Consider the following 124392-nt stretch of genomic DNA (forward strand, 5'->3'; position numbering starts at 1 on the left):
TTTTATTTAATTATTATTTTTATTTTTTTTATTGACAGGAAAAATCTTTACAATACAAAAATGTAACGATCAAAAATGTAGAAACATAGAATTTGGCGGCAGATAAGAACTGCTTGGCCCATCTAGTCTGCCCCTTTTTTAAACATGTTACCTCAAACCATATTTGATCCTTATTTTTTTGTAAGGATATCGATATGCTTATCCCAAGCATAAAATGCAACAGGATGATAAATTCAATTACAATGGCAGAGTACAAGCACAATAATATAGGGATTCAGTATGAAATCCCGGCGTTCAAAATCCCGACGCCGGAATCCCGACCGCCGAAATCCCGACAAGGGGGGACGTGGATCGCCCCCCTTGCGGGCTCGCTGCGCTTGCCACGCAGCGGGCCCGGTGCCTCACTACGCTCGGCACGCTAATTTATTCTCCCTCCAGGGGTGTCGTGGACACCCCTGGAGGGAGAAACTGTTGGGATTTCGGCGGTCGGGATTCCGGCGTCGGGATTCTGAACGCCGGGATCCCGACCGCCGGGATTTAAACTGCATCCCTAATATAGCAGGGGCTAACTAAAATCAGGCAGTCTCCATATATTGCTAAAAAGGCGTATCAGTACTGATTCTAGAAGGCAACACAAGGTATTTGAAAAATATTTTTTAAGGGCAATTTCAAGGGAGGGGATAAGGTTCGAACATATGGCAACCATTTATCATTAACTGATTTTTTTAGTTCTGAAATGTAAATTCATGGTTGTTCATGTTCTTTGAGGGCAGATGTCTCTGGAACCAAACGGCCCAGTTTCACGGGACCAAAATCATTTGAAACCCACTCAAAAGTTGTTCAATATGATACTGGTCTTATGTAAATGGGTCAGTTGGTTCCAAAGATATATCCGGTTAAACAATATTACCGGTTAAAGGGGGAGTTCCTCTCCCCCTCACACCGGAAAATGCAGGGACTAGGCTGGTATAAAAGGGGCCAACCCAGGAATGTCCCTGGATGATCCTGGGACCATACTCCTGGGTAAGTCCATCATTTGCTGGTGTGAAAGGGGTATTATTTCAAATAGCTGGGACCTGCAGTGCTCTGAATACAGCCGGGTAGCCCCCCCGCTCTCTGACCGGCTGTCACTTTGTAATAAGCATTATGGTGTTTGGCATAATACGTAATGGACATTATGGTGTGTGGCTTAACATGTAATGAGCATTACAGTATCAATTTTTAATGCGCGCCTTTTGGTGCACAATGTCCATGTTTGTGCAGCATTTTGTGAATTTTGGCTCAATCCGTGTAGCATTATGTGAATTTTGGCTCAATCCTTGTGGCATTATGTGAATTTTGGCTCAATCCATGTTGCATTATGTGAATTTTGGCTCAATCCATGTGGCATTATGTGAATTTTGGCTCATTCCATTTGGCATCATGTGTAAGGGGCAAGTATATGGGGTCTAGTATTTTGTTGCATAATGTGTAAAGTTGTATATGGTGTGATACATTACACTCAAGGACATGCCCATTTTCGAGTGGCCACACCCCCTTTTCCAGGGAGCGCCCTTGGCGCATGCACAACTACATCCTTCACTTTTGACGCCAATGTGGGCTTGTATTCTTTAAACGCCAGGGCCTATTTTTAATCCCATTGTCGCTCTCTTAGCATGTACACTGGCACCACTAGAACTCCCCCCCCCTCTCTCCCTCCCAAACTCTCCTATCATGGTGTCCCCCCTGCCATTTTCTCCTGGATCCGCCCCTGGGTGTATATGTGTCAAAGAGTTGTAACAATCAAGAGAAGACTTCACAAGAGTGAATATAGGGGTTCACCACAAGATGTAAACCATTGGTTAGCATCAAAAGCAGGAAGACCAGATTAGAGTTTGCGAGACAACATCTAAAAAAGCCTTTACAGTTCTGGAACAACATCCTATGGACAGATGAGACAAAGATCAACTTGTACCAGAGTAATGAGAAGAGTATGGAGAAGAAAAGGAACTGCTCATGATCCAGAACATACCATCTCATCAGTGAAGCATGGTGATGGTAGTGTCGTGGTGTGGGCATGTATGGCTGCCAATGGAACTGGTTCTCTTGTATTTATTGATAATGTGACTGCTGACAAAAGCAGCAGGATGAATTCTCAAGTGTGTCGGGCAATATTATCTGTTCATATTCAGTCAAATGCTTCAGAACTCATTGGACAGCGCTTCACAGAGCAGATGGACAATGACCAGAAGCATACTGCAAAAGCAACCAAAGAGTTTTTTAGACAAATAAGGGGAATGTTATGCAATGGCCAAGTCAATCACCTGACCTGAATCCCATTGAGCATGCATTTCACTTGATGAAGACAAAAGTGAAGGGAAAATGCTCTAGGAACAAGCAGGAGCTAAAGACATTTGCAGTTGAGGCCGGGCAGAGCATCACCAGGGATGAAACCCAGCGTCCGGTGATGTCTAGATGTTCCAGATTTCAGGCTGTAATTGACTGCAAAGGATTTGCAACAAAGTATTAAAAAGTGAAAGTTTGATTTAGGGTTGTTCCATCTGTCCCATTACTTTTGGTCCCTTAACCCCTTCCCGACATTTGACGTACATTTACGTCATGGTCGGGAAGCACTTCCCGACACATGGCGTAAATGTACGTCATGGATTTAAACTGTCACCGCGTCTATAGACGCGGTGACAGTTTCAACATGTCTGCTGTCCCTGACAGCAGACATGTCCGTGCATGCCCAGGGGGGGCTGCGATGCCGCCCCCCCGTCGGCGATCGCTGTGATTGGCTGTTCAGTGTGAACAGCCAATTACAGCGTTTTCCTGTGTCACCGGCGAATAACGTTCGCCGGTGACACGGGATCAGAGGTGATTGGTGCTGTAAAGTACAGCACCAATCACAGCGGGGTGTAAGGGTGACACTGGTGTCACCCCACCTCACCCCGCCCGCCCCCAAAGGCCGTGATTGGCCCGTCGGACCGACGGACCAATCACAGCCATGGAGGGGGGTTTAAACTAACGGTGACTGCACTGCAGACGCCATTCCGGTCTGGAATAGCGTGCAGTGCGGTCACCGTGCCCACCTGCCGCCATATACTGACCAGAACCTTGCTCCATACTTACCTGATCACTGCTTCATCACTGCTTGATCACTGCTTGATCTGTGCTTGTAGTGTGCTGGATGCTTCCTGGATCCTGTTGCTACTTGTGCCTTCCTGTGCTGTGAAATTGTGCTGCTGCAGTGTAATAGCTAGATAGAGAGATAGATAGAGAGAGATAGAGAGATATAGAGAGAGATAGAGAGAGAGATAGTGTCAGAGAGTGCTATATTTTGTGCTGCTGCAGTGTGATATAGTTATAGATAGAGAGAGAGAGATAGAGAGATAGAGAGATATAGAGAGAGAGAGATAGATAGAGAGGCCTAGTGACAGAGTGCTATATTTTGTGCTGCTGCAGTGTGATAGTTATAGAGAGATAGAGAGAGATAGAGAGAGAGAGATAGAGAGAGATAGTGACAGATTGTGCTATATATTTTTTATATAACTGACTGCTGCCCCCTCCTTTTGTGCTGATCAGTATAAATTAACTGATCAGCAACTTTTTGGGGGCGCAGGTTTTTTTTTATATATAGATATACCTGTCAGTGCTGCTGCTGTAGTGTCATAGAGTGATAGATAGTGATAGATAGTGATAGATAGTGATAGATAGTGAGAGATAGAGAGAGATAGTGACAGAGAGTGATAGAGAGTGTATATTTTGTGTCTGCTACCCCCCCTTTTTGGGGGTGCAGGTTTTTTAGTGTCCTAGAGTGATAGATAGTGAGAGATAGTGAGAGATAGTGAGAGATAGTGAGAGATAGTGAGAGATAGTGAGAGATAGTGACAGAGAGTGACAGAGAGTGCTAAATTTTGTGTCTGCTGCCCCCGCCTTTTGTGCTGATCACTATATCTGAGGTGATCAGCAACTTTTTTGGGGGTGCAGAGGTTTTTTTTTTTATATATATACCTGTCAGTTGCACTGTCAGTTGCACCAAAGGTTGTGCACCTGCTGCACCTCACTGGTAATCAGTGTCGCATCACTGATCACCTTTTTTTTTTTTTGTGAGTGCTGTGGGGTCTTTTTTTAATTTTTTTTTTACACACACTGTGATTTTGTGGGTGTCCTGTGGCCACTGTGCGCTGATCAGTGACGTACATCACTGATCAGCTTTTTCGGCACAGGGTTGATCTATTTTATTTTATTTTTTGATCAAATTCCTGTTGCCTTTGAGCGCTGTTCAGTGACAGACGTTACTGACCAACATCTGTGCTCAATTTTTGGCGCAGGACCTTTTTTTTTTTTTTTTTTTAACCCCTTCAATTTTTTATTTTTAACCCCTTCATTTTTTTTTTTTTTTATTGGTATAAAGTATTTTTTTTTTTTCTGCACTACATACACACTACATACCCCCCGGGTTGAAATAAAGTTTGTACCCCCCCCTACACTATACACGTGTTGAAACATTTCACTACCAGTAACACAAAAATAAAAATGGCATCCCAAATGTCCTCCCAAATGTCCTCCCAAATGTCATCCCAGTCATCCAGAAGAATGTATTCAGCGGAGGAGGCATATGCCCTGCTTGCTTCTGACTCTGACACAGCCAGTGATGCAAGCGGGGAATTTGAAGGATTCGCCTTAAGCTCCTCTTCCTCCTCTGATGATGAGGGACCCCCTCAAAGACGCCCCCGTAGAGCAGCTGAGACCCCCCCCCAACAATTGATCTCGTATGGACCCCACCACCAGACAATTTTGAGCCCCAGGTTCCTGAGTTTTTGGCCATGCCAGGAATCCAATTTGATTCCACAGGTCTCAGAGAAATTGACTTTTTCAAATTATTTTTCTCTGATGATTTTGTAAATTTAATGGTGGACCAAACTAATTTATATGCCCAGCAGTTTATTGCTCAAAACCCCACGTCATCATTTGCTAGGTGGACCCCTGTAGATGCAGTAGAGATGATGACGTTTTGGGGTCTGGTGTTTCATATGGGCATAGTAAAAAAGCCAGAAATTAGGCAATATTGGAGTACAGATGTTCTGTACAGTACTCCATTTTACCGTATGGCCATGACCCGGACTCGATTTGAGACAATTCTTAAATTTATACATTACACCGATAATGCACAGTGCCCACCCAGAGATGATCCCACCTTTGACCGGCTATTCAAAGTCAGGCCGGTCATTGATCATTTCAGTGCCAAATTTGAAGAGGTGTACATCCCTGAAAAATTTATTTGTATCGACGAGTCCCTTATACATTTTAAAGGAAGGGTTAAATTCCGCCAGTACCTTCCCAGTAAGAGGGCAAGGTATGGCATAAAAATGTATAAACTGTGTGAAAGCACCTCAGGGTACACCCACAGGTTTAGGGTTTATGAAGGGAAGGATTCAAGAATTGAACCGCCAGAATGCCCCCCCTCCCTCGTAGGTGTTAGTGGGAAAATTGTCTGGGATTTAGTGCACCCCTTCCTGGATAAAGGTTATCACCTCTATGTGGATAACTTTTACACTAGCATCCCCCTGTTTAAGGCCCTTGGTTCAAGAGGTACAGCAGCTTGCGGTACTGTGCGCAAGAACCAAAGAGGCCTCCCAAAAACGCACATTGCCCAAGTAATGAGAAGGGGTGAAAGCAGGGGAATATGCAACGAAAATATGTTGTTGGTCAAATATAAGGACAAGAGGGATGTCCTTATACTGACAACAATTCACGGAGACAGTACCACCTCCGTCCCTGTACGAGGTACCAGTACCCACACCTCAAAACCTAATTGTATCCTGGATTACAATAGGTACATGGGCGGAGTGGATCTTTCAGATCAGGTACTGAAGCCGTACAGTGCCCTGTGGAAAACAAAAATCTGGTACAAGAAGGTGGCCGTGTATATCATCCAGATGGCACTGTATAACGCTTACGTGCTATTCCGTTCTACCGGCCAGAGGGGGACATTTATGCACTTTCAAGAGGAAGTCATAAAGGGCCTAATATTTGGGAACCAGCAGGCAGAGGGCCCCAGTACTTCTAGTACTGGCCCCCGTATTGTACCAGGGCAGCATTTTCCTGATGAAATCCCCTCCACTGGAAAAAAGGGCAGGACACAAAAAAGGTGCAAAGTTTGCTATAAAAAGGGAATAAGAAAGCAAACTATTTTCCAGTGTGACACTTGCCCCGACAAACCCGGCCTATGTATAAAGGAGTGTTTTAAAATATACCACACATCTATGGAATATTAGGTTCATAATTTCACCGTGCTTCGGGGGTCTTGCTAATGCCACATAGCACCCACCATTCATTCCACCAGAATCTGAGCCGCAAAATCCAAAAATCACTCCTTCCCTTCTGAGTCCTGCCATGCACCCAACTGGTATTTTTTGGTCACATGTGAGGCATTGCCGTACTTGGGAGATATTGGGGCACAGATTTTGGGGTGCTTTTTCTCCTTCATTCCTTGTGAAAATGAAAAATTTTGAGCCAGAACTGCATTTTTGTGTAAAAAAATGTAATTTTTCATGTTCACTGCCCAGTTTTATCAAAATTGGTGAAACCCCTGGGGGTTTGAAATGTACACTATACCCCTAGATGAATTCCCTGAGGGGTGTAGTTTGCAAAATGGGGTCACTTGTGGGGGGGGGTTCCACTGTATTGGTGCTTTGGGGGTCTTGCTAATGCGACATAGCACCCACCATCATTCCACCAGAATTTGTGCTGCAAAATCCAAATATCACTCCTTCCCTTCTGAGTCCTGCCACTTTTTGGTCACACATGAGGCATTGCCGTACTCGGGAGAAATTGGGGCACAGATTTTGGGGTGCTTTGTCTCCTTCATTCCTTCTGAAAATGAAAAATTTTGAGCCAGAACTGCATTTTTGTGTAAAAAAATGTAATTTTTCATTTTCACTGCCCACTTGTATCAAAATTGGTGAAACCCCTGGGGGTTTGAAATGTACACTATACCCCTAGATGAATTCCCTGAGGGGTGTACTTCGCAAAATGGGGTGACTTGTGGGGGGGTTCCACTGTATTGGTGCAACATAGCACCCACCATTCATTCCACCAAAATCTGTGCTGCAAAATCCAAAAATCACTCCTTCCCTTCTGAGTCCTGCCATGCACCCAACTGGTATTTTTTGTTCACATGTGAGGCATTGCCGTACTCGGGAGAAATTGGGGCACAGATTTTGGGGTGCTTTTTCTCCTTCATACCTTCTGAAAATGAAAAATTTTGAGCCAGAACTGCATTTTTGTGTAAAAAAATGTAATTTTTCATGTTCACTGCCCACTTGTATCAAAATTGGTGAAACCCCTGGGGGTTTGAAATGTACACTATACCCCTAGATGAATTCCCTGAGGGGTGTAGTTTGCAAAATGGGGTCACTTGTGGGGGGGTTCCACTGTATTGGTGCTTGGGGGGTCTTGCTAATGCGACATAGCACCCACCAAAATTCCACCAGAATCTGAGCTGCAAAATCCAAAAATCACTCCTTCCCTTTTGAGTCCTGCCATGCACCCAACTGGTATTTTTTGGTCACATGTGAGGCATTGCCGTACTCGGGAGAAATTGGGGCACAGATTTTGGGGTGCTTTTTCTCCTTCATACCTTCTGAAAATGAAAAATTTTGAGCCAGAACTGCATTTTTGTGTAAAAAAATGTAATTTTTCATGTTCACTGCCCACTTGTATCAAAATTGGTGAAACCCCTGGGGGTTTGAAATGTACACTATACCCCTAGATGAATTCCCTGAGGGGTGTAGTTTGCAAAATGGGGTCACTTGTGGGGGGGTTCCACTGTATTGGTGCTTGGGGAGTCTTGCTAATGCGACATAGCACCCACCAAAATTCCACCAGAATCTGAGCTGCAAAATCCAAAAATCACTCCTTCCCTTTTGAGTCCTGCCATGCACCCAACTGGTATTTTTTGGTCACATGTGAGGCATTGCCGTACTCGGGAGAAATTGGGGCACAGATTTTGGGGTGCTTTTTCTCCTTCATACCTTCTGAAAATGAAAAATTTTGAGCCAGAACTGCATTTTTGTGTAAAAAAATGTAATTTTTCATGTTCACTGCCCACTTGTATCAAAATTGGTGAAACCCCTGGGGGTTTGAAATGTACACTATACCCCTAGATGAATTCCCTGAGGGGTGTAGTTTGCAAAATGGGGTCACTTGTGGGGGGGTTCCACTGTATTGGTGCTTGGGGAGTCTTGCTAATGCGACATAGCACCCACCAAAATTCCACCAGAATCTGAGCTGCAAAATCCAAAAATCACTCCTTCCCTTTTGAGTCCTGCCATGCACCCAACTGGTATTTTTTGGTCACATGTGAGGCATTGCCGTACTCGGGAGAAATTGGGGCACAGATTTTGGGGTGCTTTTTCTCCTTCATACCTTCTGAAAATGAAAAATTTTGAGCCAGAACTGCATTTTTGTGTAAAAAAATGTAATTTTTCACGTTCACTGCCCACTTGTATCAAAATTGGTGAAACCCCTGGGGGTTTGAAATGTACACTATACCCCTAGATGAATTCCCTGAGGGGTGTACTTTGCAAAATGGGGTGACTTGTGGGGGGGTTCCACTGTATTGGTGCAACATAGCACCCACCATTCATTCCACCAAAATCTGTGCTGCAAAATCCAAAAATCACTCCTTCCCTTCTGAGTCCTGCCATGCACCCAACTGGTATTTTTTGTTCACATGTGAGGCATTGCCGTACTCGGGAGAAATTGGGGCACAGATTTTGGGGTGCTTTTTCTCCTTCATACCTTCTGAAAATGAAAAATTTTGAGCCAGAACTGCATTTTTGTGTAAAAAAATGTAATTTTTCATGTTCACTGCCCACTTGTATCAAAATTGGTGAAACCCCTGGGGGTTTGAAATGTACACTATACCCCTAGATGAATTCCCTGAGGGGTGTAGTTTGCAAAATGGGGTCACTTGTGGGGGGGTTCCACTGTATTGGTGCTTGGGGAGTCTTGCTAATGCGACATAGCACCCACCAAAATTCCACCAGAATCTGAGCTGCAAAATCCAAAAATCACTCCTTCCCTTCTGAGTCCTGCCATGCACCCAACTGGTATTTTTTGGTCACATGTGAGGCATTGCCGTACTCGGGAGAAATTGGGGCACAGATTTTGGGGTGCTTTTTCTCCTTCATACCTTCTGAAAATGAAAAATTTTGAGCCAGAACTGCATTTTTGTGTAAAAAAATGTAATTTTTCATGTTCACTGCCCACTTGTATCAAAATTGGTGAAACCCCTGGGGGTTTGAAATGTACACTATACCCCTAGATGAATTCCCTGAGGGGTGTAGTTTGCAAAATGGGGTAACTTGTGGGGGGGTTCCTAAATTTTAGCATCTTATGGTGCCTAGAAACCTACATGGTGCCTAAAAAATAATCTCATAAAAAGGAGGCTCCAAAATCAAGTAGGTGCTCCTTCTATTATGAAGCCTGTGGTTTGGTCAACGTGCACACTAGGGCCACATATAGGATATTTTTGAAAACAAAAGAATTGGGGGAATCAATTTTTAGTCACATTTCTCTAGTAAAATGTACTGTGTTCCTTAGAAAAATGTATTAAAATTGCAAATCTGCAAAAAAAATGAAATTTTGAAATTTCACCTACACTTTGTTTTAATTCCTGTGAAACACCTAAAGGGTTAACAAACTTCCAAAATGCTGTTTTGAATACTGTGAGGGGTGCAGTTTTTGAAATGGCATCATTTATGGGGGTGTCTCACATACAAGTCCCTCAAAGTCACATCAGAACTGAACTGGTCCCTAAAAAAATCAGTGTTTGAAATTTTCTTGAAAATTTGAGAATTTGCTATTCATATTGTAAGCCTCCTAGTGTCCCAAAAAATTAAAAGGAAGTTGAAATAATGATGGAAACATAAAGTAGACATATGGTCTATGTTAGTTATTAACTATTTTGAGTGGTATGATTATTTGTCTCACAAGCAGAAAATTTAACATTTTGCAAATCGCTAAATTTTCCATTTTTTCACGACATTTTGGTATTTTTCACAAAAAAACACAGACTGTATCGACCCAAATTTACCACTAATTTGAAGTACAATGTGTCACGAAAAAACAATCTCAAAATCACTGGGATAAGTAAAAGCAAAAAAAAGTTATCCCCACTTAAGTGAGACATGTCATATTTGAAAAAAATGGCTCTGTCAGGAACGCAAAAACTAGCTCTGTCAGGAAGGGGTTAAAAAGTGGGAGGCAGATACAGAAACCGTTGTAATTCCTACACCGGTCACCTGATTTGGATTTAATTACTCTCAAATTAAAGCAGCTGAAAGTCTGCAGTTAATGCACATTTTGTTTGGTTCATTCCATTGTGGTGGTGTATAGAGCCCAAAATATGAGACTTGTCTCGTTGACCTAAGATTTACGGACCTGACTGTGTGTCACCTCTGAATCAGGAGGTAATTATTAATTATTATAACCCTTGTGGATGAATATTACATGGCAGTGCTACCGTCCTATCCCCCAACCACTGCAGACAGTCAGCATCACATAATCTTCATGTAAGATGCAGCCTACTTTGTTTTCACCATTAATGCAGAGGGTGATAATGCTACAGCAGTTTCATGTCCCCCTGATTGGCCAGCATGTGCCTGCTCGTCCATCATGTCACATTCATCATTCTCTGAACTTGCATATTGTGGATTTACAGTAAAATTGGGCTTTAATTAAAGGGAGCTGACAGACTGACTGGTGATTAGAACAACAAAGGCAGCAGTGCGCTCTAAAACAATGCACCGGTTCTACTCCCTGGTATCCATAGATAGAAAGTTGCTATGTGGTACAGAAACATAGGGCTCGATTCAGGTTGGCTCACTATGCAGTGTATATTCGTTGCCTGGCGAGCACCTTAACGCCACCCTACCAAACGGCTGCGCCCTCCGGCGCCGGAATCCCTCCTTGCATGCGGCTGCTAGCAGGAAAAATCATTCGATAGTCGCTCACCATCGAATAATTTCTCCGGCCATGGGCAATAAAATTCAGTCTAAACTAGCTTTTATTACAGCCGCTATCCACCGAAGAGGGCGGGCGCTGATGTCATGTGATGTCAGCCGCCCACCCCACGCAGGCATCGGCCCGCCTGAGTTCCCAGGGGAACGCCCATAAAATGTTATGGGCATTCCCCTGCAGCCGCTCGTGCCCGTTAGGCCCTCCCCGTAAGTGTGCAAATGCCTCGGCGAGTGTGATACACATCGAGTCCACACACACGTATTTTCACCCAAATGCATGCGCAGACCTGCCACATCGATCACTATGCCGAATTCAGTCTATAAGGATCTAACCTGAATCAGGCCCATCATTTCTTCACTTCATTTAATAGAACCGTGGTTCTCCCTTGTGTTCCCTGCAGGGCCTGGTTTGCTATCGGGCTGCTGGAGAGAAATCCTGTTTCCTTCGATACATGGAGATCCGAGACATAGAGAACATACAGTCCTTCCTGAATCTGTCTCTGCCCAAGGTGAGGTGCGGTATTACAATATCACTGAGCTTTGCAGCCTCCGCTTCATCGGTTGGAACAAGTCTTTGCAGCTCTTTTTCTATATAATTTTAATGATGATTTGTAGATGAAGTGTTGGGACTGATGAAGGACAATGAGAAGTACATAAGACCTTATTCAGGTCCGTTTGCAGCAGGGCTGCATTCACATAGGGACCGATGTTGTTCTACACAGGGTATACACACACCAGGGGTGGATAGGGGCATGGCCGGCGGCTCCATTAGCATATGGGAACGCCCAGCGTTTCATGGGCGTTCTCATGCTAATGAGGCCATGACGTAGGGGGCAGGCAGCTGACATCACCGGATGTCAGCTGCCTACCCATTTCCTTCCCAGCGTGCACGCATATGTACGGTTGCTCAGAGAAACCATACATATGCGTGCACCTTCCACATCTGTCGATGGTCGGTGACCATAGTGAGATGTGCACGCCTCTGCGCCTTATTTACCATAAGCCATCATAATCACCATCTCCGATGGTCTAGGTTTGCTCATGGTCATTTCTGCGCATGTGCAAACCCTGGAACCGAACGGCTTCAGCGAGTTATACACTCTCCGGGCCGTTCGGGAAGCAGCAACCGACCACCACTTAGTGAGCATGACTGAATCTGGCCCATAGTACAGAGCAGAACTTTAGCCCTCCTAGAAGAGGATTTAAGGTGGTCCCTGTTCTGTGCAATACTGAAGGGTCCACAGTGTATTCAGTTAATGTTATCTCCATGTCTTGTTCTCCTGTACTCTGTGACGGACAACAGATTATCTTGGCAGGACTGCAATGGGCATAATCGACCTTATTCTGATTGACTCTCATGGCTGCGAAATTCGCTGCCTTGCAAGTCCATCAGAGACCACCCGCTGTACGCAGCATTCTCATGGGAATGCCCATGATATGCTGGGCGTTCCCATATGCTAATGGGGCTGCCTGGTCCGCTATGTAGGGTGCGTGCACCCGGCGAACCAAATGTGCATGCAGAAACGAGCATGCACAGACGCAAAACATCGGTCCTCCATGAGAAAACACAGAGGACCGAATGGATCTGGATAAGGTCCAATGTGTATAAAGTAAAGAGATACTACATTGTGGTGTAACAAGAATTAGGGACGCTGCAGGGTAAATTTACCAAACCTTCTGTAAATGAGAAGAGGCGATGTTCTTGTCTATTATTTTGGTACTTGTTTCCTAGCACGGCGCCCGCGATTTTGATCTCAAGCATCGGGACCAAAAAAATCGCGTTGATCGCATCGCATGCGATCAACGCGATTTTTACATTGGAATCAATGTAAAATGGTCCCTGAGACCCAATTTTACATTGTGCCCAATGTAAAAAGCCCCCAAAACCCCAAATTTAATTGCATACCCCCCCTAATGGGTGAAATGCCCCCCACTGTTAACGCCACCCCACTATTGACGGCAACCCGAAGCGTGGCGAGCGGCGGCGGTACTCGTCCTCCGACCTTTTCATACCCCCACTATCCACGTCGGCATGGAATTGATTTTATAAAGTGTGGCGAGCCACCGAGCCCGAAGCGTGGCGAGCAGACGCGCATAACTTCACAGGTATACGCGTCCCCTCGCCACACTTCGGGCTCGCCACACTTTAGAAAATCAACTCCACGCCGCCATGGATAGTGGGGGTATGAAAAGGTCAGAGGACGCGCACCGCCGCTGCGCTCACCACGCTTCGGGTTGGCGTCAATAGTGGGGTGGCGTTAACAATGGGGTGAGATTTGACATATTTTAAACACATGAGGGTGCATATACAATGAGAAATTGGGCCCATTTCCCATTGTTCCCTATGTAAAATCGCGTTGATCGCGTCGGTCGCATCGCATGCTATGTGCAACATCACCGTTTTTCATTTTTCACTAGTTTACCCTGTAGTGTCCGCGGCAATGAACAGTATGCTTATTCTTTACAACAGGACGGGGTCCTCCTGCAGAACAACAAGACCAGATACTACCGGGAGTTCCTGGGGGTCATTGGAGGACGGAAGGTCAATCACGAACATGTAGGGGAACCAGTACAACTGTTATGTGACCAACTTCCTATATACTGGGTGAAAAAGAGCGAGGGTAAGTAGTCCTTGGCCCAGGAGAGGAATAATAGGGGAACATATCACCACTGAAATTCTCACTACTTTACATAATATGAGAATCATTTTTGCATATTGCATTTATTAGCGTAGACGTACCTCACATACCGCTGGAGAGTAATACCAAGCACTGTCGTGCTTAGGGTGACCTATCCCAGGAATGTGGGATCTGGCCCCAATATTGCCGGGATTCCAATCCCGGGATTTCGGGATTAGACTGCGCATGTTTTTTTTTTTTTCATTTCATTAGGGAGGACAATCCTGGGAATCCCGGGATTGAGCATTTTTCAATCCGAAATCCGGGATTAAAAAACTGCCCCGGGATTGGCATCCCTAGTTGTGACCAAGCAGTGACTTCTAAAAAGATGGTCAGGCATTGGCTGAGATGATTCTCTTCCTGCCCCAGGATATCATACCAGATTCGGATTGGACAATTATTTTAGGCCCAAAATACACTCCGGTTATTTCTGTACAGGGCGCCATTTCTTCACATGCTTCCATACAGTTAATGGCTGTCAGCATTCTGATTGGTGGATAGCGCCATCCATCTAGCATGCTAATAGCAGTTCATGGTCTGGCTGCGGTTAGAGAATGCTGCAAGCTGATTGGTTGATAGCGCCTGACGTCCACCAATCTGCATGCTCACAGCTATTCTGTCTGGCTGTAAGGCTAGGTGGCAGGTAGAGAGAGCTGCCTGGCCACTCTGATTGTGTGACTACCATCAGCCCCTGCTCAAAGCCCCTAGATTTGTGGGGCCCAGTGTGTCTATACATACATTTCCCTGTTTCTGTACCTCACAGGATTCATCTCAAAATATGTTTTGGGATTTAATTTCCCATTCAAAAACTACCTACCATGCAGGATAATGTGTGACATAAGGGTAAAAATATACAAACATTTTTTGTGTATCCAGAAACAGAAATAGGGTACTAAATTGGGTATACGGCCACTGGATAGACAATGTCTAGGTTGACCTCCAGGGCTATTTTTCAGCAGGCTCCAGCAGGAACTGAGGCCCTTATTCTAGTTCACTCTTTCTGACAAAATATTTCTTAGATGGACAAAACCATGTGCACTGCAGGTGAGGCAGGTGTAAAACCCCACCCAAATCTAATTATCTCTGCACAAGTAACACCTGCCCCACCTGCAGTGCACATGGTTTTGTCCATCTAAGAAATATTTTGTCAGAAAGAGTGAACTAGAATAAGGGCCTCAGTTCCTGCTGGAGCCTGCTGAAAAATAGCCCTGTTGACCACTAATGGTCGACAGTGACTAAGTCGACACCTTGAAATGGTTGACATTGACAAACGGTCGACATGAAAAAGGTTGACATATTTTTCACTTTTTTTTTCTTTAAAAAAAGGTGGTTTTTAATACTTTACTATCCGTGTGGGCATAGAGTGAGAATATAATATAGTGTGCCGAGCTCAGCAAGGCACCGTGCCCAAAGCATGGTGAGTTCAGTACACTTATCCGGTGTCCATGTCGACATATGTAGACGTAGACTCAAAAAAACGTGAAAAACCTCATGTGGACCTTATTCATGTCAACCATAAGCTTGTGCCAACCTTTTGTAAATGTCAACCTTGGGTATGCCGACCATTTAAAGGTGTCGTACTAATCACTGTCAACCATTAGTGGTCGACGAGTGACTGCTGACCTAGACATTTTCTACCATTTATACCATGTCAGAATCCAGAACATATTGACATTCTATGTGGTATCCTAAATCAGGCCTGGTCCACCTATGTATCTCCTGCTGTTATTTATTTATTTATTTACAGGTTCTTATATAGCGCAGCAGATTCCGTTGCGCTTTACAATAGTAGACAGTGATAAAACAAACTGGGTAACAACATACAGACTTGGAGGTAGGAGGGCCCTGCTGCAAGCTTACAATCTATAGGGATATAGGGGGAAACACAAGGACAGGCACCAGTAATACCATAGCAGTCCCACCAAGTTACAAGTCCAGAAGGGTAGCTATATAATACATAAGTGCCTCAGAGGGTTATGATATACGCATCCCAGCAGACCCTGCTTAAATCATAAGGTGCTCACACGTGGCGCGATTGTTGCATGCAATTTGAATTTTTTAGTTCAAACCGCACCGTGTTTACTTTGCCTTGCTATGCGCGCTCCCATGTAGTCCATATACAAAATAGTAAGTGCAGGCAGGTATTTCTGTTCTACATAGGCATAGGGGGAAATTTACTAAAGGAAATTTGTAAAAAAAATAGGTGTATTTGTATCCAGAAATACACTTATTTTTGACATTTACTATCCCGAAAATACGGCAATTCGTAGTCGTATTGGTGTGCTATCAATACGAATACGAATTGCCGTATTTTCATGATAGTAAATGTCAAAAATAAGTGTATTTCTGGATACAAATACACCTATTTTTTACAAATTTCCTTTAGTAAATTTCCCCCATAGTGTCTAGTTGCAATCGCACCCTGTGTAGGGAATCGCATGCGATAGATACTTTACATCAGGCATGTCCAAACTATGGCCCTCCAGCTGTTGTGAAACTACGAGTCCCATCATGCCTTGCCACAGTTTTGCTATTAGGTAGTGCTAAAACTATGGCAAGGCATGCTGGGATGTGTAGTTTCACAACAGCTGGAGGGTCACAGTTTGGACATGCCTGCTTTACATATTGTAGTCTAGTCCAAATCTTATGTAGTTCAAGTCTCACAATGTATAAAAGTTCAAATCGCACCTAGAACACATCTCACCGTGGCCCTTATTCTGATCGGTGCGGCCGGATCCGATTATGCGGCCAGGACCGTGCGTGCGAAACCCTGCCTTTCATACGGATCGCCAACTCCGTCCGTACGCGGTAAGAAGCTGGCCGAACGGACCGCACGTGTATTTTTCACGGAATACGCCTCCTCCATCTAAGGGAACCTCCCCCATCATTCGATGGTCGCAGACCATCGAATGCAGGACCGAGTGCTCCACCAGCTCCCGCAAACTCAGACCACACGGACATTTTTCCGTGCAAAAGCAGGGATCTGGGTGGGCAGCTGACATCCGGCGATGTCATATGTCCGCCCCCTACACGTGCGTCACGGCCGCATTACCATACGTACGCCCAGCGTTTGCATAGGAACGCCCATGAAACGCGGGGCGTATGCATATGGTAATGAGCCCAAATAGCCCTTCACGCCCCTCTCCACCCCCTGTTCGGAGTGTTCACATATCATGCGGGATTTGGCCGTACGCCCCGCTCGCACATGCGCAGAGACGCCTCTGCACATGCGCAGACACAAAACATCGGCGGGCCGAACGCACGCGGATATATCCGCACCGACCAGAATAAGGGCCCGTGTGTGGGCACCATTAGCATTCCCCAAATTGTGGCATTGCTGGGATTTGTTGTTTCATAAACAGCTGGAGAACCATTGGTCCTAAAGAAAACCGTTACATAAATTGACTTTTCATTGTAAAAGGCCATTTCAGTATTCCCAAGGACATTCTCATCACATCCTACCGATACACAAACATAAGGAAATCTGAAACCTACATACTGTACAACTTTATTGGTTACTTGCAATTTTTATTCAATGCTCTGTTTTTACATCTGTCTAGTGATTCCCCAAGCAGCGTGTTATACGTTAATACATATGTGATAAAGTGCTGTTCTCTGCAGGCCCAACGAGACGTCTGATTTATCTCTGCATTGACATCTGTTTCCCCAACAACATCTGTGTCTCGGTCTGTTTTTACTATCTACCCGACTAGGACAATACTGCACAGGGACAGACTCCTCTCATCTCCACCCAGGACCATCTCCACAGCACATTTTGCACAGTGTCAGAGTGGAGTTCTTTTAGGATGTATTCTTGTTTTTAAACGTGAACAGTTAACCCCTTTGTGGCAGCTGGACGGTGAAGTTTGTTGCACACTTCCTATTAACCCACTGATTGCTGCCAAAATACAATGATCAGCCTGTTACGTATATATATTCTATTCAACCCCAGGACAACAAGGACTACTGATCAGTGATGGAACTGTAAGTGTCACTTAAAAACAGTGACTTCTACATGAGGAATGGGCTTGGTACACTGTTGCACTGGTAAAGGTGTAGCTCCTTATTCTGTGCTAGCCGTAGTCCATAAAGAATGGAGTTGAGGAACTATATGAACAGGAACGCAATGCCTGTTGATGTATCCATGCACAAGGTAGTGTTCAGTGTTGTTAAATAAAGTTTTATTAAATTGTGAAACACCTAAAGAAAACAATATTATCCTCTCAATACACAGCAATGTCTGTACATATTGTAAATCACTATCACTCTCTGTTACTTACCATTCTAACAAAAAGATGGCTGGTTTGGAGCATCCATACAAAGCAGCAACATTTGAATCCTGATTGTGGGTGGGATTTAACCCTTTGAGTGCCAACGTTGCGGTGAGGGATCCCCAAAATATCCGCTAAAAATGCCGGCATCGCTCGCAGCGACTGTTCTTAGTAATAAATAAATACAAATACAACCAAGTCAATGGGAAGTATTCAATGTCCCTAATCGCGATGTGCAGCAAATCCTGTTTAGGATTCGTTTCACATTCGCAGTGTTCCGGAGGGCTGCAGCCCTCGCTGCCAGCCCTCCCTTACACGCTATTCAATGAGGCAGGGGCTCGCTGCCCTGCGGCAGGCAGGGAGATGGAAGTCTCCCTGCCTGCCCCAGAACGTATGTGGAGGGGTGGAGGGCTCCCCGGGACCCAGGCAGCACAAGCTGCCCCCCCGGGAAAGCCAGCAGGGCACCGGGTATTCACTGCTCCCGATCGTGCATATGTAATGATCGGGAGCAGTGAATATATGAATATCTAATGAGCGACTCTCGGCTCCCGGGCCCCCTGATGGCTGCTATGTGTAAAAAAAAGATATATTTTTTTAAATTAAATATATATATTCATGTGCTATAAGCACATGAATAAAAATAGGGTAGATGTGATAATATAACCAGGCGCCCAGAGTTTGAAGATATAATCCGATTTATTAATAACAAAACAATAAAAAATTGTAACACAATAAAATTCCTTTAAAATGAATAAAAGGAGATGAATCCTTACCCCTAAGGTTTTTTGGAGCCAGCAAGGGATGGTGTTAGGGCAGGGATGCAGTCCGGAAGTGCACCCTGCAGTGGCCCCAAATACCTTAGCACTTGGCAGGTTCACTCAAAAAGATCAGTTTGGTCAGTCACTGTTACCGACGCGTTTCGAGCCTCTGGTGCTCTTCTTCCAAGGCAGTGTTAAGAGCAACAGAGGCTCGAAACGCGTCGGAAACAGTGACTGACCAAACTGATCTTTTTAAGTGAACCTGCCAAGTGCTAAGGTATTTGGGGCCACTGCAGGGTGCACTTCCGGACAGCATCCGTGCCCTAACACCATCCCTTGCTGGCTCCAAATACCCTTAGGGGTACGGATTCATCTCCTTTTATTCATTTTAAAGGAATTTTATTGTGTTACAATTTTTCATTGTTTTGTTATTAATAAATCGGATTATATCTTCAAACTCTGGGTGCCTGGTTATATTATCACATCTACCCTTTTTTCCAATACATTCAAGGTCTGAGGGAGACCTTAAAGTGCTAATAAAAAAGGCTGCCTAAGACGGAGCGCAGGACATTTGTCACTCAAATCTATCTTAGAACATTAATAAAAATAGCATGCCCCTTCACAGAATAAAATTCCTGATTTTTTTACACCAAATTAAAAAAAAAACAACATTTTAAAAGTTCACTTTCCACTTCACCATGAAAAGATGGCGATTGCTACATGGGGCTTTATTCTGGTTTGTGCGGCTGGGCCGTACGCGTACGTCCCGGTTTTTTTTTTATCTGCGCATGCGTACCATCCGCAATGCGAAGGCGCGATGACTCCACAACGCTCACGGACGGGTCTTTCCGTGCGAAAAAACCTGTCCGCAAGAGTACGGTCATTGTGGGCGGCATAGGGGCGTGTTGAGGGGAGCTGCCAAAATAATGAGGGAAACTGGGCGTAAACATGGGCGTATACGGGGGTGTGTACAATAAATGTACGGTGCTACTACCGCTCGATCGGCGAAAGCACCGTTCATTTCGGACACAAAACAGGCGTCCGCCAACCGCCACCTTAGACCACCCCTACAGATACCGCATGAGAGCGGACGGCTGGGTCTGCTAATTAACGCTGATTACTACTCAAACACATACACCTGAATGTAATAAGCAATGCTGCAGCCTATTAAGTCCAAACCATTATTTCACTACCTGCAAGCCACACACAGCACTCAAACACATTGGAAGCTTATCTTTCTACACTTCTCTACATGTAAAGGTTGGTTTAATTTAAGGTAAGAATCATTTTAAGACCTGCTTATATATGCTACGGTAGGTATTTTTTAAACATTTATACACATTCAATAAGTGTTTTCATATACTTTAAACAGCAGCACACTCAATCTACACAAGTTGACATGTGTCAACGTTTTCACTCTAATACAAACATTTTATTTTTTTAATTTTGCTAAACTTATATAAACCATATCTAAGAGCTACAAGGATGTTTCAGCAATGTTCTAAGGCCATGGCCACTATTTAGCACACAGTCTTTGTATAGTACCCAAAATACATAACTGTAACAATTTCTGATCTGCTATGAATGGGATTTTACTACACTCTGGATGTCAAATGCCACCATTCACATTATTGCAATCACATCTCTATAGCAAAGGATTCCTACATCTGCTTATGACACAGAAAAATCATATATATTAAAATATTTAAACATGTTTGTTCACAAGCAATTTTATCATGTTTGGTCGACTCACACATCTGTAACATACCTGTACCAAGACATGACTTGTTTTTTTAGGAAGGACACATATGCTCTCCTACACAAATGTCCCTTTTGACCCTTGTTTGCCTACCTCACCCACTCCATGACGAACTCATTGTTCTGGGCCTGCTTTTACCTACTAATGTAGGAGTTACCTCACCTGCACAGAAACTGCTTTCTCACCTATTAAGTTGCTCTGCACAAGTGCTGACACAAACTAATTAGCTGGGAAAAGTTGGATATGAACATGTGAATGGCCATGGAGAGGGTTACACATGGGAAACTTCTACAACACATTAATAAATGCACATAAATACCCTGGTCAGTAACTACACATAAATGTATTATTTGTTTGACACAAGAAATTACACATACAACAATTGTGTGTTGATTGTGAAAATAATTTTATTTGCTGTTCAGCAACACAGCTTAGTAGACAATTTAATATCATAAATTAAAATAAAATATTGACAAAAATAACAAACAGCAATAACAAGAGTTTGCATATCTCCAAACATGTGTTACCCTGCAAATGCAATGGTGAAAGAAATGTGGATACCAGAATACGACCTGCAACAACCAGGGAGAATACTAAGCATGATACACACCACCAAAAATAAAACCTGCATTTTTAGAGGTCAAAATAAGCACTTTAGTTCCCTTTGCACGAAAATGGATAGATGGACAACTCAGGAAGTGGATGTCTAGTGCAATTTAAAAATTTGGGGTCCAAACACAGAGGACGTGACCCAGGTGTCATTATTTTGGCCCTTTTTTCCCCTTTTTGGATGGGGGCTTGGGGACAGGGGCCTTTGGCACTGAAGGCTTGCGCCGTCTTGGCCCAGTGGACAGAGGAGGGTCAGCAGAGGTGGTAGCTTGTGGAGCAGCTTGGGGTGGGGCAGCAGATGGGGGATTGTCCCTTAGGGACCTGGCGGTGGTGAGCAGCTCCGCCAGAATGTCATTCTGGCGGCTGAGTTGTTGGGCAATGCTTTGCATGCCAGCCGCCAGAATGTCATTCTGGCGTTGCAAGGCCTCAAACTGCTGGGTGTTGCTCTCCTTCCAAATCCCCATGAAATAAAAAAACTGATTCTGACGTTCTCTAGCCTCCATCCCATGCTGCTCTATCTTCTCCAGCATCTCCAACAACCTCACATCATATGAGGCCAGTGAATGGGTTGGCCGAATTGGTGGAGGCTGGACCACTTGCTCCACCTGTGGCTCTGAAGAGGAAGATGCTGCCGGTTCATCCTGTGCTTCTGCTTCTTCTAGGATAATAATTGAAAACAATGTCACCATCACATACACAAAAAATCTCTCTTACCAAATACAATGCATTACTGTGACTTACCATCAAAAGCACCAGCAAATACTTCCACCGGGAGCTCACTATCCCTATTGGATACCCCCCTGACCTCGGCCACATCAATTACATCCAACGCCTCCTCCTCCAGGGGGGTATATTCCAAACTCTCTGGCATAGGCCCCCTCCCGGTGGACATGCTGTGGTTGTACCGGTCAGTCATCTTCCTCTTCAGTACAGTTTTGAAGTCTGACCACCTACAAAATCAAAAATTCAAATATCAATATGACATATGTGCACCACTGTGCTAGTGAACATCATGACTACGTTACATTTCCTAGTGTGGGTGATCTTATGTTTTTTATGCATATGTTTCCCACACACACATTAATGTCTCCATTATGAGGCATTTCAGTGTCTCATCTCATTCATTATGCCACTAATTGCTCATACATATATCACTATGCAGAAATGACATCATCCATGGCCAAATTATGCACCTCCACCTGCTGTGAAACATCCCACCATAGCTTGACAGTGTTGATAATATGGAGTTAGTTAACTATGGGAAGGCATGCTGGGATGTGTAGTTTCACACCAGCTACATGTGCACATTTTTTACATCCTTGTTTCAGTAGCATCATCTGGAACTTGTTACTACAACTCTTTTTCAACTACACACTTTCTGTTGTCCCATCACATACTTCACATGAGCAGAACTGTGCCCATAACCTAACATCACACCAATGGTGCATGTTTCAGATATAAATGTGGGTTATTAGACATGGTTGTGTTCACATGTGTCATTGAAGTGTAGCACTATCTACAAACACACCTTTCTATTATTCTCCAAACATACATGTAACATATGTACACACATATGACATTATCAGGGGGAGAAACACACTTGCCTTTTCTTCACTGATGCCAAATCTCTGACCACTGTTGACACCTGGTTCACTTCCTCTGTGATCTTCTCCCAAATGTTTCTCCTTCCTTGCACTGGCACCCGGCTTCCTGGTAGGTAATTCTATCCATTCTCGTGCCCTGGGAACTAAAATTCTCAATTCTGCCTCTAGAAATGCAGGGTTTCTTTTTTTGGTGGTGGTATCCTGCTCAGTACTCGGCCTAGATGGTGCAGGTCGTTTTCTGGTGGCCCCAGTTCTCTCACCATGCAGTTGCTGGGTCACACATGTTTGGAAAGATGCAACCTCTTGTTCTGGCTGGTTGCTTGGCCCTTGTGGAGCTGCTGGCGTTGTTAGTGAGGGGCCCCCTTGCTCTTAGGCCCTCCTTCTCCGCTCCTGCTCCCTCTGCCTCAAACATTCAAGCAGGGATTCTGCTTGTGCTCTTTGTCGGGCGTCCTCAGCTGCGGAATCATCTGAGCTCGACATGTTTGCAGCAATTATGGTCAGCATCTGACTGGATATTTATATGGTAATCTACCGCCTTGAACAAGGGGGCGTATATTTTTTACCGCAATGTAGTAGCTAATTTTCGCCGATATTTCCCGCCGATAATTTCTGCCGTTAATTACAGCGGAAATTACGCAGGTCTCAACGCACCTGAGCATTCACCTGTACATGCACATACACAGGTTGTTGACCATTGTGTGCTACATGGTGAAATGTGTGCACGTTATTCCAATGATGTGTTTTAGGTGGTCTCTGTTGGGAGTACATGTATGCTTTCTTAAACAAATGTATCAACATACCAACATTACAATGCTTTCCTTACATTTGTTATGAGGATAAATTTGTCATACACCAACATGTTGTATGTGCCTTGTTATCAGCGTATGTATTAGTAGATGGTTGCGTGTATAATTTTTCGCACACTGTATATACAGTACGTCTCTCTCTACATTGAAAGCATACTGTATGTTATGGTGTGTATATCGGAACGGTCCGCGAAAGTTTATATTCGCATACATATTGTTAATGTAAGATGGATTAATGTATACCCTCTGATTTTGTGTGTAGCATATCAATTTGTTAGCATGATAAATGTATTAAATATAACTGAAATGATCAATTGTAATGTTATGGCATGACTAATGTGACTTTTTCTTTCCCCCATTTTCATGAAACCCAACCTTCGATTTCTATACCATCAACATGAACATTTCAGCACGCGCCAGGGCACGCATGGAAGCCCGGGAGGAGGAAGTGCAGGAGGCCGCCCGGGAGGAGGAAGAGGAGGAGGCCGCCCGGGAGGAGGAAGAGGAGGAGGAGGCCGCCCAGGAGAAGGAGGCCGCCCAGGAGGAGGAGGCAGCCCAGGAGGAGGAAGAGGAGGAGGAGACATTGGGGCCTGCTGGTGCCCACCCCATATCAACGTCCCCTTCCACCAGCCACTCCCCTACCCCCACCCACACCCCTACCCCCTCCCCACCCCATTTCCAACCCCCCTACAACTCCCCACCACCCACCCCCAACCCTTTCCAATCCCCACTCCAACCCACTATCTCTATCCCAACTCCAATCCCATCCCCCTTGCTCCTGACCCCCCCAACCACCAACACAGGACACCCAACCAGCGGCGAGCAGGTAAATAATGTGGCTAATGTTTACCTACACATTTCTACACATAAACAATCACAACAACCACATATGTGTATCCAACATCATCATTAGTTGCAACATATCACTGCAGGTCGACCCGGAGGTGTGGCCTGTCCTTCTCCAGGAACAAGGGTCCCCTTGGTGGATTTTTGGAGTGTGGCCATGCCTCACCCCTTGAATAATTGACATAACAGTACATCCAATGACATAACCTACATTAGTGGTGTTGAAGTTATGTGGGTCCAGGTGTTGTGTAACTACACTTCCCAGCATGATGTGCAACATTAATTTATAGATTGGTTTGATAATAGTGTGTGAGGCTATGCGGATGCATGCTTTACAAACATAGCTTTAGGCCTATAATTTGTACAACAATGTCCTACATTTTAAATAGCAAGGAGTGCTTAAGCCGCAACAATGTCATTACCCTTAAATAGCACAGCCTAATTGTGAGGTTAGAGGTGAGTCCCCCAACACAAACCTACCAATTGGGATACAGCATACATTCATCCAAGAAGGAAGAATTTATTTAATGTTATGTAATATGTACAGTATGTGCGTACACATATTAGTTTTTAGTACTGTGTTTACAGCAGACCCATCTTCAATGTAGTTGACAACAAACATTTGTGTATATTATATATTCATTTGTTTTTTTCCCTTCACTACAGACACTGAACAGCACCAGGAGGAGGTGGCACGGATCATGAGGGAGATATTCCTGACCCTCCTGTATTTAAATATACTTTATGCCCAACTTGAGGCCCTCATTTAATTTTTTTTTTTAAGTTTTAACGTTTGTAAAAAAAAAATTAAAAAATTCTGTACAGTTAGAAGTTGCCTGTGTTGTTAATCCAAAATATGTTTGAGGGTTTGTAAGGGCAGGTACATACAGATGTGTAATGTCAGTTATATTTGTATTTTGAGGTGAGGGGTAATGATTGATGTGTGAATGTGTGTGTTTTTGAGTAAAAAAACACATAGTGAAAATGCATGAATGTTTAATGTTGTTAGATGAAATCATCACACATAACATCAGGGTATGTATTGATGTAAAAAAATCGGAACAAACTAATTATGGACATAATTCAGTACATACACACAAACAACACCATGATTTTATTTAAAAATATAAGCAATGTGGGGACACATAGATAGTGATTAAAATGCAACATTAGAACATAATAAATATACATGTAAGGAGGGGTAAAATGTATTTTTATTAGGGTGTTCATTAAGGTAGACAATTGAGGTAATATAAAACAATAATTGAATAACAATTAGAATAATTCATTTAATTGTCTTAATCATAGTTGAAAGGCTAGATTAGCAGGTCCATATATGTGAAGGGTATGCCAGCGTGCACGGACGTACGCTTACTCTCACGATCGGTGACAGACGCTGAGTTTTCCATTGAAAACAATAGAGACCCGTCCGTGCACGGTGGCGTACGCTCAGATAGCCGCAAGATGTCGGTGGGAAAATGGACGAGAGACGTCCGTAAATAGTGACGTACGCTCTGTTGTACACCAGTTGTCGGAGTCTAAGCGGTGATCCGTCCGTGTACGGCGGCGTACGCCACTCCCCTTTGTCTGTGTTTGTGACCGTCCGTATGTGGATGTTTTGTGGGTGGACTTTCGCTGGTACTTGTTTCCTAGCACAGCCACAATCTTGGGCATCGTGTACCTTTAAGTTAAGGTACACGATGCACGCGATGGACCCGATTTCCTTTGAAATCAGGTCCATTTTGCCGGCAAAGGGAAAATCGCGGGCATCGCGTCGGTCGCGACCATTAACATTAGACCCGACGCGATGCCCGCGATTTCCCCATAGGCTTCAATGTTAAAATATTTTTAAACATTGAAATCAGGAGCATCGCGTCGGTCTTGTGCCATTATAATGGCACAAGATGAGATGGACTTGATTAAGTCCATCTCACATAGTAAAAAATGTGAAATGGGCCAATTTGACCCATTTCACATTATATATGGCCCCGTCGTCACCCCACAATTGACATGAACCCGAAGCGTGGCGAGCGGCGGCGGCGGTGCGCGTCCTCCGACCTTTTCATTCCCCTACTATCCACGTCGGCGTGGAGTTGAGAATACAAAGTGTGGCGAGCGCAGCGAGGCGAGTGGACGCGTATACCTGTGAAGTTGTACGCGTCCGCTCGCCACACTTTATATTCTCAACTCCACGCCGACGTGAATAGTAGGGGAATGAAAAAGGTCGGAGGACGCGCACCGCCGCCCCTCACGGGCTCGCTGCGCTCGCCACACTTCGCTCGCCACGCTTCGGGTTGGCGTCAATCGTGGGGTGGGGTTTACGGTGTAAAATTGGGGGTCTAGGGAATATTTTACATTGAATCCAATGTAAAATCGTGTCCCAGGGACCCTATTCACATTTCATTCAATTAAAAAATCGGGTCTGTCGCATCGCATGCGACCAAATCGCATGCGATGTGACCGACACGATTTTTCCGACACGACCACCCCGATGGATATCGGGGTGGCCGTGCTAGGAAACAAGTACCCTTTCGCTCACCGGCCGCGTACGGGAAGGTACGTACGTTTGGCCGCCGCAACCAGAATAACCTCCATGGTGAGGGACGGTGAAAATCACTTAGAAAGCAATTCGCCATCTTCTCATTGAATACACTCACGGCAAATCACATTGAAAAACCACAGCGAGTTGCGGAGAGTATCAGACAGTGAATTGTCCGTCATTCACTGTTCACCGTCGGCGAAAAGAGCACGTTGAATAGGGCGATTCACTTTCTGACACAAAAAATCACCTTCCAAAGTGAAAATAGCACAAATTCGCCATGAAACATGGCGAATTGGCCTCAGTGTATACTGCCCAATTAATTGAAGTTTAGATAAATATTGCACCCAAAAAAAGAACAGTCGCTGTGAGCGGCGTTGGCATTTTTAGCAGATATTTTGGGGATCTCTCAAAGCAACGTTGGCAATCAAAGGGTCAAAACGGCAATAAATGTAAATACAAAGCCAGGCATGTTTTTCCGTTATTATTGCTGCTTTAAATCCTGCCCACAGAACTGCTGACAACTGGCAGCAAAGAAAAGACATTGCTTAGCAAAAATAAGCACCATAGTGTAATTACTAGAACAATTCCGGCAAAAGAAAACTAACCCTACTGGTTAAATCAGGCATGTCCAAACTATGGTTCTACAGCTGTTGTGAAACTACAAGTCCCATCATGCCTTGCCACAGTTTTGTTATTAGGGAATGCTAAAACTATGGCAAGGTATGCTGGGATGTGTAGTTTCACAACAGCTGGAGGGCCACTGTTTGGACATGCCTGGGTTAAATGCGTATGAACACGTGGTACAAAAGAGACGGAAGCCTCCAAGTCAGTCCTGGTGTGAAGTTTTAGATGAAAGAATAAAATGTTGGAAATAGGTCAATTACGATGATGAATATGTGAGTAAATGGGGCGTGGGTGGATGTGAGCGTAATGTTATAATTATGTCAGCTACTTGTAAAAGGAATATGGAGGTATATTGGTTCACTGGGGGGTGGTTGGGGACATGAAAGAGTTATAATTCGTGTCTTCTAAAGACTAAAACTGTGTGAGCCAGTTAAGGAGGGGAAAGGACTATAGTGAGTAACAGGAGACAAGGTGCAGGTGGGAAGCACCATGACTGAGCTTGAGCATCTACCACTATCTGTAAGCACTATGACTGGCCAGTTGGGAAGGGGAATTCCTGCAAAAAAGCAGAAGTTGTAAAATCATAAACCATATGACCAATAACCAAATATGTGAATGTAAACTTCACCCTCAGAAAGCAGATAGCGTATATACCCTGCTTACATATAGGTCTACAGCGACGGTGAAAAGAAGTTACACCCTTTACATTCAGTTTTCTTGAATCCAACATGTGAGACTTCCTACAATATATTGAAGTCCCTGAAGTGAAGCATCAGTGCAGTATCATGCTGCCACTACTATACGTTACACCCAATTAGGGGTATTTATCAAACCTTGGGGAGAGATAAAGTAGACAATGCACCAAACAACCAGCTCCTAACTGGCATGTCACATATTTCAAAAATGGCAGTTGGGAGCCAACTTGTACTATCTATCTCCAAGCTTTGATAAATATCCACCCTACCATAGAATGTTGGGGCCAAAAGGTTGTTTAATAGACTATAAAATCTTCCTCTGTTTGGTTTAGGGCTTACAAACCTCTTTTTCCACTTTCGCATAAAATATAGGATATAATATAGTGCATTGGATATTGCTATCCCTTAGACCAGGCATGTCCAAAGTCCGGCCCAGGGGCCAATTGTGGCCCGTGCCGTAATTTCAAGTGGCCCACAGCCTCCAGCCAGAAGCAGGCGGAGCATCAGATGCAGGGTGCACAGCACAGGACACTAAAGGTGGGGTCCCCGCTATCGCGCTTTTACCTTCCTGTCTGCAGCAGTGAGGAGGTGCCGGCCGCCACAGTGAGATGTGTTTGGCGGCTTTTGGGAGAGTGAGCGTCCAACCCCTGGACATTCAGAGAAGAGGGGGCAAGCTATGGGACAGAGTGAATGGGCGCAGAGTGGGGAACATACAGTGAATACAGTGAAGGAGGGGCAGGCTGGGGGACATACAGAGAAGGATGTCAGGCAGGGGAATATAATGTGAAGGGGGCAGAGAGGAGGACATACAGTGAATGGGGGCAGGCAGGGGAATATACAGTGAAGGGGCAGGCTGGGGGACATACAGTGTATAAGGGCACGCTGGGGGACATAAAGTGAATGGGGGCAGAGTGGGGGACCATTCTGATGTGATTAATAATTCAAAGAATGTCAGGATGAATGGTCGGCCCCCACACAGTTTCACCTCACCAAATCTGGCCCTCGTTGCAAAAAGTTTGGACACCCCTGACCTAGACAGGGTATCCCACCCAAACTGTAATTCTCACGTGAGATGCCCTAGGCCTCTTGGTGGCCTTACTTACATGTGATTTCTCCCAAAAAGCTGCTGGAAACATTGTCAAATTATTTTTATTTCTTTATAATGGACTTTATAGTGATTGGGGTATGCTTAGTGTTCATCCTAAAAACCTGCACCTTTCAAATCCTGTGCAATTCCCATTTCGTGCCTGGGGTGGCACTCTCTTCTCTGATGCTTCTCAGCACTGTCTGATTTGGTGCTTCTTATCATTGAGAGAAAGACCAGAGAGCACCACCCCAGGCAGAAAAGAGGAACTGCACAGGTTTTGAAAGATGCAGAGTGCTAAAATGAACACTATATGCTGAGTTTGTACATATGTATATACATTATCTAAGGTATTTCCAGTCTTTAACATGCATGAGCAATACCCAGGATGTGTGCCCCAAATGCTCCCACTACTAGGGAGATAGGACAGACCGGCCTAAGAAGATGGTGCCAGAATAGAGCACAGCAGATAGAGGACACAAAGGGCCGTATTCAATGCTCTTTTGCGAGCTGTGACAGTGAGCAGTGCTGAATGCTCACCGTCACAGCTCGCGGGTCAGTGTTCAACTGACCCCTGCACACGCCGTTTTCCCCCTGCACATGACGTTTTCCTCCTCGCCGCCCTCTGACAGCGGCTGGCGCAGGGGTTAAAAGGCGAGGGTGGCTTGTTTTCGGCAATCCTCGCCATTTAGCCCCCTTTCCGGTCGCATTGAATACAGCCCAACGACAGACACTGTGGGGGTGGGGTGGAAGGTGACTGGAAAGATAGGGAGCAGGGTATATCTGTGGCCAGACTGAGCTGACTTAGCTTTTCTAGTACATATTATGTATATTTAGCTAGGGGTTTGCTATCAATAAGTTATGTTTCCACATGTTCTGCACACCCAATGACCCGAGATTGTTATTAAATATAATAATGTCCTATTATTAAATATAAACCTGGCTCTCACTAGCGATATCCTCTATTGTCCTGCATGAACAGAGGATGGAGGACATCGCTAAAGCATCATAAACCATAGTGCATAGACAATATGGACCTTATTCATGTCCGTTCCCAAAGGACAGGCGGGGGGCAGGCAGCTGACATCACCGCCTACTTCCCCCCGAGCAGACACGCATCTGTAATGTTGCTCTGAGGAAACTTTACATATACGTGAGCCTTCGCCATCATTCCATGGTCGGCGACCATCGAATGATGGGGGCGGATCCCACAAGGCTGCGAATGGATGTTACTGTGTAACATCCATTCGCATGCCCTGCGAGCGAATTTGCCTTGCGAATGGGTGGCGGCCAGCCACCAATCACAAGGCAGGGTTTGGTGGAGTCACAAGGCTGCGAATCAACCAGAACAACCCTCTATGTGCACAATAATGTTAACAATTTTATAAAAAAATTGTCTAGACTCTAGACCAGGGGTCCTCAAACTATTTTGCTCTGGGACCCCATCAGACAATAAAAAAAATGACAGGACCCCAGCAAGTTACTGCAGAAGGTCATCACATCACATGTGTAGTCAGCAGACAGCACATACATGGCAGCAATGCGGAGGCACCAAATGATGCCTCCAAATAACAGACAATCCAACAGATGTTTCAGACTCCTTGAATCACTGACTGAGTTTAGAAAAGTCATCAGCCTGATGGTCAGCAACATGGAGTCGCGACCCCATGCTGAGAAGGTCAGGACCCACAGTTTGAGAACCTCTGCTCTAGAGCACGCCTTTAAATTTGACATTTTCTCAGTAGCTTAGAATCATTTGGACCTTGACTAGAGACAATTGTAATGTTCCAATCCATTATAAAAATGGTCAAGCAACAAGAAAATTCACAATTGGACCACTTCATATGGAATGACCCAACAGCAGTGAATACTAATGTAATCAACTAGTGTTATTGGTGTTATTTTAGAGCTTTCAATTTATTCACACGTTTGAGGACAAAATACCATTACATGACTGCTTTATTTGAACAGCAATTGCACGCATAACAGAAGTAGAGGGATCGCTATATACAAACTCCTAGTGCATTTTATCAGTGATGGTAAAAATGTTTTATATGCACCGGCAACATATACCAGCACCACTGCCATTCACTGCTGCCGCAAAAAACACTTATCTCCAAGTGTTTAAATCTTCTTATATCACATTAGCCCAGAAGACTAATGCTGTGTACATACCGTGTGATTTGCACGGTTGATTTTGACTATATAGTCAAAATTGCATAGCACATAGTGCAAATCGCACGGTGCTATGCAACACCCGATTCCAATGCATGGCATTGGAATCAAAAGTAGAAATAGACTGAACGAGGTCCATGCTGCTTAATACCCCCCGGCGGAAGATTGAATACCCCAATGTAAAGGTCATAACTTTGCCATTAACTACATATGGATTGTGAAAAAAGATTATATACTACATTTAAAATAGTTGAAGACCTTATTTTTTCCCCATTTCCATTGTCCTGTGAATCATAAACACCAGTCTCTGTTACCCAAGAACACTGTCATTGAAAGCCAAGCACACCACTGCCTTCTGGTGCCCGCTGTACTCTCTCTTGATCTCGCCGGTCTCCACACACCAAAGCCGTGCTAGGTTATCGGATGATGCTGGGGAGAGAACACAGAAAGAGACATGAAATGCTGGGACCAGGGCTTATTCTCTCTTCACTTAACAGCTACTGTCAAGCTATTTAAAGTGTTCTAGTGCTGTTGTAGCAGGATTTGGTGTAGCAGTACTTACAAGTACAGTAACTTATAGTTCTGGAGCATTTCCATCCTTAAAGAAGTTATAAATAAGTATATTGTCCCTAGCCAGCTGGATTCTCAGCTGGGGATAATGCATGTGAGAAACTTTTGGATTATCAAAAAAGGGTTTAGTACATTTGGTGGTATCTTTTGGTTCCATTTTCATGTCAGTAACTCCTTTTATTTAATGACACCAGTGACACATTCATACAGGGTCAATCTGCAGGCTATAGATGTTCGTACCTGTTACTATGTATTGGGAGTCCCCAGAGAACGCGCAGTCCCACATCCAGCCCCGCGACGTCTCACCCGGGTTATTGCTCTTAATACTCAGCTCTGTCATCAGTGAGAAGTTTGACGTCCTCCATATTTTGCAGGTCTGGTCAGCGGAGCATGTAGCCAGAAGTCTGGAGAAGAGAAGCCCTATAAATCTTTATCGTCCATAAGTGTGTAAAAAACCACAGCGGAACATTTACATTTTTAGATATAAATATGGGACCAGTTTCGACCAGGCAACGGTTTGAGGGGTGGAACATTTTACCCCTTTTCACCTCAGGAGACAAATTTCAAAAACAATCCTGCTGCAAATCGCTGTCACAGTTTCCAGACCGCCCAGTCAGTCACATGTTCTAGGTCACCCAACAGGTGCACGGGGAGGGTTCACAAACACTTTCCCCACACGTGTATTTCCTGCAAGAGTTTTGGCTAGTGTACTCTACAAAGGAATACTGCATTTGCATGAACAATGTCCAACAAGCAGATTTCTGGTATACATTCCGATAACCAAGCTGCCTTATCAAAGTCCTGTACATGAGATTTTAGGTATGGATTCAGTAAATAATATTGGTTATATTGTAGATTATTAATAGGTAAAGTGCATTTTTTTAAATAAACGACGTAGAGGAAGCTATTTATAGGCTAAACAGATATTTAACAGATTACATCATGGCGTCATCAATAATTAGTGAAATCCTAATTCATAGTTAACAACATTTTCAGTGATTAGTGGGCACATTGACTGCATTTCCAGTGATGTCACTGGTTCCTACTGAATAGATATGCTGCACTTGCAGTGATGTCACTGGTTCCTAGTGAACAGATATGCTGCCCTTGCAGTGATGTCACTGGTTCCTAGTGAACGGATATGCTGCACTTGCAGTGATGTCACTGGTTCCTAGTGAACGGATATGCTGCACTTGCAGTGATGTCACTGGTTCCTAGTGAACGGATATGCTGCACTTGCAGTGATGTCACTGGTTCCTAGTGAACGGATGTGCTGCACTTGCAGTGATGTCACTGGTTCCTACTGAACAGATATGCTGCCCTATCAGTGATGTCGTTGGTGAAGGGATAGGCTGCATTCTCAGTGATGTCACACAGTAAATAAAAATTGACAACATAAACGGTCGGTTACACACTCACGTGGAGTCTGGGCTGAATTTACAGCGGAGCGCACATCGTTTGTGAGATGGGATTTTGGTTTTCGGGATGAGCTGTGTCAGGTCTTCACCAAGGCCTCCAGTCAGGTTCCAAACAAAGCAATTTCCCTATGATCAAATATAAGATTACAAGCAGGACCGGTGCAAGGGTCCTTGGCACCCTAGGCAAAACTTCTACCATCTCGGCCGCCTCCCCTCTCACCCCTATTACCCCCTGGCTCCACTTGCTGACAGCTAACACGCTGTTCCACGCTGACAGTGTGTCTCAATGAAGGGGCGGGGGGTGGGTGGACGCTGTTCAGCGCTAACAGTCTGACTCCATTAAGGGGCGGACACTGTTTAATGCTGGCTAGAGTGTCAGTCTGACTCTAGTGACTGAGGTGAGGGATGTGTGGGCGGGCAGCTGCTTCTGGATTAACATGCTAGTCACTTCTCAGTTACTCTACCGTCCTCCTCCTACCTCCCGGCAACCATGGAAATGTTCTGTTTTTATAAAAGGGGCTAGGGGAAAAATGTTGGACTCTCACAGGACCCTCATTTAACCCGTAAGTGTTAAATAAATAAGGGGCGCCATCTAGCGGCCAGCGCCCTAGGCAGCTGCCTAAAGCTGCCTAGTGGTAGCGCCGGCTCTGATTACAAGACATGTACACCTCTCTCCCTCCACTGTAGTAAAGGCATACTCTAGCCTTAAGCCACCAATATATCACATCAATACAGAGAGGTTTTGGGGCAGAGATAAAAACATTGACTGAAGACCTAAACTCTGGATATTTGGAAGCCCTTCAATATAAAAAAATAAAAACTCACTGAGCTATTGACGGCAGCCATGTAACTGGCATCAGGGTCGATGTGGACGGAATTAACAGATGCATCGGCTTCAGGAATTAGCTGCTCGTTCTGGTCAGTTTTGAGATCCCACACGTGGATGGCCCCACTCTGGTCCCCCACAATGAGCTCAGCCTGAGGAAGAATGACAATGTATATAACCAGGGCAGACATCAGGAACAATAAGTGAAGTTACATGAATAGCTGCATTCTTATATAATACAATGTCACTATGTACAGCACCGGAACCGTGTCCCTCCTTCCCGATGCCTTCTACACAGCGAAGTCATTCCAAGAATGCGGACTAATACCCAGAACCGCTGCTGTTCCGGCAAGCCTTTGTGTACTTGGTTCCTAGTCAATATTGTGTACATTAAAGGTACCTCTTTAACATGCACCCCAACAATTGAGCAGACGGGGAGCATTAGACGAAGATCAACAGCAGCCAGGATCAGAAGGTTGCATCTCATGCATGGGTTAATATTTGTCGGGCCGATCTATCGATCCTATGTGTGCTTCATTTAGCAATATACCATTTGTAAGCCGCACCCTGTGGAAGGACCTGTAAATCAGTATGGGACAAACCCTCCAGAAGTGAATTGTTTGGTTCTTTCATCCATTTATCAGCCTATTTATAGAACAATGAACTTGTTTTTTTTTTACTCATCAAATAAATTATTTTTACTGCATATTGTATACAGGAGAACAACCTGTACCATATAGGGCCCGGTTCTGACCGAAACGCACAGCTGTGAATTTGCAGCGGCCAGCGCTCAGTTAAGACACCGCCCCACTAGAGTAAAATCCCGCCTAACAAACTAATGTGCACGGCTACACAGTCATATGAAAATGTCCAAAAGCCTTCGTAGCAGGTTCACCATTGAAAGATTTTTACACTGGAAACAACTCATCGCAGGTGCCGCGTTTTGCTAGACACTCCCAGCGTTTCTCCTGGACACTCCCAACGTTTTTCTAGGCACGCCTGGGGTCTCTAAACACTCCCACTAAACGGTTGGTTACCACCCCCCAGACGCCTACTTCCTGTCAGTCACCTTGGGAACTTTGTGTATAGAAAAAGATGCAGGACTTGATGGCAGGATGGCCGTTCGCATGCGCATTGTACCGATAGTCGACTGCTGTGCGTTCAGGTCTGAATCGGGCCCATAATACGACACAACAGGTTCCTCTGGGCTTTGTCAACGATAAAGCTTTATTTGGGGGGGGGGGGGGGGGGGGGGAAACTGTTTTTCTTTTTTTTTTTTTTATATCTTCAGAATGTCTGTGGCTCTCGTTTATATTACTTATGCAAATTAACAGTGTCTCCTGCAAATCTTTCTGAATGTAAATAAACAGAATTAAGATTCTGTAAGGCGGAAGAACCGCTAGTATTTATTCTACTGAACATCTAAATACAGGGGGGGGGGGGGGGAGAATGAGACATGCTTCTAAATCGGGTGTATTTCCTCTTTAAACTGACTGGTCCCAGAAGTCATATGCACAAAAGGACAAGTACTTGGCTGTCTGTGGCCCAGCGGGTAAGTAATACATTCTCTCTTGTTCAGACACAAGAGAGCTTTGTACATGGGGAAATCTCCCAGATCAAAAGGAATCATTGTGTCTACAGGCTTATCGGTCATGTAGACCCAGCTGCTGGCACACACCTGACCTGCCCAAGAATAAAACATCATCCTACAAAAAAAAATAATATCATAAAACAAAAAAACACAACTTATACATAAGATATGAAAACAATATGTATTATGCATCAAGAAAAGGTGTTGTGTACTACAATTCATTTATATAGAGCGCACACATTCTGCGGTGCTTTACTGAGAAAGCTTCATTTGGGTATACACCTATACAATAGTCAGCTTGTTCTCCAGATATCGGGTCCCTGTACCAATGCAGGAGCCTTAGCCAATAAACTGTCCTGAGACGTTCCGGATTGGAGGGTGGCATCTCAAGCATGGTTTTATATTTGTCTGGCCAACCTCCTGATCCTATGGAAGCCCCTACACACAGCTATTTTAGGGAAGTGTGTACAGGGCTGCGAGGAGGCGGACACGAGGGCAAGCTGGGGGCACACTGTCCTCCTGATCAGGGGAATTTGCCGGATCAGCTGAGTGATTGTAAAATTGTGTACCCGGCTAAGTGCAGGCACTACAGTATTGCAATGTACCTGGTGGTGGTTCATTATACCTAAAGAGGCAATGATAGTTCTCAAGCTAAATAACCAAAGACGCAACACAGCAGGAGCTATTAGTACACGCACAAAACATAATAAGAAATGTTTAGTATTTAAACAAGTCAAAATTTTGTTATATTTTAGGTGAACCTATGAGTGCCACAGATAAGATGCAGATTTTAAAATACGGTAAATATGTTTACACCCAACTGATAATAATAATCTGAGCTATGTTGTTTTTTTTGTTTTGTGTGGCCGGGTTTGATAAGTCTGCACTAACTATTATTTGCCACAAGGTGGTGCTATAGTAACTCTACTACATGGCATAATGTAGCTCTCATAGATACTGTATAGTAGTAACTAAAAAACCACTGAGGTCACATGACATTTCAAATAAGGGGCAGATGTATTAAGGTTTAACAAGAGATAAATCCAAGGGTGATAACGAGAGATAAACGTCCAGCCAATCACCTGCTAACTGCCATGTTACAGCCTGTGTTTGAAAAGAGTCAGTATGGAGCTGATTGGCTGGACATTTATCTCTGCTTATCACCCTTGCATTTATCTCTTGTTAAGGCTTAATACATCTGCCCCATAATTAGGAAAGCATTGTGTGGTCCATTCCACCAGAGAATAAATGTAACAGCTAATGTAGGAATACTCCTAGGACTCTGCTCTGGGTGGGCCCACTCCTCTTTGCACTATCGTAGACTCTGGCATTGTGCCAGAGTCCACTGTGCATGCGCCAGTCTCCAGAAACATGGCACCTGCCCATGTTCATGTTCCAGAGACTAAATCAGTATTTGCATGCGCCGACCATTGAGGTGGTGTGTGCCCCCCCCTGGGATCAGAGGCCTGTATACACAGCACCCATAACAGAAATGTCTATGCTCCTAGTAATGCATGCCGATAGTCCAATAGGAGTACATTTATTAAGATGGGAGTCCTATTGAAGATGGGATATGGCTTATGGAAACCAACCAGATTCGACTTATTTATTTAGCACCTTCTAGAAGATAATAGACAGAATCTGATTGGTTGCTACAGGCAACATCCAATCTTCACTAGAACTCCCATCTTAATACATAAAACCCATAATGTACTTTTGGATTATGGAAGCCCTATCAGACTGTCCTGCATTGTAGGAGAAGTGCCTGGGGACACAGGCACGGTCATCATCGTTATGTAATATATATAAATGTGCAGTGCAGCATACCAACACACCCTACCCATCAATGCGGAATAACAGGGAAAGCAGGGAGTGACCATATCTCATACAGGGGTAGGCAGGGTGTGATTATGAGAACGTGCAGGGCAGTGATGCTCTTACCTGGTTGGGATGGAGAAACACACAGTTTATTGGTGCATTCACCTGGAAGATTCTCTGGCACTGAAGATTACGGGACCTACAAAAAAGAATTCACTGCAGTTATAATTCACGATCACTGACTACTATTAGGCAGCTTTTCATTCAGATGCTCAGATAGCTGGTAACCCAGCTGATGAAAAGAGAGATAAAGCATCGTATTTAATATGGCATGAACAAACCAATTAATTGAGGTAAACAAAATTACTGAGGGGTAGATGTATGAAGCAGTGATAAGGGAGGAGAAGTGAGCCACAGGAGAAGTGGTCCATGGCAACCAATCAGCTGCTCTGTATAATTGTATAGTATGCAAATTATAGATGGTACTTCAGTGCTGATTGGTTGCCACGGGCGGACAAGTGGGGGAGTCTTCCGCACAGGACAAGGATCACCTATTATCAAAGTGGCGGTGTGGCCCTCTATTTTTAAATGTGTGGCCGTGGCCAGTGATTTCTCATGGGGTGTGCTACCACTGACACTCAAATGATGTTTTAAACATAAAGAAAGAGCAGTGTGTCAAAGTGTGGTGCACCTTTAGAGTAATTGATTGCGACACTTAAGAAATAACTTTTATTGGATATCTTAAAAGCTGCGAAATATAAAAAAACATACATATAATGACACAAACAAGTGAAAGTAGTGCGTGTTTAAAAACAGCACGTGCAGCGATTCTCCGTGTTCACTGTAAATTCTCTCGTATTCTAGCAGAGACTCAGCGTCACAATTGATTGTATGTAGGATATGACAATCTCATACGATACAGGGGATGTGAAAATTCACCTCTTGTAATGAAATGTGTGACTGATTGGCAACTACATGTGCCGTATATACAATATTTCAATTTAGAGATTGAAGCTATTTGTCAACTGTCAGAGATAGATACAAGTGTTGCCAGTCCTAAGTTTGTGATGGTTAAAGGTCTCAACCGGACAAGTACTGTGTTTGAGTGGTTATAAACACCTGTTTATACTAGCATTTCGATACCGAGAGTGGTCATTTGTTAACTGGCACCTCACGGTAACCTAGATTGCGGCCATATGTATACGCCAAACAAAACACTCATACTGGCCGGACAACAACAACATATGTACACTAGTGCCGGGTATGTCACCTCTGGCAGTTAGTGGTTGCGGCCGGAACACCCACTCGTTGGTGTGGTAGTCACTCGGGTGGACTCGTAGTGTGACAGTGCAACCCGTTGGAAAACGGCAGGAGCACTGTCACTACAGTTGGCAACACACAATCAAAATATAACAATCACATTAGAGCCCTAAAAAGGGCTGGGTATGTTTGGGAGCTGAGGCTAATATTTATAGCTGACGGAGAAGGCACATGTGAGAATGCACCTGCACGGCCGTGCTGCCGGCGCGTGCTTCGCTACTTGCTTTTTCAAGGCAAACATGGTTGCCACAGGCCCCTTCTCCTCTGCCTTATCGCTGCTTCATACATCGGTCTCTAAAACCCTGTACGGGTTACGATGATCTATACTGGTCCTACATAGATAGCTGCATCATATAAAACAGATGCCTTAGGCAGCCTTGGTTAGAGGAACTTGCTGGTAAGTCCTGGAAACATGGTTGTAACTGAATAAGAACCAAACAGGATGCCATACCTCAGATCCCATATTCTGGCCATACAGTCTTCTCCACCTGTATACATCCAGCGGCCATCCTCATGGAACCCAACAGAGGTTATATTCTTACTCACGCCATCATAGTTTATCACAGGATTAGGATTGTTGGAGTTGAGGTCGTACATGCGGATGTGCTGATAACCTGAGAATAAGGCACAAGTCGTGTACACATTCCAGAACTACTACAGAACCGTGTATTGTACTACACTGCTAATAATGTATGCGATACATAGACCTGGACTTGCTGAACAATTTAAAAATGATCTCCAAAGATAGCTAAGAAATTATGATATGGTTGGCCTTCTAGAAGTTGTTCGGCTGTTCTCGAGCCCGGCTCTGAGCAGAGTGGTCAGAGGTCACTCACGCTTCGCACCACCTCACCCCTGCACCTGTGCGCTCTGCTACCAACCTCTCACTCGCTCCCGGCGGCGCCGGCCACCCATGTAAGTAAATGTGCTGGACGGCTGATGTGGGGGTGTGTGTGTGTTTTTTTTAATCGGGAGACAAATCCCGGGATCCCCGGATATAACAAATTTTTCAATCCCTAATCCCAGCATTATGCATGATAAGTACTAAACGTCTATAGAAGTCTAAACAAATGACTATGAATAGACTGGAGATCAAGCGAAAGGGCTATAGACGTAGGGCCTGATTCAGCTTTGCTCTCTCACATGCTGGGGCCACCCAGCACAGGACAAGTCCGCCCCGCACGCCGAACACACTCCCCATGACGCAACTGCACAATAATTGTAATTGCAGAAATTTTTCTAGGAGGCGACCGCAGTTTGAGAATTTCCGCATGCGCAACTGCAAAAATCGCCAACCGATTTTCAAACAACAGCGGGCCAAGCTGAAAAAGGCCCATAGATTGTAAGAGCAGGGAAACCACAACTGCACTTTGCATAACACTATCACAACTTTCACAGCAGGTGGAATGTTCGATACACACAACAGTACTGTTGCGATAACAGCTGGGTACAACCTTCTCTGAGTACGCTACATTCTCACTTCCTGATTGGCTTTAGCTGTTCTTTGTCCTGAGTAATAACTCTGCCAATTGGTGAAATTGCTCTGCAACACTTTATGGCTGTAGGTGGCCCTAATGCCTAACACCCCAGGCATTGATTCTCGTAACGCACAATTTACTTTATTTATTTAGAACAGGCAATTTCAAACTATGGCCCTCCAGCTGTTGTGAAACTACAAGTCCCATCATGCCTTGCCAAAGTTTTGCTATTAGGGAATGCTAAAACTATGGCAAAGCATGCTGGGATGTGTAGTTTCACAACACCTGGAGGGCCACAGTTTGGAAAATGCCTGATTTAGAACCAACCTGAACAGACACCAATGCCCTCACCCAGCAATAAATTTTCATGCCTAGGTGACTATTTGCTAGCCGGATTAACCAGTCTGTCCAGTAAAACTCCAATCTGAGTTTTATTGAGCTCCTATCTACCTTGTTCCACCTCATTGCATTTCAGCATGAAGAGCAATAAAGAGTTCTGACAACAAATAAATGGGCATCAGGGTAGCCGTAGCAAAGCACAGAATGGAATTTACATAAAATGAGACAATGAGCTCACCAGCAGCCGCGATCATGCTTCGGTCTGGGGTCACCTCCAGAGAGTTCACTTGCTAGGTCTTTCAGTCAAGGAAAACAACAATAATATGGATCTGATGATGCTGCTTTCCCACTGCTGAAACGGGTCATTACCCATTTTTTTTTTAACGGGTTTTTAAACGGCAAGAGCCATAAAGACCTTTTCCCACTGCAGCTTTTAAATGGTAAATTACCGTTTAAAAGCCGTTTTTGGCACATTCCCACTGCCGTTTAAAAACCCGTTTAACCCATCTCTTATATATTTGGCTACATCTGTCACTCAAAGTGTGTCTGACCCTCTAACGCTGGGTGGAGCCTCTGACTCACATGACAGAGAACCAGCCCAGTGAGCCCACAGTCATAGGAGGGACACATTGCTCTGCTCCTGCACTTTCCTTTTAATGTATGATTGCCATCACCTGTGTTGAAGCACCTTTCCTATCAATTAACCTGTTCAACACAGATGGAGGTAATCATACATTAGGAAGAAAGTCCAGCGGCAGAGCATTGTGTCCCTCCTGGCATGGGTCATGTTGGGAGGTATGCACAGTGCCAGACACCCTCTGCCTCCCCATGTTACCCAGCAAAGACACAGCTACTCACCAGACACACCAGGTGAGCGCCCCCCGCCGCCCCCCTTCCCGCAATTCGCGGGGCCTCTCCCACGATTCGCGTCCTCCCCCGCCCCCGCGAACCCCCCCTACCGCAATTCACGGCACCCCCCCCCCACGATTTGCAGCAACCCCAGCCCCCCCCGCGTCCCCCCCCTTCTGCGATTCGCTGCAACCCCCGCGCCAATCCCCCCCTGCACCCCCCGCGACCCTCCCGTGATTTGCGGCACCCCCCCTGACCCCCCCTCCTGTGATTCGCTGCAACCCCCGCGCCCACCCCTCCCGCAATTCGCAGCACCCACCCCCGCGACCCCCCCTCCCCCAATTCATGGCACACACCCCCCGGCCCTTGAGCCTGGGGCTGTTTTTAAAAAAAATCAGCGAAGCCCTATTTGTCGGGTTTCCTGATATTTTTTATTTTTTTTTTAAATAAATTTTACAAAAGCACATAGAAGGTACATTTTAGTAATGAGCAATATTTGACATATATGAACTGTGATGTCAATACATTTGTAATCCACTTAAGGCCCGATCAATCTTTACAAATAAGAAAAAATAAAATAAAATTTTCAGACTGATAAATATTATCTAGTAGGAAGGAACAGCTAACATCAGTAATCAACAATGTTCACTGGCGGATCACCAGACAGTTCCCGTAGAGAATGCCACTGGGTATTCTTTAGTGAGTTATGTATTTTTATTCTCAATGATAAAGACAGTGTGGAAATAGAACTCCCCCAAACACTGAAGAATTTTTCTGAGCGTCTCTCCCTCTCCAGTAAACACTCAACCCACACCATTGTGAAGACATGGAGCAATTTATTCTTAAATAATTGTAAAGTCGGGGGTTTCGCATCTATCCATGCCTGTAATATTGATTTTCTGGCCACAGCACTAATTATGAAAAGCAGTTTTTTACATTCACCCTTTGCCCCTCCGGAAGCATGCCAAATATGGCCCACGTGTCTCCAAATGGGACGTAGTTCACTAAATGATTAGAAGCAAATGTTCTGACCTTCAGCCAAAATGCTCTAATCGAAGGGCAACCAAAGAAATAATGATAGAGGTCTGCCACTGCTGCACGACATCTTGGGCATGTGGCTGAGTCTATCATTCCTGCTAGGTATTGACGTTTTGGGGAAAAGTAAGCCTTGTGAGTTATGTTCAAAAACATCTCTTGATACTGCATCGCCGGCATTAACTTCCTAGATGTCTGTAAAGAGCGTAATATTTTATCATGTTTTAAAGAAGGCATAACCCTAATCCATGCACTCATGCCTGTTCGTAGTTGTTCATGATTAAGTGTAGGGTTTCCTGATTTTTTAATACCAGCCCCGGCTCTTTCAGCCTGGTGCTGGTTACGGCAGTGGGGGGGACCCCACGCCGATTTTTTTTACTAAATACCGTTTCAGAGGCATTCCCACTGCCTTAAAAACGGTATTTAAACGTGTAGGACTGTGCTTTTTAAACGTGTTGAAATACCGGTTAACTTTAACCGGTAAATCAACTCCGGCACATTCCCACTGCAGCCTTAAACGTTTAGAAAGGGGAAAAAACGGCAATATACCGTTTAAGACCTGCAGTGGGAAAGGGGTATTATTGTGAAGAAGCTGGGTGTCTATTACGGGAAGCAGTCAAACAGTCAACAGTCAAAATACACAACACGGTCAATATGCCGCCACATTCAATATGCCGACATGTCAAAAGGTCTACCGGAGTTTTTCCAGATTTTTCTTTTAAAACAACTTGTTCTTTCTTTGCGATCCAAGTGGGCATAGAGTTTGATTATAATAATGTGCCATGCCTGAAGCAAGGGGACGCAGGACACTTAAATGGTGTCCATGTCGACATAAACACCAAGAAAAAAAAACAAAAACATGTCAATTTTTTGACTGTGTTGGTATAATGAATGTCGGCATTTTGAACTGTCTGCCAAGGCTTGTTGGTATTTTTAGTGTTATGAAGTCATACTGAACCAGTCTGTTACATCTGTACTGACAACAGCATTCTCTGATGCAACACACCTCTTCTCAAGAATAAAAAAACTGAAAAAGGAGAAGGCTCTTTTAAAAGGCAAGAGTACATGAAAAGATAACGTTTGGTAACGCCAAACACATAATCCATCATGTAGCTAAACAAATTAGCTAGGAGACTGGATGCATACCATCTAGTTGGATTGCATTAGAATAGCAGTAGATCTGGCTACTGTATTACTACACACACATTAAATTGAACACCAAACATCTAGACCAGGCATGGGCAACCTGTGGCTCTCCAGTTGTTGTGAAACTACAAGTCCCATCATGCCTTGCCACAGTTTCGCTATTAGGGAATGCTAAAACTGCGGCAATGCATGCTGGGACTTATAGTTTCACAACAGCTGGAGGGCCACAGGTTGCCAATGCCTTACCTAGACGGTTAAGCCCCACAGCTGATAGCAAAGGAATATAAAATCTGTGCCACAAAAAGGACATATTTTACTAAACGGTGTAAGTTTTGTTCCTTCCATAGACTACCTTTCCAGATTAGTACATAATGGGGCCCCTTCTTTTCATAAAACAGTGACAACTGTTACAGTCAGCAGTTCCCTCTCTGGGACATCCCAATTAATTTTTACTTGTTTATTAATTTAGGGTTCACCTGCAATGGTAAAATCGGGAGAATGAGCACAAGAAAGTAGGCTGGGTTACGGGAAGGCTGGTTAACAAGGAGACCGCAACTGATCACCTATCCCACCCTGTTATGTCCTCATTCGCCTGATTTTACCATTTCTGGTGAAACCTAAAACAAAAAATCTTCCAGAACAGTGGTGTCAAACTCATGACCCTCCAGCTGTTGTGGAACTACATATCCCAGCATGCCCTGCCACAGTTTTAGCAATCCATTATATGAAATCTGTGGCAGGGCATGCTGGGACGTGTAGTTCCACAACAGCTGGAGGGGCATGAGTTTGACACCACTGTATTTTTTTTTTCCTTGTTGCCATGGACTATTCCACTAGCAAGTAGTAAAAGGCAGGCTTCTCTGGGAAAAAATCACTCTTGAGCAATTCAGTTCTGCCAGTTAGCCCCATTATCTGTCAATGTATAACCGAGGCCTCTAAAGGATACAGAATCTTGATGTTGCACCGTGCGAGTGCAGATGCCGCTGTGCGCCTGCCAGAAACGTACAGTGTGGTCATAGCCGGCTGTAGCTAAGATGACAGGATCGCTGCCCACAGTGCCCTGCGAGGAGTTCATCATGATGCCTAAAGGGATACACAAAGCAGATCTAAATGTAATTTTAGATATATGAGGCCCACCAGTATAACAGAACAGTGTGCAATTAAGGTGGACTCAAAACATTCTTTCAAGGATCACAGCAGAGTGGATTAAATTGTCTGAAACGTTGTCCTGTGGGTTCCATAATATTAAACCCCCCTGCCAGATATTGTGTAGGTCCCCTGGTCAAGCCAATACAGCTCTCAAGGCTTGGACTCCACAAGACCGCTGAAGGTGGTCTGTGGGTTTTGGCACCAAGATGTTAGTAGAAGATTCCTTTAACCATACTTGCCTACTTTTGAAAACTAGTTTCAGGGAGATTATAGTTGGAAATGGAATTTTGCAAAGCTCCCCATTGAGGGGACATGTCATGCTCCACCCAAAGTGCGTGTCTAGTTCCACATATGGAGAGATTGTGAAAAGAGATTGTGAACGTGGCACCTAGAAGCGTGGCTGTGTACTGCTACATCTGAGGGGAATCTTGTAAAATGACTTATATCCAAATGTAGATGAGCCCCAAAGCAGTTAGTAAGAGATACTATACTTGGTACAGTGCTGGGAAATGATGATGATGATGATGATGATTCAATTTAAATGTCTCTCTCATTCCTTTTCCCCCCAGAAATGTAACAGTGTAATGTGGGCTGGGTGACATGAGGGAGATTGCTAGACTAATGAGGGAGAGAGGGAGATTGCTGCTATTTCAGGGAGTCTCCTGCAGAATGCAGGCGGGTAGGCAGCGATGCCTGTAACTCAGGAGGTGGGGCCTTCAAGGCTCGGATTTGTTTTTCAGCACATCCCACAGATGCTTGAGATTTGGGAAATGTGAAGGCCAAGCCAGTACCTCAAGCTCTTTGTCATCCTCAAACCATTCCTTTACAATGTTTGCAGTGTGACAGGTTGTATTACCCTGCTGAAAGATGCCGCTTCCATACCAGAATACTGTTTCCATGATGGGGATAGTTGGTTTGCAAGTAAGTGGGAAGGTTCCCAAGCAATATAATGCCCAGACTATATCACTGCAGCCACTGGCTTGCTAACTGGTGACATCTCTTCTCCAGGAAAACGAGACACACTTAACTGGCCGTCCACATGATGTAAAATAAAAAGTCAGGCCAAGCTTCCTCCATCCATTGCCTCATGGGCCTGTTCTGATGCTCACATGCCCATTGTAGGTGTTCAGCATGGGCACTCTGTGGCTACACAGTACCCATACCTCCCAACTGTCACGATTACAGCGGGACAGTCCCGATTTTCGGGTCCTGTCCCGCTGTCCCACCCGCGGCAGGCATTGTCCAGGCATTAATTAACAGCATAGCAACGCGAGGGGCTTTTTTTATCTGGGGCTTTTAACAACCAGGGCATATATCAGGGTAGAGACTAGTTCACATGCAGTATTGGTTACAGGATGTGACGTTCAGTGAGGGCGGAAGTTTGTTAGATGCCCTCACAACGTTTTTTTATTTATCTGTAATTCATGTAGGTGTCGGTTATTTTGTTTTATTTTTGCAGCATTGTACGCTCGCATGCTTCGCTCGCCACAGATTTATATTCCTCCTCCAGGTATACGTGGACCCAGTGCATGGTGGGAAAATTACCAAAACTGCATGTGAACTAGACACTACCATATATCAGGTGTAGATAAGTCAATCTATGGTATCAATGTGAAACATTTATTTTTGCGAAGTTTAAATTCAAGACACAAACCACGTCTTTGTGAATATCGTATGCTGATCCTCCCATTAGTGGTTTTAACATTATGGATGATAGATGAGCTAGATAGATAGGACATACGTATACACATACATACGCGCACATATATACATACATACACACATACATACATGCCAAGTTATTATATACTGTAATATGATAAAAATAATTATTATAGTGTAAGCCAGCTGCCATACAGAATAGGAAGGTAGACCTGTACCCACATACATTCATAACACACATCATGCTAGAGATAGACACATTCCTAGCACAATTTATTGTCAGCTATCTTATACTGAGACAATTCATAGCTCTCCAGAGGGTTGTGGAACTACTACTCCCAGAACACCGCGGCAGCTAACCAGGGTACTGTAGCCCCCCAGCAGCTGGATAGCTGGACCAGAGCTGCAATACACCTATCCCCAGCTCTCTCACCTCCTTCAGTAGCCGACAGCCCAGCTCTACTGCCCGCCGCTTGTTTATACGTCACCTGCCCTCCGCGATGACGTAGGGACCAAGGAGGTAAGCTAATGTATTTTTGTCTCCGCCTCAGGACTTCTTTCCCGGGCACCAGTGACGCTATGGTTACGTGATGTAGTCCCCAGGAAAATGGCGCTTCCAAGGCACTACACCGTACACTGCAGACAGACGACAGTTTGTTCTCTTGCAGTTGGCGACTTGGCGTGGATGTTGCCTGGAGACCAGCAATCCAATCTCATTGAAAAATATAGGTCGTATAGCCACTTGGCTTTAGAATTTGAAAGGCTTGGAATGAAATGAATTGGTAAGCGCATGCTATATAGTGTTCTTGCTGATGAGTGTGATAGCGGGCATATTTTATTTATATGTGTGTATGGCACTACATGCAGGCCTACATTATATTCTACTCTAATGCATTTTAAATATAAACAGTGTTTCCTAATTCACTTTCCAGACATAATGGTGAAAAGACATGTAATTTAAACACTGTAGTATAAACATAAAGTAAAAGGTAACAAAACTTTTAAATTGTTTCAACTCTAAGGGGAAACACTGAATATACAGTGCATATGGAACCGAACGTATTCACAGCACTTTACTTTCCACATTTTGTTATGTTACAGCCAGGGCTATTTTTCAGCAGGCTCCAGCAGGAACTGAGGCCCTTATTCTAGTTCACTCTTTCTGACAAAATATTTCTTAGATGGACAAAACCATGTGAACTACAGGTGGGGCAGGTGTAAAACCCCACCCAAATCTAATTATCTCTGCACAAGTACCACCTGTATCACCTGCAGTGCACATGGTTTTGTCCATCTATAGGTGCCCATTCACGTACCAATTACCGGGTACTTTTTGTGCTAAAATAGCATTGTATCGCATGCACAATGCATGCACAGCGATGCTATTTTAGCATAAAAAGTACTGGGTAATTGGTACGTGTATGGGCACCTTAAGAAATATTTTGTCAGACAGAGTGAACTAGAATAAGGGCCTCAGTTCCTGCTGGAGCCTGCTGAAAAATAGCCCTGGTTACAGCCTTATTCCAAAATGGATTAAATTAACCCCCCCCCCCCCTCAAAATTCTACACACAATGGGGCAGATGTATGAAGGGTCGTTATGGGGGAGAAGGGGTATCAGCGCACGTTATGTGCACTATACCGCTTCTCCCCCATGTATGAAGGAGCCGGGATGCGGTACAGGACAGGGGTGCTATGCACCCCTGTCCATATCGGCGCTGCTATCTAAATGATAGCAGGCCGAATGTATGAACGGTCAGCATCGCTGACCGTTCCGCCTGCTGCCGATTTTGGCTAAACAGCAGGGACAGCGCTGTCCCTGCTGTGGGCTGCACTGGGGATCTCGCGTGAGCAGCGAGATCCTGTGCATGCCCACTCGAGCCGGCCGGGGGACAGGAGACAGCGCATCAGTGTAAACTGATGCGCTACTCCAGGAGGGGACATCGCCGGAGGGGGGAGTTAGCGCTCCCCCGCTTCAACAGACAAGATGTTAATACATCTTGTCGATGTCCCTTCCTGCTTCGCCTCGCTAATGAGGCGAAGCATGAAGTATTATAGCCGTGCGTTAAGCGCCGCTATAATACATCTGCCCCAATGCCCCATAATGACAAGGTGAAAACAACTTTTTTGGACATTTTTTGCAAATTAATTTAAAAAATGTAAAATAAAGAAATCCAATGTACATAAGTATTTACAGCCTTTACTCAATACTTTGTTAATGCGCCTTTGGCAGCAATTACAGCCTCACGTCTTTTTTTGATGGCACAAGCTTGACACACCTATATTTTGCAGTTTTGCCCATTCCTCTGTGCAGCACCTCTCAAGCTCCATCAGATTGGATGGGAAGCGTCAATGCACAGCTATTTGCAGATCTCTCCAGAGATGTTCAATCTGATTCAAGTCTGCGCTCTGGCTTGCCACTCCTTTAAAATCTGTCTGGGGGTTCCGTTTGAGCAAATTACGAGAATTGCATCATTGTAGCCTCACCTTGCATGGCGGGTGGTGTGGCCACGAAGATGCAATTGCGCTGGCCACGCCCCCACATCAGAATATCCGCCGACCACCCCAGCCCTGCCCGCCCCTTTCCCGCCCCATCAGCGACCCGATCCCCCCCTCCCCATCCCGCCTCACTGAACTTGCTGCAAGCTTACAATCTATAGGGTCATAGTAGGGAAACACAAGGACAGGCACCAATAATAGTATAGCAGTCCCACCAAGTTGCAAGTCCAGAAGAAAAGCTATATAATACATAAGTGCCTCAGAGGGTTATGCGTGTGGAATTTAAATATGATAGGCTTGCCTGAAGAGGTGAGTTTTCAGGGACCCCTTGAAAGTTTGGAGGCTATTGGAGAGTCTTATTGTGTGTGGAAGGGAATTCCATAGGGTGGGTATGTGGCGTCATATCACTTCCGGTAACGCTATCAACAGAAAGTATTTGGATAACCGGCTGTTCCTTCTTATATGTCCATAAAGTGCTTTTCTTATACTGGTATGACCAGCACTTGTATATTGTGAAGGGATATACCATTCTTGTTCCTCATCCCTCTGGTATAGCTTTCTATAAAGAACTGGCGTTGTTACTTCCGCCCCTAAGAGTCTTTGGGTTGGGCAAAGATGAATAAATATATTGAACACACAACATAAAACATGAAAAACGTACAACATACAACTAACACGTGTGTGGTGATGGGGGGAAATTTAAAACCAGGTATATATTGGTTGTACTATAACGGAAATAAAGTTATTTTTTTTATAAGTGCCTCAGAAGCGTTACCGGAAGTGACGTGACGCCACATACCGGTATCCACAACATTGTGGAAGTGACGGCGGAGTATGGGCGCAACTACCGGAAATACTGGAAGCAGGGGACGCAAATAAAAGCGCACCCCGGGACCGTAGGAATCATTCTGCATTTCCTGACGAAGCCTACTTGTTGAAACGCATTGATACGCAGAGAAGGAATCGACCCCCCTGCCTGGATACACCGTATGACAGCGCACAGCAGGAGGATTAAGTCTGCCGGCAGACACGATCGATCACGGCAAAGAGTTACTCCAATACGGTACCTTTTTCAGTTCACTACGGTTCCCCAGCTCATTGCTCCCCCCACGCTTTGGGCTGGCGTGGATAGTGGGGGTGTTTCAGGAACACATTCACACCTGTCACGTCAGGCAGGTTAAATGCTTCAGAGATACCCTACAATCCTTATCTTCACTTTAGCCTGAGTATTTGTTGGCTGGTGGCCACATATCCCACCTGTTGGAACATTACAACAGCATCTGGACCATATATAGTGAGCCTTTTTAAGCATTCACTCATATTTTGTATATTTTTTCCTTATACATGTTATATGTTTGTGTGTTATGTCCTTGTATACTGGTATTAGTTTCACATTGAAACTGTGGGAGGGAGTCTGTGCTAGGCTGTTTTATGCTGTGCTTAGCTAAGCTATACTAAGACCATGAGGGTTTAAAAGCAGAGCTCAGCCAGAAAATAAAGAAAATGCAAATGCGCATGAAGTACAGAGACCAATAACATTAACATGGGGGACATTGAGGTTCTTAGCACAATAATGTGAGCCCACCTACCACGTCAAGGTGACCTCATCAGGTGGGTGGAGGGGAGAGTATTTTTTTATTTGTTTTGTTTTTATTTGTTTTTTTATTTTTTTTATTTGTAGGAGGAGGGGGAGGAGGGAGTCTGTGCTAGGCTGTTTTATGCTGTGCTTAGCTAAGCTATACTAAGACCATGAGGGTTTAAAAGCAGAGCTCAGCCAGAAAAGAAAGAAAATGCAAATGCGCATGAAGTACAGAGACCGATAACATTAACATGGGGGACATTGAGGGTCTTAGCACCCCCTGCCTACTCTCCCCGGGGGGGCCTCCCTACCCACTACCCTCTTGACGCCTGTCGACCCAGACGCCTGTCAACCCCTGCACTAATATGACAGGAAATCGCCAACACAGTTGTAATGTTATTTAAGGCTCTGTAATACTCTGTCTACATTGCAACTTTAAACATGATGTTTTATGATCGTAATGCCAGCACCGTCACATTGCTTTGACATTAGAGCAGTGTCTGCAATCTCCCAATGATATGCGTCAACATTGACAAAGTAACTGCTTCCCATTCTGCTGCTGTGAGACCTGGCAGCCAGAGCTTGGTCTCCCAGATCACTGGGATTAGAAAACACTTTTGGATCCTTTTCAGTTTCTCCTCCTGCAGGACTGTTATACACCCTACACCGACCTCACTGCAGCACAAACAGCACCAAACTCCCCACTGAGAAGGCTACTGTATGCCTCATGCTCAGTGCCCTCCTGTAATGTTATCACATGTTGCGTCGATGGATATTATGTGCTGCACATAATATTTATTGAATTACATGAGCGATCGCATATGGTTATTGACCACATACGATCCCTCGTAATGTGATCAGTGGGCTGCGGTGTAGTGGATTGGGTCGGATCCCTTACAGTAGCGCTGCGGTAAGAAGCCCATAGGCTTCAACAGGTAATCGCCAGCAAAAGCCCCTCTGCTGCCATTGTGGAGGGGCCATAGAGCATACAGAAATGCCGTAAAACCCCCGATAACTGGGTTTTTACCGCATTTCTGCTTTAGAAAATCTCCCCCATAGACAGGTGCATCTGCCATATAGGCTTTTATTCCTGACAATGTACCGATCTATCGCAAATAGATACCACTATTGCAGTATGCAGGATGTGTGGCCCCCTATTCACAGGGCATGGACTTGGCATGGTGCTGCTCTGTGTTTTCTATCCTTGGCACCAGCAAACCAGTGCTCCCTTTACGTCAGTTTATTTGAGATCTGCGGCTCCACCCTCAAAATCACTTTCCCCTGTTCCAGAAAATTGCTGAGTACAGACTTGGCAAGGTTTCTGATGGAGCATAAGCATCCATAGCTTCTCACTGTGATGCTGAGCATGCAGACTCAGCATCACACAGCAGACAGCCTGGCGTAACGTGCAGGGCATCATCCTGGAGACACCGGGCTACCAGAATGGACGTTGATTGCCTATGGTGATTGGTAAGTATCCTTGTTGGGATTAGTAGACAACTTTCTAAGTATATTTTTTATAACAATGGAACAAATGCTTAGAAAACAAACTGGTCTTCCTTTGAGGGGAGAATCTAAATGTTGTCATATGAGGGGTTGTCCAGGTGCAGTTGGATTTGCTGTCACTGCACGGTGATGCAGCAGGAGGCATCTATAACAAGCAGACGCCACCTACTTCAGTACTGATTTGAGCTGCGACCTTTGTGCTTTGCACCTGAATGACCCCCATAGATCTTTATTACACTATCTGAATTTTGAGAATATAAGCACATGGAGGTAAATTGGATATACTTACACAGCAGGTGTGGTATGTGGCTCCGACAGTGGTGATCCCGACAGTCATTGTCCCGACGTCGGGATCCCAACTGCCGGTGCTCCGACGGGGGCGAGTGCAAAGAAGCCCCTTGCGGACTTGGTGCGCTCGCCACGCTGCGGGCCCGGTGGCTCGCTACACTTGTCACAGGTTCTATTCTCCCTCTATCGGGGTCGTGGACCCCTACAAGGGAGAATAGCCCCTGTGAGTCGGGATCCCCCCTTTCGTAGCGTTATTCGGCACCCTGCATAATAAGGCATTCTACAGATTAGAAAGGTTATTTACATAGCAAATATACATACACCTGCTATAGAGGGGATCTATACATACACAGCCTCCAGCTACAGAGGGGATCTATACATACACACACACACACACACACAACCTTCTGCTACGGAGGGGATATATACACACCATACTTGCCTACTCTTGAAAACTAGTTTCAAGGAGATTATAGTTGGTAGTAGAATTTTGCACAGCGCCCCATTGAGGGTGTGTGTCATGTTCCACCCAAAGGACGTGTCTAGCTCCATATATGGGCGTATACTGTATGTGCTTAAATGCTTGTTGTGAGATATTTCTGGATAACATTAGTAACTATATACTTTGGGCAATGTAGCAAGTATTGATAATAACATTGCTGCCTGTAATATTGGATTATGTGTTTGCAATTACTTGCTGTGATATTTTGTTTCTTCTCTCTCAGCACAACATACGTGATAATAAATGTGATGCCTATGTAATAAATTTCAAGTACAATTCCCCCCCCCCCCCCCCCCCCAAAAAAAAAAAAGGTAACATAACATGCATAAGGTGGGTTAGGAGAAACCAGGGAGATTTCTAGACTGTTCAGGGAGAGAGGGAGATTGCTCCTATTTCAGAGAGTCTCCTGCAGGAGGGTAGGCAACTGTGACACACACACAAACACACACACACACACACACACACAGCCTCCTTCTATATAGGGGATCTATACATACAGTACACCCCCCCCCCCTCTTGTTACAGAGTGTATCTATACATACACAGCCTCCTGTTACAGAGGGGATCTATACACACACCACCTCCTGCTACAGAGGGGATCTATACAGACCCCCCTTCTTGGTGCCTATACCTATCCTCCCTCCCTGTAGCCTAACCCTATTTCCCTCACGGGTGCCGGACGGGGTCTCAACAGGCATTTACCCGACGTCGGGATTCCGACTGTCAAAACACCGACAGCCGGGTTCCCGGGTTCGGCTATTTTCCCTCGTGGGCGTCCACGACCCCCATAGAGGGAGATGGGAATAGGTGGCTCACGTAGCGAGCCACGTGTCCACAGCGTGGCGAGCGTAGCGAGCCCGCAAGGAGCTTATTTGCACTCACCATGCTGTCTGGGTCCAGCCAGTCAGGATCCCAAAGTCGGGCTAATGACTGTCGGACCCCTATACCACACCCGTCCCTCACTAATGCCTATTCCTAACCCGCCCCATCCCTGTCCACCTGCAAACCCTGCATATTTACCAGTCTGGATCTTGGCTGTCAGTATTCAGGCTTTTTTGATTGAAAAGGCAAATCTTTATTGTACATAAAGAAAGCAAAAAACAGACGGTAACACTTAGACATATATACTGTGTCGCAGCACAGCCAAAACACAGCACACATGCAAAACTGTATAGTACATTTCATGAAATACAGCATAAGAAATCAAATACCATAAGACATGCTATGCACTATGCATTCTAACCTTAAACAATCATTGACTATGGATAAGACTATGGGTGGAGGGAAGGGGGATGAGGGAGGGGGAGTCACGTTGCCCGAAGCTTTATTGACCAGACAGACACATATAAGGGGAGGGCAATAAATAGACAGGACATCAATAAAACAACAGACATCGTGAAATGGGGGGGCGGGGCCACGTCACAGTTCTTATCACTCAGTTCAATGGGGAAAGGGCCAGAAGAAGGGGGGGTTAGTCCTCTTCTTCCTCAGGGCTATCCCGGATGGAGTAGTCTCTGAGCAGGCTGTGGTTCAGCCTGCGGCAGTCCTGCACGGACATCCTCTCCCTCCTCAGGATGAGGCGATTCCTGGCAAACCACACAGCGTCCTTAAAACAGTTTATAAGGCGCCAGGCCTCCTGGGTCGCCCCAACAGTGTGTGTGCCGGGGAACAGTCCATAAAGCACCGAATGGTACGATAGGTGGCTCCTGGGCACACAGTCCTTAAACTCAGTCTCTAGGGCATCCAGCAGCAACTGTGCATAGGTGCAGTCCCAGAAGAGGTGCATAGATGTTTCCTCGCGAACGAGGCACCAGGGACAATGTCTGTACCTACACAAGTTTCGGGAGTGCATGAATGACCGGTGAGGCAAGCCTCCCTGGATGGCCATCCATGACAAGTCTTTATGTCTATTAGTCAGTCTCTTGGATGCCACGTACTCCCAGACAAACTTAACAGTTGCCGCCGGGAGCCCTGGGATCGATTCCATAGTGTCTCTGGCTCTGATGAGCTTGTGGACAGTTTTTGGCTTCCACAAGTCGGGTTTCAATCCCTCCAGTTGGTGTTCTCTCACAAACTTGGACACGTCCAGGTAGAACCACGGAGTGGTCCAGTTGTAAGGGATGGAGCTGTCCCACTTGTCCCATTTAAGGGTCCTCCACAATGGTAGGAGGAAGAAGCGGGACATGGAGTTCCCCGCAGAGCCGGCACAATTGTCAATCAAAGTTCTGCGGATGCAAGTACATACAAAGAAGGCTCTCAGCATAGTTGGAATGTCTGGAATGCCTTTGCCACCTTTGAGGGGATCCTTGTACATAATGCTCCGCTTCACTCTGTCCATTTTGGAGCCCCAGATGAAGTGGAAAGTGGCCCGGGTAATGGCCTTGCAGACCGCAGTTGGCGGCGGCCAGGCCTGGGCTGTGTACTGCAGGACGGGAAGAATCTCGTTCCGCAGCACAAGGGCTTTCCCCTCGATGGAAAGGTCTCTGAGGCTCCACAGTCCAATTTTCTGTCTCACTGTCGCAAGTTTCTCATCCCAGCACTTCCGGGCGGCTCCATCATCACCGAACCAGACACCCAGAATTTTGATGAGGTCCGGTTTGACGGTAAATGGGAAAGGAGCCGAGGACGACAGGTGCCACTTTCCGAAGAGCATGGCCTCTGACTTCCCGCAGTTGACTTTTGCCCCCGAAGCACGGCCGAAGTCCTCACAGGTCTGGACGAGTGCTGCCACCGAGCGATGATCCGCGCAGAAGACAGTGACGTCGTCCATGTACAGCGAGCACTTGGCCACTGGGCGGTCTGGACCTGGTGCGGTGATCCCTCTGATCTCTGGATTCTGTCTGATGGATAGGGCCAGGAGCTCTATAACACAAACAAAAAGAAGAGGTGAAAGAGGGCAGCCTTGTCTGACCCCAGAGAGGACAGGAAAGGGGTCAGTCTTCCAGCCGTTCACCAACACCGTGCTGTGGATATCAAGGTACATAAGGTTAACATACGAACAAAACAATTCACCAAGACCAAATTTTCGCAGCACCTTACCCATCAGCTCATGAGAGACACGGTCAAAGGCCTTTTCCTGATCAAGACTGATCAGGGCCGTGCGCACATTACGATCTTTCACGTAATGGACCGTGTCCCTGAGGAGGGCAAGGCTGTCTGCGATCCTGCGGCCAGGTATACCACAGGTCTGATCCGGATGAACAATCTGTCCGATGACAGCCTTTAGCCTATTGGCCAGTACCTTGGCGAGGATCTTGTAGTCCACGTTCAGAAGAGAGATGGGCCTCCAATTTTTCAGCTCACATCTCTCCCCCTTCCGCTTATACAAGATCGTGATCATCCCTTCCCTCAGCGAAGGAGGCATTTTTCCCTCCACCACCATCTCCTCATACAGCTCGAGCAGGTCCGGGCCGATTAGATCCCACAGCGCTACATAGAGCTCAGCTGGGAGACCATCGTTACCTGGAGTCCTGCCTTGCCTAAAGGATTTGGTGGCAGAGAATACCTCCTCCAGCGTCAGGGGAGCGTCCAGCGCCGATCTGCCTGCAGGATCAATAGGGTTAGTGATACCTGACAGGAACTTGTCGGCCATGTCGTTGTCAGTCGTCTTAGGGAAGTAGAGGTCGCTGTAGTAGTCGCGGACAACCTTCATCACGCCCTCCTTCCCCTGTCTGGGAATGCCATTCTCATCTTGTAGCTCGGTCAGGGGCGTGTGGCCAGAGTGGAGTTTCCTGAAAAAGAAAGAAGAACACGTCTCACCCTTCTCCAGATTCTCCACCTTGGAACGGAAGACGATACGTCTGGACTCCTCCTCAAACACCTTTTAAACCTAAGTCTATTTTCAACCCCACTTTTTCTAGGGGAAACTTTGTAGAAACCTTTTTAAAATTAGTATCAGATGATATTAAAGAAATGGACCACAAAATACAACGGTGCAACCTCACATTCAAAGAGAGGAATGCCCTAAAAAGTCTAAAGGAGAATGAAAACCTCATTATTAAACCATCTGACAAGGGGGGCGGAATAGTCATTATGACTAAAGAGAATTATGACAAGGAAGTATACAGGCAGCTGCTGGAGGGCCAGACATACACAAAATTAAAGAATGACCCCACCACTAAAATGTTAAGCAAAATTAAAAGCCTGTTCTTAGAATATAAACTTAAAGAAGTCATTACAGAAAAAGAATATTCTTTCCTATACAATGATGAACCTTCCATTCCGGTATTGTACATCTTACCAAAGATACACAAGGACCCCCTATGTCCCCCTGGAAGGCCTATCATCTCGGGGATAGGATCTTTAAGTGCGAACTTGTCAGAATATATTGATTTTTTTCTGCAACCATTGGTTATGTGCAATAAATCCCATTTAAAAGACACTAGGGATGCTCTAAATGCAATAAAAGAAATAGTATGGGAGGAAGGCCTAATTCTAGTAACTGGTGATGTTAGGTCCCTTTATACTATTATAGAGCATCAAAGGGGGATTGAAGCCCTTAAAAGGGCTCTCACAAATAGCACTTTAGATGGGGATCTTCAAAGTTTTTTAATCGATGGAGTACAATTTATTTTAGAAAATAATTATTTCTCTTTTAACGGCAATTTTTACCTCCAAAATGTTGGTACGGCTATGGGCACCAGGTTCGCCCCCAGCTACGCGAACATCTTTATGGGGCAGTGGGAGGAGGATGTGATCTGGAACCACTGTCCCTTCGGGGCGAACCTGGTGCTCTGGAAACGTTACATAGATGACGTCATTTTTATTTGGAGAGGAGGAGAGGAGCTTTTAAGTAGGTTTTTTAATTATTTAAATACTAACCACTTAAATATAGAACTTACGTTCGAAAGTAGCCAAATTAGGTTGAACTTCTTGGATATTTCTATATATGTGGAGAATAACAAACTCCACACTATGAATTACAACAAGCCAACGGACTCCAATGCTTATATTCAAGCTATGAGTTGTCACCATTCAAATTGGCTTAAGTCCATTCCGGAGGGCCAATTCAGGCGCCTGAGGAGAAATTGCAGTACCCTAGATGCATATAAAAACCAGGCCTGTGCAATGGAAAAAAAGTTTATAGCATCAGGCTATGATGAGAGTAATGTAAAAACAGTTAATGGTCGAGTAGCAGATCTCAACAGAGAGGAACTATTAAAACCCAAAGAAAAGCTCCAAGAAAATGCCACTAACAAATTCGAATGGGCATTTGTGACGACGTACAGTAGTCAACATAGATTATTGGAAAAAACGCTTCAAAAGCATTGGGGAATATTGCAAAAAGACCCCATCATAGGGGATTTGCTACCAGTAAAACCTAGATGCATATATAAACGAGCACCCACGATTAGAAATAGCCTAGTCAAAAGTGCTGCCCCACCTGCCAAATCGATGGTGACTGTAAAATCAAAAGGCTTTTTCAGGTGTGGAGTCTGTCTAGGCTGCAGAGGAATCCCGGGAGAATCCTCCAAAATCAATGAAATAACCATTAACACCAAGGTCTTTAAGATTAGAGACTTTGTAACCTGTAATAGCAGTAATGTAATATACGCAATCGGATGTAAATGCAATATGTGGTATATAGGAAAAACATCTAGACCACTGAAGGTACGCATCAGTGAACACCTGAGAAATATTAGGAAGGGAGTCACTGTACATGCGTTATCCGAACATTTTAGAGTTAAACATAACTGCTGCACATCAGGAATTACTGGCTTTGTTGGTTTAAGACAGATCAAGGAGAATTGGAGACAGCGGGGATTGGCTAAGCAATTGGCCAAGGCAGAAATGCAAACTATTTATGAGTTAAATACTCTAATCCCCGCTGGTCTCAACTCCGATTTCGAAATAAAATGGTTTCTGTAACTTAATTTGTTGTCTTTTTTAACCTAGATCGTGTCTATATAAGAGTGGATGTCCGGGAGGCGTTACCCAGCAACCAGATAAACAAATGGAGATCGGGGCTGAGATATGAAGCAGCAGAATGACAGAGTAATGCTGCCGCTGCCCACGATTCATGACGCTGGCCGGAAGTGACGATACGGCAACTAGCGTCTTGTTACTATAACAACATGCTGGAAACGCTGGGCCGGAAGTGATGTATCGGCACCCAGAGCTGTGCTGCGTCACGGACTGGCGTTGCCTTGGATACCCTGCACGCCGGAACACGGCGCGACAGGAAGTCCCCGCCGAGGCTGAGGACTATGGGACATGTAGTTTGACAGTCTAATTAGGAGTCCGTCCTCGGCGCGGGAAAAATACCGGTATAAAAGGAGTCAGAACGCAGACAGTAGGACACCTTGAAAAAGTCCTCCTTGTGAGGAAGAAACGCGTTGGTGAACTGCATTCTGAAAACTGCCTGAAGGGAGGAAGAACCAGAGGGAATACAAGTGGATTGCCCAGCTGTATTTACGTTAAAGGATTGGGAACCCCTGCTCTGTTTGGAACTGTGTTAATAGCCAGTTCCAGACCATCTGTCTGCTTGCGTGATGCACATGAGAGAGAGATCCTGAAATTCATGAAAATTCCAAGCGCCGGATAAGTCACTATTCAATTTTTTTGTCCTCCTCAAAGTGCCTTTTCAGGCTCTTTTTGGTCTCATCCAGGTCGTCCTTCACGTCCCAGCCGCACCGCTGGAGGTCCACCAGGGACTGGAGCTCACGCTGCAGATTTCTGAGGTTCCTCTTACGGTCGCATGCCTGGATATGCCCTTTGACCTGAAAGAAACTGCGGATGTTAGATTTGGCATATTCCCACCAGTCAGACATACAGTCAAAATAACATTTGTCATTTTTCCATGTGATGTAGGCATCCTTAAGCTCAGCCAATACCTCCTCCCTTTCCAGCAGGGCACAGTTCAACTTCCAGGAGCCTGGGCCAGATGGAAAACCATGGCCCAGAATTCCTTGGAAGAGAATGGCCCTGTGGTCAGAGAAGAAGCAGGGAACCATAGAATGCCTAACCTGCTGCACTGCCCGGGAGGTAAACACAAAGTCAATGCGGGAATGCACAGAGCCATCGGGGCGGCTCCACGTGAAATTCACGGAGCCGGCCCCCATGGAGCCCACAGCGTCCCGCAGTGACGCTTCGGCCACCATTTCCCGGAGCAGATTGGACGTGATGTCCAGCTTCGCAGAGTTGCAGGTGCTTCTTCCATCCCCTTCGATCGGGCAGTTGAAGTCTCCAGCCATCACTACAGCCCTGGTGGTGGCGAGCTGGGTCCGCAGGGTCTGGAATAGTTCCAAACGCTCATTCTTGATAGGTGAAGCGTACACGCAGATAAGCCTGATAGGCTCCCCTGCCCAGGAGCCGTCTACGACAAGTAACCTGCCGCAGACGAGCTCCTGAACAGAATCCAGCGTGAAGAGGCTCCCCCTGATCAGAATGGCTACCCCTGCAGACTTACACTCACCTCCACCGGACCAGTAGGACGGGCCATGGGACCACTGCCGGGCCAGGTGCTTGTAGGACCTGGAGAAAGGGAGAGAGCATTCCTGCAACATGTATACATCACATTTCTGAAAGTCAAGGAAAGTAAAAACAGACTGTCTCCTAGCCTTATCTATAATGCTCCTCACATTAATGGTAAGAATATTAAAAGCTACCATCTGTTAAGAGAAAGGGCAGGTTAGGTTACGATACGTTTACGTTACCACTCCCATCGGGGGGCGCAGCGTCCGGCTTTGCAGCTGGATCTCCTTCATGGGTTGGTTCCGTAATGCCAAGCAGCTGGTCGATGTCGCTGTCGCAGACGAGTTCAGTTGCCCCCAACTTGTCGTAACATTCCACCAAGGCCGCCATCTCCTCCTCGAGGGTGGGGGCGGGCTGGGGTGGTTCCACCAACTCAACTGCTGCCTTTTTGGAAGATTCCGGGTCGGCAGCGGGGCTCTCCAACACCTTCCTCTTCCGTCTCAGCGTGGTCGGACCTGCAGAGGTAAGGGGTGGAAACTCCTCCTCGGAGAGGAGAGGGGTGGAGGGAAGAGGGGTGGGTTGGGCAAGAGGTCGGGAGGGTGAGGGAGGGGGGTGAGCAGCAGTGGAGGGGGGTGCTGTCACAGAGGGAGGTAGGGGAGGAGGGGTGGGGATGACAGGGGCAGAGGGGGGTTTCTTACCACCTTGTTTCTGCGGCTTCGGCTTTGGCTGCTTCTGTACCGGCTGGGGAGGCACCATGGGGGTAACTCCCTTCACTGCTGCGGCGTAGGACCTCGCTCTGTCAGGGCATGCCTTGTAGAGGTGGTCTCCTTTGCCGCACAGGTTGCAGACGAGCTTCGTGGGGCAGTCCTTTGTCTCGTGGCCGGCCACGTGACAGAACTTGCATGCCGAGACCTTGCACTCTCTTCCCACGTGGTCTTTCCCACTGCACTTTCGACAGGTGCGTGGTTGATCCGCGTAGTAGATGAGTCCAGCGGTTCCCCCCAGGGAGAAGCACTGTTTGAGGTGCTTGACTCCGTCTGGGCACGAAGTGTCCTTGTGGAGCCTGACCACCACCGACCACTTTACGTCCCAGAGCCCGTTGCTCAGCAGGACCCTTGTGGGGTCCCTGATGACCGTGCAGGATCTGTTCAGGAATGTGACGATGTCTTTGGCAGGCACATGTGGACTTCGCATTGAAACCATCAACCGCCTCTCCTCCCTTTGAATAGGGCAGTTGCCCACAAAGCGAGAGAGAGGGGAATCAGGCTTCGCCGCTTTCACCGCCTCCCAATACCTCTTGCAGATGGCAATGGTGGCGAAGGTGACATAAAAGATCCCCTTGATGAAGGTCTGGGTGCTGAGGACTTCGGGGGCCGAGAATCCTTGGTCCAGGACCATCATCTTGCCGAATTGCACCAGCGAAAGGTCCGGCACCCGTCCGTCCACCTCCTTCAGCTTCATCACCACGGTTTGCCTCATCCAGGGTTCCAGGGCTGGGGTAGCCTTGGAGCCATCCCTGGCGGGCACCGCTGGTGGTGTCCCTGAAGGGGGGCAGGAGCTGGGGCCGGCCACATTTGCTGGGGTTTCGGCCGGGGACTTGCCCTTCTTCCCGGCGAGGGGGGCTGGAGCGGAGGCTGTGGCCATCCTTCCGGCTTCTCGGGGCAAAAGGGTCTTTTCCGGGACCCCGGCAGGAGGGGAAGGAGGAGATCTCTTCAGAGGGCAGAGCAACACAAGTCTAACCCTCCAAGGTGGCTAGAGAGCGATGCACGGCTTCAGAGGGCAGAGCAAAGCAAGTCTAACCCTCCACGGAGGCTGGGGAGCGTTGCAAAGCTTCGGAGGGCAGAGCAGAAAGTCTGACCCTCGGCGGCGGTTCCAGAGCGGTGGAGGCTTCAGAGGGCAGAGCAGAAAACTCTGACCCTCTTAGGCAGCTCGGGAGTGCTGCAAGGCTTCGAGAGGGCAGAGCAAACAAGTCTGCCTCTCCCAGGTGGCTAGGGTGCGTTGATCTCCCTCCTCAGGCAAAATCCTCTTCTCCTCGCAGTCGGGGGCGGAGCTTCTTCCTCGGCGTCGTGAGGCGGAGGGGTCGGCAGTCGCTTCGGAGGGCAGAGCAGAGCAAGTCTGAGCCTCAGTCTTCTCCGGCTTCTCCCTCTTCTGGCGGTGTCTTCTCCTCCTCGCAGTCTCGACGTCTTCGCTCAATTCGCTCTTCTCGGCCTGGCAGCGGTAGCCCTGAGAAGGACCGTTGTCGGTCCAAGAAACAAGGAGCAGAGCTGCCTCTCAGAATAAACTGATAAGAACAGATACTACACTTGATCTTAGCCAAAAGGCCGAGAGGCTGTCAGTATTCAGGCTTCAGGAACCTGATCCATTCGGAGTTCTTGCGCCGGTTTTGAGAGGACAGTTGGAATGCTGGCATCAGTATATTGTATGCTGACATCCTCATTGTGGAGATGTTAACCGCATCCCATACTGAATATAAGGCTCTGTGTTGTGCTGATTCAGCAAACATTAAAGATTTGGCTCTGTACCGTACTGATACAACACTCATAAGGGGCGTGTTCCCTGAAAAACACTGCATTTCGTATGCGAAAAACAGTAAATGTATGTGGACACATCTGTATTCTGGCAATGGATAAGTGAATGTTATAATATTTTTCTTCTGTATTCACATTACACCACACTGTATTGCTTTTATTCACATTACACCACAACATATTGCTGTTATTCCAGGGTTGCCTACCCTCCCGGAATGGTCGGGAGGCTCCCGGCCTACTGGATAGGTGGGCAACCATCCTGGATACCGGCACCCCCCCCCCCCCCCCAGCTCATTTCCCCCTCAGCAGCATGTTAATTTCCCGCGACTGTTGTTTTTTTTGGGGGGGGGGGGGCTAAAGATGCAAATTGCATCATTTAGTCCTGCCCCCTCCTTGAAGACCTGCAAATTGCGGGTTTTTCAGTTCTGGGTGCTGGGCTTGATGATGCCTACATCAGGCCCCACCCCCTGAAGTGCTGCTGACAGGCTTTTCCCAGAAGCCTTTTGTCGTCCCCCCCCAAAAAAAGTCACAAATGTAGGTGATGTGTGTCTCCCCTCACCCCCCTTTTAGGCATAAGTAATGCCTCAACACAATTTACTGCACTCAGTGTTAAGCTAGCCATACATTAGTGCGATTTAACCATTTTTCACCCGATACCGATGGATTAGGCTGAGAAATCAGGTGAAAAGTGGCCAAATCACATGTGTGACATCCAATCCAAGCTCTTTACTGGGTAATAGAAAGGGTTAATTGCTTTTCTGTGATATCACTGAGCAAATAATCAAGGTGAGCAGGCCTGTGTTGTATGTCTGTTGCTTTGCTGTTTAGATTTCCCCTCTGTACCACCCCTTGCACAGAGCAGCTTGTCTTTACTCCATGGCTACGCTGATTACCTTGTTATATTTACAATATTTCAGTGTTCGAAATGCATCAGTCACCCTATTGCTGTTGGCTAACATTTAATCTAAGCTAAAATTCCTTATCTGTGCTTGGCAGACATGCTGCATTACATGCAGGGCCGCCGAGAGTGGGGGGAGCAGTACTAATTATCTGGGCCCCGGTCTGACGACCCCTTCCCCCCCCCCTCGTCCGTACCGGGCAGCAGCACACATGTACAGCATGTGCTGTGCTGACAGCAGGCTCAGCATGAGCGTCTCACTGACAGCACATGCTGTAGGTGTGTGCTGCTGCTGCTGAGGGGGGACTTTTTTTACCCCCCCCCCTTTAAACATTTTTGGGGTGTGGCCTAACCGTGGTGAGTGGCCACGCCTCCCGTGATTAGGTCACACCCCCAAAATTTTACCGGGGCCCGGCATACCTCTTGGCTGCCCTGATTACATGACACAAGTCCTGAGAACAACTCTGTTCTCAGTTAAACTTTTTAAGCTTTTCATTTTCACCAGCTCATAGCTACCATTTCTACGTCTGTGAATACCATGCTTGGCTTCCAGGGCTACATTTACTAAGAATCATGTTTTCTATAGCGAAATGCTGGACATCATTCGTGCAATTCTTTAAAAAAAAAAAAAATATAGGATTTACTAATCGATATCTGTACTATTGTTGTCTGTCTAAAACCCCATCCCATTGCCCCCTTTACTATGAGTATTGTATAACTTACTGACTGTCGGGATTCTGGTGGTCTCTTTTCTGACATTGGAATCCCAACTGTCAGGAGCCCGACAGGGGAGGGAGCACATTCAAGCCCCTTGCCGGCTCCCTGTGCTTGCCACACTGCGGGCTCAGTGGTTCACTGCACTCGCCACCTATTCTATTCTTCCTCTACGGTGGTCGTGGACATGTGAGTCGGGATTCCGACTGTCAGTGAGTCATCCGGCACCACTTTACTATACACTCAGCTGATGTGGCTCGCCTGGTAAGTAGAGGAGTCACAGTGTATTGGAAAAGGACTGCAAAGGAGGTTAAGTTACCCATACACTGGGCGATTTACATGTATTTTGGGTTCTTTTCCTGTGATAGCAGAAGTCAATCACAGGAAAAGAGCCCAAATTGCAGGAGACTGACAGCAGGTCTGATGAAATATGAGGTCCTTTGAACCGGACCAGCTTGGCTGGGAATGCATGCGATATATCGCATGCAAAAGAACTGCATGCTACAGTATATATCACATGCGATCCTGCCGCCCGGGAAGGTCCTGGGCGGCTCAAGGTAGCACTGCAAGGGGGGAAGTCGCCGCAATGTATGGGGGCCTTAAAAGAGAGTAGTTTAGTGGCATAAGGTGATCATGGACTGTCAATAAGGATATTGAATGATTATGGTCGGGATATTAGAGGATAAGAAGTAATTGTATTACCCAGGTTGTTTTATCAATGCGCTATATAATAAGAAGCAATAAATAAATAAGGATGGGTCATCCGATCAGTTATGTGTCAGCCAGTGAGAACTGGGAGGGGAGGGGCCGCACCTCACCGCACTCCCATATTTTGAGTACTAACCCTGCTGCAGCAGTGCTGTACAGACCACCAGGAAAATGGAGCGCTGGCCAAATTACAGATGGAATTAGACTGATTGCCTCTAGCCATATAATATTTGTATTTTTCTAGCTACTTTCTCATGATTATTGGCACTATATTTGCCATAACATTTTTGACTATAGGAACCCCTCTATATGAAGTAACCCAGATTCCACAAAGTCTTAATTTTGCTTTGTTTGAGGGCTAGAGAAATTGTGTAGCGTGACAGGATCACCTGAGCATACAAACACATCCAGTGACATTAGTGAAGGCAGGAAATGGTAGCATTGTTAAGGACTTCCTGGTTTATTCTTATAACCTCTGTAGTCTCCACGATCTGTCAGTAAGAAGAGTGCCCTGCAGGGAACTTGCTGGGACCTGCTGCATCTAAACGTGTCCCCCTCAATATTGCAGTAACTGCATGAGCATTCCTGAGCTATAAGGTAAAGAGATTGTGGATTTTCTGTTTCATTTGTTTTTATCCTGTTCCGTACCTCAGAGTCTGTGGCTAAGACAGTTATGTCATTTCTCTGCTATGTAACAGCACTTTGCAGTAGCACAAGAACAGCAGGCTGGTTCACCTCTCCAACCTCTGACACGGGCAGCAGTTATCCCTGTTTCCTTGCATTTTGCCTCATTTTCATTTGCAGTGGTCCCCAAACTCAAGGCACCTTGACATTCCAGGTTTTAAGGGTATCTATGGTTGAGCACAGGTGGTTAATAAGTTGACAGAGGTACTAATTAGGTAATCTGTGCCCAAGCATTGATATCATACTGTGTAAACATGGACTGTTAGGGGGCATTGAGGACCAAATCTATTGCGGTGTTTGTATCTGTGTTTAGTTCTTTTTAGAACCCTCAAACATGACCCCCTTCCAAAAATAATTTGTTCCTTGTCTCGTCTCCCCCCCTCAAATTTTGGGAATAGAGGGTAATTCAGACCTGATTGCACGGCTGCCAATTTGCACTGTGGTCGATTTGTTGATACACCGTGCATGCATATGGCCCGCAATGTGTGTGTGTGTTTGTGTGTGTGTGTGTGTGTGTGTGTGCAATGCTGGCCAGCAATGAAATCCTACTACTTTTTTTATCGCTGGCCTTTCAAAAGGTGATTGACAAGGTGTGGGCATCTGGGGGTGGTAACCGGACATTTTTTGGGATTACCAAGAAAACCGCTAGGTGTGCCAGAAATACTAGGAGTGTCAGGGAGAATGCAGAGTGCCCAGGCGTTTTAGGGGAGGGTGTGACGTCAGCAATAGGACGGATATGCCGGTTTTTATCGCAGCCGCGAGTAAGTCCAGGGCTACTTTGAGTCTGCTATGACTTGTGCCCAGTTAAAAATCTTTCGATGGTGAGCGTCTTGCAAAGGGTTTTGGATATATTTGCACGCCTGCAAATAGATTCGCAGTCGCACACATCTATTTGCACAGTGATCACATTAATCCATAAGGTCGGATGTTGTCGTTAACAATAATGAGTGCACAACCTAGACCAGTGTTTTTCAACCACTGTGCCGTGGCACACCAGTGTGTCTTGAGCTGTTCTCAAGTGTGCCCCCAGATCTAGAGATGCCCAAACCAGTTTACAGCCACCACCAGTTCAAGTGCTGTACCTCTAATGACTTCACCTCTCCTGCTCTTCCATTGATAATAGGTGTCCCCCAACATTTTATTCTTGGCCCTCTTCTTCTCTATCTCTACATGTCCTCTCTGTGTGAGCTTATTTGCTCACTTAACTTCCACTACCACCTCTATGCTGATAATACTAAAATCTACCGATCCTTTCCTGATCTCTCTCCCTCTATCCTCACTCATATCTCCAACTGTCTCTCTGCTGTCTACTCTTGGATGACCCAGCACTTTTTTAGACTTAAAATATTAAAGACTAAGCTGACCTCTTCCCACCCTCCTGCATAAAACCTGACAATCTCTCAACCTAACCTGTCTAAGCTCACTTCTTCGCCTTCTGTGTCACCCCAGTCTGTCTAACCCTCCCCTTTAGAATGTAAGCTCTCACGAGCAGGGCCCTCTCTCCTTATGTGCCTTTCTTAGAATATATAAACCTTTGCCACCCTGATAATTGCTTCAGTGTCCTGTCCCCTATCCATATTAACCATGTACTTGTCCTAAACTGTCTTGTACTGTAATTTGTTATGTGTTTTGGATTATAACTATGCTCTGTAAAGCGCTGCGGAATCTGTGTGCGCTATATAAGAAACTGTTAATAAATAAATAAATAAATAAGTGTTATTTACTGGTCTCTTCTTTTCGTTTAAAGGGCCAATGTATTTTAATTGGGTTACCTGTGGGGACCAGTGTGATTGTATTTTATATGGGGGGCAATAGGTTTGTTTTTTTTCCTGTGGGGGCCAATGTGTTTTGCCCTGTGGGGATCTCATGGTGTGCCTTGGCAATTTTAAAATATTATTTAGTGTGCCGCAAGGTAAAAAGGTTGAAAATCACTGACCTAGACGATATAGTGAACAATATTGCTCAAAAGATCCTTTCTGAGCGAGAGCTTTCACTATATCCTCTAGTGCAGGGGTGGCCAAACCGAAGGGTTGCCTACTTTTATAGTCTCCTCTCCGGGAGAATTGCATGGGGAGGGGCCTGATATCGCAGGCTTGCCTTCCCTCCCGGAATTGCCGGGAGGCTCCCGAAAATTGGGTCCCCCTCCCGGCCCCCCGTGAAGGTCGGCAATCCTCCCGCTTTTGCCTGGCAGCCCCCGTACCCCCCTTTCTTACCGCACTAATTACCGTTTTTTTCACGTGTGCGAGGTTAGGGGCAGGACTAAAATGACGCAAATTGCGTCATTTTGCACCATTTTAGCCCTGCCCCCTGCTCGCGGACCCGCGAATCGCGGCATTTGCCTGGATTGGGCGAGGGGCTTTCAGTCATCAGCCCTGTCCCCGCCCCCTGACATGAAGATTTAGCACCGCCCCTCCGCAAAAAGCCTTAAAATTTCAGTTTTTAAATTCTGCGTCGTGTTATTTAAATGGGGGGGGGGACACGGACCCTGGACCCTATTTCCTGGACCCAATTTCCTGGACCATCCCAACCAATCCGGGAGGGTAGGCAACCCTGCCAAACCGGTCCTCGAGATCTACCAATTGTCCACGTTTCCAGATCACCTAGCTGGTGCACAGCTGTAGTCATTTCTAACTGTCACATGATCAAACCTGTTGCATTCATTCCTACTATAGATCCACAGGTAGCCTGATACACATGAACTGTTGGTAGATCTTGAAGACCGGTTTGGACAGCCCTGATCTAGTGTGTATGGAGCTTTAGGTATGAGGAAGGGGGGGGGGGGGGGGACAAGCCAGGTGCTGCCTAACCAGAATGACTGGTCGGGCTCCTCTAATTGGTATCTATCTTGATGATTAGCCCTCCCCAAACTTAAAACTATCATGAACTGTACCTTCTTATTTTTTTAAATAAATATAGATAAAGTTTTAGGCTGATATTCAATTACCCAGGGTAGCCTCTGGCTTTATAGGAGGCTATTAAATTAGAATCGACCCCAGCACACATTCCTATTTATTTATACACTTATTGCACTCGTATACACTCAGTGGCTCCTTTATTACGTGGAGTACACCTTTCATTAACGCAAATATTTTGTCATGCAATTCCACTGCATAAAAACATGCAGACTTGGTCAAGAGGTTCAGTTGTTGTTCAAGAGAAATGACAGAATAATAAATATTTCGGACAAATGCCCAAAACAAAAAAGGAATGTGATCTAAGGTTTATCCCAGTGCTAATTGCTGGCTATAATCCCTGTGGTACAGCAAAATTTGTTTCAACTTAATAGCCTTTTTTTATGCTCAAAAAAACCTGATTAATATGTGGAGACTCAATGATTATCCATAATCTGCGTAATTAGTAAGTCGGTACTTGTGTATTTTCACAGCGCCCAATTAGCATACGTACGCTACCATAGTGAAATCGTATCGCATGTCACGTTATAGTGCCATGCGATGCGTGCAATGCGATTTCAGCAGTTAATATGTTACGGTACTTATGTAGTAACTGGGCTGCCGATTTCTAAATCGGGTCGGATCGGGAGATCGCATCGCATCGCATGCGACCATGCGATTCGATGCGATGCGATGCGATGACCCGATTTTTCCATAGGAATCAATGTTAAAATGGACTGAGTCCATTTTAACATGGAATTCAATGGGAAAAATGGGTCCTTTTCATACCCCTACTATCCAAGTGGGCATGGAGTTGGATATAAACCTGTGGCGAGCGTAGCGAGCCACCGAGCCCCGCGAGGGGACGAATAACGTCCCCTCGCGGGGCTCGCTTCGCTCGCCACGCTTCGGGCTCGGTGGCTCGCTACGCTCGCCACAGGTTTATATCCAACTCCATGCCCACTTGGATAGTAGGGGTATGAAAAGGACCCATTTTTCCATAGGAATCATTTTAACATTGATTCCTATGGAAAAATCGGGTCATCGCATCCGATATCGGATGCGATGCGATGCGATGCGATGCGATATCGCATCGCATCGCATCTGATTGTATGCCTTAACTTAAGGCATACAATCAAAAAATCGGCAGCCCAGTTACTACATAAGTACCTATGTTACTTCTATATTGGTGTCTGTTACGCATTTAGCGTAACTGTGGTTTCAGAATTAGCGTAGGTCAGGGCTATTTTTGTGCAGGCTCCAGCAGGAACTGAGGCCCTTATTCTAGTTCACTCTTTCAGACAAAATATTTCTTAGACGGACAAAACCATGTGCACTGCAGGTGAGGCAGGTGTTACTTGTGCAGAGATAATTAGATTTGGGTGGGGTTTTACACCTACCTCACCTGCAGTGCACATGGTTTTGTCTATCTAAGAAATATTTTGTCAGAAAGAGTGAACTAGAATAAGGGCCTCAGTTCCTGCTGGAGCCTGCACAAAAATAGCCCTGGCGTAGGTAACGTAAATTGCTTAGTCAGTCAGAGGTATTATTCCCGCTCCCTGTCAGAATCAGTCTAAGGTGAATTGCTGACAGGAATGGCAGCATCACTCAGGCCTGCAGGAGAATTGCCGGAAATGGCTGTACCTGTGAGAAATATGTTCAGCTTGCCTAAGACCGAGGAGGAGGCTGTCCTCTTCTTTCAGCGCCATCATCTGCTGCCGCTGACACAGAACTGTACTAACAGGCACCCTATGCGGTTGTCAGTGAAAGAGTCAGAAGGTGAGCCTAAGAGCCATTGGTTTCCAGGGTGCAACTTATCCTTCCTCACCTTGATTAGATTTATATATTCCCGGGCAGAGGAGCTCACATCAATAGATTATTGTGAGCGACAGCTGCAATTATCAAATAAAACTGTGGTCCTGTATAATCGATGGATGCAGGAGGCCTGCACCATGGACCTTATGGCGCAGCCCCAGCAGCGTATCGGTGGTCCTGCGCAGATTGTTGAGGTCGATGAGAGTTTATTTGTGAAGCGAAAGAGTAATGTCGGCCGTACTTTGCCTCAGCAATGGATTTTTGGCGGCATTTCTCGTGAAAGTGGTCAGTGCTTTGTTACTGTGGTGCCAAAACGGGATGCCACCACTCTGATTGCGGCCATAAATGATTACATCAAGCCGGGCACAACTATTTATTCAAATTGCTTGCGGGCCTACAGTACAGACCAGTTGGAGCAGGCTGGATATCATCAAGCAAGAGTTAACCACAGGTATAACTTTGTCGAAACACACAGAACATTGAGCGCCTGTGAGGCTCTTGCAAATCGCGCAACAAGCGCCAAAGAGGCACAGCACGTCACCATTTGCAATAATACTTGCAGTTCATGTGGCGTAAAACTTTGGGTGCTGATAATTCATTTGAGCGCATCCTTCAAGCACTTCCTTCACGCTCCTTCCAAAGGCAGAGTGACTGTTTTATGCTCTTTTTTTGTTCATGATTTTTACTCATTAATGTTGTTATGTTGTAACTTGATTCATTGCTATTATTGTCATTATTTATTGTAATGAATGTGATCAATTTATTCAATATGCTATTTCATTATTATTTATTAAGTAAATTACATGTCGTCACATGTCGTCATTACTGTGTCAGATGTATGATATTGCAGGTGTGAATGTGTTCCTAAAGCACCCCCACTATCCACGTCATCCCGAAGTGTGGCGAGCGGACGCATTACACGTCCTCCCGACCAACCTTTCATACCCCCACTATCCATGTCAGTGTGGAGTTGATTTTATATAGTGTGGCGAGCGCAGCGAGCCACCGAGCCTGAAGAGCAGCGAGCCCTGCGAGGGGACGCGGAATACATGTAAAGTAATCCACGTCTCCTCACGTCGCATTACATTACAACAAAAATACTGACGAGTGAAAACTGCCCAGATCATAATTACCCATCCTAAAGCAGAAATAAGAGCCGTCTTGCTCTTTGAGCAGATTGTATTGCTGTCACACTTTATTTATTGTATCGGTTGCAGCAGTGGGGTTGTGTTTCATCTGATATTTACTGTTCCATTGTGTCTCATCTCTGTAGTGATGGTTTCACAAAAGAGGATCCACTTGCTGCGCTTGGGAGTGCTGGTCATAGTTGTCCTGGCTGTAATAAAGTATATCTCTAAGAGCAGGTAAGTTTGCTGACATGGAACGCTGGGCGTCAGGCTCTGTGCCACACCTGCACTAAGCATAAATCCAGTAGAAAACTAGAAGAACTAAGGGAAATTAATTGAAAATGTTAAAAAGGAAGCAGCTACTTTCTCTTTAGATCAGTGGTCCTCAGGACCTCAAACAGTTCATGTGTTCCTCGTCATCCAGCAGGTGTACAGGTGTTGTCATTACTCACTGACCTTTATTATTATTATTATAAAAAATTTCCCCCAAAAAATATTTTGATTACATTCTCGTATTAAAAGAAAGATACAAAATACATATATGCAAGGGAATATCCTAAAAAATATAAAGAGACTAACATAATCAAATGTGTATATATTAGAATATATGCTACTTAAAGAAAAGAACAAAAAAAAAAAAATTCCCAGCATGCATGAGAAAAAATGGCTGCAAATGGATGTTGAACAAAAAGTTAAACCCCCGCCTGTCCATCATGCCCTCATTACCATGAGAACACCCTGCGTTCTCATGGGAATGCCCATGGAACGCTGGGTGTTACCATATAGTAATGAAGCTGCCCGGCGCCCCCCGCCCGCAGTGTAGGGTGCATGCACCCGGAAAACAGAATGTTCGCCATGGCTGTACGCACCCTGTGTATGCACATGTGCAGAAATGCACACAGACCGACCGTCGGAGGGGCTGCGAACATATTCTGGTTGCGAAGCGACCGGAATAGGTTCCCTTGTTCTGACTTCTTACAAAGTGTTTGTGTTTCTGAAACCCTCTGCGGCATAGTGAAATGTGTAGCATGAGGCTACCATGAGATGCCATTATATTCTGCTGAGCAATGACACTTGTGAACACTGACGTCAGTGTTGTAATGTGAGCTTTTGTCGGCAACTGTTGGACACGCAAACTTAACTCCCATCTAAACAAGACCTTAGCCTGGGATTAAGTCAGTAAAGGAACTCCTGGCCGGCCCACTTCGCTACCTTCACTATACCACTGGGGAAAGCTGCTTACTCTTAGAAAATTACTGGGCGTAGCTGAGACTCTGCTTCTTATCTCCTATTGAACACAGTCTTTGATGTTTTTTTATCTTAGGAAAAAGGTTCTTTTTGTCCAATAACAAAAAATAGAACAGCTGATTACGGTGAAGTACTGCAGAATGAATTGATTTATATTGCTTATACTATGGCATACTATGACATTGTAAATGTAATGTTCTAATCATATTTCCCTATAGACTCAGGATGTCATGGAGGCTCCCAAATAGTGGGCGGCTCTACCGCATCGGGGTGCGCATGCTATGGATAGTGTGGGCTTGTACACCCCTTCTGCAGCCCAAACCTGTACCGAGGAGTCATCAGCTGATTTATGCGATGAGATCCGCAGACCATATGCCTGATACAGAGGAGCATGTGATGCTGATGTTGGCAAAGCTGAGGGATTACTTGCTACTTCGCACTCACATGGGCATTTCAGGGAGAAGTCTGTATGGTGATTGCAAAAAAGACATGTGATGATCGTGTTAGGAAGCTGGATGCCAGAATGTTTGAGGAGCCAATGTTGCGATTCAGGGGTGCATTGATGGTGGAGTGATCAGAACCACCATGGCAGTTGGGCAGATATGCTAAGTGGATGGTGCTAGGATTGTTATATCTGTTGCTTGGAAGCACTGATGACGCTTCTGCTTCCAGGACCCATTCGTGCACGCTCAAAATATGTCCTATGCATGTGCACACAACATCCATACTTTATTTATTACCATATATATAGCAGTTTTGTAGCCCGGCACTCGTGCCAACAGGAAAGGTGGCGATGTTAGCTTGCCCGGGTGCCCGCACAGAGAGCCGTGGGACTCTCAGATACAAACAATGAAGGAGAACGTCACTCCGGGGCTTGTGAATAACAAGAGTTTTAATTCAGCGTTATGTCAACGCGTTTCGGGTATAACCCGTCGTCAGGACATATATATATATATATATATATATATATATATATATATATAGCACACATATTCTTCAGCGATTTACTGAGAATAGTTGCACAGCCCCTGCCCCAGTGGAGTTTACAATCTATATTCCCTACCACATGTACACGCACACACAGACATTCTTGGGTTAAGTTATTAGCCTACCAGTATATTTTTGGGTTGTGGGAGGAAATTGGAGTACCCAGAGGAAACCCATGCAAGTACGAGGAGAACATACAAACTCCGCACAGTTAGGGCCATGGTGGAAATCGCACCCATAAGTGCTGTGAGGCAGTAATGCTAACCACTACACTGTCCACTTTGCACATCAGGGTGACTGACATCCAACCAGTCCTGAATGAGCGCCCTGATGCAGTGCTATGGAACACCCTGTGGGCTGCATCTGTGTATGTGTCTTTCCCCTGGCATCATATGACGTGCTGAGAGCCCTTGCGGTAAATGTACTAATATAGGAGTTCTATTGAAGATGGGAGGTTGCCCATAGCAACCAATCAGATTTTACTATCATTTATTTAGAACCTCTAGAAGATAATAGACATAGGGCAAGATTCTCTAAGCTTCAAAAGTGATAAAATGGAGAGTGATAAACAGCCAGCCAATCAGCTTTTACCTGTCATGTCACAGATTGTGTTTTTTTTAAATGTCAGGCAGGAGCTGATTGGCTGGCTGTTTATCACTCTCTATTTTATCACCTTTGAAGCTTAGCGAATCTGATTGGTTGCCTATAGCAACATCCCATATTTAATAGAACTCCCTTCTTAGTAAATAAGCCCCCATGGGTACAGCAATGTGTTTTTTTTTTATTGTGGCTTGCAACTTTCATAGAGATGATTAAATGGCTGCTCAGCTGGGTATGTGTCATTGTGATGTCCTAATGACCATATCCCGCTCAGCTATCCAACTGATGGCTTTCCAAGCAGAACAATAATACAGAATCATGGCAATCAGGGGCAAACGCAGGATTTTCAGAAGGGGGTTTCCAGGGGGCGGAGCAAAGCACGGAGATGGACACTTAGGTGACCCAGTATATGCCGGGTCAATTAAAGTATAATAGATAGACCAAATGTATATAAATAATAATAATAATAATAATAATAATAAAATATATATATATATATATATATATATTTAGCAGCAGTGTATACCCCTGGGCATAGCAATGTATTGGGGCACCTACCGATCCTCCAGCGGTAGGGGTGGTGGAAGCTTTGATGTCCCGCGGGTGGTAGGGGGTATTATATCAACCGCTCAGCATGTAGGGCCTGGATCAGTAATTTTCACTAATTACCCCTTTACTGCACAGATGGTGGGAGATGGGGTGGGAGAAGGGGGCATTGGGCTGAATGAAGGGGTCCTGATACATAACTTCCAGGGTGGTAGAGAATGTTTAATATGCAGAGGAGGGGTGTATAGTGGAGTGAGCTTATTATTCAGAAATTTCTGGTGGGAGGACAGCTTGCTTGACTGCAGATATCTCCACTTTCCGGAAATAGATTTCTTAGCTTTTAATGGAATTAAAAACTAGAGAATCCCAACTACCAAATGGTACTGGGTACTAGGGAATCAGAGTTCAGGAGGCAGAGCAATCTGCCAACGAGTATATAAAACTACATACCAGGGGCGAAATGTAATAGGGTGCGATTTTTTAGACTAAAAAAAAATCGCACCAAATCGCACCTTTAAAAATCGCATTTTTTGCCGCGAATTCGCATATGTAATGAGATGCAAATTAGCGGCAAAAAAATGCGATTTGCCGCGATTTGCCGCGATTTTTAGTCATGAAAATGTGCGCATTTTCAGTCATGAAAATGTGCGCATTTTTATAAATGCGCTTTTGTGCAAAAAAAAAAAAGTTAAAAAAAAAACGGCGTGGGGTCCCCCCTCCTAAGCATAACCAGCCCCGGGCTCATTGAGCCGGACCTGGTTCCAAAAATACGGGGGACAAAAAATCTGGGGGTCCCCCGTATTTTGAAACCAGCACCGGGCTCCAACAGCCCGCGGTGTCATGCCACAGCCGGGGGACACTTTTTATACAAGGTCCCCCGGCCAAAACATGAGCACCGTGGCTGGTCAGCCTTGGACGGGGTACCTGGAGGAGTGGGGACCCCCCCAATAAAGGGGTCCCCCCCCCCCAGGCTTCACCCGTCCAGGGCTGAAGCCCGGGGCTGTCACCGGCGTCCGTGGCCAGTGGACGCCGGCCTGATAGGGTTAAATCCATCATACATATCATTACATTGCTTTTTACCGGCGAACTACAAGTGCCAGCAGACCTCCCCCGCATGCTGGGACTTGGAGAACCACAAGTCCCAGCATGCAGGGCATTAATGGGCCCGCTGGGACTTGTAGTCCACCTGTAAAAAGAATGTTTATAAAAAACACACACACAGAGAAGTACAAGTTTATTACACACACACACCTCAATTTTACACCAGCGTTACTTACCATTCCTGGATCCAGCGCTGGTCTGGCTGCTTTACAGCCGGCTCCCCCCGCACTGACAGGCAGCGGGGAGAACCGCTTTCTCCGTTGCCTGTCACCGGCTTTCTCCGTAGCTTCTGTAGCTCTGTCCCAGTGCTACAGAGGCTGAGAGCGTGATTGGCTGAGCTACAGTATGCGTCTCCATGGAGACGCATAGCTCAGTCCTGATTGGCTGAGCTATGCGTCTCCATGGAGACGCATACTGTAGCTCAGCCAATCACGCTCTCAGCCTCTGTAGCACTGGGACAGAGCTACAGAAGCTACGGAGAAAGCCGGTGACAGGCAACGGAGAAAGCGGTTCTCCCCGCTGCCTGTCAGTGCGGGGGGAGCCGGCTGTAAAGCAGCCAGACCAGCGCTGGATCCAGGAATGGTAAGTAACGCTGGTGTAAAATTGAGGTGTGTGTGTGTAATAAACTTGTACTTCTCTGTGTGTGTGTTTTTTATAAACATTATTTTTACAGGTGGACTACAAGTCCCAGCGGGCCCATTAATGCCCTGCATGCTGGGACTTGTGGTTCTCCAAGTCCCAGCATGCGGGGGAGGTCTGCTGGCACTTGTAGTTCGCCGGTAAAAAGCAATGTAATGATATGTATGATGGATTTAACCCTATCAGGCCGGCGTCCACTGGCCACGGACGCCGGTGACAGCCCCGGGCTTCAGCCCTGGACGGGTGAAGCCTGGGGGGGGGGGACCCCTTTATTGGGGGGGTCCCCACTCCTCCAGGTACCCCGTCCAAGGCTGACCAGCCACGGTGCTCATGTTTTGGCCGGGGGACCTTGTATAAAAAGTGTCCCCCGGCTGTGGCATGACACCGCGGGCTGTTGGAGCCCGGTGCTGGTTTCAAAATACGGGGGACCCCCAGATTTTTTGTCCCCCGTATTTTTGGAACCAGGACCGGTCCAAGAGTCCGGGGCTGGTTTCAGAAATACGGGGGACCCCTATGCTTTTTGTTCCCCCGTATTTTTGGAACCAGGTCCGGCTCAATGAGCCCGGGGCTGGTTATGCTTAGGAGGGGGGACCCCACGCCGTTTTTTTTTTTATAAAAACACTTTTACACATTTTTATTAACAGAACCATGCACAGATCTCAATGATCTGTGCATGGTTCTGTCAAATTCGCCTGTCAGAACCTGGTCTATTTTTTTTGCGATTTTTGGTAACATTGACCAAAAATCGCACCCTATTACATTTGCGAGTTGTATACTTTATAATGGGAAAACATCTGGATGCGAATTGAAATGTGACTAAAAATCGCACTTCTAAAAGTGCGATTTCGCGGTAAAAAGTGCGATTTTTTACCGCGATTTTCAACCTATTAAATGTGCGATTTTCGGAAAATGTGCGATTTCGGCCGTTTTTGACCAAAAATCGCACATGTCTAAAAAATCGCACTCTATTACATTTCGCCCCAGGTGTGTGGAGCTGGAGCAGTAACCAGCTGCTGGAAGCCTGATATCTCTGGTTCTGGGAACAATAGAGACAAGCTACTAGTGTCCATCAAAGGAGGAGAGTCCCAGCTTTTGGAATATATCCTCAGAAAAACTCTATGGCTAGTATTCAATGAGAAAAATTTGCTGTGATTTCTGGAGAGTTTGTGCTTTTCACGCGGTGGAGAGAGGTTTTTTTTCTCCAAAGGCGAACCACCCTATTCAATGTGAAATATTCTCCGTCTTTCTAAGTGATTCTCGCCGTCTCTCTCCGTGTAGAAATTCTCCATCTTTTGATGGAGAGCAGGAATGTGAACTTTTAAACTAAAAGGGTGTTTTTTTTAAATTTGGTGTCAAAAAATCAGGTTTTTTTTCTGTGAAGGGCCATGTTATTTTTATTCATGTGCCTATAGCACATGAATATATATTTAATTTTAAAAAAAATATTTTTTTACATTTTTTTTTTTTTTTTTTTACACAGTGCAGCCAGCAGGGGGCCGGAGCGCTCGAGCCGCTCATTAGATATTCATATATTCACTGCACCCGATGCACGTTCGGGTACAGTGAATACTGGGTCCCCCGCTGGCTATAGGGGGGGCAGCCTGTGCTGCCTGGGTCCAGGGGAGCCCTGCTCCCCTCCCCATATCCCCTGCAGCAGCCAAGAGAGACTTTAATCTCTCTTGGCTGCTACGTCCCCCGGCTCCCTGACAGCTCCCTGCCGCGGACGCTCGTCCGCTGCAGGGGTTAAGACTCGCCGCGAGTGGCGGCGAGTCTTTAACACGTTGAATAGGGGGAGCAGGAGGCTCCGGAACACGGAGAGTGCATGGCGAGAGAAAAAATCTCTCGCCATGCACGGAGAAAATTTCACATTGAATACTGCCCTATGTCAGAAAAAACCTGAAATATCTGACTGGGAATAGCAATTAACAGGCTTGGATGGGGAACACTCGTTTGAAGTCAGATATCTCCGGTTCCCCAGGGCCGATTTTTAAAATTCTTATACCCATGGAAAGAGGGGACCCTCAGCTTTCAGACTAGGGCCCTTAGATTCCTGGGGGGGGTTTCTGGGTACTCAGAAACCCCCCCTGCGTGCGCTACTGGCAATCATTACAATAGTCGCTTAGAATACATTTTACAGTCCAATAACTTAAACATTTTGCATTTTTTATATATATGTTATGTCAAATGTTTTCTTTTATGTTTTTTCTTTTATGTTCTTTTATAATATACTTGGGATTTATGTTGTATAAATGATGATTGTAGTAGCATTAACAAAATAAACCCAACCCAAAACTGTATAAAACTAAACAGCTGTCTGGTGTTGAATTCAAATGTACAAGGTCCAATCTCTGTACAGATATTGTTATCAAATGGCTACAACTACGGTGGTTGTGGCCATTTGGCAACATCAGCCCGACCATTACCATCTAGTGGTGAAATTGGGGTAGTGTAACCACGAGAAAAATCTATTCTCTTACAGTACAAAGGCAATAAGGGGTTTAGCAATGTTTAGGCCTCACTTGCATAAACAATGATTCATCCACACATGTCTAAGCGGGACCTTGTAAATGCTGAAGTGTTTTAGAAGAGTCCCTGTTCTAAGAGTGCATAACCTAATTTCCATGTATGTCTTAAGTCCTCCTCAGATCATAAAGCCTGTTACATTAGAGAAACGTAATGACTTTTTCTGGGGGGAGAAAGAAGACTCTAGAGTAGACCCGATCATCAAGGATCTTGCACCCGAGCCGCCCCATGAGGATGAAGCGGTCGCTCTGCCGAAGAAAAAAAAAAAGACGAAGACCGGTGCAGCCAAAGAGTTTAATCATGTTCAGATGAAATTAGTCCACCTGGATCTTAAAGGAGCTCCTGCAAAGGTTTCCTACTATGAGCAGGTAAGTGGATTGGAACAATGACAATCTTAATACAAACTGTTTGCATATATTGTTATCAATTTGGCCCATATAACACTTGAGTGTTTTTATGCTTTTTTCATATTAATGACCTAAAAGTTTTGAAATTTTTTTTTTTATATGAACGGAAAGTATCAACATATGATTTATATATTTTATTTATTAACAGTTTCTTATACACAGTAGGACAGGGAATTCAGTTGATATTGTTTTACCTTCAGCATTGTCAGATTGAAAAGGTGTGGCCAGCTTATTTGAAGGGGTGTGGTAGAGACTGGTGCCTGCCATATTATATAGAGCGGTGCAGTGACTTTCACATAATGCAGGAAGCATTGCAGTGTGCGCCATATTATACAAGGAGTATTGCAGTGTCCGCCATATTATACAAGGAGTATTGCAGTGTCCGCCATTGATTGCATAACAGTGCTCACCATATAATGCCCCCACTGGGGACACCTCTCGGATACCAGTGCCAGAGCAGTTGTGTTTGCAGTTTAACCTTTGCACCATCCTTGAGCCGCTCACAGACTGGCAGCTAAACATTTTGAATTTGTTGCCATCCACCAGCCACTCACGTTTTATGGATTGTCAGCTAATCAGCTAATCAGCAGCTGTGGCGTGATGCTCCATGATTGGCTGCCAGTCCGCAAGACGAGATTTGGTGATGACTCATTGACGGAACCAAATTCAAAAGGACTCTTCGTTTGGTGGACTGCAAGTCAATTGACTAGAGGATGCCACCAAGTTTAAACTGCTGCCGCATCTTACCTGATGCAGGGAGCCAATGCTCAATCACAGATGTATCCCTGTTTGAAGAGAGGAGCTGCAATTGGTGAGAAGCAATTGGGAAGAGGGGCTAGGTGGTAAAAATGAAGTAGTTAGTGAGAGGTGCAAGGGGTGGGGAAGGGAAGCAGGCAGTGAGAGGTGTATGCAGTGGAGCAGTGAGAGTTGTAGGCAATGAAGGAGGGAAGTAGACAGTGGAAGAGGAAGCCGTTATGCCCAGCATTAACGTCTCTCCTTATCGGCGTCTCCTCTGACCTGCGCATTTTAAAAAATCCTACCCCCCCCCCGGCCAGCTGGACTGGGCATGTGCGGGATCTCGCTACTCACGCCATTCATACATTCGCCCTGCATATCGGCACTGCTATCATTTAGATAGCAGCATCGATATGAACAGGTGCGCACACCAGCTCCTTCCTACATGGGGAGAAGCGGTATCAGTGCACATAATGTGCGCTGATACCCCTTCTCCCCCATAGCGCACTGTCATACATCTGCCCCAGTGAGATGTGCAGGTGGTGAGAGAGGGAAGCACGGATTTGGGAGGCGAGAGGCAGGCAGTGAGAAAGGGAAGCTGGGAGTAAGTGAGTGAATGTGGTTAGGACAGGCAGTGAGAAGATACAGGGTATAAGAGTGGAAAGCAGGCAGTGAGAAGTGCAGGGAGTGAGCGAGGGAAGTAGGCAAGGAGTAAGGGAGGGAGTCTGAATGTGGGTGGGATGTAGGCTGTGAGAGATGTAGGAGATGAGTGATTTAGGTAAACAAATAGAGGTAGGTGCAGGGGAAGACAGAAGGAAAAATGCAGCAGGGAGTGTGGGAAGGAATTAGGGAGTGCAAGAGGGAAGCAGGCAGTGAGGTGCAGTGGATGAGAGAGGGAGGTAAGCAGGGAGTGGACAAGGGAAGCAGGCAGTGAGACTTGTATCGGATGAGAGAGGGAAGGAGGATGGCAGGAAGTGTGGGATGGAAGTGGGCATTGAGTTGCAAGGGATGAGAGAGGGCATGGAATGTGACAGGTAAGCAGGCAATGAAAGGTCTAGGGGTGAGAGAACAAAGCTGGAGCGAAATGTGCAGGTGATGAGAGAGGGAAGGAGGCAGGCAGGGAGTGTCTGAGGTAAGCATGGAATTTTGTGCAGGGATTGAGAGGTAAGAAGATGCTCCAAAAGGTAATAGAGATTGAGTTTCATGGAGGTAAGTAAAGGAGAGCATGTTCCCCAGGGAGCAAGAGGGCTAGCTAAAATGAAGGGGTAATTTGTTCAATTCAAATTCCTATCCCCACACACAATTTAGGGTGGCATGATTCACAAAAGCTTGAGAACCCCTGCCATAAACCATTTTACTTTGGTTTATTTATTCAGCTTGCTATAATGCTATTACTAATGTGTGATAATAGCAAGTGACTACCATGGCAACCAGCATTACTTGGCAAATAAGGTAGTGAGCAGAGAGGCGTTTGAATGATCCTATGAGCTTTGTCTGTGTACTGTAAAATCTCAACACACACACACACACACACACACACACACACACACACACACACACACACACACTGCCTGGCCTCCTATGACGCACTTTGTTTTGGTGCAACTCCCAGATGCATTTCTAGATGGTATTGCGGTTTTAAATATAAGATAACATCACTGTATTCTTTAATTTACATATATAAAAAAAAATCACAGAAAAAAATAAATGCTAAATTAATTATCTGAAATTGTGAGTCATGGGTCAGGGCGCGTGATTTTGGAATACCCATGTTTTACAACATGTATTTTATTTGATCACGGGATAGCAGTGTTGCCAGATTAAAACACGGTTGCGTTATACTTTTTTATTATTATTGTTTTAGAGCAGGGGTGGCCGGACTTTTACAACCCGGGATCTACTTTTTGTACATTTACATACCGGGGATCTACCGGCATTTCACCCTGTGTAAAATATACCCCTCCAAATGCAATACGTTATTTACACCTTATGCAACACGGAATTAGAGAAACCTCACATTACATTATGCCACACATGACACAGGGAATGTGCCTGAAATTCACATTCTGACACAGGGAATGTGCCCGAAATTCACATTCTGACACAGGGAATGTGCCCGAAATTCACATTCTGACACAGGGAATGTGCCCGAAATTCACATTCTGACACAGGGAATGTGCATGAAATTCACATTCTGACACAGGGAATGTGCATGAAATTCACATTCTGACACAGGGAATGTGCATGAAATTCACATTCTGACACAGGGAATGTGCATGAAATTCACATTCTGACACAGGGAATGTGCATGAAATTCACATTCTGACTCAGGGAATGTGCCCGAAATTCACGTCTTGATACTGGGAATGAGGCCGAAAATCACATTCTGACACAAGGAATGTGCCTGAAATTCACATGCTGACACAGGGAATGTGCCCAAAATTCACATTCTGACACAGGAAATGGGCACGAAATTCACATTCTGACACAGGGAATGAGGCCGAAAATCACATTCTGACACGGGGAATGGGCACGAAATTCACAATCTGACACAGGGAATGAGCCCGAAATTCACATTCTGACACAGGGAATGTGCCCGAAATTCACATTCTGACACAGGGAATGTGCCCGAAATTCACATTCTGACACAGGGAATGTGCCCGAAATTCACATTCTGACACAGGGAATGAGGCCGAAAATCACATTCTGACACGGGGAATGGGCACGAAATTCACAATCTGACACAGGGAATGAGCCCGAAATTCACAATCTGACACAAGGAATGCGCCCGATATTCACACTCTGAGACAGGGAATGAGGCCGAAAATCACATACTGACACAGGGAATGAGGCCGAAAATCACATTGTTACACAGGGAATGAGCCGCAATTCACATCCTGACACCATCACAGTGTGCTACACAGAATGATGCAAACTGCACATTGCGCCACACGGAATTAGCTAAAATTCACATTGTACCACACATTATGATGCAAACTCCAAATTTTACAATGAATGATGCAAAATTAGTTGATGCCAGCGGCGTAACTATAGCACCGCAGCCCCCGCGGGGGGGGCAGCTGTGCATGTGGGGGCGTCGGGGGCTGCGGTGCTATAGTTACACCCACCCCCCCACCCCCAAATCCCCCGCAGACTTACCTATCTCGCTGGTCCCGGCGGCTCCGTTCTTCTTCTCTGAAACTGTCTGCTGTATGGGGGCGGCCATTTTGTGGTGGTCCTCAGCAGAAGAAGAACGGAGCCGCCGGGACCAGCGCAATAGGTAAGGCTGAAGGGGATTGGGGGGGGGGGGGTTTGCATGGGCGGCAGGGGATTGGGGGTGCTCGGCGGGGGGGCGCCCAAAACTTAGTTACGCCACTGGTTGATGCGGTGGGAGGGAATAAGTTTTTCCAAAGGGTTTTGTTTCTACAGTATGTGTTGTTATGCTGTGGGAGGGGGAGGAGCTCTCTTTACAAATGTAAGTTCATCCAAGTTGCTGCCTGGAGTTTTGTGCCCCTAAAATATATATATATATATATATATATATATATATATATATATATATATATATTATTTTTTTTCAGGGGCACAAAACTCCATTACAGGCAGCAATTGGGATGAACTTACATCTGTAAAGAGAGCTCCTCCCCCTCCCACAGCATAACAACACATACTGTAGAAACAAAACCCTTTGGAAAAACTTATTCCCCACATGCACAGTGCACTAAGCTACCTGCCGCTGCTGAGCCTCCCTGCTGTCACTCACTGTGCGCACAGACTCCTGTCCCGCCGCAGCTGAGCCTCCAGTGTCGGCTGCTACATAACGCTCCCAGTCCTGCCGCCACTGAGCCTCCCTGCTCCCTGTCCTGCCACAGCGGGCTGAACATACATGCTGCTGAAGTCGGCTCCAACATTTGCTTCACTCTTCCAGTGCGCGGGTGACGTCACATGTGCACCCGCGCACTGCATGCCTGGGAACGCTGAAGCCTCTGTTCTGCCAGAGGCTTCAGCAGCTATGTGCTGCTGGGAATTTGATCGTGATCTACCCGCGGGACCTCCGCGATCGACGGGTAGATCGCGATCGACCTTTTGGCCACCCCTGTTTTAGAGGAATTGTATTTGTCCTAAATCCTCTCAACATAGGGGGTAATTCAGACCTGATTGCTGTTGTGCGAATTTGCAATCTGTTTGATTATGGAACAACTGCACATGTGTACAGATCGTAGCGCGCATGGTGCGAGCTAGAATAGCGACAGAAATAGCAAAAATATCTTATCACAATCCCCTCGAAATTTCACTAACAGCAATTCACAGTTTGAGGGTGGTAAACGAATGTTTACAGAGACTGTCATAAAAGCCGCAGTTTTAAAGGAAGGTTTGTGACATCAGCACTGCCTTGATCAGCCTGTATCTGCCACAGAGTTGTAGGATAGTCAGGCTTATCACCCACATTTGCAAATACTGGGAAAATAATTTAATAGTGAGTGAGTTGCAAATAGATTTGCAGTGAATAGTGATTAGCTATGGTTTTCGCAATTCACTTGCAGATTTGCACAGGGTGGGTTCCACTCTGTCTGTGTGGCGGCAAACTACTCGTAATATTCTTCAAATTTGCAGTTGAGCGATAAGATCTGAATCATGCCCATATTCCCATAGTATCAACACGTTTTCCGAAGTGTCAATAATAGTTTTCAAAGCAAACAGTGGGGCAGATGTATTAAGCCTGGCGAGGAGATAAAGTGGAGATAAAGCAGAAGGTGATAATGCACCAACCAATCAACTCTCAACTGTCATATTTCAAACACAGCTGATTGGCTGGTGAGTTATCTCCTTCCACTTCTTCTCTACTCCATGCTTAATACATCTGCCCTACTGTGCCTTGAGTCTGGATACATTAACTAGATCAGGCATCTCCAACCTCAGTCCTCAAGGCATTCTAAAGCTGGGCACTCGATAGTAGTTATATCTGCAGATCAATCGATCGGGCAGTGTGTTCTCCATGCGCGATGTCCGATCCGTTGGGATTGACATCACAAATGGGCACCGTCCAATGAGCTGTCAATCACCAGCTGGCTGTCGGCAGATTGCTGTACACACAGCACGATGTGCCGATATATCTGGCATTGGCTGTGCTGCACAGCCAACGCCATTCACAGATATATCACTCATACCCACACCTTTACAGTGCAGGTTTTAAAGATATCCAGGTGGTTCCACCCAGATGGCTAAAAACAAATAACCAGGGTACATTTATTAAATCAGCTGTGCTCAAGCATTTTATCCTTAGAATATCCTACCCCTAATCTACAAATCTAAAAAGTATTATAACCTAATAAAAAAAAAAATCTTATTTGCAAAAGCAGTTTTCTTTGATTTCTGACCATTTCCCCCTATATCCATATATCCATAAAAATAGTTACTCATTTCAAGAATATAAAATGTAGTTCGAGTCAGAGTTAATCATTACAGAGAGAAACTGGTCTATAAACTTCTTCTCCCACATATACAGGAGTATATAAATAACAGGAACTGTCATTACATCATTAACTGTCACTTCCAACTTATTTGTCTCATAGACCAAGTAAAGTTCTACATAAAAACATGGGATGGTTGAGAACTATTTCTCCTTTAATTAATGCTGCACTCAGCCCTACCACGTCAGCATAACTGGGAATAATTGCCTGGCATCATCCAATCTGGGGGACAATGCAGAGTTGTCTGTGGGTAAGAGGGGCTTGCACAGGAGTAGTCATTAAAGGTTAACTAAGCTGCACCCTCATCTAACCTCTTCCACGTCCACCAGGGATTATGAAGTGTATTTAGCTTTGTAGCCATACCCTTTGATTATATTTAGTTTTAGTTCTAACTAAACATAGTCTATTGTGCAATTATAGGCTATTGTGTTTTCATATTTAAATTAACATGGGTTGGGTATGAAATCCCAGCAGTCAGAATCCTGATGGGCAGGATGCCAGTAGCAGCTTCCTGACTGTCCAAATTTCTATGGATCCTGGTAAGCATTTCAACCAAAATAAAAATAAATTACATGGACATACAGGTTTCATTCGTTATGCTGTATTATTTAGGTGTTTCAAACATATTTCAAATGATACTTTTTTTCTCAAATATTTTAAGCCCAGAGGCCTGGGATTGGGTAGTAGTCTCAGTGTTCACAGTCCATCTGGGGAATTGTTCTGCCAACCTTCTGGGAGGGGGTTCTGTCACTCCGGGTCTACAGCAAGTGTCTCTGGTCTGAGATAGTCCACCCTGTCAAACATTCTAGAGTTGCGGGTGGTCAGGAACTCCCTGGTGCAAGTGCAGCACATTTTACATGTAAACCCTGTTTGCATACAGTTGGACAATACCACCAGGAATCACCAGGCAATGACAGAGGAGTCTTGCATCTTAATTTGGGCATAACTAGGAGTCTCAGCCATCCATTTTCCCTGGGTGGACAACTGGGAGGCAGACTTTATCAATTGCCACGTCGTCCGTCCCGGGGAATGGGAACTTCACCAAGAAGTCGTTCAAATAATTTTGGGGATGTCTGACATAGATCTCATGGACTCATAACTGAACAAATAAGCTTCCCAGGGTACAGAGCATATTTGAAGGATCCTGAGGCTGTCTACAAGGACACAATAACAGCACCTTGGTCCTTCCAATAAGGGAGCATGTTTCCACCTCAAATGTTGGCCATGGCAATTCAAATAATTTCAATGGGAAGGTCTCCCAGTCATATCCATATCTCCAGATGGATCTCATCGAGCATGATTTGCTGCCCCTCAGAGTATCCAAAATGAATTCCCATGCCACTTTTTTCTTCAGCGGGGTCTGCTTCATCGGGATGCAGTCATTTGTTCTACAGTATGATTGTCGACAGTCATTAGGTCTACACCATTAGGTCAACATGGAAAAATGTCGACATGGGCCTAGGTCAACATGATTCTAGGTCAAAATGCCATTAGTTCGACAGTGTCTAGGTCGACAGTCAAAAGGTCGACATGGGGGTTTTCACTGTTTTTTGAGCCGACATGTGCTGACAGGCAGTATTTCATGCCCTACCATCCACTAGGACGTGGTGGGAGAATAAAATAGTGTGCCGAGCGTAGTGAGGCACCAAGCCCGAAGCATGGCGAGTGATACGAGGGGATGCGGTGCACTTGAAACTTTTATGGAGTAAATGCTGAGGCTGTCGGGGTGTAAATGCTGAGGCTGTCAGGGGGGGGGGGGGGGGGGCATCTTTCAACAACCACCGTTAATTTTGTTCTTTTGATCTTCTGTTTCTAAAGGGTCTCTTGTCTGCTTTGTTTGTGTTTTTTTTTATTTTATTTTTAGATAAGATTGATCCCTTTTCCAGAGGTAGAGACTTCCTTCGGGGAGTACTGCATTTAGCCATCCCTGCATTCCTAAATCCTATTCCTCCATCAGATTTAAATGTAAATGTAGTTTTGGAAGCTCTTCAGAGGGCCTCTTTTGAACCTATTGAAGTTGTGGTGTTATGTTATCTTATGTTGAAGGTGGTGTTTTTCTCCTAACCAGCTTCTGCTGGATGCGTGTTGGAATTGACTGCCTTATCCTGTCAGGCTCCCATCATCATTTTTCATTTTGTCAGGATGGGCTTCCAATCTAAATAATCCTTTCTACATAAAATGGTTTCGAAGTTATATTTAAACCAGAACGTTGTTCTTCCAGCCTTCTTAGGGTCATCCCCCTCTCCTGGCTCTCTTACTTTAGGTCTTTTGGATGTCATACGTTCAGGATTTGTATATCGACTGTACATCTACCATTCAGCATACTGGTACTCTTTTGGTATTGTGGATGTGCCAAAACATGGTTGGCAAGACTCTTAAGTGCTCTGTTAGTATATGGTTTAATGCTACCATCTGGACTAATTGTACTTAATCATTTGGGTGACTTGGGAGGTTGCCACGGCACCTCAGTCCAAACTTACCAGTTCCATACCTTTTGGCTCCTGACAATAGTGATGCTAGTTTAGGGCATAAATGTTTTACATGCCGCTTTGCTGGATAACACTAACACTCCCCCTGAAGTAGTAGCGCAGCATCCTCAATATCGAATGGAAGATCAAACTGGATTTAAATACCTTACTCACAGTCCATTTGGGGGATTGTTCTTCTTCCTCTATGCGTCTTCATTATTTAAAGGTCCTGTGGAGGTGGGAGGGGTTACAGTTGGATGGAGCTATTCAATTACTCAAGCATTTCCTTAATCCTTTTAAGTATTGTTTATGAAACGCTTTTCTGTACTTCAGTGTTCCTGTACTGTATTACATTCATTCTATCTGTTTAGCGCCTTGAGTCCTATTGTCAACTCATCTAGCCCACAGTCAGTACTGCAGTGTCCTCCAGATGGATTACGAGGAATAGAGTTTACGATGAGTATTATAGTCCAATTTTTTTGCTATATTGAAAATTGTATTTTACTAGTGGTACAATTTCTTAGATGAGATGTAATTAACACTGGGTATGTTAGGTAGACATTTCAGAACATAAATAACAGCTTACAGCGTGAAAAGTATTATGATTCAATTAAACTTGTCCTTTCTCTCCATAGATCTTTCCTCTGCTGTCCAAGCTTGGTGCCAATGGGTTGCTAATTGAATATGAGGACATGTTTCCATTTACTGGAGAGCTAGCCACCCTGAAGTCTCCATATGCCTATAGGTGAGAGGAGACATATATCCAATGACTGGCACATTTGGGATTCAATAAGTGTGAATACATATTTAATTACATGGGTTATGCGTATTGATTCAGAACCTACAGCAGACATAGGCAACCTGTAACACTCCAGCTACAACGATTCTACATCTCCCAGCCAGGACAGTAGAGCAATTGGCCGGGCCCAGGTATTTTTCAGTGGGCGTGGCCTAATTGCGGGTAGAGCGGCCATGCTTTACAAATACAGGCATTCTCGCACAAAGTCCTGCACCTCTGACATCTCGCAGGCTATTACATTTAGCCCTAGGTATTGTTTTTGCTGTTGACGGGCAATTGTGTACAGTGCATTAAAATATCTAAATATCAATTAATATTTATGGTATATCCCCCCCAAAACACCCACTTTTGGGTGATACCTGAAAATATTATAGGGCCCATTTATTATGTATGGGGTTTTAGACCCAATAATTAGAATTTTTTTTGTTGCCACTACAAATTCTGTATCATAGGGATTTATTCAAATTACAGTCCACTAAACTACGGTGCATGCGCGATTATCAGCCGTTATTGGGGAGGAGTCACAATGTTTTCAAACTGAATTGAAACCCATCGGCCATAAGGAAATAGGTTAGAGAAGACTTTTATTATGTTTTCGTTTCCGACAGCATACACATTGAGAAGTGCAGTTTGCAAACCATTTCATAAATTGTAAAACTTTTTGTAGATTATATAAAAAGAATCTTATCTGCAAAGAGTTGTATACTGGAACTGTATTCTGGCCTGTTTACAGTTACTAATGGGTCTGCGTGTATTATCCATGCTGGAGCTTCTCATTTATCAGTTCTGTGCCTCACACCTCTCTTCTGTTTTTTAGTGAAGTCGACATTAAGCAGATATTACACCTGGCTGAAATCAATAAACTAGAAGTGGTGCCGCTGGTACAGACATTTGGACACATGGAGGTAAATGATGGAATCTTACAGTATAATGGCTGTAAAAGTGTTATTTCCTTCCTGTGTGTTACCTGAAATACAATCTATGTTTTATCTGAATTCTAATACACTGTGTCGGAAAAATATATTAATACGCTTACACATTCGCTCGCATGCGTCCGCACAGAGGTGAAAATCATGGGATGGTCATTCACCATCCAATTTATTTTTCCTCTGTTGATTCTGAAAAGTAAGCCAGGATTCGCCGAATTGGAAGCGGACCCTGGCATCCTGTGATGCCTTCCGCCCGCCCCGAGCAGGCAGGAAAACGCCTCCATTCTGATGGGCCCTCCCAGTGTTTCTGTGGGCGGGCCCCCTGCCTGTTACTTAGGCAGCATGCCCTATCGGCAAATGAAATATCCACCAAAGGCTCTGACTGCGGGGGTTCGAATACCCCACCATTGGGCTCTGGGCTAAATTCGGAACTGTATCTCTCCATGTTTATGTTAAAACCACACTGCTGCATGACAGCACATCTACTGCATTATTATAGAAGAATCCTTGTATCTAAAATAGTATATGAATCCGACCAACATTATCACTCTAGAGTTTCTAGGCTCACATAATTATATTTGTATTTGCAAGGTAGGGGATATATTGATTTCTGCAGAAACACAGTCTATAACAATCGTTCAGAGTATTTATTGGGACGTTGGAAACCAAATTGTTCTATAGTTGTCTGTGGTTTATATTCACACTGAGAAGCCCAAAGGTTGTTGTTTTTTTAAATTGCGTAATTTTTTATTGATTTTTCCAAAAGTAACAAAGTGCACCAATAGTCAGACACGTCAAGTAATAATTGGTATACATCAAATTTGTGACATGATAGAGTATGTATAATTAACAATGTCAAGGGCATAGTATTGAGCATTGAGCACCTCCGCTGATAGAGTTATAAAAATGAGAATACCCAGAGGCGCCATTTGGGTAAATGGTAAGTACAAAGAGCAGTAGTGCATATGGTAATCATTTTATATATATTGTGTACTGCACAAAGCCACTCATCACGAATAACTATCAGAGTGTTCATATACCATGTAAAATATAGTATCTAGATACAATATTATCAATGACATGTCAAACATAAAACTAAACCCCAAACAAACCTACCTCAAAACCCCCCCACCCTGTATAATCTACCCCCAACTAAGGCATACCAGGAGCCCCTAAAACAGCTACCCCTACCCCACTAACTACACTAAGATACTAATTACCCTCACCTGCCCATTGAATTTTAGGAGGCAGTAAATTAGTGGTTTTAGCCAGAACTAATCCAAAATCGCCACAACCACAGGATATGATCTAATTTACACTACACCCCCCCCCCCCCCCAAATGCAGGATAGCATGGGGCAATAGATATTATTATTTATTTATTTATTTATTAACATTTTCTTATATCGCGCAGCATATTCCGTTGCGCTTTACAAAGGGGACAGTGATACAACAAAACAGGGTATTTACAGACAGTCAAAATGTAGCTCTGTAACATAATGTAACAAGCATTTTGTTGTATAACCACTCTGCTTCCCAGTAAGGAAACACAAAAAAAAGGCATTCCAGCCGCACTGTCACATCGGATCAGCACAAAAATATCTATGTTAAATCCAGACTAGTTTACATGCCACCATCAGGATATATCCTACATTCTGTACAGTACTTGTTTCCTAGCACGGCGGCCGTCGGGTTGATCGCATGCCTTAAGTTTAAGGTACTTAAGGCATGCGATCAACCCGATGGACCCGATTTTATGTCAATCACCAGTATATTTGCTGGTGAAATACAAAATCGCGTTGATCGGGTCCATCGCGGGCCATTATAATGGGCCACGATGTGACCGACGCGATCAACGCGATTTTCCCATAGAGAATAATGTTAAATTAGAAAATCGGGTCCATCGCGGCCCATTATAGTGGGACGCGACCGACGCGATCAACCCGATTTTCCCATAGAGAATAATGTTAAATTATTTTTAAAGGTAAAATCGGGTTGATCAACCCGATTTTACATAGGGAACAATGGGAAATGGGCCAATATGGCCAATTTCTCATTGTATAGGGTTAGAAAGTATGGTTAATGTCCCCCCATTGTTAATGCCACCCCACTATTGACGCCAACCCGAAGCGTGGCGAGCGCAGCGAGCCCGCGAGGGGCGGCGGTACGCGTCCTCCGACCTTTTCATACCCCCACTATCCATGTCGGCGTGGAGTTGATTTTATATAGTGCAGCGAGCCACCGAGCTCGAAGCGTGGCGAGCGCAGCGTATACCTGTGAAGTTATGCGCGTCCCCTCGCGCTGCTCGCCACGCTTCGGGCTTGGTGGCTCGCTGCGCTCCCCACACTATATAAAATCGCTCGCCACGCTTCGGGTTGGCGTCAATAGTGGGGTGGGGTGGCGTTAACAATGGGGGGCCATTTCAACCATCAGGGGGGTTTGCTATTAAAATGGGGAGTTTTGGGGCATTTTACATTGAAATCAATGTAAAATTGGGTCTCAGGGACCATTTTACATTGATTCCAATGTAAAAATTGGGTCGATCGCGTCAGTCGCATCGCATGCGATTTGGTTGGCATGCGATGCGATCGACGCGATTTTTCCGACCCGATCAATACATTCAAAATCGGTGGTGCCGTGCTAGGAAACAAGTACCTTCTGTACAGTAGATTCTAATAACAATTGTCTACATCTATAAGAAAAGTAATAAAGAGGAAGGGTATATAATGGAAATAGGGAGATATTAATTTTTTTCCCAGTAGAGTATAGAGTTAAAAATGTGCATTAGTAGAAAAGTATTAAACAGGGAAATAACGGTGGAACTGTAATGTGGTGACATTCAGTCCGGCCATTTATCAGACCCAAGATATGACAAAGGTGTGACAGGAATATCCCCACTCAGAGGCGGAACTACCATTGGTGCAGCAGGTGCATTGCACCGGGGCCCCTGAGGACTAAGGGGCCCACTACTGCCTAGATCAGCAGTTGTACCTCTGTCACCCACTGTTGTGGGGCCCAAATTGTACTTTTGCACCTGGGCCCACCACTCACAAGTTCCGCCACTGCACCTTTGAGGATACACAGGAAAACAACCGATAGATTTATACAGCAAGTACCAGGATCCAGTGAGTTTCGGCAGTAGTAGACAAGGGGTCTGTAACTGCATTGCAGTGGCATCAAAGCATATAGATCGGGAACAGCTTGTCATCACAAGTGTGGGTATAGCCATAGAAGAGTACCCCGTACCAGGCTCTTCTTCTTCAGCAAGGGAAAAAGCAGGATATTTCCCACAATAAAAGTACAAGCTACTGTATTCCAAGCTGATGCAGAGTTTATCAAATGGAAATGAAGCTGTCCCAAGCAGACGCCAGTAGTTGAAGAAAACCAACCCGGGATTTTCAAATGATTCTCTACGGTTGGTACAGGTCCCTTATAGCATACAGTATGTACTGGACATGTAGAGAGACATGATGATCCTTAGGCAGAATGTCCTCAGACACTTCAGCAGGTGTATCATGGGTATAGGAAGGGGATATAATGTCCTGCTGTATATCGGTAAGTTTTTTTACAAGCCTGTCTGCAGAGGAGGTAACAGCCAGCAGGATCTAGTGCAGCGAGGCTTCCATCATAGGTTCCATCAATAATAATAGAGGATGGCGGTGGCTAGCACACCGCCAGCATATAAAGAAGACTGGCAGCAGAAGGGCAATTGGCTGCAATCAGACTGGAGAATACCTCTGTTATATATATCAGGATATTCCCTTTAAAACTATGGGGCCTCCACATGCAGGCTAATTCGCCAGAGCAGGAGAACTGTGGCACAGTCTATAGTGGCGTCCACACAACAGAGACCTCCTCTTCATGAAGGCAGCAGCAACTACCTGTAATCCGGAGGGTGGAAGCGCCCAGGCAGACCACCAACAGAAAGGTCCGCAGCGGATGTCCCTGTAAGCCAGGGAAAATAGTAAGCCGCCAGCAGGGGCACAGGAGAGAAGAGGGCCGCGGCACAGGCTGCACGGATCCAGCACCGTCAGAGCCCTCCAAGATGGCACCGCCGGGGTCAGATGCCGAAGCAGGGAAAAGCGGGCTGCGCACTCCAGCACCACATCTACACCCGTCTGTCCCACGCTCCCGCCGTCAGGACAGTCCAGCCGGTGACACAGGGAGGTAAGCCTGTGAAAACAGCTCCACTCTGCCCGGGGAGAGGATATATTAGGCGGATATTTAACGGAGCTCAGTCCCCAAGCAGCCGCTCGTCAGTGTGCGGTTAAGCCACGCCCCCTGCCCAAAGTTTTTTTTACGGAATTAAGGGCCTGATTCATGTTTGTAAGTGAAGTAAAAAAAAAAAGTCACTTTGTTTCTGGAACAAACCATGTTGCCGGGCAGGGGTGCAAATACATTTATATTGTTTCTGTGCAGGGTAAATACTGGCTGCTTTTGCATATAGCCCACAAATACTAGACAGATTTATTTTTTACACTGCAATCTAGATTTCTGTTTCAACACACCCCACTTAAATCTAACTCTCTCTGCACCTGTTACATCTGCCCCAGTTGCATCCTTTTTTTTTTGCTAAACTACAAACATGAATCGGGCCCTAAATACTGTTAGGGAAATTAACAATCCTTAATTTTATGAGTACTCCAAGTGAAAATTGAGAGCCAAGTCACCTGGAGACAGATCAAGGTCCTCCTGATAGGGCACTAAAAGGATCATATACTCTCCAACTACTGACTCTATATACTGTATGCCACTCAGTGCAGTGATGCACAGATTGAGGGTTGCTCCATTCACTGGTCCATCACGGGAGCATGTAAAGGAGGGGTTGCCTATAGCAACAGTTCTAGTTATTATCTTCTTTTTTTACCACCTAGAGAACATAATCTGAATGGTAGCTAATGGTTACACCTCCATGATTGCAAAGTTGCACTTTAGTAAAATGAATCCTGCAGTAAGTGTTGAAACTGTGGGGAAATTTACTAAAGGAAATTCGTAAAAAATAAGTGTATTCGTATCCAGAAATACACCTATTTTTTACACATTCGTATTAGTATTGATGGGACATTCGTATTTGTATTTACAAATACGAATGCATAATACACCATTGACAGAATACAACAGGAATCATTCATTCAAAAGAATATTGATTCCTAATTTACTAAACGGCCGTATTGAAAATTAGCGGTAAACGTCCACTAATTGCCGCCAATTCCGAAAATACGGATGACAAAATGACTAGGGGTCCCCCGTATTTTAAGAACCAGCACCAGGCCCAACCAGCCAGCAGGGTAATGTCACAACCGGGGGACACGTGTATAAGTTCCCGTGGCCAAAACATTACCCCCTGACCGGTCAGCCTGGACAGGGGTCAGAATTACCCTACTCAGGCTGAAGCCTGGGGCTGTCCCCAATGCCCCTGGAGTGGTGGGCATTGGGCTGATTAAATGGTTTAAAAATAGAAAGAATCCTATTGTATATGGGTGTGGTATAGGGGTCCGACAGTCGGGATCCCGACGTCAGGATCCCGACTGGCCGGACCCAGACAGCATGGTGAGCGCAACTAAGCCCCTTGCAGACTTGCTGTGCTCGCCACGCTGCGGGAATGGCTAAGCGAGCCACCTATTCTATTCTCCCTCTATGGGGGTCGTGGACCCCCACGAGGGAAAATAGCTGACAGCCGTCAGGAACCCGGCTGTCTGTGTTTTGACAGTCAGGATCCCGACGTCGGGTGAATGACTGTTGGGATCCCGACTGTCGGGACCCCGTCCAGCACCCATTGTATATTGCTGTGGAACTATGAGTCCCAGCAACCCTCTCCCGCATGCAGGGACTTGGAGAACCACAAGTCCCAGCATGCGGGGCATTAAAGGGCCCACTGGAACTTGTAGTTCCACAGCAAGACAAATGGTTAACCACACAGACACATGTGTGAGCTGTATGTACAAACAAAATTTCCCCCCTTGTATCCATTCTTCTATAATCTAGAAATATCACTATTTTGCTGCCGAAATGTCCTGTTTATGGGTGATTTTCTCTAAACTGTATTGGTCAGTAACCGTAAAAAAATAAAAAAATCATTCACATGGTATAACTAATGCATTTACTAGGAAACCCTAAAATATGAAAACCTTTGAATAAGGTGGGGCTGGCTGGCAAGGAGGTCAATGTAGCTATTACCCCAAGAGCATTCAGAGGTGAAGTGTAAGCCCTAAAACGCTTGGTTGGGGTGTGGTACGGTGGGCTGTGGGATGTTATTGATGATTGACTCCTCTCTCCATGCAGTACGTTCTAAAGCATAACAAGTACAGAAGCCTGAGAGAGGTGGAAAGTTACCCCAACAGCCTGAACCCTCACTCTTCTGAGACTCTACCCCTAATGAAAATGATTCTGACGCAGGTTCTAGACATGCACCCAGGGAGCAGCTGGATCCATATTGGGGCAGATGAGGTGAGGACCGGTTCCAATTTTTCTTCTAACTCAGAGTTGATGGAATATACCTTTTAAGTTTCTTGATCCTCTCATGCAGATGTATTAAACATGTGATCTTACAGCTGCAGTGGAACTAAAAGTGCCAGCATGCCCTGCCACAGGTCTTCTATTAGAGGAATACTAAAACTGAAGCTGGGCATGTGCAGTTCGACAAAAGCTGGAGGGCCACCCTTACACTCATAGTAACATGATGCTTCCCTAACCACACCTGATATTGCAGGTTTTCCATCTGGGAGATGGGCAGGATTCCAAGTCCTGGCTAAACAGTAACAAAGGAGACTTGGGCAAGATGTTCCTTGATTACATTAAGAAAGTGGTCAGCTTCATCCACACACAGTACCCAGACAAGAGCCAGCTGATGTGGGACGATATGCTACGGAAACTCAGCTTGGAGAGCATTCAGGGTGAGCAATTACTTGTGTTGATATTGTTGGTAAGTGTGTGTTATTGGGCATGAAACGCAGAGTACAGAAGCTACACCAGCGGATAATGTATCGCAGATCCCATGGATGCTCTATCATGTGGTAACCATATGTACAAACAAACCAAAGAATGTGTGTACACATGGCGGGGCATGTGATGCTGAATGGGGGGCATGACATTATCATTATGGCCGGCTCCCTCCACATAATTCAGAGTTTAATGGCATTGTGAGGCTAGGGACAGACCGCCCACTTGTGGACAACTGCTGTTTAAAGAGGAAATGTTGGCACATGCAGCACACTATGTGCAGGTGGTGGCCATTCCAGGAGAATAGGCAAGTATGATCCAGCTGGATACTTGTGGGTCACATACCTGTGTCCCACTGTGGAGTTTTAACAAAAGTAGAGAGATGGCATCCCATATGCTCAAAAGTACAGAATATGACCATCTTGGTTAGGTACAGATGCTCCGTGATGGAGCGTCTTGGAGGTAGCGCAGTAGCGAATTCCGTTCTTCAACAATTTGTTACTGTTCGCTTCAGCAGGGGTTCCTAAACTCGGTCCTCGGGACCCCGCACAGTTCACGGTTTCCAGATCACCCGACAGGTGCACAGGTGCATTCATTACTCATTGACACATTTTAAATGATCCACAGGTGGATCACTGAGCGACCATATCCCTGTGTGTATGGGGCAATGGTCACTGGGAGTGCGCTCCCGCGATCAGCCCTGAAGTAATAGCTGCGACCAGAGCCTTCCCCCGGCAGCTTCTCGGCAACCAGCGGCTTTCCCCAGCGGCTTTCCCCAACAGTGTCTCATTTTCATCAGCTACCATTGCTTGTCGCTGATGAAAACGGGACACTTGAGATATGCTCGCTGAGCAAGGGACATATGGGGGCATTCAGTAAGTGCTCATTTTTCTCCTAGGTGAAAAATCTGCACTTTTCTCTATATTTTAGGGTGAATTGGGATTCCCCCAATTCAGTGGTGGAAAAACACCTGGATATGCTTGTGTAAGACACTTTCTGGGCAAAATTGCAGATATTTTCCCTGCTTAAGGCATTTTAGGCCCATGTCTTTTTTCGTGAAATCAGCTAAAAAGGCCTTTAACAGCAGCGAAAACAGCTGCAATTGAATAGTTGGGGGTGGGATTAGTTCAGTTTTTTTGGCTATGTGAAAAAACAGAACGAATTGAATACTCCGAACAGTGGAAGGAGGGGGATTTTCCCGCAATACAGAGTAGGGTGCATGAGAACTCAAACTGCCTGTTTATTTATTTATTTAAAAGTTCATATATACACTTGTTATTTATTTTAGGCTGAGTAATTTTAAGGTGTGTAGAAACTACAAGTCCCAGCATGCATTGTTCTCCACTGGTTGTCAAGGCATGCTCTTCGATTCTGGCGTACCACAGGTTGCCCGGGTTAGTTTATGTGACAACATGACACTCAGCACTCCCTTGAAATTACATTTCATTTTCATATCTTCTTGTTGATTATTATTACTGATAAACTAATTCTGTGTGTCTCCTCGCAGCTTCCGGAATCACCCAGCATGTGTCTCCTGTGATGTGGATGTACCATTCAAGTTTTTATTTTGATCAAGTCGGTAAGACAAACTTTACCACTTCTCTGATTGGTCAAAATTTGGTTTCCATCGAAACCCCCTTCCTTTATTATTGTCATATATCACACACTTGCTCAGATCACATTGAGAATGTTTTTAATGATACATTCCTTAGAAATGTGTGTATGTGTGTGTGTGTGTGTGTGTGTGTATATATATATATATATATATATATATATATATATATATACACACACACACACACACACACACACACACACACACACACATTGCTTTGCATTATATGCTCCACAATGACATTAAGCAGCTTATATCGCTGTGATCAGCATGTCATAAAGTCCCGTTACATTGACCTGGGGCCACTGGTAATCAGACAGATGGCATGTGTTTCTAATGCAAGGGGTGCACCGACAGCTTGCATAGATCTCGTGACTGCTGTTTTAAAAAATTGCAGTAATATTCTATCTCAGTTGAATCCTAATGAAGATGGTCTACACACCAGTATACTGCGGACAGCTGGCTCAGTTGCTGTTAGTTCCTCTCTTGCAGTGTAATATATTCAACGTAATGTTCCCAGTTGGACTATTGTATCGGAAGTATAGTGAGAGTGTATAGATAAGGGTATGAAGGATCCCTAACAGGACACAATTTCCAGATCATTGAAGTGGCAGACAGGCATATTACTTTACCTCTCACGTTGTAGATACACCAGTAGTCTGGAAAACATGAACTGCTAGGGGTCTATGAAGACCACGTTGGCCACTCCTGCTGTGCAAGTAAGAAGTAGAGATTTAGCTCATGTTCATATGGTTTTTAAATGCACCTGCAAGGAGAAGGCCAACAAATAGGTATCCCTATAAATATTGGGCCTAATTCCAATTTGGTCGCTGTTAGCAACGCTGCTACATCCTTTGCATGCAGCAGTGATGCTGCCATATGCTAATGCAGCAGGTGTCTGTGTAAGTAGGTACCTCCTGCATACCCATGATCCATTGCTGCGTCCGACTATTTTTAGAGGTGCAGCACATGGGTGGAGAACTAATGCAGCTTCTCTCCTGTGAGCTCATTGACTACTATGTTAAACAGGTCATTTTAAATGAATTGAGATGGCTTTGTGTTCGGATAAATGTATTGCATTAATTGTCTTCCATTCTCAGGTTCCTTAATAGCTAAGTATGAGAAAAGTGGATTTTCAAATATTTGGTTCGCAAGTGCATTCAAAGGGGCTTCGGGGCCCACCCAGATGTGGACCCCCATAAATCTGCACATGAGGAATCATGAGCAGTGGAAGAAAGTTATCGATGGGATGAAGAAGTTCCCCAAAATCAAGTACCAAGGCATAGCGCTAACTGGGTGGCAAAGGTGAGTTATGGGTAATAGCATGAAAGGGTAGTACTTTGTGGATCTTCTTTTGTGGGTGCACATAGAGGCATGAAAGTCTCTGCACTTGGCAGAACTCCAGATTCTAGAAGAACTAAATCCTTACACTTTAGAAACCATTGTTTTCTCTTAAAATATTGCTTAGTTTATGCATATTCATGGGGTAAATCAGGCATGACCAAACTATGGCCCTCTGGCTTTTGTGAAACTACAAGTTCCATCATGCCTTGCCACAGTTTTGCTATTAGGGAATGCTAAAACTATGGCAAGGCATGCTGGGATGTGTAGTTTCACAACAGCCGGAGGGCTGCAGTTTGGCCATGCCTGGGTTACATGAATCATGAGAGTGAGGGAACTCTGAGTTTGCTTATTACATGTAGCACTTCTATTCTTTTAAAGCTGCTTTTTATTGTTAGCATTGCTTTGTGTGCATCTAGAAATGCGCAAGTCCTCTGACATGCAACAGGATTGGGCCGTTCAAACATATGAACTGGGACCAGCTCAAAGCAGGTGCATGGTCATTTACCTTATCAGCAGTATCCGTCTGCACAATTAGGGTGGAGCCAGACTGAGAAGCCTCTTGGATGCAGTGGCATAACTATTCAATTTGCGCCCCCCCTGCCAAAAATTTTTGGCAGCGCCCCCTCCCCCCCCCCCCCCCAAGTAGAGTTAACCCCCACCTGCCTTGCCCCTCCGCAATTATGCCGCGCCAGCCGCCGGTCTTGGCCGCCGCCTCCTCTAGCATCCTCAAAAACTGTCTACTGTATGGCAGCAGACATTTTGTGTGTGTCACTTTTCATTAGCAGCAGGACTCAATGCCAGGACTCAATACCTCAGACAGATTCGGCAGTGGCAGCAGGCGGCAGCGGGTAACAATAGCCCCGCAGACCCCCCGGCGCCCACACTTTCTCATCGTGGGGTCTGCAGGCTATTGTTAAGCCACTGCTTGGATGTACATGATTTCCTCTAGTATAGGGTCCTATGTTCTGATGGGAGCCAGAGTGGTCATATTTACCACTGCATGATATCTCTTATAGGTATTACTGATAAACTTATCCCACATTTGCTTTGTTGCCATAGTGCAGCAGCGGGTGTGGTAAATTAACTTTATTAAAGTTCTTCCAAATATTAATCAAGTGTACTTCTGTCCTGTTCTATATGGTGTATGGACAGGTTACCTGCAGTCCTGCCTGTACATTATTAAAGGCTTAATCCTTTTGGGAGAACTAAAGTCTCCATTTCCAGGGCGGATCTTTGGCCAAATGCAGGGACACACCTGAGCTGCACAGTGGAGGTGGGACTTAATACCTGTGCCCAATAAGGAGCCTTTATTATCTGGTAATCAGGGAAGCAAATGGCCCCTCTAGCTATAACAAGGAAGGCTTGAATACTCTTAACCCAAATAGGACCTTATCACTTCAGGGGGTGTAAAGAACAGGCCCTTCTTTTTTCGGAGAGCATCCAAAGACTCCAGTCTCCATCAGTTTCACCACTGCTTTAGATATCTCACCTCCTATAGTGTTACCTTTGCAGTAAACCAACATGGCTGCCGCATCTGGTACCCTTGAAGATGGGATGAAAAATACCTGAACCTGAAGGTTTTGTGGTGACTCTACTCTGAGTGTTACGCTGCAATTGCCCCATTTGTGTCATCTCTTCTCGGGGTAGACTATACCACCCAGGGAAATCTTACACAGTGCGCCCAAGATGGCTGCCTCACCTTGTAACTTCTGAGGGTGGAACCCATGGAAGTTATGACCCTGCACCCATCCTGCATTATGCTTACTTTGCATTCTATGGCTTGTCTATTACTTAAATCTTCTGTGTTATGTGCATTACTTTATGTCTGTAAAATGCTTTGCATCCTGTTGGAGAAAGAAAGCTGATTAAATAAAATAATAATAATAATTATTATTATTATTATTATTATTATTATTATTATTATTATTATTTAAAAGACTGGGACATGCATCTAAAAGATCAGAAGATTTAGCAAAAGATCCACAGGAGTGTGTATCCGACTGAAATCGGTCGATTTTCAGCCAATTATCGGTAAATCGGTCGATTTTCAGCCGATTATCGGTAAATCGGTCGATTTGCAAAAAAAACGTTCTGTGGGCACCTTAATGCTTAAATTACAAATCAAAATACTATACCCTATCTGTCCAGTGTGTGGCACTGCAGCATTATGTGACTCCATATTAAATCGACCTAACTGTATAAAACAAGTTTGTCCCGAAACATGAAATATCAGTAACCGCAGCCAGAGGGCAGCAGTGGTTTACATTGTCACTAATGGAGATCCCACAGTCAACTGCAGTCCTATGCTTAGAGATTGTCCTGTGTATGTATGCCTCCTTGGGCTGTGTATTAAATGTCCGTTATCCTCTGAATACAGATATATGCATATAAGCTTTAGTAACTTTGCTCCCTTGTCTTGAAAACCGGCTCCATAACCATGGCTGGTGTAAAAGACACGGCAGCAAAACTGCTGTACACCTCTAGCGTTCAGCGGTACATCACTGACTGCATCTCCCTGCAGGTACGATCACTACTCTGCACTCTGTGAGCTGCTGCCAATAGGAATCCCTTCCCTGGCTGTGTGTCTGCAAACACTCAAGCATGGTAAGTGGATCTGCTCTGCGCTAAATGTCCCTCTGTACCGACTAGCAGCAAGCCTTTCATATCCCTTCATCCCACACAGGGCAGTTTACTGAGGAAGTCAAGAAGGATACTGCTCTGATACTGGGGTTCAGCAGCATCGATGTGGAGAAGAACATTTGGTAATTATGTTCCACATGATTTGTCTGGAGTTTCCTTATTTCCGGCTTAGCTGCCCGTTGCATATAGAGAGTTGCAGTTATTAATGAATGCAGTCATGGAAATGTTTTTTTTCTAGAGATCAATGTTTTACTTATTTTTTGTTGTTCTGTTCCTATTAGTCAGGGGACCGGGGCTTTTCCAGGAGCTGAAATTTATAGCATGGTGAAAAAAGTCAGCATGGAATTGAAACAGAAAGTGCGAGCTATCGTAGAGGAAGATAGGTATGAGATGAATGACTGTGCACAAGCTGTGCTACTCGCACTGCAATCCGGACCACATGACTGTGCTAGGCATGTGACCAGTGGCTGCAGCCCCCCCCCCCCCCACCCCCACCATCCACCATCAACAGTAAGCATAGTGATTGCAGTGGTATCCTATTGGAAGCACTATCTTCTAATCACCCGCCATTCTATGATCGGCACATACGACTCCCAATGGGAAGCCTTTTTACCAGCGTTGTTGGGCTTCTAGGACTGCAGCCGATGCAGTCCATAGAAGTCACAGAGAAGAGAATGGAGTTGCCGCTGCGCATGCGCAAATACATCCCCAACAACCGTGAAGTTCGTCTATGGCTGCACAGCATACAGCCCATAGACGTTAGTGCCCATACTGTCAGGTTTTTTTTACACGTACTGTGACTGGCGCGCATGCGCACCAGTGATCATGATCACGGCATGACAGTGGTGAAATGGGCAGTGGACAGAGCAGAATAAGCCCTTTAGCAGCTCCCTCAAGGACTCAAGGTAGGAGCCGCCACTGCATGTGACGATGCATCACTCTCCTGGCAATGTGACTGTGCACCAGCACCGCTCTCCTGGCCATGTGACTGTGCACCAGCACCGCTCTCCTGGCCATGTGACTCGGTACCAGCACCTCTCTCCTGGCCATGTCACTCTACACCAGCACCGCTCTCCTTGCCATGTGACTGTGTGCATCAGCACTGCTCTCTCCATGTGATTGTGCACCAGCACTGCTCTCCTGGCCATGTGACTGTGTGCACCAGTACTGCTCTCCTGGCCATGTAACTGTGCACCAGCACTGCACTCCTGGCCATGTAACTGTGCACCAGCACTGCATTCATGGCCTTGTGATTGTGCCAGCACCACACTCCTATCCATAGGACTCTGCATTAGCACCTTTGTGCTGGCTATGTGACTGTGCACCAGCACCGCTCTCCTGGCCATGTGACTCTGTACCAGCACCTCTCTCCTGGCCATGTCACTCTACACCAGCACCGCTCTCCTTGCCATGTGACTGTGTGCATCAGCACTGCTCTCCTGGCCATGTGATTGTGCACCAGCACTGCTCTCCTGGCCATGTGACTGTGTGCACCAGTACTGCTCTCCTGGCCATGTAGCTGTGCACCAGCACTGCATTCATGGCCATGTGATTGTGCCAGCACCGCACTCCTATCCATATGACTCTGCACTAGCACCTTTGTGCTGGCTATGTGACTGTTCAGTAATACTGTATTTTTTTCACAGTGAAATCGGTGGCTGGTTCTCCCGTTACCATAGGAAACACAAGTTTGGCAGTCCGTATAAAATGGAAACATTCAGCGCCAAAATTTTAAAGTAAGTATTCACTTACACCAGGATTCCCCAACCTGGGGCGTGATTCGGAGGCAGACTCTAACTATACACAGTGCCCATGTTCATGTAGAACTGTGATTATTTGCTACTGCATGTGTGTGTGACAAATTAATCTCTCTCCCCTATGACTACTTTTTGTCCCCTGGGTTCATTCTTCAATTTCCCAAATTGACTGTTTTGCATTAGAATTCATTAGTCCCTGTGTTATGGTTCTCCTCTCCAGTAAAACATGTTTCGGTGAGGTTTTCTGCCTACTGCATTTGCAAAAAGAGACGCTTGCATCCATAGACAGATTTAGTCGTATCTTTCACCTTCATGCACTCATGCTGGGTACACAATATGCCAACGGATCTGCCAGATCTGCTAAGCATACACACTTACCAATCGGCTGCTCAATATACCTGGACAGATATATCTTGGCAGGCATTTGGATATGTTCGCCCAGCTGTGACGTCATTATCAGAAGTTCCTATGGCTGGTATATGGGACAGTTGGTGGGTGGACCGTGCACACTGCCAGATAGGCCAATATATTGGGCACCAACCTGATATGTTGTTCACAGACAAATCTGGTGTACACACCCTCTGAACAAATTTTCTCAAGTGTGTAGCCAGCCTAAGGATGAAACGTGTTTGGCAGGTTTCCTATGTTGAAAGATTTAGGTTTATCTTCTTAGGGATTAGTTGCAAACAAAGACACAAATAAAATTTTACTTTCATAGAATAGAATAGAATCAACGGTACTCTTTACCTAGCACGGCGCCCACGATGTCCATCGCGGTCATCGGGGGTAAAAAATCGCGGGCATCGCGGCCATCGCATGCACTAAAAAAACAGGTGCGACGCGATGCCCGCGATTTCCCATAGGGATCAATGTTAAAAGTGTGATTGGACGCAATTTTACTGTTCAATGCCTCAATGCCCGCGATTTTTTCATAGGAAACAATGTTAAATGGGCCACAGAGCCCTAATAGTCCCCCTGAAGTCTGAAATGGCCCTCACAATTGTTAACGCCACCCCACGATCAACGTGAACCCGAAGCGTGGCGAGCGCAGCCGGGGGCTGGGAGCACTGAGGAAGCATGCAGGAGCTCTTCTGCATACGACCACCCCCGGCCCCCACAACGGAAATAGAATACGATACATTTATAAAAAATTACTGGAAGCCAGTGAGATATAAACATTAATTTGACAAAAATAAAAATGTGAAAAAAAAGAATTGAAAAATAGTTTGAGGACCCCTGATTTATCAACACACACACACACACACACACACATACAATAGTCAGACATTGCCCCCATTTGGGTCATCTGGCGGCACTTTTACCTAGATGATTATATTGCTGCAGTGTAAAGTATTATTATCCCACATCCGGATTGTTAGTGCTCAGCGATATAATAGGGGGGGTATTCTGGTTGATTCGCAACGCTGCGAATTTGAAAACATTGACCATTTGCTTGCAATAGATGCTTTGCGACGGCATCTGCACAATGAGCATTGAGTTTTATAAACGCAGTCTGTAAATTGCTACTGTAACAAGTCTTGTTGTACAAATGGCGTTCTATATATTTCTATGATTATGATCTTTGAGAAACATAAAATATGTACTTGTTATTATGTCCTCTGTTATCATCTCTTTCATGATCTGGCTCCTTGCCCAGAGTATACTCCTAGGAGAGGATTATTTATTACCATTGATAAAACTGTCCCTTCTTTACTCTTCTCCAGAACCAACGAGGAGTGGGAGACTCACATAGAGGCCCTGCGAGCCCAGCTGAATTCCATCTATTTCCCAGATACGGTGGAGGAATGGATGGAAGAGAATATAAATCCATTCATGGACTCACTGCGATCTGTGGCCAAAGATTTCCAGGAGATCCTGGCTCTGAAAGCCCAGCCGAAGGTCATACTGTAGACGGGGAGTGAGCTGGTGTCCAGGGTGGGACAGCAACGTCAGAATGATGCAAATGGGTCTTCATGGATTAGAAGGGTTAACATTTTGCAGACCAGAAAAATACAACGTATTGCCCAAAGATCTGCCAAATAGTTCACTATTATGGTGCATGGGTGTAATAATATAGGACTGCTTATACACTGTGTGTAGAAGGGTCCCTAATGTGTCGGTATGTGAAGTGTAATAACTGTGATAGAGTCCTGCACTGTAATGGCAGAGTAAAGGTAACTGTCTATTGCCACTACATCTATTACAGTGTTATATCATCCATGCTGGCTGGTAATCGCGTGCTGACATCTGCTAAGCAGCAGTTTCGGGAGATTCAGAGACAATGCACCTGACACTTTATTAATGAGAATTTATCCAATCTGTTCTCTAGAAACTGGTGATGTAACTGCATCACAATGAAGGCCTGACACAGACTGGAACAATGGAAAAGCATTGGATCACTGCACTAGTACCTCATGAATATTTATCATGTTAGAGATTCCTAGCTAAATAATTGGCTGTGCTCTCCTGAATACTAGGAGAGCAATAGTGTCCCAGCTGTATGAAGGATCAGGTGCTAGGGAAGCACAATCTGAATTGCCGCTACCCCTGTACAGTATGGGTTGAGTCTAGATCTAAGTGGGCTAAAGGTCCTAACCCTAGTTACCCTCTCCGGATTGCTGGATCCCAATTCCACAGGCTAACTGTAACCTCTCCCCGAAGCTTAACCCTAACCTCACAGGAGCGCTGGATCGTAGTCCCACAGCCTAACCGCAACTTCTCCCCACAGCCTAACCATAACCCTAACCTCAGCAGGAGATCTGGATCCTACTCCCACAGCCTAACCCTTATCTCTCCCCACAGCCTAATCCTAACCTCCCAGGGAGCACTGGATCCAGCCCCTCACTTGGAGGTCCTTTAGGCCACTTAAATCATAGGCAAGGAAGCAGAATTGGTTACAGAAACTGACCACATCCTCAATTTGATCAACCACTCACAAATGTACCAAGATAATTTCACCAACCCAAGTTGTCCAGCCTCTTTTGATCACTGAAAATAGGGAAATCCCTGTGAAAATTGGGATGTATGGGGTCGTGGTGTCCACCAGAAATAAATATTTGGCTGCCGTCATTTTCAGCAGCGATGTCTTTGCTTCCCTTGCTCAAAATCTGAAATGCTTAGAAGCTGCTAAATGTACATTCTTATGTATTTTTATGGTTTCTAAATTAGTGAAATAAATACTATAAATTTGTATTAAATTGTTTCATTTTATATGTATTGATTTTGTTGCTGTCATTATAAGTAGAAAAAAATCAACGTTTCGTATTTGACGTGTAGTTTGATCAGAAGGACTTTCATGCTGAATCATAAATTGAGCATACACACTGGGCATTTTTGCCCAGAGTGTATGCAGAGCGATGATCGCTGAAATCGCTGGGCTGAAAATCATTCAGTGCATACACACTGAGCAATTCCCCCCCCCCCGCCCAGTGATTTTCGACGCTGTGAACGGCTCTCTGTAGCAGGACGCTATGGAAAGCTGCTCAGTCTGCTGGTAAAACCTGCAGACAAACGGCATCCGCCGGTGATGATGCGGGAGTGGGCATCAGCCTTCACAACTCGTCACCTGTCCATACACACTGGGCGGCGGCTTCTGAGCTGGAAGCAGCTCAAACGACAAAACTGGGCTGCTTTCAGTTCAAAATCGCCCAGTGTGTATGCGCTGTTTTACTTTTTTTTTTTGTCTTGTTTATTATTTTTTATTATTAAATTACATAACTTCACAACATTACATTAGATAACCAGTTGTATCCATTAACAAATTAATACTCATACATATAAAAAACTACTTTGATATGCAGGAGAGTATAAAACAGTGTGATAAAATCAAATGAGGCTTCTGAGGAAACCGTCAATCACTGTGGACGGAGAAACGCGTCAAGCCAGTACAAGCCTGCTACCAGCATTGTATCTACAGCCCCCTGCTTTATTTCATCTCCTATCCTGCATTACTCCTGAGACCTTCGCTACGCAAGCCCAAACGCTGGGAGTGACCTGCGGCGATCCCCTGCAGCGCGAACATCGGGCCGGTGAGTGTGATGTCCTCCTCTCTCTCCAAACATCTAGAGGACAGCGGGAGACGGGAGAGCTACTGTCTGCTCCCGACGGAGGCTCCAATCACAACAGAGCCCCGCCGGTTGAAGCGGATGAAGTTCCCCGTTACAAGTTCTTACACCCGGCTGGCGTCACCTCACATCAAGCTTGGTCTCTGGTAACTATAATCAACAGAGTTCTGTTACTAATTGGAGTGTAAAGCAATTCTATAAGACACCTGAACTGTCATATTTAACAAACGGAGTAAAACAATTTAATATGGAGAATTGACTTTTCTATTAATCACCAGATTAAAGGGACTGTGATAATAAATCATAGAAAGTGCTATTATCAAATCTATTGAGACATCAAATTTACTGTGATACCAATGCTGAATATCTATTGTTTTTATAATTATAATTTTATATGTATGGTTATGTGTATAATTTTTATATCCTTTTTTTTTTTTTGCAAATTAAATTTTTATTGGTTTTAAATACAGGTACAAAAAACATTCTTTAGTTTCACTGTCATACAGACAAACAATCTGCGAGTAAAATCGTACCAATATATTTTATATCCTTTTTTATTAAATTGAACAGATCAACACAGTGCGCTCTCTTTATTTAGTGTTTTTAGTCCTTGATTGAATTTATTTCACTTGGGAGCAGCACAAATATAGAACTGGTTCTGTGATTTTTTGATTATTACTTAATTGGCTGCGCCTGATATACCCAGTGTATATATTTCTTTGTATCCATTAACGAATTAATACTCATACATATAAAAAACTACTTTGATATGCAGGAGAATATAAAACAGTGTGATAAAATCAAATGAGATCTTATACTGTGCACACACATATGTTGGTTATTTATTCCCTATGATTTTGACTATATAGTCAAAATTGTAAGGACAGTCAGCCAAAAGTCGTGTTAAGGGTTCTTACTGATGCGCGGCACCACTCGGTTGGTATCGTAAATAAAAATAAACTGAAGCACAGTCTACTTCTACTATATCATAAGGAGGGCCATGCCGCATTGTATAGCTCCCCCCCACCAGCCAGATCCCTGCAGCCACCGATATCAATAGTGGCGGCCGCTGTATAGCACCGCGTGTACACACCTTTATAGCACATGCCTTTTTTTTATATATATATATAAATCAAAGACTAAAAACATGTTTTTTATAATGGTATTAACTACAGGTAAATAAACATACGCTTGTTGCTGGCTTTGTGCAGTGTTCAGCCAGAAGCCATTATACAGTACAAATGGGGGTAAAATGAGATAATTTATACTGTACCCATAGAAAACATGGATAATACTGAATACATACTAGCAGGGTATTCAATTAAATGCATTCCATGTTATGCTAATGTCCTGATATTGTGATTTATGACCAATGATCATTATTGCAGTATCTAATTAGAGGCCATTTTAATTGGCCAAAAAAGACTTGCGATCACGCAAAAAGTCATGGGATCCAGGAAAAGTTCCTGTTCCCATGTGTTATCGCAGCTCCAACAGCTGTGGGTGCCTGAACCACCTGAAGTATAATCCCTGATAAGTGCCAGCATCTAGGGGAGGAGCAAACTGCATCAGGGCAAACGGTATAGCTGGTGGCAAAGCCACTAGCAGCGGTAAGTTACCACTGCTAATAGGATACCGCTATAAGGAATCCTATTGCAGATGTATTGTTTAAAACATATTAAACATATCATTTTGCTTTTAATGCACAACTTCATGGCTCTAATCACACATCTGGTATTTTAATTGACCTTTGTTATGTTTGTATCAACTGTAGTTTGCTCAGGATTTTTAAATTGCATTACGTCATAAATATTTAAATTATAACTGATTTTATTTTCACGCTTATTATTATTTTCTTTTTTTAAAACACATTTTATTGAGTGAATCACATTCAATGGACAGGTGTAATAGAGTACCTTGGCAATTACAAATCAGCATTAAATTAGCTAACGTTAAAGTGATTCAAAATGTTTACATTTGAGAACGAGAACCTCGCGACGATGGTGTGGCAGACTGCCCAGAAAGGCATTTCAGCGAGGCAAGTATAGGAACCGAAAGCGAAAGATGTGCAGATAGAATTAGATTTGGGTGAGTTATTTTGTTTCTGTGCAGGGAAAATACTGACTGCTTTATTTTACACTGCAATATAGATCTCACTTTGAAGAAAAACCCCACCCAAATCTAATTCTCTCTGCACAAGTTACATCTGCCCCACCCGCAGTGCACATGGTTTTGTCCATCTAAGAAGGATTTTGTCAGAAAGAATGAACTAGAATAACCCCCTAAATGAGGGGGGGGGGTATTTTGAGAGGACAGCGAGGGAGACCAGGTTTTATTCAATGTTTTGAAGGAGTTACGTATAGCAGCCTTCATGTACTCCATTTTATAAACATACGAGATACGGGACATAATCGTTTGCGTGGGGGCTGGAGAGGGCTTTTTCCAGTCAACGGCAATTTGACATGTCATAGCAGATATTATATGACGGGATAGTTTATTCTGATGATGAGTGAGGGAGGGTAGAGTTAAGGGAAGCAGAAAGTATTTGGGATCAGTGGGAACAATAACATCAAATAGACTGGAGAGGAGGGAGATAACTTCTCTCCAAGTATTGGCAATTTTCGGACAGGACCACCAAATATGTATCAATGTACCCTCTGCTGCGCAACCCCTCCAACACCTATCTGAAGCATCTGGGAACATAGTTTTTAAACGAGAGGGTACATAATACCAACGATATAGCCGTTTGTATACATTTTCCTTAATCCTCACACATATCGAGCTGCTGGCAGCAATATGCCAAATTTCAGCCCATTCTGAACAATTGAGAAGTATGTAGTCTTAAAATGCATTGCTGCAAGCTCTTATCCTAAACATTTACTCCGCATCCCAAATCTGTATGGGACACGTGCAGTATTATCATTTTGTGAAGGGTAAAGGGACAACTATATTTACAAAGCAGTTGGCAATATTTATCAACCTCATCTGTGAATGTATTGACTGTAAGTGACCCACACTCGCCCGATTAATTCCATAGCGATCCATACAGGTTACCGGCATCCCGAAGGATTAAATCCCGGCAGGACAGGTAGGTATATTTTTCCCTCCCTTCCCACATCCTAAGCCCCGCGCCCATGCACCACAGCCTAACCCTTACTTGCCCCAATAGTGCCTAACCCTAACTCCCTCCTTCCTGGCGTTACACAAACCTGCCCTGATTACTCCTCGATTGACATCCTGGCCGTAAGTACCCCTGCACCAGCATTTGAATTGTTGTCGGGATGTCTGCGCTGGTCTCACAGCATCAGTGACTGCCAGCATCCGACAGCCGTAATGCTGAACGCATCCCATTCCATATTATCAAGTGACCTGTTAGCTGTTTAGTTCCATCTACTTAGTATATTTGGCAATGTCTGCTTCCCATCAATAAAAAAAAAATTAAATACAAATGTCAGCTTCATTACATTTTATGTTGCACATTACAGTATTTGGTACTTATGTAGTATCTGGGCGTCCGATTTAGAAATCGGGTCGGATCGGGCGCATCGCATCGCATCGCATGCGACCATCGGATGCGATGCGATGACCCGATTTTTCCATAGGAATCAATGTTAAAATGGACTGAGTCCATTTTAACATGGAATTCAATGGGAAAAAGGGGTCCTTTTCATACCCCTACTATCCAAGTGGGCATGGAGTTGGATATAAACCTGTGGCGAGCCACCGAGCCCGAAGCGTGGCGAGCGTAGCGAGCCCCGCGAGGGGACACAGAATACCGTCCCCTCGCGGGGCTCGCTTTGCTCGCCACGCTTCGGGCTCGGTGGCTCGCTACGCTCGCCACAGGTTTATATCCAACTCCATGCCCACTTGGATAGTAGGGGTATGAAAAGGACCCCTTTTTCCCATTGAATTCCATGTTAAAATGGACTCAGTCCATTTTAACATTGATTCCTATGGAAAAATCAGGTCATCGCATCCGATGGTCGCATGCGATGCGATATCGCATCGCATCGCATCTGATTGTATGCCTTAACTTAAGGCATACAATAAAAAAATCGGACGCCCAGATACTACATAAGTACCCAGTATTTATGTCTATTATCGTACGGACTCAGCAGTTGCCGGAGTAACCACATTGGTGGAGTCGGACCAGAGGTGGATTTTCCACAAAGCAACCCAGGTGCCCATCTAGGGCATAGGAGGTTCCACGGGGCCCCATAAAGATATCCTTGCCATGAAAAACGTTCCCAGAGGAGCAATGTGCGTTTACCATGTGATGTCATCACGACATCACACACACCTGGCCATACTCTGAGTCCCTTTGATGTACTTTGCTAGGACAAAAATGTTTGGACAACTTTAAATGTGACAAAGGCATTAAGCCTACTTCAAAAAGACCTAGAGCCGGATTCAGATTTGTGCTCAATGCTGATGTTATATTGAACATTTATTGGTAGACTGCGCACCCGCCAAGGTAATCTATCGAGGCCAGCTGCAATCAGCAGCAAAAATATAGTGCTATGGGTTGTTTGAGGGCGAAAGGTCCCAAACTGGTATCTTGCCTTGAGCCCCATGAGGTCTAAATCCTCCGGGAGTGATGTTGAGTGAATGCAATAATCCACCACTATTACACGGCCATTTCTCTTGTTTTGACTATGTTTCCATCTGCCCATACATTATACAACTATTTGCCGGATCTGCAGATTATTGACTGTTAGGGCTGCTAGACTCCTCAAAGGCCCATCAGATAAGTAACTGCTGCAGCTGAGCATGCACAGCAGCCCTCCACCAGGGCGGTGGCCATCTTTGTTACTACCACTGTTGCATCCACTAGCCCTGCTCCCCAGACTGGTGCTCAGGTGTATGAGCTCCTTGCTCCAAGGCACTGTAAATGCCCTAGGCATTTACCTATGCTTATGCCTAGGGCTATCTCTTCCTTAAGGCTGCCATTGTCAGGTGGGGTATGCAGATAGCAGTGCTCTTTAAGGGGTCCACTTACTATGTTGTCGCACATGCAATGTGATCTCTTCCAGTGGTATGTATCATTCTGCAGGGACAGGCGCTCCGAAAGGAGCCCATCCCTGTACTCTGCTTCGCTGGGTGCTGGGGGGTCTGCGCATGCAGGTCAGCATTGCCCCCCTCCTGCTGATGGCACTGCCCCTCCTGCAGTGCGGTCTGTAGTACATAGGCTACAAAATGGTGGTAGCCCAGGGAGCCACTGTGATTCTGCCTGATGTATACATCGCATCCCCCAGAGTAACCAGTTACGAGCGCGGCAGGAAGCATTGGAGATTCCTGCTTCGGTCCCTACTACATACGTTTGGGGGATACTTAATATTTTTGGCTAACCCCCAAAAACAGATGTTTTCAGGAACTTAGCCTGAAATATTACATGGTATATGGGCCCCTAATAGTGAAATGATAGTCAGTATGGATGGTGTAATGGTTAGCATTACTACCTCACAGCACTGAGGACATGGGCTCGATTCCCACCATGGCCCTAACTGTGCGGAGTTTGTATATTCTATCCGTACTTGCGTGGGTTTCCTCCGGGTACTCCGGTTTCCTGCCACAGTCCAAAAATATACTGGTAGGCTAATTGGCTCCCAACAAAATTAACCCTAGAATGTCTGTGTGTGTGTGTACATGTTGTAGGGAATATAGATTGTAAGCTCCACTGGGGCAGGGACTGATGTGAATGTTCAAATATTCTCTGTAAAGCGCTGCGGAATCTGAATGCGCTGTATAAGAAACTGCTAAGAAATAAATAATAATGACAATGCACTTACGGCTCCTGTAGTAATACTACTGACCACTGAGTGATGCTGTTATCCCTTCAGACTCTATCAGAGCAGCAGTAATAGTATATACAGCAAATGGGATCTAATTGCTAGCTGAGAGCAGTCAGAGGGGCCTACGTAAGAAGGATCGCATATACATTGAACATTCACATCAGTCCCTGGCTGCCCCAGTGGAGCTGCCACATGTAGACGCACACACAGACATTCTAGGGTTGATTTTGTTGGCCAATAATTTTCCCTGTATTTTGGTATATTTTTGGATTGTGGGAGGAAACGGAGTACACGGAGGAAACTCACGCAAGAACGGGGAGAATATACCAACTTCACACAGTTAGGGCCATAATGGGAATTGAACCCATGACCTCAGTGATGTGAGGCAGTAATGCTAACCATTACACCATCCGTACTGCCCCAGAATAAAACAGATAGAGGGCGGGATGTACTAAGGGGAAAATGTGGTAAAACCCCAGTTTTACCACATTTTCCTATGTATTAAAACGCTGCCACCACGATACCGCATTATAGGGTATCGCCACCTTTGGGTGGCAATACCCTATAGAAGCCTATGGGCTTCTTTTCGCCACCCGACACTTCCACCGCAAACCCGCCATCCCCCCTCTCTCCCTCCCTCTGGCTTACCTGGTCCAGGCCCTCCTGGACCCGGAATGTAAGCCCCTTCCTCCCCCTAGTAAAGCAGCCAGACGTCCTTCTGCAGGGGGGAGGAAGAGGTTCTGGGGACAGTTTACTTAGCTGTAGGGGGGGGAGCAGGCGCCAGGGAGATGACGGAGACCACACCACAGTACAGGTATCGTGGGGGGGGGGCTCCGTCACCGCACCGCGATGTCAGCCGCATATGTTATTACATATGCGCTGGCATCGCGTCGGGTGGCGAAGGGCGGCAATGTATTGTTATACATCCCACCCAGAGAGAGTAGACACTGATAGTACACTCTATTTACTGCTCACTACAGTGCATTGCTACCCCCTTCTGACAATCTATTACAAAGTATTATAATTTCCTTAATGATAATTATTATCAACACACTGAGACGGCTAAGGCGCCTCATACTGAACTTTTGGTTTCTTTTCTGAACGCCTCTATCCCATGTGTAAATAGGTACAAATTTGAAATGCAATATGTTGGGAGCTATGACAAAGAGAAGAGACTGGGGAAACGGACTGAAGCCCTTTAAGTAGCAAATACTACAATACTGTCTGGATGTAGATGTTAATTTATAAATATTTAAAATATTTTATACAGTGTAGACATGGCATACCTTGGAACCATGGTGATTTTGGCAGGACAGTCCCACTTTTCAAGTAGTGTGCCACTATTCCACCCTCAATGCATAGTTGCCTACTTTTAAAAACTAGAGTCAGGGAAATTACAGTTAGTGGTGCGTCGTGGAGGAGGGGGGGGGGGTCATACTCTTTTTACAGGGCGTGTATAGCTCCACATATGGGTGTGTCATACTTAAATGCTTGCTGTTGCGGAATATTTCTATATAATATTAGTATCAATATATTTTGAAAAGTTTTGATATTAACTGCTGTCTGCAATATGGGGTTTCTTGTTTGCAACTATATATACGCTGTGCTAATGATTTGTTTCTCACTCAGCACAATATAGGGTTGTTATTATTATTATTATTATAATTTTATTTATAAGGCGCCACAAGTGTTTCGCAGCGCCGTACAAAGGAACAATACAGGGAGACAAAACTTGGCATAACATTGAATAAATAACAAAAATACAGTACAAATAAAGAGCACCACAGTTCAATACACATTACAGCTTAAATGTAAGTAGTGAGGACCCAATCAACATACAACTATAGGCTTGAGGCCAATGATGGAGATGAGTATGAAGATGGTCACTGAGTGTTGGAGTAAAGGAGAGCTGTGAGTGAAATGTGAAGAGAAGTGGGCTTTGACAACAGGAGGGAAGAGGGCCCTACTCGGAGGAGCTTACAATCTAGTAGGAAGGGGAGACAGACAGATTACAAGAGGTGCAAGCGAGGGGGTGGTGGTTAGATAGCAGGATGTAAACAGGCAAGGGGTCGGAGAACCAGCTGGTTTATGCAGTGGAAGGGTACGCTTTGATGAATAGGTGAGTTTTCAGTGCCCGGGTTTTCAGGGTTGTACCTTACCCTTTGCTGTGCATCCGTGCCAGGGACCTGCAGATTTTGTCTGCGGCCCCGGCTCCCCTTCTGGCTTCTGCTTGTATGAAAACGGACCATCACAAAATGTCCGCCCCCATACAGCAGACAGTTTCAGAGAACTGTCTGCTGTATGGGGGCGGACGTTTTCTGATGGTCCATTTTCACTTCAGCAGAAGCCAGAAGGGGAGCCGGGACTGCTGCACAGACAGGTAAATCTGCGAGTCCCGGCCGCATATTGTGTGTTGGGTGCCATGTAGCACCCAGGACTTAGTATAAGGAACCACACTTAGGTATATTTACCAAAGCTTCTATAAATGAAAGATATGCTTGCCATCCCCTGTGTTGGTATGGTGCAACTATACAGCAGAGTCCACAGTGAGTATGAATTTATGCAGGGTTGCCTACCTGATCCTGTCCTTCAGGGAGAAAATGCTCTGTTCCTGGACTTCCCTGGTAATGTATGATTGCCATCAAAGTTAATGGCAATCATACATTACCAGAAAAGTCCAGGAACAGATGGGGATGGCTATTGACCATCAATGATTTGAAATCATTGATGGTTTATGACCGATGGTGAATACTTTTACCATCGATGCGGAGAACCAGATGGTTTCACTACATCGATGGCAAAGGATAACCGATATTCCTTTTTTTCTCAATGTGTCGGATAATGGAGCATAGCTCCGCCCCTGACACCAGAAGCCCCACCCCCAGATTCTGATTGGCCCATGGGCCATTCAGTCAAAGATAATGGATAACCATCGATAGCTAAAACTATTGATGGCTATCATCACATAGTTTATGACTATCGATGGCTGGTTGCAGAATCACCATCGATGGCGACTACACTGATGGCCATCCCTAGGAACAGAGCATTTTCTCCCTTAAGGAGAGAGTCAGGTAGGCAACCCTGGGTTAAGGAAACAAATGTTAATGACACCCAATTAACCTGTATTCCTCTAGGCATGAAATCCACACTTGAGTGAAGTGGGGGCTCGTCTGGAATAGACGGCAATCATACAGTAAGAGGGAAGACCAGGAACAGAGCTTTGTGTCCCTTCTGGATAGGGTCATGTTGGGAGGTATGTTACCATCAATTAACCTTAATTTCATACAGAACATTGTTTAGGCCAGGCATGTCCAAACTGCGGCCCTCCAGCTGTTGTTAAACTACACATCCCAGCATGCCTTTCCATAGTTTTAGCATTCCCTAATAGCAAAACTGGCAAGGCATGCTGGGATGTGTAGTTTCACAACCGCTGGAGTGCCCAAGTTTGGACATGCTGCAGTTGCGGCAAGGTAGCAGCTATTCCATTGCTCCCTACTGATCGCTAACCTCAGCCCATTGCTTCGGGAGCAAGAGGAAGAAGGCAGGTGTGCTGAGTTACGTCGGTTAATGTATAAATATGATTTATGGTTCAATGTTTAATACAAATCTGCTAAACCCAGAGTACACCAAGAGAAAACATCTCATATAATCAATTTGTATTCATTGAATTTGCTCCCGTAGGACTTGAGTGGCATAATTTCCACAGTTCAATGCCCATCCTGTGTCCTATCTGTGCTGTAATCATTAGCACTGTCTATCTGTGCTGTATCTACACTCGGCTGTCTGAGATATATTGATTTGCAGCCAGGCACAGCAGTTGCTGCTAGGAAACCCTCTGACAGAGTACAGCTGTATTGGGTATGAGTTACCATGATCAGCGATGCCCAATATTTGTTGCAGTGACAATCCAACTACTGTATGTCCACTTGCTCTAGCTAATATATATATATATATATATATATATATATATATATATATATATATATATATGCAAACAAGACCTGCACTCTCACCCTTGTGTCTAGGTAGCCGCTGGGGTGCCGTATAAATAGCAATGTATATGGAGAACAGTGCTATGTAAATACAGTAACTCCCATAAGGGAAAACAGCACTCACCAAAGGTCATCAGGGTTTGGGTGTCCCGTGTTTAATCAGGTAAAGAAATGGAGCCTGCCGACGTTTCGGTCCTATTGGACCATTCTCAAGGCAGTAGCTATCCAGAGCCACAAAAAACAGCATAGGTAGGGTAACAGGTCCCTATTGGTCGCTGATGAAAGGGAACCTCTGCCAGCGGTGCCGCAGAGGTAATCAGCTGGTCACAGCCCCCCAAGCTCCTGCGACCAGCGATTAGAACGGGGCTGAAAAAGGGAGCGCGCACCCGGCGATTTATTGCCGGGGCACGCTCCCATCACTGGCAATATGGTCTCCTGCAACCATATTTCCAGCGATTTCAGCCTCTATCGCCCCCGTGTGTACACAGCTTTAGACCAGATAGCATGCCTGGAATCAAGCATTGATGTGATAGCTATGTGTATTGTAGCCATTTTGAGCGATAGTGTTAGGACCTGCAGAAAAGTGGGGTCCCGTGAAGGAGGTTGCAGGCTTAAATGCATTGATCAATTAATGAACCAAATCTCCACTATTTTTATTATCAGTTAATTTAGTGTGTCCCCTACAATGTCTGTTTAAACAATGTGGTCACAAGCCATAGGGCACCCCAAAACTAGGAAAGGTGAGTGCCGATGTTTAGTGTGTATATATATATATATATATATATATATATATATATATATATATATATATACATATATATATGAAAAAGAGTGAGATGGGCGCCTCCTAATGTAATATTATTTGCAAATTAGACTCCCTTCACCACATGGAGACAGGACAGCACCCCAATATTAAAAGGTGTACCGTTTTTAGTGGTGTCCCACGACTGTTCAAAGAGCGTGTTCACACACAAGTATCACTGGCAAATCATATGGCCTTTATGTTCATATTCTTCCTCTCTCCCTCTCTTTTCCTTTCCTGGTATTTTACACCCAATGGACATAGAGAAGGAGGGAAAATAGAAAGCAGACCAGTGGCGTAACTATAGCTCCGCAACCCCGCGGTGGCGCAGAGAAATTGGGGGTGCTGCGGGGCTATAGTTACCCGCGGTCTGCGTCTCGCCCGACTCTCTGTCGGGACCTTCCTGACGTCACGGTCCCGGCCGGCTCCTGCTGCAATGAAAACTGACAATTAGAAAATGGCTGCCCCCATACTGCAGACAGTTTTCTGTCTGCAGTATGGGGGCAGCCATTTTCTAAGAGTCCGTTTTCATTGTAGCAACAGGAGCCGGCCGGGACCGTGACGTCAGGAAGGTCCCGACAGAGAGCCGGGCGAGACGCAGACCGCAGGTAAGAAGGGGGGGGCAGGTTAGGTGGGGGGTGCCGAATAAACGTGCGGCGGCGGGGCGATAAATAGTTAGTTACGCCCCTGAAGCAGACTAGTGTAATATTGTTAACCCAATTTATTTGCACCGAAAAAATGACACAATTAAAATCCGTACAATGTATATAAAAAAGATAGCTTATCTGGTGACGTAACACCTATTTTGGTCAGTCGTCCACTACAGGTGGAATAAAGCCCCCTCGGGTAGTGGACGGCTGACGAAATACGTTGTGACGTGGATGTTTTTAACCAACTTTGTTGCAAATATATATATATAACACGATCCTCCCCTTTATGAGGTGAAGTACCGCCAGTTACCAATAGATGCCACTCGATGGACCAAACGACTCATTTGTATGATAAAAGATGTCAACAGAAAGTGAAAGCAATTGTTGCAGGGACACTGATTCAAACTTGCTGGATATGGAGAGAGGGAGCTGTGAAGACAGAGATTGGAGCTAGGAGCAGATAGGGACTGGTAGAGGGGTGGAGGGTTTATGTGCTAAAAGCTGTCACAGCTCAAAGTGAAAGTAAAAACGTTCACAGCTCAAAGTGAAAGTACATTAGAAAAGCCATCATTTTGACAGCCTTTTAACTTGTGTCAACTTAAAAATGGTCAACACATGTTTGTTTGTTTGTTTTTTGTTTTGCTTTTTATTTTAGTTTTTGTTCTGTTTATTTTAGAATTTGCCATCCAAGTGGACCACGATTGGAATAGTGACCTAAGGTGACAATGAAGCAGAGCCCCTTGCCCAAAGTGCGTCAAGCTAAGTTCATACCTCCCAACATGACCCTTTCCAGGAGGGACACCGTGCTCTGTTGCTGGACTTCCCTATTAATGTATGATTGCTTTAAACAGGTGAATTAATAAGCAAGGTGTTTCAAACACATGTGATGGCAGTCATTAATTAAGAGGGAAGTTCAGGAATAGAGCATTGTGTCCCTCCTGGAGAGGGCCATGTGTGGAGCTATGCTAAGTTAGCCCTGAGGGCACATATTTCCACTATTTTAGCTTACACATGACTAAACATACACAAATTAACCATTGTGTCAACCATTTTTTCATGTCAACTATAGTATTTTCACATTGACCTTTTGAACCCGCTAACCTTTTCCCATACTTGCCTACCTGACCCACTCCATGCGGGAGAAAATGCTCTGTTCCTGGACTTCCCTGGTAATGTAGGATTGCCATCACCTGTGGTGAGCTAGGTAATTGATAAGAAAGGTGTCACCACAGGTGATGGCAATCATACATTACCAGGGAAGTCCAGGAACAGAGCATTTTCTCCCTGAAGGAGAGGGTCAGGTAGGCAAGTATGCATTTTCCCTGTCGACCTAATCCATGCCACCCATATGTTGTCAGCCAATTGTACTGTGCAACGGAATTTGCTTCGCTATATAAGAAACTGTTAATAAATAATAAATAATGCCACCCCCTGCCTGCATTTGTGACTGCTGAAACTCTGATCCTAGGTCAGCATCAGCACCATAACCATATTATAGGCACTTGTAAGATTTCTGCAGGGCCGTTTCTAGACAATTTAGCTCCCAGGGCGAAAAAAAAAAATGCGCCCCCCCCCCCAAATACATAACATGGCATAGAAGAAATTGAGCGCGCCGGAGGCGCGCGGCAAATAGGGGTGTGGCTTAATTTAAAAGGGGTGTGGCTTAATATAAGGGCGTGGCCTAGCCGGAAAACAATTACCTTACATCACACTTTTGCGACCTGCGTGACCAGACATTGGTTACCGCAGGAGTTGTCATTGTCCTCCTGCACTTAAGTTGGCGGGCTCAAGGCCACACAGTGACATAAAAAACATAAAGGCCCACACAGTTACCTAGTACACCTCACAGATCAAGGCCAAACAATGACAGGCTACTTAAATCATTATACACTATTTATCCATGATGCCAATTACACATGACGCCGCACACCGTGATGACAATTACACATTACGTCACACACTGTGATGACAATTACACATTATGCCGCACACTGTGATGCCAATTACATATTACGCCGCACACCGTGATAAAAATGACACATTTTTGTTGCACACCGTGATGCCCATTACACCCCACACTGGGATGGCAATTCCGCAATACTCCCCACACCGTAATGCCCATTACACATTATGCCCCACGAGCCGCTGCCGCACAACTGATGCCATTTACTAATATGCCCCCACAGTGCCAGATATGCCCCCACAGTGACACACATATGCCCCCACAGTGCCAAATATGCCCCCACAGATATGTCCCCACAGATATGCCCCCACAGTGCCAAATATGCCCCCACGGTGCCACACATATGCCCCCACAGTGCCACACATATGCCCCCACAGTGCCACACATATGCCCCCCACAGCGCCACACATATATGCCCCCACAGCGCCACACATATATGCCCCCACAGAGACAGATATGCCCCAACAGTGCCAAATATGCCCCACAGTGCCACAGATATATGCCCCCACAGTGCCACAGATATATGCCCCCCAGGGCCGTTTCTAGACAATTTAGCTCCCAGGGCGAAGAAATAAAAATGCGCCCCCCCCCCCCCCCCCAATACATAGCATGGTATTATAGTAATTTCGCGCGCCGAAGGCGCGCGCCGAAATAGGGGGTGTGGCTTGATATTAAAAGGGGTGTGGCTTAATGTAAGGCGTGGTCTAGCAGGAAAACAATTACCTTATATCACACTTTTGCAACCTGCAAGACCAGACATTGGTTGCTGCAGGAATTGTTATTGTCCTCCCGCACTTAAGTTGGCTGGCTGAAGGCCACACAATGACCTAGTACGCCTCACAATGACAGGCTACTTAAATCATTATACACTATTTATCTGTGATGCCAATTACACATTACGCCGTACACTGTGATGACGATTACATATTACGCCGCACACCGTGATGACAATTACACATTACACCGCACACCAAGATGCCCATTAGACCACACACTGTGATGGCAATTACACAATACTCCCCACATCGTAATGCCCATTACACATTATGCCCCATGTGCCGCTGCCGCACAACCGATGCTGTTTACTAATATGCCCCCACAGTGCCAGATATGCCCCCACAGCGCCACAAATATATACCCCACAGTGCCACATATATGCCCCCACAGTGCCACACATATGCCCCCACAGTGACACAAATATATGCCCCCACAGTGACACAAATATATGCCCCCACAGTCCCACAAATATATGCCCCCACAGTGCCACACATATGCCCCCAGTGCCACAAATATATGCCCCCACAGTGCCACAATTATGCCCCACAGTGCCACACATATGCCCCACAGTGCCACACATATGCCCCACAGTGCCACAGATATATGCCCCCAGTGCCACAGATATATGCCCCCAGTGCCACAGATATATGCCCCCAGTGCCACAGATATATGCCCCCCAGTGCCACAGATATATGCCCCCCAGTGTCACAAACATATGCCCCCAGTGCCACAGATATATGCCCCCAGTGCCACAGATATATGCCCCCAGTGCCACAGATATATGCCCCCAGTGCCACAGATATATGCCCCCCAGTGCCACAGATATATGCCCCCCAGTGTCACAAACATATGCCCCCAGTGCCACAGATATATGCCCCCAGTGCCACAGATATATGCCCCCAGTGCCACAGATATATGCCCCCCAGTGCCACAGATATATGCCCCACAGTGTCACAAACATATGCCCCCAGTGCCACAGATATATGCCCCCAGTGCCACAGATATATGCCCCCAGTGCCACAGATATATGCCCCCCAGTGCCACAGATATATGCCCCCCAGTGCCACAGATATATGCCCCCCAGTGTCACAAACATATGCCCCCAGTAACAAACTTACTTGGAGAGGGGAGGGGAGCGCATCGTGCTTCTCTCCTATCCCGCGCCCGAGCTCCTATTGGCTGACAGCGGCAGCCCAGTGACGTGGGCGAGGGGACGGAGAAACGCACGATGCGTTCCCCTCCCCTCTCCAGCGTGGAGTCGGGCGGCCGGGGAGACAGCGGCAGCGGCTGCGGCTGCGGGCGGGGGGGTTAGACTGCCGGGCGCCCTGGCTGTTTCAGAGGCGGACAAGCCGTGCGGCGCCCCGGGCTGCTGCACGGCTTGTCCGCCTCTAGAAACGGCCCTGATTGCCCCCCCCACAGTGCTGGATATGCCCCCCACAGCGCCACACATATTTGCCCCCACAGTGACAGCTATTCCCACACAGCGCCACACATATTTGCCCCCACAGCGCCACACATATATGCCCCCAGTGACAGCTATGCCCCAACAGTGCCAAATATGCCCCACAGTGCCACAGATATATGCCCCCACAGTGCCAAATATGCCCCCACAGTGCCACAGATATATGCCCCCACTTTGCCACAGATATATGCCCCCACAGGGCCAAATATGCCCCCACAGTGCCACAGATATATGCCTCCACAGTGCCAAATATGCCCCCCACAGTGCCACAGATATATGCCCCCACAGTGCCAAATATGCCCCCCATAGTGCCACAGATATATGCCCCCACA

General features: G+C 45.4%; 3 protein-coding genes and 1 pseudogene across 8 annotated transcripts in view; 2 read left to right on the forward strand and 2 right to left on the reverse strand.

Moving 5' to 3' along the window:
• Window positions 1–17878, forward strand: part of BRICD5 (BRICHOS domain containing 5) — a 35010-nt gene extending 17132 nt beyond the window's left edge. For both annotated transcript variants that reach the window (XM_083151981.1, XM_083151982.1), the window contains exons 4-6: window positions 11411–11518; window positions 13480–13630; window positions 17309–17878. In XM_083151981.1, coding sequence (XP_083008107.1) covers window positions 11411–11518; window positions 13480–13630; window positions 17309–17400 — 351 coding nt within the window. In that variant the 3' untranslated portion in view covers window positions 17401–17878. The remainder of the gene's footprint in view (window positions 1–11410; window positions 11519–13479; window positions 13631–17308) is intronic.
• Window positions 17879–29334: 11456 nt separating this feature from the next.
• MLST8 (MTOR associated protein MLST8) lies at window positions 29335–47239 on the reverse strand. 3 transcript variants are annotated; one of them, XM_083153042.1, is made up of 9 exons: window positions 47095–47239; window positions 44797–44933; window positions 41059–41110; window positions 39455–39617; window positions 37807–37882; window positions 34274–34426; window positions 33450–33574; window positions 32271–32434; window positions 29335–31889 (listed from the first exon to the last, which is right to left on the reverse strand). In XM_083153042.1, the coding sequence occupies exons 2-9, from the start codon at window positions 44926–44928 to the stop codon at window positions 31771–31773; spliced, it is 984 nt and encodes a 327-aa protein (XP_083009168.1). In that variant the 5' UTR covers window positions 44929–44933; window positions 47095–47239; the 3' UTR covers window positions 29335–31770. The 3 variants fall into 3 exon arrangements, with proteins under 3 accessions (XP_083009168.1, XP_083009170.1, XP_083009169.1); XM_083153044.1 differs by lacking the exon at window positions 47095–47239 and having other exon boundaries at window positions 41059–41106; window positions 44797–44935; XM_083153043.1 differs by lacking the exon at window positions 47095–47239 and having other exon boundaries at window positions 41059–41116; window positions 44797–44935.
• On the forward strand, window positions 47237–107743 carry LOC146020156 (hexosaminidase D-like). Of its 3 annotated transcripts, none has more exons than XM_083153041.1 (14): window positions 47237–47443; window positions 71958–72048; window positions 79568–79823; window positions 89172–89281; window positions 90153–90240; window positions 96546–96710; window positions 96973–97156; window positions 98710–98781; window positions 99918–100122; window positions 102683–102765; window positions 102845–102923; window positions 103083–103184; window positions 104448–104537; window positions 106283–107743. In XM_083153041.1, the coding sequence occupies exons 2-14, from the start codon at window positions 71960–71962 to the stop codon at window positions 106467–106469; spliced, it is 1710 nt and encodes a 569-aa protein (XP_083009167.1). In that variant the 5' UTR covers window positions 47237–47443; window positions 71958–71959; the 3' UTR covers window positions 106470–107743. The 3 variants fall into 3 exon arrangements, with proteins under 3 accessions (XP_083009167.1, XP_083009165.1, XP_083009166.1); XM_083153039.1 differs by lacking the exon at window positions 47237–47443 and adding an exon at window positions 52161–52207; XM_083153040.1 differs by lacking the exon at window positions 47237–47443 and adding an exon at window positions 65742–65891.
• On the reverse strand, window positions 62673–62779 carry LOC146025444 (U2 spliceosomal RNA; annotated as a pseudogene).
• Window positions 107744–124392: the final 16649 nt, after the last annotated feature.

The sequence above is a fragment of the Crinia signifera genome, chromosome 7 (assembly GCF_055691185.1).
Source record: "Crinia signifera chromosome 7, ASM5569118v1, whole genome shotgun sequence".
Taxonomy (NCBI): domain Eukaryota; kingdom Metazoa; phylum Chordata; class Amphibia; order Anura; family Myobatrachidae; genus Crinia; species Crinia signifera.

Bases quoted from the DNA above. Each gene is read 5' to 3' on its own strand.
- MLST8 (XM_083153042.1), bottom strand. From the start codon at position 44,928: ATGATGAACTCCTCGCAGGGCACTGTGGGCAGCGATCCTGTCATCTTA. The intron at 39,618-41,058 runs GTGAGCTCATTG...CCTTATTCTCAG, and splicing joins AAGCATGATCGCGGCTGCTG to GTTATCAGCACATCCGCATG. The intron at 33,575-34,273 runs GTGAGTTTTTAT...ATTTGATCATAG, and splicing joins TGGCTGCCGTCAATAGCTCA to GGAAATTGCTTTGTTTGGAA.
- LOC146020156 (XM_083153039.1), top strand. The intron at 90,241-96,545 runs GTAAATGATGGA...CTCTCCATGCAG, and splicing joins AGACATTTGGACACATGGAG to TACGTTCTAAAGCATAACAA. The intron at 103,185-104,447 runs GTATGAGATGAA...TTTTTTTCACAG, and splicing joins GCTATCGTAGAGGAAGATAG to TGAAATCGGTGGCTGGTTCT.